The sequence below is a fragment of the Pteropus medius genome, unplaced genomic scaffold, assembly GCF_902729225.1.
Source record: "Pteropus medius unplaced genomic scaffold, Ma_sr-lr_union100, whole genome shotgun sequence".
Taxonomy (NCBI): Eukaryota; Metazoa; Chordata; class Mammalia; order Chiroptera; family Pteropodidae; genus Pteropus; species Pteropus medius.
Genome location: NW_024349800.1, coordinates 22,742,525 through 22,875,501, shown reverse-complemented (window position 1 = coordinate 22,875,501; position 132,977 = coordinate 22,742,525). Strand labels below are relative to the sequence as shown.

Genomic DNA, 132,977 nt, shown 5'->3' with positions numbered 1-132,977 from the left:
GGAGCCACTGTGCGCGGCCGGCGTGGGGGGCGGAGGGGGTGACCGTGGCTCGGGGCCGCTGGCCTGGGGGTGGGGTGTTTGGGGCGGACAGCGGCGCGAGGTGACCGACAGCCCCCTCCGTGCCTTGCAGCCTCTGGCCAGGTGTATTTATGCACGTTGCACGTGTGAGGGTGTGCGTGTGTGAGTGTGTCCCGGCGCGCGCCCCGCGCCCGCCTCCGACGTCCCGGGGATTCCCCCTTGGAAACGGGTCCGTGCCGGCGGTTCCCGAGAGAAGTTGAGCGCGGCCACTCCACTGCAGCCACAGGCCTGGGCGACCCCGGGTCCAGAGGCGTTTGCGGTTGGAGAGGGGCCTGACGTACTCCGGCTCGGGGCTCTGGCTCCCCGGTGTTCCTTGACCTTGATTTTGATCTAGGTCTGACGAGTCTGGGGATCTTCAGAGGCTTAGCTACCGGGTGGAAAGAACGGGTTTTGTTCCGGGGGTTAATGCGGTTATTCAGTGGACTGTGAGACGGCAGCATCTGCAGACGATGCTTGTGTTCTGTGACTGCCGGATTTGTGTAGATTCTTCCCGGCTCCCTCCCTTACTCCCCACCCAACTCCCCAAACTAGAGCTTTTGGAAAGCCAATCTGTGTGCTTCTATTTTTAGAAACTAGATGATGGACATTTAAACAACTCCTTGGGCTCTCCAGTTCAAGCCGACGTGTACTTCCCACGACTGGTAACTTGATTTTGTTCTGTGCTCTGTGTCCCTGCCTGTACCCTTTTCCTTTCTAATTGCATTTTCTAATGGGTCAGGTCCTTAGGATCTGAGGGTTTGGCTATTCCCTGACAGGCGGTAAACTTCTCTTCTCATCCTTTGCAGGTAGTTCCATTTTGTGGGCACATTAAAGGTGGCATGAGACCAGGCAAGAAGGTGTTAGTAATGGGCATCGTTGATGTCAACCCGGAGAGGTAAGCTAGGGTCCTCCTCACCCAAACACCTGTCAGGCAGTGAAAAGGCCCTGCCCACTCCTGTTTGTTCTCTCCCTGTGGCCAGTGTTGCTAGTTGGAAGTGCCAAGAAAGTACCATGTTCCCATGAAAAGAATGCGTATGAATCCCAGCCATCATTTCTCCAGACAGCTATTTATATCAGAGATTATAAATATAGGCCCACATCATTTTCTCTTTGACCCTTAGGGAAGCCAAAGGTTTTTTTTTTTTTAAATGGCTTTTAAATATGGTGCTTAGAGCGAGAACTGTCAATACAAAGGAGAATCAAACTTTGCAGGATATTATTTTCCCTGGTCAATTTCTGAGGCTGTTTTTTGAGGATTTGGAAATGAATTAAGACACAGATGTGTGGATGGCTTTGGGTATCTGAAATCCCTAATGTTAGTCATTTTCAACTCCACCAGAACCTCCTTTAGGTAACAAAATAACTGGTTTGATTGTAATATTACTTCTCCATAAATAATCTAACCTGTTTAAAGAGTAATGAATGTCCCATTAAAAGCACACAAACCCCAAGAAGAAGGAGAAAATATGGGAGCCTAGGTCATCGTTAAATGCTGTTTTATATCCAACCCTGAATAAACGAGACAATTTCTTTATCAGCTTTGCTATCAGCTTGACGTGTGGTGACTCGGAAGATCCTCCTGCTGATGTGGCAATTGAACTCAGAGCTGTGTTCACAGATCGGCAGCTCCTCAGAAATTCTTGTGTATCTGGTCAAAAGGGTGAAGAACAGTCAGCAATCCCTTACTTTCCATTCATCCCAGACCAGCCATTCAGGGTGAGTACCTCCAGTGCTTCAGCTCCAACCCCTGGCAGGGTGATGTTGTTCTGCTCCTGTAGTGTGTGCCAAGAACGCTTTAAGCAGCCAGAATTTTTGTATGTCCAGGAAATTTGTCAGATGATGAAAAAAAAAAGAAGAGCTATGTTTATGATATGAATTAATATTTGCTATGATAGCTCTTGGCTCTATTTAGTGGATTTATTTAGAAGATAAATCTGTATTTACATGTTCATATTGTTAAGAATAAGTACTTTTCTTTGTAGTACTCAACACAGTACTAGGCTTATAATAGATACCTATCCCAAAATAACTGATTGATTAATAAATATGAATTTTCCTCCTTTTTTGCTCAAACTTTACATAGCAATAAATCTTATTAGGTATGACTTTTTAAAGAATATAGTAATTATCATTTCATTTTCTCTTGTCTCCTTTGCTAATGAGGCCTGGCCATATCCTTGTTTTCTCCTCTGGATTAAGTCAACTGTGTGGCTGACAAATTCCTTCCCTTGGACCTGAATGAGTATAGATTTGCTCCCACTATCTATTGGGCAGGAAGCACAGCACAAACTTCCCATCTAATTAAGCAGCATTAGCAATACTTTTGTGAAGGCCAATGCCAAGAAATGCAAGTCAGTAATGTGTTAGGAAAGGATTTACTAAAATGTCAGACTTGCTGATAAAGTTGTCTGCATTATACCTTTTTAACAAAAATCACAATAGTGACAACTCATCCATGTTGCATGTACACTTAATAAAGCAGAGCTACCCTTTACCTGTTGCTCTTCGTCTAGAAATTTACAAGAGCCGTATGAAGTAGTAATTATTTTTCTTCCCTCTTTACAGTCTGGGGGAAAAGTGAGAATCCATGACTTTTCACATCAGTGATAGAATTGAGATTGTTGCCCTTCTAATCATAGTCTGGAGAAGGCACCCCTACCCAATTTCCCTGCCCTCCTCCTCTAGGGTGGTAAGGATGGTAATGGCCCCTTAGGCTCCCTTCTACTAGGACTGTTTCTTAATTGTGAATCTCAATGCATAGCTCATGAGTGTGAGTAACCAGAGCTTCTGACTGCCAAAAGGAGTATAATGCTCCCTAACAACAAAATTGAAATGAAGTTGGCCCTTCTTGGTGATAATAATTTTAGTAATTATATGAATTAAATGTGACTAATATCACATATGGAGTCTTCTCGCATGGTGAATACCAATGCTTTTAATAAATACATAGCATAGAACTAGTGATTAAACTCAATGGTGAATTACTTAAGAAAAAGAGGAAGAAAAAGCTTTTACCATATGGTATTTCTGTTTGGCGTAACAAAGCCTTGTTAATTACATATCCTTGGTCCAATGGTAATTACTGTGTAACCTTCTCTCTGCTTTAGTGTTTACCAGGTATGAGTGTCTAGACTATTATTATATGCTACTAATTGGTACCAGTTCTGCTTTGTGAGGGGCTCCTCCGAAGGTGGGATAGAATTGTGCAGGGATGACAACGGAAGCATTAAATGCCATATAAACAAATCTATGCTACTTTACATCACTTTCTGGGGTGCATGCATAAGCAATTTTAAATCTAAAGGATATTGAGTAGTATGGAGCGATGTTTCACAAAGTGATTTCCTCATTCCAGCAACAGCAGCATCACTTTGGAACTTGGTGGGAATGCAGGTTCTTAGACTTCACCTTAGACCTACTAAGTTGAAAAATTTGGATATGAAGCCAAGCATCTGTGTTCTAACAAGGCTTCTGTATGATGCCAGTGCATCCCAACATGTGGGAGCCACTAAAGATGTCTCTTTTCTCTCTCTAAAATGAAGTATTGTTTGTTTTCCCCAGTAGGGTTCATTGAAATTGTGAACTAAGATTATTATTTTGTTTCTTCCAGGTGGAAATTCTCTGCGAGCACCCACGTTTCAGAGTGTTTGTGGATGGACACCAACTTTTTGATTTTTACCATCGCATTCAAACATTATCTGCAATTGACACCATAAAGATAAACGGGGACCTCCAGATCACTAAGCTTGGCTGATGTTGTTTAAGCCACCTCTATTTCAAGTAGGATCAGGTGCCACAACTATGGGTCTGGAAGAAGTGTCTTAGCAAGATCTGAAGACTTAAAAAGAAAACAAACAAAAGGCAAGCTTCACAGTCTCTTCTTTCTGTGCAGTTTAAACTCAAAATGACAACTTCAACCATGGTTTGCCCTTAGGAAGCTGTCGGAACAAAGACACCGAGCCATTATTCCTAGAACAAAGTAATACATTTATGCTGGATTTTATTCAGACTAAACGAAATGCATTTGTGATGATTTGTGATTTGGTAGCAAGTTATTCATCTTTTCAAAGCAAGGTGATGTTTAGAAACAAAAGTGCTAAAGATTTAAAACAGCAACAACAAAGATGGTACACCGAAATCAACTCATTTCTGCACTGAAGTAGAATTGCGTAGCACAACCAACATTTTAGTCAGGGTACTTATATAGAATATAGATTGTTCAAAGTTTGTTTGGTGGTTTTTGTTTTTTGGGGGGGCGTTGCACAGCATAATGTTAATTCAGATTTTAAAGCTTTCTCATATTTATTTATACTCAGTGTATGTATTAGAGAATGATTAATGTCTCAAAAACAGCAAGTTATGAACTTTTGAATGTACAAATATCTTATGAGGGGGAAAGTACATATTACAGCCATGAAACAGGCGAATTTCTACCTTAAAAAATTGAGTCATATCCAGACCCCTAAACTTCAAATCTCTTGATATAAATTGCTGTAAGTGCTTTTGGGAAGACTTTGCAACATTTCGATAAAACTGCTTTTCAAGTTTTTGACAATTATGTAAAATTCTGTTTACATTGCTTTTTCTCCTTACTGTGAATTAGCACAGTATTGGCTTCCTTAGGACTGACTAGCTACTTTTTCTTAGATTTACATAATAGCTCATTAAATTGCTATTAAACTAATTGACAACATATAAGAGGTGATTGCATAGACAACTTTTAAATGACTATTATATAAACTTTTAAGAGTATAATATGAAAATAATTCTGGAATGTAATGTAAAGTAGAAGCAAATGTCCCCAAATAGCTACTTGCAGATAATTTATATCATCTTAAGCTATTCCATTCATTGTATCACTTTTATTATGTGACCCTCACCAGTATCCCTAAGCAATGCCTTTGCAACTTCAGAGTATAGGATGCTTCCTACTTTGTTGGTTCTGCTGAGATACTAGGATAAGACAGGATCCAGATTAGGAAATGATCCAATTAGTTTTTCTGAAAGGTTAACTCCCAGAACTCCAGGTCTTTGAGTGAATGCTTCTAATTAAGCTGTAGGAGTTTCCCTGCACTTGTGGAACTGATCAGACAGCAGAGTGTCTCTAGGAGGAGCCTGCACCAGTGTAAATGTCACTGAGAGGCAAGGGATAAGTGGAGCCCTGGGTGCTGGACTTCCCAAATTGCATTGGTCCTGGAGAGAAAGACCCTTGTCATTGCTTTGGTCAGGTAGTATAGGGTAGGGGGAAATGGGGTACTGGGTGGGGGTGTATTTATATATAATTTAGGTTTTATTTGTGTAGCATACCATGTCTTGTTATGACATGTCCTTGTCCTGCTTTGCTTTTGAGTTTTTTTACACAACATGCAGAGGCACTGAAGTGGCCACGTCATTTACACGTGTCGAGATTATAGACAGTGTTTCAGTACCAAAGTCTAAGAAGAGGCAAACTAAAATTGTGAATTTTTTATAGGTGATATATTTGGATTCTTCTCAACTTTGAAACTGTTTAGCACAGTTCCATTGTGTTATATAAGAAGATGCTTTATCCAACAAGACTGAGCATTGAAAAGCTTTATGGACCAGCTGACTTAATCAGCCATATTCAGTCAAGAGGGCTCTTCTGTGGCTCCAGGTATTTTCAAGCCTGTGATTAACTTCTCATGACTTGTAAAGCCACTAGATTTTGAGGAGTGTTTGTAGAGAGACTTAGAGGCACCCAGAAATATATTTGTAAGGGTTTCGATTCTACTTATGGTGGAAGTCCCTCAGAGGAGGTTTCCTTTGAGAGGCCATCCATTCCAACCCACTGCATAATTCAGCAGAAACTAGAGGAGCTGGCAGTATAACTGATTGGAATTGACACTCCATACTCTCTACCTATCAGCTAACTGGTTAGCAGCCAAGACTTTAGGTAGCTTAGTGTTAACTCTTCATTTCTCTGTGAGGTCAGTGGAAACCTCTTGGTTAAGCCTATTGGAATTAATGTAAATAATGTGATGGTTTGATTTGGGCCGAATCTAACTGTACTATTTGTTAGCTACAAACCGGAAACAATGTTCACATCCTCTCAGGCATGAGGTCTAAGGTGGGAATTCAGGATCTAAAGTGCAATTTAAAGCTTCACAGGAAAGCGTTTGGGTATGTAAGGAGTTATTTCTGACCAGAGCCCTCATTTTGCAATATGACCAAAACCAAGGAGTATAACTAACAATCAGGCTCTGGGGGAATAAAAGGCAGGCTTTAGACAATCTGTCCATTTCTGCATCAAAATTGGAATGAGTGTGTATATCTACTTAAAAGTTAATAGAAGTGACTTCTTCCTGGGCTATCCCAGAATTGTCTTAAAATCATTATTTTTTTAAATTTGAAACTCCATTTCAGATATTGCCAACCTCAGCTCAAAACCCCCTAACAGATCACTCTTAGAATTGATGGTGATTTGTTAAAATGGCAAATCCTTTCATTTGTATTAAAAAGAAAATATCCAGAAAGAGGGAGGAAGCCCTGTTGCCTTGAGAGAAACAGCCTTGGCATTTTCTGGCATTCATGTAGAAATAATGTTCCTCTGATGAGATATTTTCAAAGAAACACTTTCTTATTTACTGTGTGGTGTAAAATGTGCTAAATGTGTTCTTACATTATTATGTCACTGCTGAAAGTTATTTGCACTATAATAAAGGAATTTTCTACAAAATGGTTTCCAGTTGCTAATATGCTGAATTTGACACCAGGTATGATGACACAGCACAGACCATAAGGTGTAGCAATGTTTCCTTACTTTCACACTCATACTCCAAGACCGTGTGTTCCTTTGCGTCCCACACTGATAAATTGATCAAGGGAAGGAAATTGTCTCAGGGCTCTCAGAGACCTAATGAGTTTGTTGAGTATACAATAGGTTCTTTTTAAATATAATCTACATACAGTAAATTCACTAGCTTTGGGGAGTACAGTTCTCTGATTTTTAACACTTGCATAGATAGGTTCTTGTAACTACCAACTCAATCAGGATACGGAATTGTTTCATCAACCCCTAACATTCTCTTGTAGTTAAATTTGTTCCCTACTCCTAACCCTAATCAGGCAGTCACGGATCCATTCTCCTTCCCTATAGTTTTGCCTTTTTCTGGGTGTCATATAAAGAGGATCCTGCAGTGAAGTTGCCTCTTTTGAGGCTGCCTTTTTCCATTTGCATGATGCATTTGAGATTCCTGTGTGTATCAATAATTTTCCTTCGTATTACTAAATAGTATTCTGTTGTGTAGATCTACCAGTTTCTTTATCCTTTCACCTATTAAGGATGCCTCTTAAATCATAAAATGCAGTCTTAGCACAATGTATATACACAAGCAGGATTACATTTCTCTCGCCTTCTCTTTCCTGTGGTTTTAATGATTAGAAAGGAAATGTGATCCCTTGGCTGTTCTGCCTACAAGTAAAACTATGTCTTTTAGAAGTTCGCGTAGCCTTAGTTATGGTGGTGAGCAGAGAGGTATTTTTACTCACATGCTGGATTTAGGGTCCTACTTAATACCTTAATTTATTTTATTAATCCCTTTATTGGGCCTCTATGTCACAGCCTTGGCAGTTAAGTATAGGCAGGGAGAAGCCGTTAAGGTGGAGACAATGTGCTGAAGCTGGTAGGCAGAGATAGGAGAGCTTCCCCTGCCCCCCAGCCTAGCTAAGAAGGTCTCTTGGGGGATAGGACATTTGTAGGGGTGCAGAAAATAATTTTTCCTTCAATCTTCTAAATTCTTCTAGCTGGGCTAATAATCAAATTCACATGAGACAGATTAACAGGAGAACATGTCCAAAATTTATTATGAATGTACATGCAGGGGGTTGCTGTTAGAATATGAGACCCGAAGATGCGTTGGGTGATTAAGGAATATATGCTCTTTGGACAAAGGAGAGGGAGATGGGTCTGGGATTTCAAATGGAAAGCAGGTAATTTACAGGTAGACAAGAAAGAGCAAACATGTGGTAAACAAATTCTTTCTGGGCCACCCAGAAACGATAGGACACAGAAGGAAGTTCAACCAACAGGCTTTGCTAGATTTCTCCCTGTATGCTGCATTTAGTTTATATTGAGATGCTAAGGTGCTTTTCCTTTAAACAGATTTTTCCATCTGAATTCTTTTAGGCAGGTAAGGGGGAAAGGTCAAGGTTCTTTATGAGTCTTTTGTTTCTTAATAACCAGCTTAAAATAAGTATCCCAAAAGTCATATTTTGGGATGGCAAAACTTTGGTCACTTTCAACATTTACCTGTTTTATGGCAGCATTTTAGATAAGATAGTGTGGAAGATATTCATAATTGGAGCCTCCAAGTGCCTCAGTCACTTAGGGCATTCTCTCAACAGGTATTTACTGAACTGTATCAATTGCTATTCCAGGCATCCGAATACATCAATGAGTAAAACAGACAAAGGTCTCTGGTTTAAACTTTAGCGTGCTTAAGAATCACCCAGAAAGCCTCCTTATAGAGCAGAAGTCCAGCCTCGCCCCCGGAAGATTCTGTTTTATTAGGTCTGGAGCAGGTCTCAGGAATTTATATTTTTAAGAAACTTCCTGGATGGTGTGGGTGGTCCTGGATCCCAAATTAAGCAGCTCTGCCTTCAGGAATTCCATGAACATTCACTGAATCAAACTGTTGAATCGTGTGGGGCTGTGAATTCTGATCTGTGGCTATCTTTCTGTGAAAACTTTATTTCAACCCTGGGGTGTCCTGCTCTGCCAAAAAAAAAAAAATCATGTGGATGCTCCGAGAAAGATGGAGTTTCTAGGAGAAGCCTGCTTTCCTTCTTGAGGAACATTTCAGTTAGTTACTCATTTGCTTCTGGTGGTACATGACACTTGTGACACTGTGTTTGGAGACTCAGAGGTGACAACATGTATAGGAGTAAAACATTTCTTACAGCTGATAAGGCTAGAGTTAAAATAATCATGATACCGTAATAGAGTGAAATACTGCATCTCTCTGACTCCATCTTGTTCAAGTCTGCGGGTTCCCATGGCCTTCAGCTAACAGCTCCTGCTTTAGACAAGCTGTTCATTAGAGGAATTCTGCTTGGGCCTTGAGTTTTTAAACAAACAGCCCCTCCCATTTTCCCTTGGCATAAAAGACGCCGGAACTCTGCACTTTATAAGATGACTTTGAGATACTACTAGAGCCCCCCTCTCCTCAGATTAGCACCTTCTTGATCAATAAATCTTTCCTTACTCCAAACCCTGATGTTTTGAGTTTTGGCCTTTCGAAGCATTGGGCACGTGGACTTTAGACTGGTAACAATTCCAATTTCTATAATAATCCTCACAATTTTGTAAAGAAGCAGAAATAAAAGTGCTAATCCTGAGACTGTCTAATCCATCAGAATATCATTTAATTCATTTTACTTAAATTCCAGCCAAAATTAGCAGTGTATTATGCAATATTTAGAATGGTGTTTTTAAAAGTCTTATGAGTTTTTTTACTCTAAATTATGATAGCTGTTCCAGTATTAGAAAGCATGAGTTTCTAATTTTTAATAAAAATGCGATAAAATTACTTTTGATGTTATTTTTAAAAGTGAACAAGTAAAATATGCACAAAATGATAAACTATCAAAAACTTTTTTTTTTTTAAATGAGAATCTTCATAGAGTATTGTGGTCTCTTACTCTAAGATTCTAATTAACCATTTATCCCGCATTTTTAAATCCTCAAATAAAAAACTCAGACACACTGGAGCATAAGGCCACAGTCTTTCTGAGAAGGTTGGAAATAGACCTGCTCTCATAAGCCTCTGTTAAAGTCAAATATTGGGGTTACCTCACAGTTTGCTTTTTTTTAAGGCAACTAACATTCTCTTTGCTTCTGTAAATGTAAGTTCCTGACTTGAGGGTCCCCTTGCAATCCTTTGCAACTTCAAAATTAAGTAAATGATTTTTAAAATTCAGCTTGCTAAGTTGAAAGAACAAATATTGGCTTTTTAAAATATAGATTGTGCTCTTAAAGCATGTCTATATAGTTAGTTCATGCCCACAGTTCTTGTCTCCTATGAGAGAATTTCTTTCAACTGAAGCTAGACATGATGGAGCACTTTTATATGAAGGCACAATATTAGAAACTGTGGATTATAAAAAGAGATAAAAGACATATGCCAGCTGCCCTTGAAGAATTATGACCTAACTGGAAAGACAGGTCACGTACATATAAAATATACATAAAGATGAATGTCAATAAGTAGGGCCAGACTAAGTGGGCAGAACACTGCATGTTACCAGAGTTCCAAAAGACAGAGCTTGTTGTTCACTGGGGTGACCCAGGAGGGTGTCTAGGTCTAAAGAACTACAGCTGGGCTCCTAAGGGCCTGAAATCCCTTTGCACCCTTGTGCTACACTAAAATGCCCCAACTTCGAGTTTGATCTGAGGGGCCAGTGTGGTGTTTTCCAAAGCTCAGTGACATAGCTGAAATTCTGGCCTCCCAAAGAAAGAGTTCAAGGAGGAACTTGGTGTTCTTTAATTACAAAATACATGGGTCTATGGTAGAGAGGAGACCTTTCCTTTAATGAAGCTCTGAACAAAGAAAGGACTGCTTCATGGAATATCTGTGGGGAAACTGTATCGTAAACACATTTAATGTTCAGAACTACACATTTGGCACTAAAACACAAAACAAAACGAAAAGCACCAGGTATATACAGAAAAAGAACCACTAAACATGGTGGACAATTCCACCCGCTATCCCATCGAGAAAGCAGAAAGCCTGAGAATAGGTATATGATGCAGATGTGCCTTCAGTTGATCCTGTTACCTGGGTCTCTCATAGGTGAACCTTCTCTCTCCCTGCAGCACCATACCAGTGCTTAAAGACACCCTTGATATGTCCTGTGCATTGCTCCTAAGTACCAACCAGATCTTTTGGTGCTCAACCAAAAAAGAAAGATCTCCAATGCTGAATGAAAAACTGCAATGCTGCATTAACTGAAAGCTAGTCTCCAAAGTGACCCCTTCCTAAGTGATTTTTCAAGGGAAATTTTGACATTGAGCTATTTTTTGCCTTGTCTGCTGACCTTTGTTCCTAATCCATGGGTGTTTATACTGAGTGGATAGTTTTCTTGTTTATACGTAATAGCCAGATCCTGGATAACAGAATCTATTTTATGGGTTCTGGCCCTAGACACGGAGCTGTCCAATAAAACCATCTATCTGTTGGAGAGGTTCTGTTATCTGCAAAGTCCAATATGGTAGCCACCAGCCACATGTGGCTATTAAGCACTTATAATGTGGCTAGTGTCACTGAGGATCTGAATTTTATCTTATTTTTTTAAGTTTAATCAATTTAACTTTAAATAACCACATGTGGCCAACAGCTATCATATTAGATATATCATGTCATATTAGTGTAAGTCTAGACCATCAGACCCTGCTAGGCTTATGTTTGGTCTAGATACTGAGGAAATATTGTAGGTAGCAAAAGTTCCTGTTTAAACCTAAACTCTGTTCACTCTCAAATTCAGGAAAGTCTAGGCACTTTCTTAGGCCTGTTCATATAAGAGATGAAGGTGCCTCTGGGAAGAACTCACCCACAAGAAGAAAGAGTCCCCAGGGCAGTTTGCTTCAGGAAGGCAGGCAAGCTTCAGAAGGAAGTGGCAATTCTGTGTTCACTTCTGGGTTGTCACTCACACGGTCCTAGGCCAAGCTCAATGGAGCCACACCTGAATCCTAGAATAAGGGGCTACAGTATGCACCCGGCTTCCCTGTGAACCCCCCTCCCTGGAACATTGAACAGTTAAGTGATGGCAGCATGGCCAGCACTGTCTTGCATCCAGCCAACATTTCCCCAGCATCTCCTAAGTGCCAGGCATGGTGCAAGATGCCAGTAGCAGTGTTGGCAGCTGCCACAGCACCTGCCTGGACCCCAATCTTCGGCAACCTCTGTACAGCTGTCAGCAGTAACACTGATGTCTCCGATAAGCATCAAGGGCAGTGCTGTCCATTTTGGAATTGCAGTGATAATCAGAAGCATTTATTTATTTTTATGACTAACACCATTGTATTTATGTGTTTGTCTAACCCATAAGTGGCCAGTCTCCTATGAACAGCCTGAATTTACCTGAAGCCAGTCTCGAAGGTGGACACAGTGCTTGGTCATATCCTCAAAAAACCAACCTATTGCAGAAAGCATTAGGGAGCAAGAGTTTTACTGGCCATTTTGTGGGAAGAAGAGCGTTTCACCACACACCACTCAACAAACAAAAGCATAAAAATCCCTGGTAGACATTTTTTTCTCCCAAAGTCCTTCTTTAGCTTCTAGCCCTCTCCAACCCTCTCCTAGGCAGCTTCTAAATCTCTCCAATTCCCTTCCTTAGGCAGAGCTATTTGACCTATATAAGCTTTCCCAGGGGCCATTTTCTCTATAGGAAAGATTCTGCCCCAAAGGAAAATAAGAATTCTCTATCGTTTCACTTTTTAGTTTCTTTAACACCCTGAGTCATTTCCAAAAGAATTCAAGGCAGCGAAAAGTGAGGACATCGAGACAAGTGGAGAGGAAAATGTCAGAACCTCCTGGTTCTTTCTATAATCAAGATGCACATGTATGTAATGTCTCCTCTTCAGTTTCCCCAACAACTTAATTTTAAAGACATTGCCTCCTTCCACTCCATGTCCATCTCTCCCCATAGATGACCATTTCCATCAGGGCAAGTACCTTGTTAATCTTGTTCACTGCATCCCGAGCTTGTCGCATGGTGCTTGTCACAATAAATAATTTATGGATGTTTGTTGGATGAATAAATGGTAGCCAAGATGCTGTATTAGTTACTTATTGCTGTGCAATAAATTATCCCAAAATTTAGAGGCTTAAAACAACAATAAATATTATCTGACGCAGTTTCCGTCAATCAGGAATTTAGGAGCCGCCTGCTGGATGGTTCTAACTCAGAGTCTCTCACGATATCACAGTTAAGCTGTCAGTCATCTGAAGGCTTGAGTGGGGCTCTGTAATTAGGGGGCTTTCTTTGTATTTGAAGGTAATCAGTTTCTCGCCACTCAGAGATACTATGCAAAGGAAAAGAGCATAAGGACAGACAGACTGAGTTTCAAATCTTGCTGCTTGCCAGCTCTGTGATCTCCCTGTAAAAGTTTTGACCAGTCTGAGCGTCCTTTTTCTCTTCCGTAATATATGGTTGTAAAAATCTTCTTTGCAAGATTATTGTAAGGATTAAGCAAAAGAAGTTTCATACAATGTTTAGCAGAGTGCCTGGCATGTAAGGAGAATTCAATAAATGGTTGCTGTTAGAGCTACATCACAGTGATCACACCCTCCCCAGATATTTTATATCCTAGACCTCAGCTTAGCAGTTCTGAGGCGACCTGAATAGTAGAGCTTGTAAGGTTCTCACGTTGCAGATGAGAAAAACAGTTCCAGAGAGCTTAGGTGACTTGTCCACGGTGTGACTTTGCTCTTACTGCTTGTCGGGATCCCGGGGAGGGCTCTCTGAGAAGACACAGTGAGAACCATCCTGGGTGATGAGTGGCCCTAGACAGCAGTGTACTGTCTGGGCTCCCGAGGCCATTCTGGAGTGAGCTGGGACTCTGGTTACTGTCTTGGTTGATTCTTCAGGGGAGGCTCATGTGCCTGACCCACCTCCCAGTGATGGTTCGAAGAGATTAATTAGTGGCTGGTAAAACAGCAGTGACAGGGCATCCTTATTTCAATAAGCCACCCGAATGTATCCAGCAACAACCGCCAGATGGAAAACAACCACTTAGGCCTTAACGAGTTTGCTCAACTGTAATTCTAGAGAGTCTTGAGAGCCTTACTAATTATCCCATCTTTCTATTGTCATTGTTAGGTGTTTTGTTTTGTTTTAAAGTTTTCCTTACTAGTCAGCTTCCTGCTTTGATTTGTCATCCATACTGCCACATCCTACTTTCTGGGTGGATTTTCAGTCATTTGCAAATGAGGTTATGAGACTGTATTTGCCTAATTTCAAGCTCTCTTTAATTCACCTGAATGGCTTCCATTCTTAACCCAAAGAGCACACACTTCTTTTTTTAATTCACTCTAGAACCTATTATAATATACCCAGGGCTCTAGAGGAGAAAGGGGCCAGATTTTCTCTTTTCCACAAAAAGTAACTCCCTAGTTAAGCAAAGAACAAAACACCTAACCCTTTCTAGGTCAGGAATGTGGGAAGTAATGCCTTGCCACAGGCTTTTATGGAAAACTCTGTATATCAGACACAACCTGCTGCCCCCTCCATGAAAGTTAAGTGAAAAGTTGATCTATGTTCACATTACAATAGATTCAAGATACACCCTACCCGATCCCATGGCCTAAAAGAAGGAAAACTACTTTGCTACAAGTTTGCTGCAAGTGAAATATCCGGGCACAGGAGAGGACCAATTAGACAAGAAAGTGTCTCAGCAACTGACTGCAATGGGTGGTGGGAATCACAAAATGATGCTCCAGAATATCACTCTGAATCATGCCTGATGCAGGGCATGGTGTTCCCACCAAGAAAGTCACACTCTGGAGATAAGCCCCTGCCTCCAAAAGGCACCTAGGAAGAATTCAAAGAAAATATCTGGAAGGACAGCATATTGGCCCTGCAGGACTGGAACCTGGAAGGCAGTTCTAAAGTGAAAGAGGGAGCAGAGAGAGGCATAGAGCTCATTCTTGAGGTGATCTAATGTTGCCATTTCACAGATGAGAAAACCGAGGCTCAGGGAGATAAAGTCAACTGCTTAAAATCACACAGTTTGCCAAAGGTAGATGTAAAGATGGAATCCAGACCTCCTGCTTCCTAGGCCAGGGCTCTTTGCCAGAGAAAAGCCAGAAACAGGAGGCAGCATAGAAGTAGAGGTGAGATGGGTACTCCAAATACCTAACGTGTTTTCCAAGGATTATCCCAGTTTAGGGAGTAATGAAGGTGATCCTCCAAGAAATTAAATTTTGCTTCAAGGATAAGAAAAACGGATACAGAAATTGAGAAGGGCCTATTTGGTTTAGTTAGATGCCTTACAAAAGAGAAGGGCTGAGATGAAGGTGAACTTGGAAAGATGTGTGCAAATACACTAGTCTGCTGGAAGCATTGTAGATGGTTCAGATCTACAGAGATGCTTTCAGCAGACAGTCTGTTGAAAGAGAACAGAAATTTATCAACTGTGGTAACTAAGAATGACATAGTTATCCAAAAACATGTGCCAAGGGCCAACTTTGCCAGGTGTGCCCACTGCCTACACTCCAAAGAGGCGTTGGCTTGTAGTGACAGCTCACCCACGGGTCCTGGAGTCTCCATTCTGTGGAGGACTGTACATCCCTATGACACGGGCTCCTAAGGGGCCTTCCAAATTAGGTCAGAAAGTAGAAATATAGACTCTGAGAGGATGCAGAGTGGGGACAATAAGGAGGATTATTGGACTCCAAGTTTCTCTAAGTATATTGAGGCCCCCACTCATAGCCTGAAAGAGAGCCCTGAGTAGTCCATGTGGGGGGAGGAACAACTTGTGTATGTGGCTCCCTTTTGGGCAGGAGGCCAAACTACAGAGCCTACCACAGAGTGGGAGCCTGCCGTACTGGATGTGTTGCTGAGGCTGAGATCAGAGAGCATTGGGTGCTGCAGTCCCAGACACCTTCTATTGGGGCATCTGTGGTTCTGTGAAGTGGCATTTGTTCTCACAGCCAGACCCTCAGTTTCTGGGTTTCTCTTCACCATCACACTCCCAGGAAGATGAGCTTTTTAGTTCTCCTTCCAATAACTGACCAATAACTTCATGTGGGAGTTGCAGATGGTAGTAGACACCAAGGCCAAGTATAACCCCAGTCTTGAGGGAAAGGTGCTAAGAATGGCTTGGTTCTGCTGCTGGGTGACTTTCTCACCAACACACCTGTCAACCTCTCCATCACCCCCCTCACTTTAGATAGTGGGCCACAGTCGTAAACAACCTTTGAATTTTAGTGACTGAAAACAACAAAGGTTTATTTCTTGCTCATTGTTACATGTCTCTCAGGTTGATGGAGGGTGTTGGACTCCACGTCATCCTCACTAAAAGATCCAGGCTGATGGAGCCTTGATCATCTAGGAAGTCACCAGTGACCTTGGCAGTAAGCACTCAATAAATGAACTTAGTATTTTTATTGTAGAGCAGGTTTTCCCCTGGTATGGTACTGTTGAAGATGGTATAACCAGGGACGGAGAGGATGAGAATATTCATCACAGGGCAGTGGAAAAGTCAAACAGTAAAGATTCAGGAAACTGAGCTCCAATTTTAAAACTGCTGGTTACCGGCTGTGTGACCTAGGACACTTCATACACGTCATGAACAATTTCTGTGGCTTTGATTTTGGTCACTGTGATGATTAAATTATCCTCAATGTGAATGTGCTATAAGATGTCAGATTTGTCATCAGGCATAATACATTTTGGTTCTCAATTCACTGATGGTTCTCAGGTCATTAACAATGAGCCTGGTCATGTAGGACTTGGGCCCAAGCAGGACTCAAGGCCGTCTCCATTCCCAGGCCTTGTGTGGTCTTTGGATTCATACTATACCGCACTTGGTCAATGTCACATTCCCGCAGCCTTCATATCTTGTGGCCTTGGGTCTCAAACAGGCTCAGTTTCTGATGAAAACGTTGTAAGAAGTCCCTGTACTTGTCAAACAACCCTTTTGGAGCTTCAGAGTGTGTGAACACTGAGACTTCCTTTATTCTGTTCCTTATCTGAACTGCAAAGGGCAGCTTATGGATCAACATCAAAACTCTCCTGACAGGCTTCCCAGGTACCTGTCAGCACACTGCCTCCTAAAGCACTAAGATGCCCAAGCCAATCTTCCCTGTCAGGAGTCTCACCTGGACAGAAAGAACACATTTTTGGAATTTGGAAAGTTGGTGCATCTTTACAGGAGGCATCACATTTTTTCTTTAAAGGTCCAGATAGTACCTTCCTAGAAGCATTTGATAAAGCAGAAAACACTTTTTAAAAATCAGACCTTTGGAAATAGACACTCTCAAGCACTACTGTTGGAAGCGTGCACTTGCTGGAGCAGCCTTGCTGGCAGGCCATTTGGCAAAATGCATCAAAAGTGCATAAGCTATTTGAGCCAGAAATTCCACTTCTAGGAATTTGCCCCAAGGAAAACAGTCTAAGATATGCCTGACAATTGAGATGCCAATTTTATTCTTTATTTCAATTCAATTTTATTCTCGAAGATAAGTATGGAGGAATTCCCCTATGTTTTTATCATAAATTCTCCAATTTTGCTTACACTAGCTTACATGGTCTCTTTCTCATAACTAAAGGGCTCTAACTAATACCCTCGTTCACAAAGCTTCTGTGAAAATCAAATGGACTCACTTTATATGAAACATTTGAAAACTCCTTTAGAAAGCCTGTCTCTTGACTTTGCAGAGTTAGAGTAGGATCTCAGCATCTGACCAGTCGGTTTATTATCCCCAAATTCAAACAATCTACTGATTTCATCTCCACCTGTACCCCACATTCAAAACCATTTACATGTTGCTTCCAGTTTCTGGGCTTTTGGGGTCTGCGGCACAAAGTAACATGATCTTTGGGATCTACACTGGTTACAACAAGCAACCTTGGCTGCTGTAACAAACAAACCCCCAATTCTCAGTGACTTAGCAAAATAAAAAGTTAATGCCTAGCTCATGTCAAAGTCTGATAGCATTGGCAGGGATGCTCTATTTAACCCCTTATCTGAGAAACTCGATTCCTTCTACCAAGTGACTTTGCAATTTCCAAGGCCTCAGAGTTCTCCACTGGATCCTCTGTACCCAGCCAGCACATAAAGGTCTCTGCTTCCCAAGCAAGAACATGAAGGTCTTCTGGGAAGATTTTTAAGGAGTCAGGCCTGAAAGTGGCATACCTTATTTCTACCCATATTCTACGATTCAGAGCTCAGTCAAATGTCCCCAGCCTAATTACGAAGGAGGCTGGAAAAGTATAGGCCCCCTACATGTCCATAAGGAAATGAAAATGGGGTTTAGTGAATACATAACAGTCTTCGACTCCGTTTTCCAGCTCCGTTTTCTCCACTCCGGTTTTTAGTTATCTCTGGCCTGCTGTCATTTAACCAATAACACAAGGAATGGCAAAGAACCCCATGGGCCAGATCCAACACTTGGCCTGTTTCTGTAAATAAAGTTTTATTAAAATACAGCCATGCCCACTTGTTTACTTGCTGTCTACAGATGCTTTCGTGCTGTGATGGCAGAGTTGACTTGTTGTGGCAGAGACCCTGTAGCCCACAAAGCCTAAACTATTTACTTTCTGGACCTTTAAAGAAAAAAATGTGATGACTCCTGCAAAGATGCAACCGCTTTCCAAATTCCAAAAGTGTGCTGTTCTCTCCTGAGTGTCTTTTCCTCTCCCGTTCCCTTCCCTTGAGGTCAGCACGCCACACCAGGTCAACCAGCAGATGAGACGACCTCTAGAGAATCCCATGTGCTAGGAAAGAACTTGGACGTTCACATATTCCTGGGGTTCATTTTGGTCTTTTTCATAACATTCTGAAGTTTTTCATGCTTTTGGATTTAAGGAAACTGTTTCTGAATTTTATTCCTTTCTCTTAGTCAACGTCTAAATGAAGTTTCCATATCACCTGGAAGTGCCGTATATGTTTTCAACTAATAGAACAGCCAATTAAAGGACAAAAAATAGATTATAGGAGGAGCAAAAATTGGGGAGAGAGGTGAAAAATGTTATGACCAGTCTCATCATCTACAGCCCCAACTCTATCCCTCTAATTTTATTGTACTGTTGTCACTGATAAAAGACTAACTGATATGATTCATTACCTAAGTTGTGCTATCTTTGTAAATTCAGAGACTATATATGTCACTTAGATCATTTTTAATTAACAATGACTATATGTTGCTTCATTGTCCTTTATTATACATATAATGATATTGAACTTTGCCATATGATCAAGGCTTCCCAGATCCTTTTTTTATTATTAGTTTCAGGTATATAGGACATTGGTTAGACATTTATCTAGTTTATAAAACAATTCCCCTAATTGCTCTTTCTCTCCTCTGGCTCTCTACCTAGCTGTTACATTAATGCTTTTTAAATAAATATTTCGAGACTTCAAAAGCACCTCCATCCCCTCTCAGGTGGCCTCTTCTCACCCGGGGATCCTATGATTCACAGCAGCACCATCCAGCTCTTGGGGGTGATCTGCTGAGTCTTTCTGCAGTGTTTCTAAAGATATAGGTTTGGTTTCAAAAAGCCTTTCCCAGCACTCGGAAAATGAGTCTCCAACCTCTTGGTTTGCTGTGTGGTGCAGAAGGGAGCCAGGGGGTCTGGTGGAGGACCTCTCCTCTCCGCCCAGCGGTGTTGCTTGGGGGGAGGTGGTGTGGACACTGCCCCCTGAAGCCTTAGGGAGACTCTAGGGTTGAAGCTGGAAAATTTGCAGGCTCTTCCTTTGGTTCCCCACCTGAAAGAGTAGGCCTAATCTCTGAAGCATGAAAGGACTCTTTTGCTTTCTGCTTTCTGAGTTTTTCCACTAATTCCATTTTTCATGGTGCATTGAGCCCATTTGAGAACAGAGCTTTCAGTTGCTCCTGCTGAAACCAGCAGAAATCTCCCCAACTCTGCCATTTACATGGTCCTGCTAGAATGTAAGCTCCTGAAGACAGGGACTTTTATCTCTTCCCTGATGGATCCTAGAACAGTCCCAGTACATATTAGGTGCTCAATAAACATTTGTTGAATGAATGGCTGGTAAAGAGATGATCCGTCTCTGACACAGAAATGCCTCTGTGCCTGCTTATCAGTATTCCTTAAGAACTATGCCTTTTTGTTTGTTTCTTAGTCAAAAACATTTTTATTTAAGTAAAATTTATACACAGAGAAATGCACAGGTCTTCAGTGCACAATTTGATGAACTTTGGACAATATATTATCTATGCGACCAATATTCCAATTAAGATTTATAACATTTCCATCAACCCAGGAGAGAATAATGTCTTTTATTTATCAACTTGGGGTCTTACCTCACTTTATGTATTCCCCTTCAGAGTTCTTATTTCATTTTACCTTATCATAAGAACTCATGTCTGCCTTCACCTACAAAGTATAAGCTCAGTGAGATTGGGGATACTGTGACCTGTCTTGGCCTCTCCAGAGCCAGGAGACTAAATAAGTGTTGAAGTACGCACTCTTGGATAATCCGAAGATAAAGCTTTCATCAAAGATGCACTGAGATACACGTGACCTACTTCTGAGTGCGGTGCTGGATGCAGAAGCATGGGGAAAAGATCCTGGGAGGAGGAAAAGGAAAAGCTTCCTAAATTGAAGAACAGAAAGAGGTTCAAAAAGGCCAGACAATGGGACACAGACACTTCACAATCTTATCTCAGATCAGATCTACTACTTGCAAGCCAAAAATTTTTATTCCCAATTATTCAATGAAAAATTAGCATGCCTCTCCACACCAAAACCCACACCCCAGGTTTGCAAATTAGCAGTGCTTTGCTCTCGGTAGATGTTCAACACACGATTCTTAAATAGAATTTATTTAATATCAGTCTTACTATACAGTTGCACATGACCCAAATAACTAGGACCCAAAGGACCCTGTAGGAAATGGACTAAAATCTGGAACCAGCTAATAGCATTGTGGTGAAGAACACAGCCTCTGGAGCCATGTTGACTGGGTTCAATTTCCAGCATCACTACTAGATTTGTCACTTTGTGCATATTATTTAACCCCTCTGTTCCTTCCTGTCCTCATTTGTAAAGCAGGGATGACTAGAAGGACAAGCTTCTTGTGGGGATTAATGAAGATGATGCACATAAGGAGCTTAGCGCAAGCCCAACATATACTGAGTACTCAATAAGGGCATTCGTTATTAACCACTCTTGGCGTAGGGTGAGCCTTACGAGAATGCAGCAGGAGCTGAGTAAAAAGCATCTAATTCATTCTCGGGCCAGCTATAAGATTGCGAATGTCTGGTCTCAGCAGGTCATAGTCCTAGCAGAGAGGGAGCCTTGGATAATCTGATAGGAGGCGGTAGAATAGCCCAAGTTCCCGGGACACAAAAGCTTGGAATTCAAGGACAGTGAGGATTAAAAACTAGCCTGGAGAAATCTTCAAAGAGAGAATGGAAACTGAAAGTGGGTGACTTGTCCCAGAAATGGTGAGGCAGTTCTGCCTTCAAACCTAGTCCATCCAATTCCTTCCCCAATTTTTTTTTTTTATTAGGCTACTAGTACACACCAGATATGTGCTCAATATTGGCGAGTACACAAATACATCACACATTTGCTGTAAGGAAAAGATTATGGCAATTAATAAGGAGTCTTGAAAATACAAATGGAAGAAAAGGAATTTATGATATACTTCCATGCTAGTGGTCCGTGCTATAATGTGATTCTTAATTCTACCAAGACCGTCAGAGCTAGGGTCTGCTTCCCAGCATCCTTGCATCCCTAGATCAGAGCCATGCAGGGTAGGAGGAGGCAGGTCTTGGATGAGAAGCTGGCTCTGAGTAATTCTTTCCTTTTTCAGGCCACTTTCTCAATATCGTGTCTATGGTTCCTATTAGGAGGACCCCCTCCAGGAAAAAAACAATTGGCCTTTTAAAGATGTAGTTCTTTAAAGGTTTGGACCTATGACTGTCCCCTCTGTAGTGTTCTAAAAATGCTTCCCTTAGCAATTTGGCTATGACTCACATGGCATCGAATAGCATCTCAGGGAAACTACTTTTCTCTGTCTCTGAAACTAGGCCTGTAGTCTAGTCTCTGTTACAGGTTTCTCTTGTTCAGCTGATGAGACTTTTTGACATTGTCTTGGCGAAGGAATCAGAGATGTATCTGCAATAGAGCCTTTCTACTCCATAGAGTGTCTCCACTTGATGTGTCAGGAGAAGCCAAAACTAAGATCTCTTGCTTCTTGGGATGGAAGTCTGGGACATCCTCTCCTGACCCCAAAATTCCTGGTTGGCCTTCTCCCCTGGGATGGGCAGCCTCCCTCACTAAACAAGAGCTGTCGCAGGTGCTCGTGGGAGCAGGTGTCACTGCGTCCTCCCTGGCATGCTCAGCCTTTGGTTTAACACAGAAGCAATTTGACTTGGAGAGTGAAGAAGGGATTCCTTCTCGGGGGATTTGTTTAGCTGGCAGCAGGTCTAGTTAGACATTTACCTGTTGGCACAGAAAGAAAAGAACAGAGTAATTCTGTGAAAACTGTACAATCAAACTGGTCAGCCCTCTCTGAGTGAAGGCCTGATGTTGGAGTCAGCCCCGTGCCCTATCAGCAGGAACAAATGGGCCTATTATTGGATAAAAACAATTCCTTGTGTGCCGGAGGCAGCATGCCGCAGTGGAATGATCACACCTTGCTTGTGTCTCAGCACTGCCACTTCCCAAATAAGTGCTCTTGAGCAAGTTATGTCAACTCCCCAGGCTTAATTTTTTTATTTGTAGAATAAAACTAATAAAACCAGCCTCATAGGGTTTGGGGGAATGATTATATAAGATCGATCATAGAAAGTGGCTGGCAAAGTGCTTGACACACAGTAGACCCTTGTTATTGCTACTTTCTTAACATTTCTCTCTTCCTTGTTCCTTTCCTTTTTTTGCTAGCTCTTATGAAGGCATGGAGAATGGAAAGAAATAAAAAAACAGAAGGATAATCCAGGCAGAGAGGAAGACAGAGCTGGAAGGAAAAGTCTGAGAAGAGAAGCTTAGAACATTCATAAACCAGAGCGATTTTGTGTTTTAGAAGGTTTTGTGGTGAATATCCGTGCGTTTTTCTGTCTACCCAACGTCCTTCCTCCTTGTATCAGTTTTCCATTGCTCTATAACAAATTACCCCAAAACTTAGCAGTGTAAAGCAATGCACATTTATTATCTCACAGTTTCTATGGGTCAGGAACATGGGTGTAGCTTAGCTGAATCATCCAGCTTGGGTCTCTCACAAGGCTGCAATCAAGGGTTTGGCCAGGGCTGCCCTCACTCAAGGCATATTTAGGGAAACATCCACTTTCAAGTTCATTCAGTAGTCATTGGCAGGACTCAGTTCCTTGTGGGCTATTGGATTGAGGGTCTCAGTTCCTTGCTGGCTTTTGGCCAGAGACAACTCTCAGCTTCCTGCCACGTGAACCATTCAACAGGGCAGCTTACAATATGGGAGCTGGCTTCATCAGAGTGAACAAGGGAGAAGGAAGATCACAGATTTTGGTAAAATAATGTCAGAAGAGATCTCCCTTCTGCTTTATATGATTCATTAGAAGTGAGTTACTAGGTCAAGTTCACACTCAGGGGGAGGGGATTACATGAAGACCTGGATACAAGGAGATAATGATCACTGGGGACCATCTTAGAAGACTGATTACTCACTGCCCTTCTGGTAAAAGCAATCCTCCTTCTTCTGTAAAGATACGTGATTCTGGTGGGGCTAATAACCATAATACCTGCCATTCCCATCCAACCCCGACACTGGCATAGTATGAGACCCAGGTCTGGTCAGTTATCATAACATATCCAACTGACCACAATGATTGGATCAAAAAGTAGCTATGTGACCCAAGCTTGGCCTATCAGAGCCTTTCCATGATATGTATACATACTAGAACAAGAAAATTAAGACTTCTCTCTCTCTCTCCCTCTCTCTCTCATCTTAAATCACTAACGTGGAACGATGTAGCCTGAGGTTTCCCATAGCCATATCTTCCACCATTTATATAAAGAATTCCAACTCTACCAGGAACAACTGAAGACATCTCATTCTGAGGTAGAGACTAAAGAGAGAACAAAAATAAATTAGTGACATTTTTTTGAATCCCTAAAGGGAGTTTCCTCACTGAAAGCTAACATATCTTCCTTTTTCACTTGAGACACTCTAAATTGGGTTCTGTTTCTTGAAGTAAAAAGAGTCTTAGTAAATCAGCCTCAGTTTTTACATCTACAAAATGGAGCTGAGCTAAATGACCTTCATGTTTTTTTTCCATACTCTCAAGTTCTAAGATTCTAACTTAAACTGTCTCATTCTTTACAAAAAAAAAAAAAAATGGATTTTTCAAAAGTGGGGAAAGCACGAAAGGAGCTGCCTTGAGGAGGGGGCATGCATAAGAGGGAGACAGGGTCACTCCTGTGACTGTTTGGAGCCAAAGACCAAGTCTGACTTCTTCATAATTTAGGCAAGGCTCCAAGTTTTAACTCAGAGCTTTAAGAATGCCCTCAAAAAGGACCCGTGCCTCTCGTAATCCAGGGCAAGGCCCAGGCACACTTTTCTTTTACACGCTGCTGGAGCCATGATAAAGCAATAATCAAGAGCATGCGCTTTAGAGGCTGTGGCCCTGGGTTTAATGGTCATAATAATAAGGTAATAATAATAATAGCTAAAGTTTACTGAGGGAATACTATGTAGTTGGCAGCATCTCAAGGCCCAGCTCCTTGATTTACTGGGTATATGAGCTTAGGCAATGACTTAATCTCCCTAAGCCTCTGCACCCTCATCTGTAAAATGGGGTAACTAAGAGTTCCCTTCTCACAATGCTGCTGTGAGCATTGCATATTAGTCAGTTCAGGAGAAACACAGAGCAAAGTCCCTGGCACGTGCTGTTTTTAAAATGTTCTTCCTTGGAGTGTCTCCATAGTGTAGTGGTTAGCACACCTGCTTTATACGCAGAAGGTCCTGGGTGCACGCCCCAAGTGGAGCCACAGACCATACCCCAGATGCACCAGGCCCCAGGTGTGCCAGGCCCTCTGGGTGCGCCAGGCCCCCCGAGTACACCGGGTGCGCCAGGCCCTCGGTGTAAGGGGAAAACAGCAACATCCATAAGTCAGGAGTGGAAGGGGGTAGGGGGTAGGAGATGGAGATTTGGGGGGCAGGGGAGGATTAAGGGAAAAATAATAAAATAAAGATAAAAATAAAATGTTCTTCCTTGCCTCTTACGCCCAGCTCAAATAACAACTATTCTATATTTCTCCCACCCCACCCCCATTCAATTGCCCTCTACCTCCTCTGTATTCCCACTCCCACAGCACTTCTGCCTGCTTTTCTAGCCCTATGGCCCTGCATTACACTGACCTGCTCACACATCTATCACAACTGGCAGACCATACCTTACTTATCTTTGGGTTCTGAAAGCCTAGATCAATGCCGAACACACAGTAGGATCTCAACAAATCCACATGGATTGATAAACACAATACTTATCAGTGTCTCAAGAAGAAGAGCAGACAGTCTGAACAGTACCTGGCCACATCTTTTGGTTTCATTGCCTCATTGGGCATTAGGATTTTTGTCAGGCGAAACTCTGATGTGTGTTTGTAAAACTGCTCCTCAGATGAAACCACCAATTGCTCAAGTTAAAAGTAAAAATTCCTTGCAACCGGCAGGCCAGCCCATCAGTAATCAGCACGGAGGCCCGTGTTAACGGGTGCGGTGCTGCTGTTTTGGAAGCTGACCAAAAAGACAGCAAATACGACGGTTGCCAGGGTGTGTAAACACAAAACCAGCTTCTCATAGCCTCATCCCTGAGACGCTCCAGTCACAGCACTGGTGACACCCACAAGTGGTTACTTGTCAGATCCTGTCAAGTACAGAGCAAGGGCCACCCACCCCCAAAATGCAAATGTTAAGGATGAAAACACAGTAACAGTAGTTTATATAAGAAATCAAAAAGTGCATGAATGTTCAGAAAAAGATATTTTCCTAAGGTGAGTAGTAGAGAAGGATCTGTGTTAAAAAGGAATGTCTCCACATTCTTTTTATCTCCAGCTAAAGGCTGGGTAGTGCTAGAAGGGAAAATTAGTTAGAACTACCCACCCAACTGACCACAGAAAGGCCTTCAGGGCAACAGTCTGCTATCTAACTGGGGCTGACCATGTGGCACCTCATTTCTCATTAGTGTAAATGTTAGGGAAACTGTGCAAAGTGCTGTTGGAATCCATAAGGAGAGTGGGGAAGGAAATGAGAGGCATGCCTGGCTGGGGTGGCATGAATAATGGAATAAAATATTTTAAATACAATTCTTATTCCTCTGTGTTGATAGGAATTCAACTCTAGAGCATGATGAGGCTTCAGGATCACAGTGGGTGGTCTCCCACGTGACAGGAATTAAAAAAACAAAAACAAAAAACTCTTTTACCCCCAGTTACTCTTCTCCATCAGTTTGTTTCATATCCTGCCTTGTTCCTAAAAGCATTGCAGCCTCATACTCTATAGGCACTGGGGAGCTATCAATGGATTTTAAGCAGAGGATCTTCATGTTCTAATACGATTTTTAGAACATCTGGGATCAGCGTTGAGGATAGAATTAGAGAAGACGAGGCTAATAGCCATCCGGATGAGTCCTAGCTAGTGGCCATGGAGGGGAGAAGATAGAGATTATTTAAGAGGTGGACTAATCAGGATTCTTGGCTGGCTGAATGTGTATGGTAGAGAGTAAAAAATAACTAGAAAGTTTCTTGTTTAGATGACTTTGTGAATGATGATAATACTAAAAGCAGATTGACCATACAGGAAGAAGGCTAGTTTTGGAGAAAAGTTGATAAAAAGTTTGAGGAACTGCTTTAGTGAAAAGTGCCATATAATGATGCTAAGACTTTAATTATGTGTCCAGTTACCGGTGTAGGGGACAGATACTGTTGCAAATGAGGGTCAGTTGTTGCTCCAATGTCTGTTGCTGGTTGATTTCCAGCTGTGTGACTTGAAGTTGCTCTGTGTTACACCCACAGCTTGTCTTACGCGCTAATCGTGCCCCATGGTGTGGTCACTATGGTCACTAGAGAAACTTCGAAACTGTCTGAGAATGAAACAGTACAAGCCTAGGGCCACCCCGAGACGCCCAACCAGAAGGCCTCTCCTACTGATCGCGGGCCCGTGTGGTGCCACTTTCACATCTTCTAAAAATCCAGAGGTTGGACAGTAATCTGTTGATAGGGGAAAACAGCATATTTGGGTAGATGATCTCGCTGTTATGACTGTCCTCAGGCCCTGCTTTGACTCTGCTCAGATCTGACCTCCTGGCCTGAGGGATCACAGTGGGAAAGGAATCCTTTCCAGTCAGCCTTGTCTTCACTCTTTCCCCCACCACACTTTCTGCACATCTCAGAGTCTCTGATGCTCCTTCCATGTCACCAGAATGCCTTCTTTTTCCACACTGGACAAGTCTATTCACCAGAAACTTCCTAAACGGGAAAGTTGATGGAGCAATCTACCTCTGGCCGGGGTCCCTGGCTATCTGATTGCTGCCCAAATAGAAGCCTTTTGTTCAGCGTGGGAATTTTGTGTGTGTTGCTTATTCAGTCTCACGTTGTTTTAAGTAAAAGTCTGAGGCATCTTACAATATAACGGGGCTTTTTTTTTATATTAACAGAGGGACTGGAGGTGGGGTGCCTTGCTTGGGGCTGAGCTTGGGGAGCACAGGCAGAAGCTCCCCCTGCTGACCCGTTTTGCTCCTGCAGCCCTCCTCCCTCTGACCACTTCAGCCTTTGTGAAGTCCTGTGTGGTTTCACAGGAAGAAAGAATCATCCAGCTTCAGAAGATATTCTTCCTTTCAGAAACAATCATCAGTGTCTCTGGTAGACTCACCATGTTTAAAACTCATTCCATCACTTTCTGCACCTCTTTTTCACTAGCTTTTGCACAAATATTCGGGGTCTTAATTTGACCATCTGTGGTACATTTATCTGGCCCTGATGCTGAGCCAGCCCTTTGCTTCTAAGTGGGAACACTAAGGCAAATGAGATACACTCCTTGCCCTTGGGAAGCCAACATAAGTGAAGTTACTCTTTTGGGTGGTAAAGCTCTAGCCAGTCTAAGTTGGGACCGCTCAGCCTAAAGAAAGAAAGCTGTGTCTCCAAAACACAAGCCCCTAAAGGGGCTCCCCAGCTCAGGGCCCAGACCCAGGCCGGTGAGGTATTTAGAATTTTCAGGAAATGGGAGTAATTTACCTGGAGTTCACTTCACAGTTAGTCCAGTCCTTCCTCTAGACTGAGGCAGAACCAGGCTGCCCTCTACAGGTGGGGCTCCACCCAGGTGATCTTCATCTCAGAGGACTCCTTCCACTGGGTCCGGGAGGACTAGAGCAGCAATTCTCTACAAAGGTCCTCAGACTCAGCAGCAGCAGCATCCCCTGGAAATGGTTAGATATGTAAATTCTCAGGCCCCACTCCAGCTCTACAGAAAGGCAACACTAGAGGTGGGGCCAGCAGTCTGTGCTTTAGCAAGCCCTCCAGAGGATTCTGATACACCCTCAAGTTTGAGAACCACTGGTCCAGAGAAAGAGGTGTGGTCACTTGATAGCTTGGCTTCTTGAGACGTGGCCCCTCCTGCCTCCTATCAGCCTCAGAAGCACAGCATGTCAGAGGTACTCACTGCATACCCATTGCCGCTACGAATGAGAACAGTGAGGTGCATCCTGTCAGGGAAGCCCCCCAAGCCTCCCAACTTAACCGAGAGGAAAAGCGAGGCCCGTGAAAGTGACCCTCCAGGGATTCCTCAGACTGACCCACTCTGGTTTTCAGGGCTCTGCATAGCCTCTCATGTGGCACCACCTCTTCTAGTCCTATACCTGGGGTACCTCAGAGCTCTGGGCCCACCGCACAGGCTCTCTTGGCCCCTTGCCTCGTCTTCCTCTCCTGGGCGGTGATGTTGCATTCAGCTTTCTTCTCTTTGACCACTCTGGTCCTGCCTGTCACTCACTCAGAGATGGAACGTGAAGGGGACAGCTGTGAAAGGATAACAACAGGATTTAGTTTTGTTTTTAATTGTCTCCAGCATGTAAAACTACTTGTCGATCACAGTGAGATAGGAAGTCATCAGAAAGACAGGAAACGTTCGAGGATGGAAATGCATCCCCCTCAGCCTGGTCACATGGTAAAGATGTCTTTTCAGATAAGTACCAGGGGCTTTTTGGCAAGCTGGAATTAAGGGAATGTTCTGCCTTTCCTTCTCCCTGATGTTCACGAGTGTTGATTTTCTAGCAGGGAGAAGAAAAGAATAGCATCTTATTAATATTGGTGTTTGTTTTTTTTTAACATCATCAAAGGGGAGCTTGTGTTTTGGAGACACAGCTTTCTTTCAGGCAGAACCCCACACACCCTTCTAAGCACTGTCCACGTAGTGCTGCACTTAGCTACAGAAGGTCTTTCTGTCCCTCTCCACTTGTTATGTGGTCTTTGCAACAGGTCCAATGCTCCTTTGTTTCAAAACACCACCACACACATTCCTCCATCCCTTACCCAGTGGGCAGTGAGGGGAGCAGAGCGGACTTTACACAAAGGAAAAGCTATCCTTTCTCACCAAATTCTCAGGAGGCTTTAATCAAATACTGCAGCTGAAGGTACTGAGCAGTGGAGGAAATCATCTAGTGATAAAACAATTCTTTTTCACACTTGCAGTAGGAGCTACGCTCCATCCAGCCCTCTTGAGAGGTGGGCTTTGTGCAAGCCTGTTCCATCCAGAGATGTTTCAGGAGGTACTGGTAGCATGGTTGGATTTTTGGACTGGAATTAAAAGAAGAAAAAGAGAAGAACTTGCAACTGGTGTAGGAATGGGAGCTCAGGGCGTAAAAGGCATGCTTAACTCACACATGTGCGCACACACACACACACACACACACGTTTAAGACTAATTCTGCTTTGTTTTCTGGATATCTCATCTTCTCATTCCAAGAAAGTGGCCGATCCTTATATTTCTTAGCCTTAGGAACACTTGCTCAGTGGGAAGCTGTGTTTCTAGAAGATAAACTTTTTTTTTTCTGGCCTAAATGAAAATTTAATCTCATTGAGGATATTATATTATTCTGGAAGTGGGAGGTGCTTGGGGAAGGAATAGGGTTGAGCTGGAGGAGGAGGAAGATTAGTGGGTTCATTGAGGATTGGACCTGTACTCTGTGTCCTGGGGATATAGCAGGGGATATGGCAGGGCCTCCGGGAGGAGGATGTGCCCGGAGAGGCTAGATCTAGCTCTGGAGCTGCTCAGTTCACACAGAGATAGCATAGTGGTTAAAAGAAATCAGGTGGCCTGAGTTTGAACCCAAGCTCTGCCACTTGCCGACTATATGACATTGGATAGTTACTTCCCTTTACATGCCCCAATATCCTCATCTGTAAAATGAGGATAATTTATGTAATCCACGAACATTTATTGAACTATATGCCAAGAACTATTCTAGGGAGTTGGTACACAGAAGTAAACAAAATAAAGATCCTACCCTTATGAAGCTTACATTCTAGGGCAGGCAGACAGAAAACACTATTAGTTCATAATCTGTATAGCATGATATGTTAGAAAATCAGTGCTCTAGATACAAAAGCCAAGCAGGAGAAGGGAATGGGGAGTTGTGGGGGATGAGGCACAGATGCAGGTAGCCAGGATAGGCCTCGCTGAGAAGGAAATATTTGAACAAAGACTTGGAAGAGATAAGGGAGAACTATGAGTTATCTGGGGAAAAGTATGTTCTAGATCAAAGAGTAGTTGGCTCATATGACATTATTTACGTAAAACACAACTACATCCCTGGCACTTTAGTTAACATTCCATAAACATTAGTTGTTGTTATTTTCATGCCCAAGTGTTGCCTAGCAGCTGCCAGACAGCAGGGTACCATGTGGGCTGGGAAAGGAAGCATATCCATAGTAACCAGCATACTCTGAACTGGAAGACCCCTCCATCTGTTTTGCTATGGATAAGATCCCCAGGACCTTTGTCTGATTCTGAGATGAGGGGAGGAATCCCTAATAATGACTGAGACCGAATTTCCCTCCAGCCCTGCCAAATGGAGACTCAGAGTCAGACTCTATTATGAGTTAAAGAAAATTAAGTAATGTTGCTTTCTATCTTGAGTTGATAAAGTAAGACTCCTACCCATCCCAGAGAAAAATGGAAAGAGAGAGAGAAAAGAAAAAGAATCTAGATACACAATAGGGTCCTGGAATGAAAGATCGAAAATTGTATGACTTCCGTGAGATGTGAAATAAGACGGGGGTGAGGGCGAGGCAAAAATAAGTTAGGGTCAGAAAGAAGAAAAATGTTCCAACAAGGATCATGTTGGAGAACATACCTGGACATACCAGAAGTGAAATACCAATGGCTCTATCAACAGAGGCAGGTCCTGAATGTATGTCCAGAACAACCAACTCCCAAAGGAGGTGAGAGCAATAGACACCATAGGTCAGAGGGGCTGGTGGTGATAGAGGCAGAGCATGGCTCCAGGAAACCCAGTTCACCCACAGTCAAAATGTTTGTGCTTCATAGATCAGGGGCCTTAAATGTGTTAGAATTCTGAAATGTTAAAATCCTGGAAAAAGCTTTAGTGCTTATCTGATCTGACCCCCTCCTTTTTATAAGTGAGGAAACTGAGACTCAGAAATATGAACCCGCTTGTCAAAAGTCACATTAAACCTGTCGGGACTCTTTCATTCTCAGTGACAGACACCCAACTCAAACTACCTCAATAAGCAATAAGGGAATGTATTGACTCTTGTAACTGTGAAGACCAGTTACAACATCCACATACCAAGAAAGAGACAGAAGTTTGGGTGTGAACAATTCCAGAATTTACAGCAGAGACCAGATGAAAAGTAGACTGCTGTCCCAGTGTTCTGTGAGGACAGAGGCATGCGTGAGGCTCCCTGGAATTTACAAGACTTTTCTTAAAACTTACTGTGATCCAATTCCCAGAACAAAATGAATCAAGTGTCTACTTTGTGGGAGGCAAGAAACTGCTTGCAATGCTAAATGGCACTTTTCTCCAAGGTCTGTTCAATAACAGTCTAAAACAGAAGATATAAACCGATGGCCCATGAACTGAATCAAATCTCCAGCTGTGCTTCGTCTGACCCACGTAGTGGGTGTTTTTAGAAATTTATTTACTAAACAAGTAAATAAATGCCGAGCACTTTCTATGTGCCAGATACTATTCTAGGTACCTGGCACACAAAAGTGAACAAAACAGGACAAAAACTCTTGCCCTCATATACTTTGATTATAGTGGTAGGAAAAGAGCAGGAAAACCAATAAGTTTTAAAAATTATTTATTTAGAAGGTGATAAATAGTACAGAGAAAGAAAAGAGAGAAGCGGGGAGAGAGTATGAGGTAGGAGGGAGAGGGTGTTGAGATTTTAAAGAGGGCAGTCAGGAAAGGCTTCTCTGAGAAGAAGACATTTGAGCAAAGACCTGAAGAGAAGGAGAAAGCTTTGCAGGTGTGTAGAGAAAGAACATTCCAGGCAGAAGGACAAACAAGTGCAAAAACCTTAAGGCAGAAACATACCTGTGATGCTTAGGAAACAGTAAAGATGTCTGTTTTTTGTTTTGGGTTTTGTTTTCAGTTTTGTTTTTTTAATCTGTATAAACTGCCAACATTAAAAAATTGGGAGATTTCACATCAAAACGCCCAGATTTCCAGCTTTTCTTGAAAAGAAATATTCAGTTAAAATCTGGCAATATTGTCCCCAAATTATTTCGAAAGGGAATGAGCTAGACTTAAGTAGCAGCTCTTCTCCTATAATGTGACATGCCTCTCAATGCAATATAGTCCTCCTCCCCACCTCTAGTTCCTTCTGTTAGCCTCGCTCTTAGCTACTTCGTTCATTTTAATTGCCTGCCCGTCAAGTCCTTGCAGGAATTTAAGCCCTTGTAGTCTGTCTACATGGACTAGGTGAGGCTGTAGTCAGAGTAAACACCAACAGCTTAGTGGCTTAATTTAATGGAAGTTTTATTTCTTGTTCACACAAAATCCAACAGGGGTGGTGTGATTCTTCCAGGTATCTGTTGTTCATGCAGTGACTCCAAGACCCAGGTTATTTCCATCTTGTGGCTCTACTATTTCAACCTGTGAGTTTCATAGCCACGGAAGAGAGGAAGAGAGGAGATAGAGGGGACGTACTTGCCTTTAAATGCTTCACCTTTGAAATGATACTCATCACTCTTGCTCACATTTTATTAGCAAGAACTAGTCACATGGTGTTGCTTAACTGCAAGAAAGCTGAGAAGTACAGCCTTCAGTGTGTCCAGGGAAGGAGAAAGAACCAGATAGAAGTAAGAAGCCTCTTGCTTACCCCTGTTTAAAACTATGTTTAAAAATTGTGCATCTAGTCTCAGCCAGAGCCACCTGGTTATATCTATACGATGAGATGTTGTTAAGAAATTTTCCAGAGAATTGAGCTAGCCAGCCAAGTGGCTGACTTATCCAAGCAATCTTCAGTAAACTATACATGATACAGTGGTGACGATTCTGAGCTCTGGATTCAGATAGCCTCTCTTTAAATTATGGCTCTCCCATCGCTAACAGTGTGTCTTTGGCCAAGTTTTTTAATCTGTCAAAATCCTTTTCCTGATTTTTAACTTGAAGATAATAAGAGTACTCATCACATAGGGTTAATGTGAAGATGAAAAGAGATTATACTTACGAAGTACATTGAAGAGTATTTGGTGAATCCTTAGTAAGAATTCACCAAGAAGTCTTCAATAAATATTAATATTATTATTATGAGATGCTTTTAAACTTTATGTTATGAAGTAATTCCAGACTGACAAGTGGCAAAAGTAGTGCAAAAAAATTCCATATACTCTTTCCAAATTCACCGAATGTTAATACATTATCATACTTACTTTATTATTCTGTCTCCCTCTATACACATGCATTTTTTTTCTTGAAATATTGGAGAATTACAGACATGATGCCCCCTTAACTCTAAATATTTCAGTACGTATTTCTAAAAAACAAGGACATTTTCTTAACCAAAGCACAAAATCAAGAAATTGACATTGAAACAGCAGTATTATCTAATCTACAAATTTTATCCAGATTTTGCCAGTTGTCCCACTAAAGTCCTTTTTATGGCCCAGGATCAGATTCAGAATCATGTATTGGATTTAGTTGTCCCATTTCTTGAATCTCTTTTAATTTGAAAAAGTTCCTCTTTTTTTGTCTTTCATGGCCTTGACATTTTTTTTTAGAGCACAGGCTAGTTATTTGGTAAATGTTCCTCAGTTTGGGTTTATCTTACATTTCCTTGTAATTAGATTTAGGTTATGTATTTTTTTTGGTCAGGAATGTTCCAGAAGCCATGTAATAGCCTTCTCAGTTCTTCACATCAAGAGGTACATGATGCCTATTTATCCCATTAATGGTGAAGTTTCCTTTGATCACTGCTTAAGTTTTCTCCTCTGTAAAATTACTAATTTTACTTTTTTAATACATATCTTTTGGTGTGTAGTAAATACATATTAAATACATAATACATATCTTTTGGTATGTATTTAATACATATCTATATAATACTTTGATATTGTATAAATATCCCCTTTCTCATCATACTTTTGCTCACTAATTTTAGCTTTTATTGATGAATCTTATCTGAAGCAATTATTACTATGGTGGTAGCCAAATGGTAAGTTTTGAATGCCATCATTCTTTCTACATTTCCTCTTTAGTTATCATTACATATCAATGCATCTTGAGCCTCTCAAAGGAATGGGTGCTCATGTATGGGATTAGTAGACTTGCCATTAAATTAAAGGGCATGAATGATAAAAGAATGTAGCAATATCAAGGGACCTATAAAATAGGCACTATTGTTTTTATAGGAACTGATAATATAATTTCTAACATGTATGTATGTGGCCACCATCACTACCCACGGCCTTCCAAATTGGTGAATTAGGGTGAGGTAGCTTGATGCATATTTACATACCTTTTGAAATTATCCAAAATATACTGTGCCTCTCAAGATCTAATATACTCTTGGTCACATCAAAGACAGCTTCACCAGGCTTTCAAAAAGCATGAGAATGAATAAGAAATCAAGAGTAGATAAACTGAGAGAAGAGGAATCCACCTGAAGGGGAAACTTGGGATGTATTACCTTTTACAGCACATACAATAGATGAGCCAGTGATTGATGGAGAAAGGCTGGAGAGGGAGGAATAGCATGTTATTATGGAAACCATGGTAAGAACCTGAAGAAAGAGAGAGCATCCAAATTTATCTTCCACTCCTGGGTATAGTCTTGGATTTGGAGTAACTTAGGTTCTTTAAATTAAAAAATCTTGGAGTGAGCATGATTGATATGCTTAAACCCATAAAGTAAGGGGACACTTCCCTGTGGGCTCTGGGGTATCTGTCCAACTCTTTTCCCCAAAAGAAAAGCCACATGGCCATTCCCCTGCCTAAGCAGTGCTGCACCCAAGTCCACCAGGATATAAGAACTTGCTGTCCAGGCTCTGAAGCCAACCCACCAAGTCTACCCCCTCCACCCTCCACGAGAAAGAACAAAGCCCAAGGCCCTGGTGTGTTTGGCTCAGCTTTCCCCCTTCAATGGCTGCTTACAAAAACCACACTTCCCTTCTAGCATCTCATTTACCCGCTTCACACTCTCTAATCCCCACCATACCCCTTCTCTAAGCGTGTCCCACAGTCAGCAGTGTAGAGGGTTACAGAAATCAGCGAGATAAGGTCATCTAAAGTGATGTTTAAGCAGTTCATTGATGACTTTTGAGAGGCCAGTTTTAATGAAAATTGTGATGGTTCCTGATATATTCACTATAGCCTACACTTTCCAAAAAGACAGGTTAGCAATCTGCTAGGGAAGCTTAGTCATCGTATAGGTTTTTGCAGTCAGGACATTAGGGTACATTTTCAAGGAACTGAAGGAAAGAACTAGAAGAGAATATGAACTCGAAGATGCCAGAAAGAGGGAAATAACGGTCAATAGAAGTGGAGGTAGAGAATTATTGGTAAAATTAAGAACCCCAGAAAATGTTAGCCATAGGAATAAAGATAGGATGTGACTTCTCTGGAAATAGGTAGAAAGAATCAAGAGAAAAAACAAAGGATGGATGATGATGCAAACAAAATTGAGACAGTGGAGAGGAAAGCTGAGGCAGTGACCTCACAGGTGCAGGTCACCTGTGAAAAGGCAGGGAGGTCGGAGTTTTTTGAGAAGAGTGAAAAGAACTTGGAATAGCTGCCTTGAAGAATTCAACAGAAAGTCAAGAGGAATAAAAAGTCTGCTCTGACAATAAAATGACTTATGAATCTGAAAAACAAACATGCCTGGATAATGCATTGGGTACAAATTGATTTACTGCAGAAAAGTCTTCACAGATCTCTGCTGATTGTAATGCTTGTTGGAACATCTTTCTGAACGCCTAAGTCTGATAAAAATCTTTGGCAGACTAACGGCTGGGATAACTATTAGCATGCACTTCTCAATACTTAGAGAAATGAAATTTTCCACTCACAGTAGGCTGTTAAAATCCTAATTATCCCCTTGGAGCCTGGTCCTCTCAATTTCAGAAACTAGCTCCCTTACGAAGGAAGAAAATCACACACGCGCGCGCACACACACACACTCATACACACTGTGAATAAAATAAATCAATCTTCATTTCCTCATCCAGTAGCTACTCTAAGTCACTCCTTGACGCATTGACTTTCTGGTAATCCCATCATCGATCATTCCAAAGTAAGCTTTCTATCCATTCCAGTGACAGCAGCAGCTGGTTTTTGTTGGAAGATGCATTTTTGTCAACTCTGGAGACTATTTACTCCTACTCCCACAGCCTCCCATACCATACTGTGGCCAATTGTGAATGAAAATCCAGTTCCTCCCCTCCTGGGATTTTGGGAGGGACTGAGAAAACCATTTCCCATGGAAATGAATGCTGAAAACCCTGGCAGGAAGGAGACAGTTCTCCAGAGAGGGGTAGGAAAAGGTTTGCAAGGGGAGCAATGTAAGAGACTTACTGACACCAGAAGCAAAATACCAAATGTTGATCATACCTTCTTCCAGTCCCTAAAAGGCTTCTCTGTGGGCTCAAGTTCTCAGAAAATGGCAGCATGCAAGCAGCAGTGAGGAGAGTTGCCCTTACCTGGTCCTGAGAACAAAGACTAGGTAACTCCACCTGGGAAGCTCCAGTTCAAACAGAAGCCCTGTGGCAATTTGCCCAAAGGGGAACCCAAGAATGGAGTGGAGGTTGGAGGAGGTTTGGAAGCAGACCTATGCTTTGACCAAAGGGTGAGCAACAAAAGAAGGAAAGGGAAAAAAAGCCTTCCTGTGTAGTCATCCCTGCATAGAGGCAGAATTAAGTTAATAGACTCAAATATACTCAACAAAATAGAGAAGTTGCAGCATTTTGTTATTTAGGGACTGGCGTAAAATTGCAAACAGATGTGTAGTTTAGTATATACAGACCATATCATATTACATATTGCTATAATTATTAGAATTACTTTGCTGTTTGCAAAATGTGCTTTGTGGGAAATAACCTACAAATAAGTGATGACCGAAGGAGCCATTCTGTGAAGAAAAAAATAGTAACTGTAAAGTTAAATGCTTTAGAAAAAGTCAGGCTTGGGACCAAGTTGTATTTATCTCTAGAAGTTATGCTGGATGCTGCAAGTGTGCATGATGAACCCACCAATGATAAAAAAGAAGAGAAGGAACCAGCAGGGCTATAAGGGTGATATTGTAGGGACACTGTTTGGACAGTTAAAGAGTACAAAACATATGAAGTTAAGTAAATAGAATGGGGCCACCCCTGGGAGATAAAGGTAAACTATTGAGTTGAAGCACAACCAGACAGGTGATGTGCTGTGTTCTTTCCCAAGATTGACTGTTCTTTGACTGTGCTGTTCATCTCTTGAGAACACTTGAGTACTTGCAGAACAAACTTTTGCACTGACAACTGAAGTCAAGCACAACTCAAGCACAGTGCACTTACAGCCCCCCTATTCCTGGACCCTTTGATGAGGAATTAAAGACCCTCCATCAACTGTTCTCAACCTGCTTTCCCAAACTAAAGCATCGAAGAGTCAGTCATTAATGCATTAGGTTGGGAAAAGATGAGTTAACATTGGGTCTCTCTAACATCATGTTGGTAATTGATAGAAATTACTGGCTGCCTAAAAAGGAGTGGGATGATGAAAAGAACAAGGCTGCCCATCAGTCCAGTCAATGTGCCATCTTCTCTGCTGCTCTCTCCACTTTCTCCCTCCTTTAGTCTCACTGCATTTCCAAAGCAGCCAGTTGTACTCTGGAGATGTTTCCTGCCTAGCTGGAGTTATCACCACATCCAAAACCAGGCTGGCAGCCCTTTGACATGCTCCAAACTTACTACTCTCCTTTCCTTCTATTTTCTACTCCATTCCCCAGACAAATCCATTAATAAATCATGAATTATTTGTCACAGCAAAACACAGGAGAAATAGCTTAATGTTAATCGACATGAGAATTGGTTTTTAAAAACTATAGTTGGCACATTATGTTATACTATGCAGCCATAAAAAGGGGAGAAAGCACTCTGTGAATTGACAGAAGAAATGTCCATAATGTATTGTTGAGGGTTTTGTTTTGTTTTGTTTTGTTTTATGTAATTTTCCTAAAACCAGTTTGGGAATCAGATGATTCCAACTTTGTAAAATAAATAAAACAAAACAAAAAATTCATAGATGTCTTGAGACTCCAAGGGTATGTTTGAAGAACAACAGATAGTCTGTTTGGCTAAGGGCCAAAACTCATCTTGCTGGGTTGGGTTGAATAGACACACACCGAGAAGATTTAGAAGTGGAGGCAGTGGACAATCAGAGCCAGTTTTGGCTCAGAAAGACTGGGAGGAGGCAGGTCTGGGAGAAAAATGGGCAATAGAAAAGAAAAAGAGAGAGAAAAAGGTGCCATAAGGAGAGGAAATACTCGAGGGATGACCTCCCAGTTACTCTGCAAGTCGTGTAGGGCTGTGGTGCAACAGCTATTTGTTAGAGCCAGATTCTCAGCTCTAAATATAACTATGTATATATATTTTCCCTCACACTCTGGAAAAATAAAACTCCTCAGTGAGTTTTAGGTTTATAGTCAGAACTTTTATTTATTTATTTTTAAACCACTGCAGAAGGAAGATAACAGAGCTGGTGTCTGCTGCCTCAAACACCAGAAATCACATGGTTTTTCTTAAAGAAGAAAAACCTAGAGAAAGGTGAGAGAGAAGACAAAATGCTTTGAATTTAATGGAGGTTCATGTACATATCACCATGTGAATAATAATAGGTAATATGTGAACCAACATCATCTCCTACAATTGTTTTATTATTCCCTAGGACTGTCTAAGCCTGTATCACAAGTCTTTATGACCATACAGATGTAACAGGTTTACACTGACACAGATAAGGCTCTGTAGAAAAACCGTTTGACAACAGTGGTATTTTTATCCCTTTATAATTAATGAGAAAATCTGTACCTTGATGGATATCAGTGCACAGGCAAATTTATTCTAATTTGAGACCTTCATCACTAGTAGTCAGCAGTCAGCTAACAAAGGCTTTTTGTTTAGTTCATTAGGTCCTCATTTCAGCTTCCTTATCAGCAAAGAGCAGGGCGTTTAAAACACAACAGTGAATAAACAAAATATTTTCAATCCAAGTGATTTGTTTCATAGATTCCATTAAATGAAAACAGATTCCCATCTTAATGGAAAAGATACTTCTGGGGTTTTTTGTGCTTTATTTTTACTTATTTTTATTTTTTATTTTTAGTATTGTATTCTATAGTATTTATTTATTTATTTGAATTTTTTTTTTTATGGTGTCATTGGTTAACGAAATCCAGTAAGTTTCAGCTCTACATTTTAACAGTAAAGCATATATATATTTACATTGGGTGTTCATCTTCTCATAGTTAGATTTTCTTCTTTCTTTTCTTTTTTTAATTCTTTAATGTTGCCATATATTTGATCCCTTTTACCCCATCTATCTCTCCCCTCCCCTTTCCCCTCTACCTTCTGGTAACCACTAGTCTATTGTCCATGTCTATGAGTTTGTATTTGTTTGTCCTGTTCGTTTGTTGCTTTTAGGTTTATATCCACATATAAGTGATATCATGTGATTTTCAACTTTTTCTATCTGGCTTATTTCGTTTAGCATGATTATCTCGAGATCCATCATGTTGTTGCAAATGGCAGTATTTCACTCTTCTTATGGCTGAGTAGTATTCCATTGTATATATGTACCACAGCTCATTTATCTAATCATCTGTCATAGGACACTTTGGTTATGTTTTATTTTTAAATATGATATTTTCTGAATTATCCAAAATGTTTACAATATGTGTGTTTTAATTTATAACCATAAAAGTTATTTTAAAAATAGTAGAGATCAATAACAAAAAGATACTACTTTTAAAAAACTTTAGTCTGTACCTGATTCTCCACTGCCGTGTCCTCCCAAAGAAGAATCATGGTGCCTCCTCAAACAAGAAAGCTGATGTCAACAGTGAGGTCACCTTTGGTGACTCGATCTGCTTGGCTGGACTGGTGGCAGTAGTTGTCATCCCTGGAAGAAGCCAGTTCATCTCAGCAGTTTCTGTCATTTGTAAAAAAAAAAAGTGCCTCAGGCTTCGCTCATTTTCTCACAATAGCCTCTGTTTCCCATAGAAGACAGAGTATGAAGCATCCAAAAAGTTTATATATCAGTCAAGGTCCAATCAAAGAAACAGTATAGATCAATAGGGGGGATTTAATACAGATAACTAGTTACCAAGGTGTTGGAAGAGCTGAGATACCAAACAAGGCAGAGCTGCAACCCAGGGATTAGCAACAGTTGGAACCACCACCTCCCCTAGGCAGAAGGACAAAATGATGACCAGAGCCCAAAGCCAGGGCTGCCTGGTGAGAGGTGGCTCCACAGAAAGAGAAGCTTTCTCATAGGAGCTGGGCCATGGAAGGGGCACAGCCCCTGTTAGAGAGGCCACTTGAAGCAGATAAAAGGGATAGAAGAGAAATATCTAGGCTTCTCTGTTTTGTCCTCCACCTGACCTCTCACCAATGCCTCAGATGAACTGAAGCTACCCAGAAGCCATTGGCAAAGGAGCCTGGGAAATAAGCAAGGGACCATCGAGGTACCATGTCCATTCCTAGTTTAACACACTCACTGTCACCTGCCACTCGAATTGCGCAGCATCCATGTAACTTGTGACCAGCCTCCACGCCAGTCCCACATTGCTGCTTAAAGCTCCTCAATGGCTCCTCAGGATCCTCAGGTGCAGCCCAAGCCAGCTCTATAGCCCCCCGATCTGACCCTGCTACCTCTCTGCTGTTACCTCTTCCAATAGCCTTCTCCAACTCCTTGCTCCCTCCAGACTGAACCTTCTGAGAGAGTTTTTTTCTTTATAAAAACTTTCAAAAATACAAGATATCATAAAGAGTAATATAGTGAATACCCATGCATCCACCATCAAAAGATATAAAACTTTACAGACACAGGTGAAGCCCTCTGAGGAACCTTTCCGTGATTATATTCCCTTCTTAGATCTACAGACAATTAAAACCTTTGTCCTGAATTTGATGTTTATCATTTCCAGGTATGTCTTCATGCTTTTATTATATATGTTAAGCATTCCTAACTGATAAATGATTTTGTAAGGTTTTCAGATATTATACATATAATATTATATTGTATGTATCCTTTGGAAACTTGTTTTTTTCTCTCAACCTTACATTTAGGAAACATATACAGTTTATACATGTAACTCCATGTAGTTCATTCATTTTGACTGTTCTATACTAAAAAATTGAACCATAATTAATTTATCCATTCTCTTAAATGGTGACATAAGTTGTTTCCAATTTTTTGCTATTGCAAACAATGTTTGCATCAACATTCATATTCTTGTCTCATTATGCTGACTCATAAGAGTTTCCCTGAGATGTACTTCTGAGGTAGAGCTGCAGCTAGTTCATGGTGTGTGTGCTTTTTGTCTTAGATATTAGCAAATTGCTTTCCAGAATGGATGTACCAGTTTGTATTTCTACCAGCAGGAGAATGAGAATTTCTGTTGCTACACATTCTTACTAACATTCAGTGCTATCAATTTTTTTTTTAATTTGGCAAACTATAGGTGTTAAACTATATTTTACTGTGGTTTTCCTATTTTTTTCCTGATGACCAGCAAAGTTGGGAATCTTCTTATATCTACTGGTCATTGAATTTTTTTCTTCTATGAATCACCTGTTAACATTCTTCGTTCAAAATGTTGGAGAGGATGTGGAGAAATAGGAACCCTCATACACTGCTGGTGAGACTGCAAATTGGTACAGCCACTATGGAAAACAGTATGGAAGTTCCTCAAAAAACTAAGAATTGACCTACCATATGATCCAGTAATCCCTCTACTGGGTATTACCCCAAAGACTTGAAAACTCATATCTATAAAGATATTTGCACACCAGTGTTCATAGCAGCATTATTCGCAGTGGCCAGGACATGGAAGCAACTGAAGTGCCCTACGCTAGATGACTGGCTAAAGAAGCTGTGGTATATATATATATACAATGGAATATTACTCAGCCACAAAAAGAGATGAAATACTGCCATTTGTGACAACATGGATAGACCTCAAGATAATCACGCCAAGTGAAATAAGCTAGACAGAAACAGGTGAAAATCGCATGATATCGCTTATATGTGGATATAAACCTAAAAGCAACAAATGAGCAGGACAAACAGAGACTCGTGGACATGGACTATAGACTATCGGTTACCAGAGGACTATAGAATAGTGGTTACTAGTGGAGTGGGGGAGGAGTGGGGGGAGCAAGTGTAAGTGGGGGTCAAATATAGGAGAAGGTGAAGGTAGGCAAGGGGATCAAATATATGTTAGCTGAAGGAAACTGGACTTTAGGGGGTGAACACACAATAGAATATACAGATGTCAAATGATAATGTACACCTGAAAATTATGATTGTGTTAACCAATGTTACCCCAATAAACTTAATAAAAAAAATATTCTTTGTTCATTCTGTTTTTGGATGTTTATCTTTTCCCTATTTATCTGTAAGAGCAGATTTAGAGGTAGAGATGGTAGAGAACCAGACCCCATCACACTCGGTATTGGTAGATGGCCAGGGACCCATGACTTGCCTATTAACAAATTTGAAACATTTATTTGAAAGGACAAACTAAAAATATACATTTGTAAACAAAGAGAGTCACAATATCTGTTCTGAAGAACAAGCATCAGTAGAACATTAAGGACCTCCTAATTTTAACTTTTAGAATGTATGACATGAAGGCCTTAGATTATGAAAGGACTGATTCCTTATCACAGGTTCTACCCACCTCTGATTATGCAGGTGTTAACATTATGCCTTAGTTGCTACAGATATTTCTCTTTTTAAAAAAAATAAAATATGGCAGATGCAACTAAGGCCTCCCCTCTCAACCCTTCCTCTTATCTCCCTTTCCAGAGATCAGCCCAACCTCCCCATATCTCCCTTTCCAGAGACCTATCTCCATTGTCCTAAAGTTTGCATGTAACATTTCCCATTCATGTTTTTATAGTGTAAAATGGCATACGTTCTGTTTCATGTTTAAATTTACATGGACTAATTTATGCTACATGTATCCTTTAGCAACTTGCTTTTTCAACCAACCTGGTTTTTGAGATTTATCCACCATTCATGTAGATCTAGTTCTTGTTAAGTGTGAATAACCACATTTTATTTACCCATCCCCCTACAGGTAAACAGATTGCTTCTACTATTTCTCTGTTATAACAGAGCTGCAGTAGATATTCTTATACTTACTCCTTGGGTACAAATGCTGGAATGGTTCTTGAGAGTTATTGGCATAGATATTTTCTGAATTTCTTCATAATAAACTCTGAAACATTAAATGAATATTTTACTTATTAAAATAAAAATTATTATTCATAGAACATATTCACCATTCTATAAATATGTGTGGTCTCAAATGTCTCTGAATATGTATAGTTTGATCCCTTAGGGTATGTTAGCTTAACCTATATAAAGATAAAAGAGACAGTAAAGTCAGTGATAATGACTCTTTGCACCTTAAAAAGATAACTAGGAATACCAGGTGCTGTAGGCTTAAAAAAAAAAAATAGAATTTTATGGTATTATCTGACCCTTGTTTGTCTTTTTGTCTTTTTATGTGTATATCTTATCTGCCCTACTAGACCATGAGCCACTTGTCAGGAGTGACTATACATTAGATTCCTTAGAATTCCCAGCAGCTAGGATAGCCTTTAATTGGTGTAACCACCTTGTTATTCAAAGTTATGCACCTCAAATCAGCACCATTGGCATCACCTAGGTGCTTTTTAGAAATGCGGAATCTTTTGTCCCACCCCAGATCTACTAAATCAGGTTCTGCATTTTAATAAGAACTCAAGGTCCATTAAAGTTTAAGCAGCACTGGTATAGACAGAATGTTCTCTGGACCTTAACAGCAAGTGTGGTTAATATTAAATGTGTTAACCTTAATAGTTCATATTCCGTAATCCTACTTTATTTGCTCTCAAGGACCTTAGCTATTACTGTGCCATATGATAAGTGTCACCCCATATGGTGTGGGGCATAGGAAAAGGGCATTTTGAGATGGGTGAGTCATATTCCCAAAGAAGTTGATGTCCGAGCAAATCTTAAAGGACTCACAATCATTAACCTGTCAGACAAGGGAAAGGTGTTCTAGGTAGAGAGAATCAAATGAGAAAATACAAGCATGCTTAAAAATGGTTAGGGAGCTCCAAGTAATTAAGTGCACATAAAGTATCACAACAGGAAGCCGAGAGCAGATTATGAAAGATCTTATTTGCTAAGCAAAAGAGTTCTGTTTTTAACATTCAGGCAGGCCAGGAGAAACTAGTGAAGTATTTTTGGTAATAAATGACATAATTACATTTGTAATATAGATAGGTCACTCTGGAAGCAGTTTTAAGATTGAATTTGAAGGAGGCTGGACTGGCAAAAAAATTGACAGATGGCAAGGTGGTCAGCATATCCAGAAGTGACCTTCAGACCAGGGTCAATAAAAGAAGTCTTGAGAAATACCTGACCAGAGAGCAGTTGCTCTACATGGCCTAGGGATTCAGAATCTGCATGACTGTAGATCTGGATTGCTGATCTGTGATGGAGCTGGCAAGAGTGAGCTTCAGTCACACTTCTCCAGGTTGCGTGTTACAATAGATGGAAAACTTGCATTCTCTCAGCAGGTGGCTTGGTAAGACTGGTGCTCCAGTTGCTCAGGATAGACACATTTCTATGGTAGGTAACACTGGTGATGCATTCAAGACATATGTATTCATTCATTCAATGAACATTTGAGCTTCATATGTGCATTTTACTCATGGAAGGATAAAAGCACCATGGTAAGCTCATAAAAGCTTCCAGGGGCTGCGAACCACCAACCTCAATTTCTTAGTGTGTGGATTTAATAGGTTTTCTTTTATACCTGAGTATAACACAAGATTCAACCTGGCTTCACCCCACTCCAGGAACTGCTTTGAGAACAACAGGGAAGGAAGAACCTTGAGACATGTAGAACATTGATCTACTCAAACCCATGTTCAGGAGTCTTGAGATGGGTCACAGTATTCAGAGGTATATCGTCCTCTTCCTGGCATCACTTGTCTATATTGAACACCATCCAGTTTCTATAGCAGAAAGAGATTGGCTCTATTTCCCAGTTGGTAAGGATACAATACCAATGGAATAACCACAGTTTAGGAAATTGGAGATTATAATCGATATGGTAAGAGCAATATTATGGATTTACACGAGGCACTGTAGCTATTTAAAAGAGGAGCAAGAAATTGAGGGAATATGTCAATGAAGCGTCCAGGAGGAGTAATTCTTGAGCTTTGAATTTTATCTTAAGGAAAAATAAAAGCCAGCTAGTTTAAGAGGAGTGTGTGTCAGAATACTTAGACAAAAGCAACAGAAACTGACAGTAGCTGATTAACTAGAAAAGAAGTCTATTAAAATGATATTAGGTAGCTCACAGAATTTCCTGGATGACTCAAGAACCAGGCTCAGAGTCCATGCAGTCTGAAACATCTCCCCAAATAATGTCAAAGATCTAGTCCTGTGAGGATGCTACTGAAGCTGGTGTATTCAATGCCACCAGCCCTGGACATTGAACAGCAACCAGCCCCTGCTGCCTCAGAAGTTGCTGCAACTGTTACCATCACCATCAGAAAAAGTGCTCTGTTGTCCTTGCTTCCATGTGACATTCATTCATAATTCAAAGTCTGGAGAGAGGCATCTGCTCAGCAAAACCTAGGTCATGTGCCACACCTAGCTGCAAAGGAAGCTAGTAAGTAAGTATCTGCCTGTTTTCATTGCCCATTGCTGCATTACAAACCACCTCAAAACTTACTGGCTTAAAACATTGACAACCACAATTATATCTCAAGATTCTGTGGGTTGACTGGGCTCAACTTGACAGTCCTGCTCTAAGTGGTATCCACTGGCTCTAAAATTATCTGAAGGCTCACCTGGAATGTTCAAGATGGCTCACTCACATGGCTAGCTGTGAACTGGGAGCTCAGCCAGCTACCTAATATCCTTCTATGAGCTACCTAACATCATTTCAATGAATTTCTTTTCTACTTAATCAGCCAATGTCAACTGGCTGAGCACTACTTGGCTGAGTTAAAAACAAAAGTGAGAAAGAAATGGAACAGAGCAGGTCAGTTCACTGCCACAGGACCTCTTTACATAGATCGGGCTTCTCACAATATGATGTTCTCAGGGAAGTTGTATGTTTTACATGGTGTCTCTCTTTCAAGAGAGAGTGTTCCAAGCAGCAAAGTCAGAAGCTTCAGATCTCTTAATGTTCAGCCTGAAAAGGTACACAGCACCACTTTCACCCATTCTATGGGTCATATCAAGCCACAGAATAGCACACACTCAAAAAAAATAAACAAATAAAGTGGGGGCAAGATAAACTCTGTCTCAAAAATATAAAGATTGGCAAATAAATCTGCAGCTGTCTTTAATTCCCCACACTGGAACTTTCAGCTTTTATACTGGGAGGAAGGCTTTTCCTCCCATATAGACTCAGAAGCTGGCAGTTTTCCCAGGTATAGGAAAGAAGGTCAGATGCTGAGCTCTCAAAAAAAAAAAAATAATAATAGACAATTGTTCACTATAAGAAGCGGGAAGAAGGGCATTCCAAGTAGGGAGAACAGTATTGGAAAGTCACAGAGAAGTTTCAGCTGGAACTGCCACTTAAATAGTGCACTACTAATGATAATATAATTCCCGCTGCTCTGTTAGTAACACTGCATTAGAACTGCTTCTTGTTGAGCAAAGTTGTAATTCTACTATTTTTGTGCATATTAGAGGGTTTAAACTAATTACAATTGATTTGGAAGTTCCAGTCCTTGCTCGTTTTCTCCTTGCTACATCTTTAAAAGCCTTTACAAGATCACTGTTTACAAGAGCTGCTCCAGAATCAGAACTGTACATTTGACAATGATTGCCTGGAGAATGAAGTAATTTGAAAATAAACATAAGGGAGATCCAGATCTCATCTGTAGACTCAGGTATTTTTAATTTTAACTTTTCATTAGGGAAATATTTAAAATAGTAGAAAAGTAGAAAGAATAGTACAATAAATGCTAATATATCCATGACCAAGATTCAATTCAATAATTGCTAACATTTTGACATATTTTCTTTTTTCATATGTATATAGGGTTTTTGCTTTTTTTTTTTAATTATACATATTATGACACTTTAGGCAACTCCAAAAGACTTTCTCAGACATATCCATAATTTCATTCTTATATCTTTAAAAATTAATAGTAATTCTTCAAAATCATTTAATGCCAGTCCATATCCAGATTTCTTAATTATCCCTTAAATGTCTTTTATAACTAGCTTATTCAAGTAAGGATCCTATCAAAAACCACACATTGCATTTGGTTGTTATTTCTCTGAAGTCTCTTTTAATCTAGAATTATCCCTTTCGAAAAGACCAAGTTGTTTGTTTTGTAGAATCATACTGGATCAGCATAATCGTTTCTTTGTAGTCCTGTTTAACCTGTTCCTCTAGTATTTCCTGTAAACTGAAGGCAGTTTAAAGGCTTATTTAGATTCAGGTTAAATATATTTGGCACAAATATTGTGGACTTCTGCCATCGCCTTACTGCTGTGATCTGCCTGTTTTATCTGTATACTTCACATTGCTTCACATCAGGGGACTTATTGTGTCCAACTGTCTTTGACTTTCAGTTTGGGGAGGGGTGATCAAAAGTAATGTACACCAGGTTGAATGAGGCAAAATAGTCCCAGGATCACAGTGGGACTAAAAGTATGGAGAGAAGTGATAGCCAGCTCCCAGCGATGCTATCTGCTTCCCAGCCCTAGACTTGAGGCTGACTCACTCACTTAAGAGAAGAGACACACATCCTGATGGTGTTAATGAAGGGAGGCAAATATCTTGGCTGGGGTCTGAGGACAAGTCCTCTTATACCTCAGACAATAGGAAGGTACCAGCAGAGTCCCTGCACAAGTCTCTCATGGCCTGTTCTGGGAGAAGTCTGGCCTGATTTCCTAATAAGAAAGGAAGTATAATAACATTTACTTCATGGGATCTACAGAGCTATAAGAATTAAGGGTCTGATGTACTTAATATGGGCCTAGAGGCCAGAACTCTGGAATTATTGTCTTTCTCAGCTCTAACACACCAGTAGAGACCCAAAATAGCAGTAGGGAGTTCTCCAGAAAGTAGATGGGGCCCTTTGTTTCCTGGACTGATTTTAAGCTTTTAGGAGCAGTAGCAGACTCTTGAAGAATCCAGGATTAGCAGCCACACTGGACAGAATTAGCTAAGACAGTACAGTAACAACTAGCAACTTCAGGATGGTCAGGAGCAGTGTTTTCCAACTTTAGCACTACTGACCTTTGAGGCTGAATAATTCCCTATTGTAGGGGTCATCCTCTGCACTGCAGAATGTTTAGTGGCTTCCCTGGCTTCTACCACTAGATGTCGGTCGTAACCCCACCCCAGCTGTGACAACCAAAAGTTTCTCCAGACATTGCCAAATGTCCTAGGGTGGGAGTGTAGTGAGGGAGGGCAAATCACCCCTGATTTTGAACCATTGGTCTGGGGGAAAGGTCAGTTGGGTGTCAGGAGGGTTTTCCATTAAGGGATCAGCACCAGGCTCTGTGTTGGAATCTCTTACACACATTAGTTCATTTATCTGGATAGTCATTCTGTGAGGGAAGGGCCCTGTTTTGATTTTTACAGCTAAAGAAAGTTCTCAGAAAGGTTCTAAACTGTTGCTCAGGTTCTGATCTGGGTCTATTCCACTTTATATCTAATTCTCTGTCCATATACTAAGCTGCTTCTCTCTATGATAACCAGAGCAGCTACCAGAATGCCGGCATCCCAGGCCTGGTTACAGGCAATGCGCTTCAAAGTAGCTGAGGAGTGTGAGGGGCAATCTTGATGGAGCATTTAGCTTAGGCCAGAAAGCAGCTTCTGGCTCCAGCATTGGACTGGTAGGAGTTTTCAAGGGTGCAGGGAAGAATCACTGGTGGTTTTCATGGGACTGCTGCTACTTGGCTTGACCAATCACTTGAAGAAGGGATAGCTATGAGGGTCACAGAAACATGGCTTTGGAGTCAGGAGAACATGCAATATGTTGAAAACATGGAGGAAAAAAGTAGCAGGCCCCTAAGAAATAACAACGAGAGAATTATCCTTAAGTTTTTGAAGCAATATAGAAGATCCTAGGCTCTAAAAGAGCTTGAAAGAATTCAAGAGTTGCAGCACAAGAACAGTAGACCTGGACCAACCACATGTAAGTAAAAAGCATTGAGTTAAGAGAAGCTCACTGAACACCCTGGTAAGGAAGGGCTGGGGCTGCGGAAGGACAGGCCTGATGCACTGGCATGAAGCACTCTGGCAAAGCACCCCTCCAGCAGAACGAATTAGATACACTGGGCATCCGAAGTGAAGCATTCCTCAGCTAGTTCAGCAGATCTTTTTCTTCTCTGAAATCTTGTTACTTTTATCGTCAGTCCTATGCAGCTCAGTGTTTAATTGTTCTTCACTTTATAGAATCGGAAGTTTCAAGATGGCAGTTGTTTCAAGTATGTTGGTCTTGTCTCCTTAACTGGACTGTAAACTCTTTGTTTATGGACAAGAACCAAGGCTTGTTTCTTTATAGCTCTTCAGCACAATACTGAGCACATAAAGGTATTCAGTAAAATATTAATTAATTTTAAAAGACGAATTACAAAAATAATTAAGGATAGGATAACTATAAAACCACTGAAGAACACGATAAGTAGCAAAGCCTCAAAAAAGCTAGTAACAATTAAATATGTAAAAAAAATTTTTCTAGAAACATTCATTCCATTGATTTAAAAAAATATCATTCATTCGACAAATATTTATTGTCATCAACCATGAACCAGGCAATGCTCTCGAAGTTGAGAATATAGAAGTGAATAAAACAGAAATCTCTGCCCTTGTGCAAATATACATTGCATGAAACTATTTCTGTCACATTTTCCTGGATCTTACTACCACATAAAGCTAAAGTTTTTCACAAAGATAATACTTCAGTTTAGCATTGTCTAATAGAAATAGAATTTAAACTACATATGTGATATAAAATGTTCTAGTAGCTACATTTAGAAAAATAAAAAGAAACAAATTTCAAAACTTTATTTATCAACTATATCTAACATATTATTTAAAATGTAAATAATACCTTTAAGTTTTTAATGAGATCATTTACATTAATTTTTGTAGCAGGTCCTCGAAATCTTGTGGCACCTCTCAGTAAAGACTATACACATTCTGAGTGCTTAACAACTGCATATTCAACAACCATATTGAATAATGTAGCTCTAGTTATTTTTTTTAAGTAGTACATTCGATTAGGCAATTATTTCTGTGATGGTCATTTCAACATGTTAATAATGCCAGCTGAAGAGGAGTCAAGTTTAGGCATTAGTCCTTCTTCCTCTATGTTTAGGAACTGTCTTTAAGGTCCTTAATTTAAATGTTACACATTAATGTGAATTCCTACCCCCAGGAGCCTATCTTTCAAAACTTTATCCTTGTAAAGGTCTGTACTGCCCTGATGTATTGAATATTTCTCTGGAATGTTCTAGCAATCCAATAGTCCAGAAATTATCACATTAAATTGTAATTTTCATCATTTATGCAATAAAATTAATAATCAAGCCCAAGAAAGACCGGTAGGAATGATTAAGAAACAAAATCTTCTGTTGCTCATCACACTTTCACCAAGTATTAAATGGTGAAATTCCCACCAGACCAGCAATAAAAACACTAACAACAAAAAGTTTAATTGTATTTTTATTATAAAACAAGTTTCTTTTTATACTTTTATTTCATATGATTAACATAATTTATATCTGACCTGAATGTTTATCTTCAGCACGTCTTATAGTACGGCCACAGACAGCTAAGCATATAAAAAATGAATTTATATAGGTCCCAAATAGTTTTAGTTTCTTATGTGCTTTGGCGAAAAAGAGAAGATTGTAAAAACAAGAAATAATGTGAAGTAAAAATAAAGATTACTCTGGATTAGGAAAATAAAACTTGGTTTCTGCTTCTCTAAAAACCAACTAGAAGACATTGTTGTCATTTAACCTCTTAGGATATTATTAATCTATAATATTAGAAAAGGAGGAGGAGAAGAGATTGCTTTTGGACTAGATGATTTCTCAAGCTGCTGAAACTTTTTCAGCAAATTTTTCAATGGCTTAAATTCCATGTACACACACAATATTTTAGATTATAGTGAAAGCTTGTTCCATTTGTTAACCATAATCATTCTGAGAAGAAAAAAACTCCATTAGAAAATAATTCAAACATGAAGAAAATGGGGAAAGTATATTAAATGATAAAATGAAGCAAATTTTCTTTCTCTATAAGGAAACTAAGAGACCATATTATTATTATTCTATAAAATGAGAAGGCTAAATGGTGTATGGGGAAAGAATTGTGAATCAGGAAATTACAGTTCTAGTCCTAATTCCATTTCTAATTTTTTAATCTTGTACAAATCCCAAAATCTGTGATCACATCTTCTGTAAATTGGTATTAATCATCTTTATAGAGGTCTGTGTAAGAATCAGAAGAGATAAGATACTTAAAAGCACTTCGAAAAGTTCTGCAAATCTAAGATACCAAGAATTATCTCTAGGATGCTGTTCACAATTCATGGTTTAAAATTAACTGGTTCTGAAAAAGTTATTTTTTAACCATGAAAAAATGCATATAGAACGTGTAACAGAATTATAAAACAAATATTCATGTATCCTCCACATAGAATTAAATGTAAATGGTTTGATCATAAAACAAGTGTACAGGTTAAATATATGATTGTTGTCAATAACACCGGAAAAAGTGTAAATGGTTTGTCACATTTGCATCAGATTTTTTTAGAAGATATAAAACATTGCAATTACAGATAGTCTTCTTTAGTGCTTTCTGACCTGTTCTATATTAGCCCCTAATGACTTTTGTGTATATCAATTCCAGTCCATATTTTTACATTTTACCATAAAAATGTATATCCAAAAATAAAAAAGTATTGGTTTATTTTTTAAAGTAATATTCACTGAAAAATTCTCATTCATTCTAAAAATTCATTCATTTTTGTTTTTATAATCTAACCATATTGATACTTACAGCTCTAATTTATTTAATTGCTGAATAGTAATCGATCTATGACTATATCAAAATTTATTTATCCACTAAAAAATATTATTTAGCCAGAAAGTGTTTACTGGGTTATAAAATAAAATCACAGAAACATGTTTAGATATGAAAAGAACCTTGGAGATCATCTGGTGCAGGGTTTCTTAAGCTGTGGTTCATAGACCCTTTTCCATGAATGAGTCTTACGGGGGATCTGAGAAATTTGAGCATCTGTGTGGGATGAGCATTTTCTGCAGAAAGGGCCAAAGGTTTGGCCATATTCTCAAAGAAATATATGTGCTATATACAGTAGTTATTTGTCCTAATAGAGTTGAGAATATGTGGTCTAGTTTCGCTCTCTCATTTGTCATGTAAAGAGACTGAGGTCCAGAGAGGTTAAGTAATTTATACAAAATCATAATGATTTTGAATAAAAAGTGATTTGAATAGAGTTTGTTCATAAGTATAGCTGTATGTATGTTACTTTCCCAGAACACATTGTTGGGGTTTTGTGCTTGTTTGTTGATTTCTTATACAATATATGATGAGTTTAAGTTCCTTTCAACCTTTAGTCTATAAAGTAGAATTCAATCTATTTTTTTTTTAATTATTATCCACTGCTGGTGAAAAGGTGGTAAATTTGGTACATTTCTATATTACTGGTGGCATTGTAAATTGATAGTCTTTTGGAAAACAATATGAGATCAAGTGCCAATAAAACATACACAGCCTTTGGCTTAATCATTTTTATACTGTGAAAAAATTCCTAAAACTGGACAAAGCCACATGAAAAAAATATTCATTAAAGTATTATTTGTAATATGTAAAATATTCACTAATAGAATAATGGATAAATTATAGTATATCTACTTCATTCAATATTATGTATGTAATTAAAATTAAGATGTTATAAAATGTTAATAGGAGGAAATGCTTACGATATAATTTAAGTGAAAAAAAGGGATTCGAAATCAACTAACGTTACAATTACAACTTTGTAAAAAGTCTGCACTGGAGAAAAAAACAAAGTAAATACAACAAATGATAACTGGTCATTTATTCTTTTCTTGATGCAAAATCTTAGGTAATGTAGTTATGGTCATTTTTTTTTTTAAAGTAAACACATTGGAACCAAATGCAATGAATTTTAGTCAGTATATTTCCCACAGATTCATCACCTTAAAAACTTTTAGAGATAAAAACTTTACTTTTGTAATATAATTTCATATAGTATTGAAATGGTGTCTTCAGAATCACGTGTAAGATTACTTGATTGATTGCACTCACAAGTCAGCTGGTCAAATAGCTACTCAAGTTCCACGGACAAAGTTGAACGCTAATTTCTTAATCGTTGTCCTCAAATGATTGGCTTCTGCATTTACCTAACAAAAATCATCATTTTGTAGTCATATGTTATGTGAAAAATCAGGAAGATATTTTTCTGAAATCAGGGTTTTCTTTTTAATGTCTTCATGTTTAAATTTCAGTTTAAACATTTTCTTACTGTAGGGTCTGCTTTAAGATTTTGCCATATGTTTTCATTATTCCGATATTTCTGTTTAGTAGAGCTATTGGATTAAAACAAGTATATGTTCATCTAAAATCAATTAATTTCCAGTTTACACACAGATACTTTTTTTCTTTCCTTCCTGGTCAATAAACATTTACAGTGACATATATGTGGGTATATTTAAGCTTGCACCAGAGCTAAACCAGCAGGGGGCGAAATACAATAGGAATAAATTTGACAAGCCATATAGATTTTTCTCGCTCTAGTGACTGAACAATAACAAAAATATCCAGCACCAAACAAAGCAATTGATACTCCAATTTAAAGTGATGCAGTCTCCATATATCTTACAGCGATTGAGTTGTAGAGACAAATGCTGGTCTATTTTAACGCTCCAAGTTAATTTGTCTAGAACATTTGCAGAGGCGGGATAAACCGTGATGAACTGCTTTTGTCCGTACCTTCCCTGAATTGTGTAATTCCTCCCCTTAAAGGGGTGGACACTTCTCGGTGGCTGAAGAGGGTGTTTTCCATCCTTGTTTCTCTGCGTAGCTGCTGAGCTTTGCTCTTCGGAACTATTTTAAATCATTCAGGTTACCGATACAGGTTTGTCAATTGTGAGAAGAGCACCCGACAGGGCTCGTGATTTGTAGGGTAAGACCGCGAGCTCATCATCCTGGACGATAACAATAATCCTTGTAGCCTTATAGTCTGAATTTTACAGTGGCCGGTTTTCTAATATTTCATGATAAAGGAGTGGGAAAGCTTATAAAAATGCTAATGATCAACTGCTCAAGACTGATGGAAGAATGTTATGAACTCTGGTAGAGAAATGCAGTTGATTTGATTTCTTTCGTTTCATCAGAGTCCCCGACAGTATCTATGAAAAACGACCTCTTTCTCCATTCATTAGCAAAATCTCTAATTAGTATTTTGTTTTTATTGGTCTCGAAGACGATTTGTTAGAACGGCGGCTGCTTTCTCTTTTGCTTCCCATCTTAAGTTTAATTTATAAAATCTCTTTATTTGTTATCAGCTTCCTCTTCTGATACCTAAATTAAAAAGAGGAAGGGACTTAGACGGTAAATGAAAAGTCGTTTTTCGGGGAGAAAAAGGCAGTGCTCCCCAGTAGGTTTTTGGTGGAGAAGATACGATTCTGTATTTGAAACCCTTTGCAATTTGGAGAGCAAGAGGCTTTACTTGGTCCTGAGCTGAACGTTAACGTTAACCAGGTGAAGAGCGCCTACCCTTCGGCGGGGAGCGCTGCCTCGTCGAACAGCAGAGGAAGGACGTCTTCCTCCTCTCCGTCCCCCGCCCTCCCCAGCTCGATGACTCGCAAGGAAGTAAAGGAAAAGGGCAACTTGCCCTCACCCAAAATGGCGGCCGGCGCTCTGCGCGACAACGCCTGCGCGGGGTAAGCTTACTGTGACACCAATTCCCTTGGAGTGTTCTCCCCCCGTCCCCCCCAGCACCGCCAGCTCCCAGCCTCGACCTAACCACCTGCGGCCGGAAATGACGTACAGGCGGCAGCGGTTCCCCCGCTGCATGATGGGAGAGTGTGTGGAGTGGGCGGGGGGTCTCCGCGGAGGAGGAGGTGGAGGCGGCGGCGACGGAAGAGGGCGGAGGGTAATGGGATGGGGGTCCCGCGGCAACGCTGAAACTCCGGGTGGGCGTCCATGGCGCTGCCTCGCTGACAGGGCTGCGAACAGCTTGCTTTCCGCTCTCACCAGCTCCGCGTCGGAATAGCCGGTCCTTCCCCGGGGAGCTAGTTCCTCCCCGGGCCCCTGAGCCATGCCCATCGCGGCCGCGCCGGACGACCCAGGTAAGCGCCACCGTCTGCTCCCCCAGCCACGCTTCGGCGAAGAGGGTGAGGGGACCCGGCCCACCCGCCGGAGCCCCTCGCCGCGGCCGGGGGCACCTGTCTGCCGCGGAGCTGAGGGCTACGGGGACGGCGCTGGCTCTGCGGGCCTGCGGGCTCCAGGCTTGGGCTCTGCCCTCTTCCGCGGCGGGTGCGGGGAAGCCGGCGACGGCGCCCGAAGCGGACGGCTTCCTCCTCGCTGCCCTGGGCAGCCGCCGGGGAAGTGCGAGCTGTCCCCACCTCCCCAGCCGCAGCCGACTCTTCCTGCCCCTCTCTTTCCAGCTGCTCATAGCTCCGCGCCGGCCGCTCCCTCCCCGGAGCTGCTGAGAAGTTTGGGGCTTGCTTGGGCTTTCTCTTTCTCCCCCCACCCCCCGCCCCTCCTCGTGACAGGTGTAAACACTGCCTGTTTCTCCCAGGCCGGAGGCCGGCCGCGACTGGAGTGTACTCCTTCCAAGGGTCTCTGAAGCAAGCGAATTTTGAATCTTCCAGCAGGCAGAGGAGACGGCCCTGAGAGGACCTGCTTCCTTCTTGCACTACTCAAGAGATAATCTGCGTCTTCTCCCTGGATTGCATTTGAAAAGTTGGACCATTATTCTTTAAGCTCCCAGTTCGGCAGGTGCTGATGTCTTGCTTGGGCCCTTAAGGGACACAGTATAGGGTGAATGGCGATAGGACCCTCTCTTCATTAGGAAAGTACCGAGCATGGCTAGGTTTTTCTCTTGTTGGTTAATGCAAGTTATAGCTTGGTTTCCCACTGAATCTTTTGGAGCCAGGAAATGATTAACTCGTAAATATTTTATTAGTAGACGGCAGGGGACGGGGAAGATAAATGAAAAGCAAAGTTCTCACTTTAGGAGAAGAAAGTAGAACTTTACTTTTGAACTTTAATCTTCTCTTTTAAAAACTAGCTATGATATCGTACTCGAGATTTGGGGGGGGGTTGGTTGGTTTTTGGAGGATGGGAAGAGGGGACAGTTTAATCCCTGATGTTATTTAATTGTTGCTTTCAGTTAACCTTTTAGACACAGATATGTGCTTAACTCTAGGGGAAACAATGTTTCAACACAATTGTGTTAATCAAGTTTGTACAGTTTATCTACATTTTATGCGCTTTCCTGGCTTGAATGTTGGCTTTTGTAGTAGTCATTTTTAACTCTTTGCGGAAGTATATGTGTTTAAACAAAGTATCTTTGGTTGTCTTCTAATTTTGTCCGTGATTAAAAGATCCTGTGTAAAACGTCTAGCCCAGTAAGTGGCACCTAGTAAATATTCATTAGACCTAATTCCTCTATTTTTGTATCAGCCAGATATATTAATTGATCTTCAAAGCATAGATATATTTTTAAATCTTAAAAAAGCTCTAAAGTTGACTAGAATTCACAAAATACGTAGAGCATTTAAGTCTTGATGTTTTCCAAGGTTTTGATCTAGAGACTGTTATAAAAATAATCCCACATCGCAACAAAGATAATGTGTCCATAATTCCATTGATAAATTTTACGGAATCCAGTTGCCTTTACGAAAATCTTATAATCTAGGTGAATCATATTATGTCATTTAAAATATTAATCTGTTCTGCTTACTGTTAGTTAAAAACAAATTTAGAAAATTACAGTATCAATGTTTAATTTTGTGTGAAATTTTAAGTGCCTCCTTTAACAGTTTAAGAAGTCTTTAAATAGCATTATATTGACAGATTATACTCCTTTCCCAACCCTACACCCAAAACAGGAGGCCGTTAAGTATTTAGGTATTGTTAAACAGTTATAAATTATTTAAATCAAACGTTTGTATTCTAATTTAGTGTTACCAACCATTTGTAAGCACTTTCAATTTCTCTTTAAGTAGGCTAGTGAACCTTACCTGTCTGAACTTCTAAAGTATTTCTAGTTTTTATGCAATTTTGAAAATACTTGGTATTATCTGGATTACATATATCATTTTGGTAATTAATCTTTTCTCAATCCATTTGTATATACACACACACACACATATACATACGTACGTGCACACACACAAACACAGGTCCTTTTGCAACTTTATATAATTACTAACTGATATACACTGCTTCCTATGAGCGAGATAACTTTTCTAAGTGATTTATTACAATGTATTAACTCATTCAATCCTCACAACTCTATAAGCTAGTAGATAGTATTATCCCCATTTTTCAGAAAGGAAAGTGAGGCACAGAAATGTTAAGTAACTCACCTAAAGTCAAACAGCTGGTAGGTGACAGGAAATAATATACTATTAACACACGCAAAATTATGCAATATATTTTCTTGGAATCATGGAATATGTAGCAAAAGTATAAAAACATGCATGGGAATGATAGTGAATCAGAATAAAAGTTACTTCTGGAGAACTGGAGAGGGATAAGGATCTAGGAAGGGAGGGCCATGGGTTTTCAACCATAGCTTTACTGTCTTTAAAATAAATCTGAAGCAGATTTGGTAAAAAGATTAAGATTCAGCACAGCTAGGTGGTGGATACTTGATCATTCTTTACATTTACCCCCATAAACTTTGTTGTAGGTATGAAATCATAATTAAAACGTTGAAGTTTTTCACTTAAAAAGCTATTTAAGTATTGCTATGTCTTTCAGCATAGTATGTTTTAAAAGAGGATGGGGAAGGAATTAGTTATTATTTTGTGTTGACTTCCTTTTAAAATAGAAGGAACCTATAACTTGAAAGTATTTAAATTAAGTATCGTTGCCCTCTTGAGGTTTCTTGGCAATAACTTCCCTTTGCCTGGCTCCTCTGATTGCTGCCAACCATCTCAACAACCCTGCATCACACTCCTAGTTTCTATTTCTGGCCTTACCCTAGGATAGGGACTCATAGGTCTGGATTAGATCTGTTCCCTGAGAAAGGGAAAAGGTGTAAAAGTATACAGTATCTGGGAGGTGGGGAGTCATTACTCATTAGTTTGGGAGGAATAAAATATAAAGAAAAGGAGATTTAAGACTCTGTCCTAGCATTCCTTAGTCACCATCACCCATTCCAAATAACTAAGTTAAGTAAACTTTGCAAAGATAAACTGCTAATAATTTAAAGGTTGTATACTCAAAGCTTAATTTACAAGCACTATTTTGGTGAATAGTTCTCAGAGAAAAATCAAGTAAATTAGAATAAATTCACTGTAGATTCTATTTGTATAAATATTTACAATATGCCACAAACCATTCCACTAAATACTAACACCATGTATTCTCTTCCTATTTTTTTCATACAACAAATACTTATTGAGCACTTGCTGGATGTCAGGCCCTGTTCTATGTGTCTGAAATGAACAAACAAGGAAAAAAACCCTTGTGGAGCTTCAGTTTTATATATGTTTGTGTGCACACATGCTTGTTTATGTATGTTTATGGAGACAAATATAGAGATGACAGATGATGTTAAGTATTATGGAGAAAAATAGAATCAGTTTAGGGGAATAGAGCAGTACAGACTTCGACATTGAGCGGGGGTTGGTGGGAGGTTGGTGGGAATTTCTATTTCATATAGGATTGGGTCAGAGAAGTCTTAAGACTTGAAGGAGGTGGATGGAATAATGGGAAGAGTGGTAGAAGCAGAAGTATGCCTGGAATATCCAAGAAATTGCAAGTGGAGAAACAGTAGATGTAATCAGAGTTAGAGGGTGAGAGCACAGTGGCATAGGAACTTGGTAGAAATTCCAGTGGTGCAGGCTTTTTACTGTGTGAGATGGGAAGCCATTGTAGGGTTTTTAGTAGATGTATGACATAATCTATGTTTTAAAAGGATCTGGCAAGAGTAGAAGAAGATTCTGTTAGGAAGTGGTTACAGTGATGCAGCTAATCTGAGATGGTGGCAGTTTGAAACAAGATGATAGTGGCAATAGAGGTGATGAGAAGTGGTGGGACAGTTTCTCAAATTGGAACCTTTAATAATTTACTCATTGCTAAACTCAAAAAACTTAGTTATTACCTTCTGGAACTTGAAGGCGCTTGGCATACTGCCTTACTCCCTTCATATATCTTGCATTCTAACCAAACTCTATTGTGTAACTTCCAGCTCCTTGACATTTGCCCCATACTTTATCTAATTTCAGATTCTTCCCATTTCAAATTCTTTCTCCTTCATGAAGCTTTTTCCTCATTTCATCACTCTTCCTCTTCCTAGTCAGGGGAGATCTTAGAGTCCTTATAACTACCTTTTACTCCATATTATATTTATATTCTACCTTGCATTAATTACTTTTACTGTTGTATTAATTGTTCCCCTTAATTGTTAGTTGTTTTTTTTTTTAAGGCGATGACTCCTTTTACTCAGTTCTGCTGTTTATTGAATCTAGCAGTTTTGTATGTCGTAGAAGTTCAGTAATAGTGGATGTATATATATTTTTTAATTTTTAAAAAGTCTTTTAGCACAGAAGCATACAGGAGTATTATAGAAAAAAAAAATTTTCTACCACCCAGAGATCCCCACTGTTAACTGTTTAGTACATATCTTTCCATATATGTGTGCACTTTTTACCAAAATGAATCTTATTGAACATACTGTTTTTTTAGGTTTTTAGTTTTGTTTTAGTGAACTAGACTCCTCTTACCATGTCAGGAAACTTTTATCTAAACCAGTATTCAAGGCCATATTCAAATTCTTCCCTAGCTGACCCCAAAATGTTGCTTTATAGCTGATTTGCCAAAATTAGCATCCATTCTATGTTATTTTTATGGTTATTAAGATTATGAAAGGGTAATATACTTATTATAGAAAATTTGGAAAGTGTGGAAAAGTATAAAGAAAACTGGTATGCCTCTCGATGGCAGGGACCCATCTTTTTTAATGCCTAGTGCATAGTAGTACTCAAAAAATATTAAAAGGAATAATAGAAGAAATATATCACTAGTCATCACACTGCAAAGAGGTAATTGTTAATATTTTGGTTTTTTTTAGTTTTGTTCCCCCCCTTGGATATATGTTATTCATATACGTATATGTATATACACATACATGGGTGAATCAGATTGCATAGATTTTTCTTCTACTTAACTATTAAATTATGGTCATTTCTCATGTTATTAAGTATTCATTAAAACATGATTATTGTTAATGGCTGTGTGGAATGCCATCCAGTGAGTTTTAAGTTATCTCTGCTATTTCTTAGAGATTATTTGGGATTTTCCAGTTTTGCCATCATAGAAAAGCATTTCTGAACACATATGGATGTAAACCTTTGCCTTTGTCCTTGGTTATTTCCATAGGACTGAGTCTTAGAAGTGGAGTTGCTAAGTCAAAGGAAAAACCAGTTGCTTGCCAAAAGGTTGTAATAACAATATTACTGCTGTCAGCAGGAATTGAGAGAAGTCATCTTTCTGTAATCTCAGATGATCAATAAATATGCAGGTTTGCATAATTTAAATTTTTTGAAGGCTTTAAATGTGAGACATGTCCTTCTTTAATATGAGGTTAAAATTGCTTAATGCTCTTTTTAAAATAACTCTGACTACTTAAGTACAGGAAATAGAATATTTTCTAGAACTTTGTTGTCCAGTACAGTAACCGCTAGCCACATGTAGCACTTGAAATAAAGCTAGTCCAATGTTGTAAGTGTAAAATACACACCAATTTTTGAAAACTAATGTAAAAGCCAGTATTTTACTTTGATTACATGTTAAAATAAAAATATTCTTGACACTTTGGGTTAAATAAAATGTAATTAAATTCATGTTTCTTTTTAATTGGCTACTGGGAAATTTAAAATTGTATATACAACTTGTATTTCAAGTGGACAATGCTGCTCTAGAGCATGGCACTGATTTATGTCTATGAAGAAGAAATGTAAGATTGACTTCTCTGTTCTAGAAAGTAGTAAATAGGTTTTTAAAAATTACTTATTTAAGCCTGTCATTATGTTTTTTACAGTGTACACAGTTTGCACAGTCATTTTTTAAATTGTAAATGTTTGATTACAAACTATAACTTACTACAGTTCTCATGCTCTGATAGAAATGTATGTAAGAGGACTTGGGAGCAATGTATTAGGAAACTTACCTGAGGAATTGACCCCTCATCTAAGAACTGAAGGATATGTGGGAATGTTTTAGGCACTAGGAATGTAGGTGCAAAGGCTTTGTGGCATAAAAAAAAATGTTATTGTCTGCTTTTCAAAAACTGAAAGAAGGCTTAGGTTAGAACATTGAAAATAATGAGAGTAGGGAGGAGGAATATGGCTGAAGAGATGGGATTGGCTTATTGACTTTGTTAAAGATTTTTTAAAAATCTTATTCACAAGAACAGGGTCTGCATGATCAGATTAACTTATAAAAAGATCACTTGTGTTCGGCATGATTAAATGAGTCAAGGAGACTAGTTTAGATGATGAAAGTCTGCTTAGACCAGAATGGAGTCAAGGGAAGTGGAAAGAGATATTCCAGAATTGAGGGATTTATGAGATAAAAATCATTCTTTAGAGATAGTGGAGCGTGGAGAGATCTTAAGTCTCTGGTTTAGTACCTGGATGAGTGGTGGGGCCATTCGCGCACTGAATTAGAGAGCTGTGAAAGACCAGATTTGAGGAAAGAAGAGCTTGAGCTCTGTTTTTGTTAAGCTCAGGTAGAGGTCTTGAGGAATTCAAGTAGAGAGGACCTAGTAGAAAGTTGGCTTGGCTGGACTGAAGCTCAGGTTTGAGGATTGAGCTGTAGGGATCAATCTGGGAGTCCTAGAATGTGGCAATTAAATCCTTAGGTGGATAAGATTGTCTGGGTGTGAGTTGTGAAAAGGGAACCTGGATGAAATCAAAAAATTTGCTAATTTGGGTATGTTTAATACTTATAAGAAAATTTCAGTACTCTGGTTTTTCTTCACATTGTATAAATCTTTCATCTTTTATTAAAGCCTACTTGTAAAAATGAAAATAAAGAGTAAATTAGATCAAATATGTTATATACTTCTGTTTGACATGTGTAATTGAGTAATCTTACACAATGCTTATTTGGTTATTTGGAAACAGCTTTCTTCCTGCATCAGAAAACAAACTGGGCTTCCTTAAATATTGAATAAGCTGAAAACAATTATAAACAAGTATTGATATTTTTGTTACATTATGAGATCTAAGGAAAAATTATGTAATTATCTCCATAAATACTGAAAAAGCATTTAAAAATGCACTTCTGATTTTTTTTAACAAAACAACTTAAAATAATTATTTTTATGAAAAGTAAAATTAACAATTTTGGTAATAGAGGAGACCATTCCTAAGTTACATCTTTTTATTCTTGAAATGCTAACTTTAAAGAATACTTTTCATAGCAAGACTTCTAAGCATAGGATCTTTAAATTTGCATACATCGTAACGAAACCACAGTTTTTTAAATGAATAAAATGAATAATGTTTCTGCCTCACTCACCCTCCCTAGGTGTTTTTGTTGTTTTCTTCTTAGTCATTGCTTATGTTTTATAGTATTTTCTGTTTTGCTGTGGTTTATATCCCATCTTTATTGTATAGATAACAGAAATGCCGACCTTGACAGTTTGCAGATAAAATATTTCTGCTGCAGTAACAATCAAAATCTAAAGCATTGATTTATTTTCTTAAGGCTTTTGTTTTTAGTAGCTACTTATAAAAAGTAATGACCTATCTATGGCCATGCTACCTGGAACAAGCCCGATCCCGTCTGACCTTGGAAGCTAAGCAGGGTCAGGCCTGGTTAGTACTTGGATGGGAGACCACCTAAGATGACCAGGTGCTGTAGGCGTAAAAAATACAAAATAAGGGATTGTAAGCTGACAAGGTCCTTGCAATCTGTGAGGTCAACTAAGGATTGTTTCACCCAAAATAAGAATAAATAAATGGATGGATGGATGGATGGATAGATAGATAAGGTAGGTACCTAGGTAGGTAGGTAGGTAGGTAGGTAGGTAGGTAGGTAGGTAGGTAGATAGATAGATAGATAGAAAGAAAGAAAGAAGTAATGACCCTATCACTAAGAAATAATTTAACTCTTTTTTACACTGAATGTTTTTAATGCCATCTTTGTTGCTTTAAAAAAAAAAATTTTTGTACCAACAGTTTCAGGTATCAAATTCAAATTTTCTCTTACTTGGAACCCGAACAGACTGTTTGAATATTTAGTACTTTTTACTTGTGGTTAAATCAACATTTCTTCTCACTCCTTTCATATTTCAGACTCTTTTCTCTATATTATAATGAACCAGCAAATGATAGCTTTCTATCTCATTTAGTTTCAGAAGTTTTCTTGAAGCACAGTGCAAGTGTTACATCTAAATAAAAAGTATGGAATTTAATCAGATTACCAGTGACCTCGGTCTCTGGAAGAAGAAAAATTTCTTTTGTTGTTACGGTTATTCACATATGCATTTCTTAATATTCAACTGTAAATGAAACTGATTAATTTTTTAAGTGTGGCTTTATTTTTTCTGAGAATTGTATAACAGTTAAATTATGTACATCATTATATCTGTTTCAAGAATTATTGCAGTAATTTAAATTTGATCCTTTAAGGAAATTTTCCAAGTTTCATTTTTATGAAAGATATTGAAGATTGAATATTGTAAAGTCCTTGTTTTTGAAGTCTTATGAGTGTTAAATTTCTTAGTGATAGTTTCAGGTAAATGTGTATGACAGAACTAAAAAATATTTGTATAATCAAAATAATTGTAAAAGAAAACTATAAGAAAAAAGTACTATTTTGTTGATTTACCTTTAGCAGTGAGTTTAGAGACATTATGTCATCCCCAGAATTATAAAGTCTTGTGATAGTCTTATCCTCTGGAAGGTTAACATAATGGTTCTCAAGCTTCGCTAACATCAGAATCATCTTTGAAACTTTTTTTTTAAATGCAGATATTTAGGCCCAACCTATTCTATTAAAAAATTAATTCAAAGCTAAGATTAAGAAGCATTGGTTTGTGGTCTACTAAGGGAGACAAACATGGAAACAAATTTGATTCACTTTGTTAAATATAATAAAAGACGTAGATATAAAGAAGGCTTAATTCAGACAGACAACCTGACACAATGAGAAGAACACTGGCTTTAATGTTAGAGCCCTACTTTCTGTACTTCCTCTTTGTAGTACCTTGAGCAGATTATTTGACCTCTCTGAGCCTGTTCCTTCATCTATAAAATGGATGATTGGGATTAAATTGGTTAATGTGTGAGTAAGCACCTTGCACAGTACCCATCGCATAGTGACTTGCTAAATATTGGCGATCTCACTTCACAGAAAACTTCATGCCTGAATAGGTTTTGAAGACATAGTAAATGGGTTCTCCGGACAGATAAGAATAGGAAATTAGAAGAAATGGCATGTGTGACAATTTAGAGGTAATGTTGTGCCAGTGGAGGAGTTGGGATAGTTTTGTCTGGCTGAAGCAAAGAGGGAGTATATTAGCCAACATAGAGTTTTAAATGGTTTGCAGTGATCCTGGCCAAAAATAATGAGGCCCTGAAATAAAGTATTGGTCATGGGATGTTAATATAGTTAAGAAATGTTAAGAATTTAATTTGTAGTTGATTTAATTTGGGGGAGGGGATTAGCAAAGGGAGAGCAGTCAGGGGTAATACTCAGATTTCTGGACATAAAAATCAGAATATTGTATAGAAACAAATGGTTTCTGTTTTTTGAATCAAGAACTTCAGTTTTGAAATTGGAGAATATGAGATATCTGGGGGACATAACATAGATACATTACAAAAGGCTTTTGAGTAGGCTGAACTGGAGGTTGGGCAGCTCACAGATGGAGGTTTGGGCATTATGAGCATATAAAAACAAATTGAATGATATCTTCCAGGGAAAGAATATAGGGAGGCCAAGGCCTGGGGTACACTGACATTTATGAGGTAGGCAAAAGAAGCAGATCCATTGAAGGAGAAAAAAAAGGTAAGAGAATCAAGAGAGAATGCCTCTTAGAAATGCTACTTTATTAGAAATAGACACCTTATTAGTCATATAGCTTTATTTTTTTTTTAATGGCTATACTTTTTATTTACCCTGTTCTTTATTGATCTTTAAATTGTTTTCAGATGCTTTTTAAAAAATAATGGAGGATTAACATTTTTATGGAAATATCTTTTTATGCATATATGAATGAGTCTGTAGGATACATTTTTGCAGATGAAGTTGCTTAGTCAAAAGTATGTGCATTAAAATTTTTGATAGATTACTAAATTGCCTCGAGTATGTGAACCAATATGTATTCCCACCAATAATATCTTTAATTTTATCTTTAAAGTGGCTTGCTTCCGAGATTGAGGGTAGTATGAATTTGAAAATAAATAGTATTTCTTATTTTATGCAAATTTTTATAAACAGAAAAGGAACACTTTCATTTTATCAAATTACTTGGTTCATTTAAATAATGTGATTTAAGAATATATTTTGTCTTTGTAAGCACCAGATCAAGGAGGAGTTCTTTGTTCTAAAAGAAACTCTGTTCCCTCCTCTTGTATGCTGGAATAATTGGAGTTAGAGGAAGTGGATCAGAAGGAAAGAAAATGATAGTATTATTGTGAGGTGGGTTAAACCTAGAACAAAACTGATGCATACAAACAGTTCTTGTCATTGTCATAGGCGTACTGACATGACCAATACAAATTCTGTGCTAAGAGTTATTACAGAAATATTTTGAAATTTTTTTTTCTTGTAGCAGACTAAACAATGGCTTTGAGACTATAAAATGACTTATTCTTGTAAAACTGATTACCAGAGAGTTGTTGGCTTGGAAAATGCCCAGAGTGGAAATACTGCAGAAGTTTTAAGTTGCCAAAATTACACCGCTTACATAATTTAAAGAGAAAAATTATGGACAAATGTCACAGCCTTACTTTTTTGCTTTTTTGTTTTAATTACCTGACATTGTTCACAACACCTATATGGAGAGTCTCCACTGCCTTTCCCTAACCTCAGTGATACTAACAGTATTTGGGGGAAATTGACTGTTAGTTTTAATCATTTTCTCTAAATTCTTCAGTGTCCCTTTTGCCAGATTTTTTCTTTTTTTCTTTTTTTTTTTTTACTTTGGGTAGTGACCTATTTCTGGTCTATAAGTTTAGGTTTGTAAAAACAATTTAGGGGATCATGACCAGCTTTAGGATAAGAAAGAGATCTAAAAATATCAACAGCATGCAGAAAGTTGGGGTAAATATTGTATGGAGAAACTTTTTTTAAAATGCATGTTTGTATATGTTGGACCATCATGCAAAATGTATTTCTTCTGTGGGTTACAGGGGGAAAAAGTTGAAACATTCTGTTTTATATGACAGGCTAATTCTCAAATAATTTCTAACCAAAGGTATAATGGTGTATTGCACATAATAAATGTTGCCTGTTTTTTTTTTTTCTTTTTACCCTTTAGCCTTTCTGTCTCTCAAGATAAAGTAAAACTTTAAACCAAGCTATAACACTTAAAAAGTCAACCAGCTAGAACTCCGTTTGCCATAGGAATTCCTTCCATAGTTTCTCATGAAGTTATTGGTAGACCCACTTGCAGCATTACCTGTGTATACCACACACACATAGTATCATGAGCACAATTTTGGGATGTGTTTATATTTTATTTTTCAACCAAACAAACTTTTATGATAATTCACCCCAGGAATATCATTACATGTTATTATCTGTGAATAATTAATTAGTGATTGTTTTTAAGCCTAGATCATTGTCTGGTTTCCTTCTGTTCCTCACATGTCTCTAGGCCACCTTTTTCTCTGTTGATGGGTAGTCAAGGAACAAATTAAATAAAGTAAGACTAATAGCACTTGTCATAGACATAGATTGTGAGGGAAATCTGCTGTTACATAGGTTGTATTTTAAGGCCAAATATGTGAGTTTTAAACTATGTAGGGCATTGTCTGCTTCCTTTCACATTAGCTCAGATAATCAAATTCTAACTATATTTGGTTGCAGTTTTATAACTTTTACTAGATGCATTTTTCTCTAAAAAATGAGCTGCTCTCATGGTAGGCATTTAAAATAATAGAGAGTAGCACTGTTAAGGGAAGGGCAGCTGGCAAGGGCCTGCCAAAGGGTATATATTTTAGTTACAGACTAGAGTTGTGTCTTTAGTTTTGAAAGTCCACAAAGTAGGTAGGCATTTTTACTCCCAAATTCCCTGGGCTCTAGAGGTTTAATTTATCAGTCTTGACCGGAATGCTAATTTAAAACTTTACAGCAAGAAATTTCTTTCAAAGCATGTCTGTTATTCATGTCAGCTCAATATAAAATCTGTGGGAAACTTTACATGAAGTGCTAAAGAAAGTTGCTGGGAACAGAGAACAAGAGCATGGGAAATTAGATGGACTATCCAGAGTAGCATCATGCTCTGATGACAACAGCTGACGTGTCCACTTACGCTGAGAAACTGCCGCAAATCGAAGCAGATATTCACTGCTTACATGATTTAAAGGTAAAAAATTATGGTCTGTTAAAAATATCTGAACACATTTTTGTCCTTTAGCTGTTTTTTTCCCCCTAGCTTGCATGAGTACTACCCCTTTCAGTATATTCTTTCTTCAGACATATTGTAGCACAAACGATTGCATTTGTTTTCTTTCACATGTGTCACATTTCAGGCCAGCCTCTTTTAGATCACACTTACTTAGATTGAACTTAGATATTTCCTAACTTATTTGGTGGAGCACTGGGAGACAAGAGCTAGGGGTATAGAAAATAGTAGGAGAGTGGAGGAGGAGTCAGTTCAAGAATAGTCAGTGGAATAAATGCCCCAGCAAGAACACTAATACAGTAATGTGTTCAGTTCCTACTTATGAGCCAGGCCCTGGAGGACACATGGTCAACAACAGAGGCCTATGCCTACGCGTTTCCATTTTTTTGTGCTCAAGTAAAGTAATTCTTGTAAGAGCGATTCAATTTTAGGACAAGCCAGATCATGCTGGGTTGAGGAGTGAGTGGGAGCTTAGGAAGTAGAGATAGTGAATAGACAGGCCCTTTCAAGAAGCTTGGTGGTGAGCTAGAAGGGAGGGCATGGAAGGGAGGGCTTTGTTTTGTTCTGTTCTGAATTGAGGATGGAAGAGTCCTGAACATTTACTGACTGATGAGAGAGCATCAGTAGTAATGGAGAAATTCAAAGAGCCCCCCTGAGCAAGCAATTGAGAAAGAAAACAGAATGTCCAACGATTACCTGTAGACAATGTTGTGTATGTAAGCAAGCTATTAGTGAAGGGGCATGAAATTGAAGTAGTTCCTGCTTTGAGATTGTAAAGTTTTAGGAATATTAGGGTGAAAAATTAGAGTGAGTATTCTGCAACAATATAGTAAGAGCAGAGAGTCCTGGGGAAAAATGTTTTCCAAGGACTAATGCAGCTCATTGCTGCTTCTGTTCTGTTTCCTTTGTTATTAAGTTATCCAATGTCATTTATTTGATTTCAGTTATAAGTACTTTTTGTGAAAAATAACTAGTAAACTCTCAAATAAGGTCAGTTGTTTTGACAAGTTAAAAGGTAAAACAGTTTCTGATGTTTTTATCTTGTTTAACTTTTATTGTGAAACTATACAAACACAAGTAAAATGGCTTCTGGATTTGTATAGAAGGCTAAAATGCAGTAAAAAAAACTTGGGGATTATTGAGAACTAGTTTATATACAATGATCTCGTATTGCTGTTTAGCAACATTCATTGAAGAGTTGTGTTGCTGCTCGTGTCGTTTACATTATATATATCTACTTTTATGAATCATCTTCATTGACATCAGAATAAGGAAGAAAATTTGGTTGTCACTTTTGGCAGTCTGACATTTTGATAAATGTAGGTATAAAGATATTTGCTACTTATTTTCATTTACTATATTTTTACCACATTAATATTAAAACAAGAGAGTTCTTGGCATTTTTGTTGGTTATATGTTCTTCATCTTAGCTTGTAAGCATCTTTTTTTCTCCTTCCAAGTTTGTGTGGCAGTTTCAGAAACCTTTTTCTGAACAATCAAACATTTTAGGGAGGACTCTTTAATTCTAACATTTACTGTCAGTTAGTTATATCTTCAATAAGGTAGTTTTCAAATATTTTACTGGCTTGTAACTGATTCCCCGCTTGCTAGTTGTACTATTGTGAGCTTTTTATTTAACTTCTTTAAGCTTTTATTTCTTCATCTGTAAAACAATGATGATAATTCCTACCTCGTAGCATAGTGTGAGGACTAAATGGGATAATTCATGAATGCTTTTAACATAGTATTGACACGAAGCGCTTAATAAATGTTAATTTGATATTGGTGTAAGCAGAGAATGAAAGCACATGGAATATACTATTTTGTAACAAATTTTTAAAATAATATTGCATGTTATGCCATTGAGAACATAGTGACATTTTGGTAGAGTCGATATCTATGACATCTTGGGCTTTTGTTTTTAAATTGACAAATTCAAAAGAATTATGGGATCTCTTCAAAATATTCAGCTTTGAGATTGTAGACGTTTGATTAAGTAGTCTTAAAGTTTGCAGCCAGTGTTGAAGGGGAGAGTGGTAGTCCTAAAAACAAACAACAAAATCTTCCTTAATTCTTTACTAAAAAGCATCTATTTTTAGGAGCTCTCCTTGTTTTGTTAGCTGCTGTTGAGCTAATGTGCTGAGGACAAAGCCCTCAAAAAGAGAAAATAAAAATTAAAACTTTTTTGACGTTTCAGTTATCTATAGACAAATTGAAAACTAGAAAGTTAACTAAAATCCAAATCGTCATATGACTCAGAAGGACTTTTCTGTTTCTTTATGACAAGATGACAAGCAGGAATGTAGGCTTGGCAGATTCATTGACAGTACATTTTGATAGTATAGTATCTTAAAATTCTCATGAGGATATTACAGTAAAGATTTGAATAATTTGAACTACTGCAATAGCAGACAACATTTGTAATGCAAATTGATGTTAATTGCTTATGTAACATTTTCACAAATTTTTCTAAAGAAAATAAAGATTTTTCTTCACTCACCCAAATGATTTAACAAGTAAGTAATTATATACCTCAGACATATTGTGGTAAAAAGATAGCGACATTTTGTGTGTGAGCCATTAAACAAACCTTACTAGTGTAGTTTGTATTATTTACATCAGTAGCGTAACTTCAGGTACAGTTGTTTGTCTTTCTCTTTTCTTACCACCATTCTTCCTACTTGTATTCTTTACACACACGCTCCCATCCCAGTCCCTATAAAAATTAGTTTGGAGTGAAGAGCCTTCAGTAAAGCTGAATTGTGTAATCTGTGCTTATCTGGCCTTGAAAGTTGATGTCCTCATTGATGCTGCTGGGTTGGTGCCCTGTAAAAAAAGATAGAAGTTTCTCTGGTGAGTTTTTAGCTTGTCTGGAAGGAACTCTTCAATGTTCAATTCTGGAAGATTCCTAGAGGGCCCTCTGTGTCTTAGAGAAATATGAATCCTTTCCATCCCAACCAGGCGCCTTCTTAGAAGCCTTTATTCTTGTGGTGTTTCCTCTATCTTGATAGTACCTACTGCCAGTTTACTTAAGGTACTAGTGAGAACTCCTGGGTTGCATTAGCCTGTTCCACTTCAAAACTTCCATCTTTTAACAAACTGGTCCCTTGAGTTGGTTCATATGTTATAGCCTTGGTCCTTCAACCGTAGGCATTGTTTCCTGTTTTCTAAGTCTTGGTTATAGAAATTAGCAATAAAGTCAACTTCATATATCTTTAGTATGGTTAGTATTATTTTTCTTAAGTGACTTTTCTTTCAGTGACCTTTTAAAGTATATGCAGAGTCCTGTGAATGTTTGTGCCAACTAAGCAAACATTGGCTTAGATTTTGTAAAGGGTAGATTATGATTTGAGCCACAGAGTTGGTGAAAGTTAAAATGTGATGGTAGTTGATAACTTACTGAGTACACTGAATGTGCCCAGTACTAAAGGTCTGCTTTCTGTAATTCTCACTACAGCATTGAAAGGTAGGGACTGCTAGCCCCTTTTTATAGACAGAAACCTGAAACTCAGAGAGGGCAAAGTCACACGATTAGTAAATGAGGAAACTGGAATCTGAACCTAGGATCTGTCTGACTCTAAATCCAAGATCTTTCCCCAATATCTTAACTATTACTCAGATGTATATATATTGCCTTCAGTCGGAGAATAAGGCAAGGTATAAACAAGCAAACTTTTGATAGAATGGTATATGTATAACTGTGGTCATACATATATTCATTCACTTGTAATGTAGTTGCTGTTAGTCTTATGTTGATTTTCTGAGAAACTTTTTTTTTATTGATGTATAGCGTACATACAGCAAAATGCACAAATCCTAAGTATATAACAAGATGAATTTTTTCAAATGTACATGCCCCTGTAACTACTGCCTAGATCCAGAGATAATATTATTAGTATCCAGCAGACTTGCCTTGTCCCCTTGCAGTCATATTCGACCCCCTATAGGTAACCATATTCTGAATTACCACCATAGATTAGTTTTGCCTCTTTTGAACTTCATAAAAAGGAATCATACAGTATGTATGTGTGTTTATCTGGCTTTTTTTCACACATTATATGATAGGTATCCATGTAGTTTCCTGTAATAATAATTCATTTCATTACCATGTATCTCATTGTATATATACACCATGGTTTATGGACATTCTCCTGTTGACGAACATTTGGATTATTTTAAGTTAAGAACAAAGTTGTCATGAATAGTCTTGTACATGTCTTTCAGTGCATATATGTCCTCATTTTGTGGGGTATATATATACCTGGTACAGTTTTAGCAGATACTGCCTAACAGTTCTCCAGATGGGAATACCAGTTTACACTAAAGTAAGAATACCAGTTTACATTAAAGTATGAGAATTCCAGTTGCTCCTCATCTTTGCCATCAGTGGCTTTGGTTAAAATTGTTTTGTTTTAATTTTAGCCATTCTGGTAGGTGCGTAGTGATTTCTTGTAGTTTTAATGTGCATTTCCCTGATAACTTTTCATATGCTTATTGGCCTTTGGACATGCTTTTATGAAGTTCATGTTCAAATATTTTGACCATTTTTTTATTGGATTGTCTTGTATTGATTTGTAGGAATTCTTTACATATTCTGGATACGAGTTCTTTGACAGTTACATATATTACAGATATCTTCTCCCATGCGGTGCTTGCCTTTTTACTCAATGTTGTTCTTTTGATGAACACAGTTTTTTAATCTTAATGAAGTCCAATTTATCAGTTATTTCTTTTACAATTACTGCTCTCTGTGTCTTTTTAAAAACATCTTTCTTTCCCTAAGGTCAAGAAAATCATCTCTGAAATTATCTTCTAGAAGGTTGATTGTTTTACCTTTCACATTTAGGCCTACATTCTATCTGGAGCTGATTTCTGTGTAAGATGTTAGGTAGAATTGAAGATTTTGTTACCCCCTGTGTGGATAGTGAGTTGACCTAGCACTATTTGTTGAAAAGGCTATTATTGTCCCCTAGTCTCTTTATAAGAATGTGATTTCTCATGGACAAATCTCCAAAGTACAGGCCTGCCCAAATTCTCTATCTCCATGTTCTGACTACCTTTAAGATACCCCATTTACTAATCACAAGACCCTCATGTCTACTATTTGTATATACCATAGCTTGAATCTTTTCTGGATACTCCATTACGTGTTTTCTCCCTTCTAAGAGGTCTTAGAATAAGCAGACATAAATTGCAAGTTGAATAAACACCTGTTCCTGAGCGTGCACATGCACATACACATGCACTTGATCAGGTTATAAAGAAATTATAGGATTCCTTGTGTTGTGGAGTAAGTAGTCCATTAAGGAGTATAAGGAAACATTTATTGAGGTTACTATGTGCCAGGCACAGTATTAAAGTAGTTCATCTATCTCTTTTTCCTTTTAAGTAGGAATAACTGATTAAAGTCCATATTTTCTATGAAAAAAAGTGGATTTGTGTAAGTCAAACTTAATAGGTAAATTCATTATACAAATAACACTTCAATTAACAATAAATAATAACTTCAGTTTAATTTTACTGAATTGATCTGGACACAGAAGAATTTTCTGAAAGGTTTTAGGCCTTCTCCATACTGACTGGTTGGCATTCTTGGCTGAAACTTGGGAGTGGCACTCTCTTAGGTGTCTGAAGGGTGAGTTGGGCCAGAGCCAAGACCTGTGAAGGAGAATGAGCACCTAAGTTCCTCCCATCAATAGGTGACACAGTTTTGAGAAATATGGAAATGCTCGTAGTCTGGGAGGCTGATAGAGCCTGTTGCAACTAAGAGTAAAAGTGAATGTATATTGCCAAGGTGTGACAGGAAGAAAAATTACTTTCTGTGTTGTTGGTTTTGTTACAAAGTTCCTGATTCAGATCTTTGTATTTGCCTTAGTATCCAAGTTTGAAATAGACCTTGAACCAATAAAATATTTCATTTTTCAAACAATGCAAGTTTTAAAAAAAGCAATATGTTGACCACGAACATCACAGATGATATTTCTTCAAATATAAAGTATGATGGGAACGTACATCACAGATGATGGTTCTTCAGATATAAAATACGATGGGAACGTAAAATGTACAACACCCTGGAAAATAGTTTGGGTTTTTTTTTTTTACAAAACTAAACATGCACCTACCATAGGACCCACACTCTCAAGCATTAATTCCAGAAAAATTAGAACTTGTCTTCACACAAAAACCTGTATATAAATGTTCTTAACATCTTTATATACTAGTTAAATATAAATAGCATATATTATTAATGTAGTACATATATTGTTTATAATGATAAAATACTGAAAATAACCCATATATCTTTCAGTTGGTGAATGTTGAACAAACTGGTATATCTGTACAGGGGGATACTACTCAACAATAAAAATAATTGACTTATTCATACATGCAACAACCAAATGGACTTTAAGGGCATATAGTGAGTGAAAAAGTTAACTTCAAAAGATTACATACTGTACGATTCTATTTATGTAACACTCTTGAAATGACAAAACTATGGAGATGGAAAACAGATTAATGGTTACTCAGGGACAGTGATGGTGCAGGGAAGTAGGTACAGTTCTGTATCCTGATAGTGATGTGGTTTGTGTGCGGTTCTGTTCAATTTATCCTATGTGCAGATCTGTGTACATGGGATAAATTGAACAGAACTACACACAAACACAAATGAATGCAAGTTTGTTTGTTTTTAATGATGAAAACTGAATAAGGTCTGTGGTCTAGTTGATCATAATGTACCAACAATGTCAATTTCCAGTTTTGCTATTGAACTAGAGCTATATAAGATGTCACTTTTAGGGGGAGTTGGGTGAAGGGTGAACAGGACGCCACTATTTTTGCAACTTTCTGTTAGTCTATTATTATTTCAAAATAAAAAAAAAAAAAAAAAAAAGGTATGTTATATACCCGTGTTCATAGCAGCGTTAGTCACAGTAGCCAAGAGATGAAAACAGTGCAATTTGAGTTTTTCTGAAGTTTCCTCGTGAATCAATTCAGATTATGTATTTTTGGCAGGAATATTCTGGAAGTGATCCTGTGTTCTCATTGCATCTTGTCCCTTGATACATGATTTTGATATTCCCATTACTAGTGATACTCATTTTGATCACTTAGGTGTCAGCTTTACCACTATAAAGTTTTTCCCTTTATAATTGAGTTTGTTGTGAGGAGGTATTTTGAAGCTATGCAACATCCTGTTCCTCATCCAGCTTTCAATTTATTTACTTATATGCTCCTATCTTTGAGGACTGACAGTTTATTATTTTATTCATTAGATCATAATCAATTATTTTTATTTTGATGTTCAAGTTGACACTGATTTAACCAGTTGGAGCCCTGTCAAGCTGACATTTATGTCCTTTTGACATGTTCCCATCATTATGAATGCTTTTAAATTTTAAGAAAATCATGATATTAATGGCTACATATATACTATGGTAAGGATATAGCATAATTTGTTTAAATAATTCCTTTGGAGCATTTTGCTTTATCCTGCCCCCCCCCCTTTTTTTAAGAGTTTGTATAATATAGGCAGATTGCTTTCTGGAAGCTTTGTAGCAGTTTATATACACACCATCAGTATGTGTGTGCAAGTGTTCATTTCTCACACTTTTATTAACTGAATATTTTTAAATAATAGGAACTTCATAATTACAGGGAAACTGTTAGAGGTTACATTACCTGGTACACTGAACATTTAGAAGAGGTTATCAGGACTCTAGACAAGGGAAGAAAATAAGATTTCTGTGTTCTTTTACTGTTTTTTTTTTTCTTTTCTCTTTAAGTCATAGCAGAAAAAGAAGGTATCTCAGAACTAAAGCAGTTATGTCCTTCTTTATGATGCTAATTTTGTAAGGAAGACAATTTAAAGTAGACATATTACAATGGGGTCTTTGACTTTTCTCTCCTGATTTGCTTATTTCTTCTCTCAAGACCAGTCATTGACCTTAAAGATCCTTTTCAAAATTCTAAAGTGATTCTCTACTAACCAGCTATGTGACTTTTGGGAAAGTTGGTCACCAGGAAGCCCCATTTTCTTCATCTCTAAATTAATATAGTTTCTAAGGTACCTTCTCCCTAAAACTGGAAGATCTTATGCAGTTTTATTTTGATAATTGGAAGAAAGTGATTTTTTTCTTTTTAGCTTGCAAAACTGTTTGAATTTTGTAGTAAACTTTCCTTCATGTGTCCGTTTGACCATCTGAATTGCGGAAGGTATCAATTCATTGTTTATGCGTTGATTTTATTCTAGGACTTTGTTTATTAATCCTCCCTTTGCTCTTAATGTTAGTCTGTCTTTTGGTGCTTTTGATTTTAGTACAGAATAACCAAGACATAGATTCCATTTAAGAATTAAATGTATAAAGAAAGAAGGTATGATAAACTAATGGGTATGGGAAGGATCATTCTGTAAATGGGATTATAATAATTGCTTGACTATTTAGAAAAAATATTTTACTTAGACCCTTGCTTTAGATCATAACTGAAATAAGTTCTAGACATATTAAAAATTAAATATTAACTGCTCTGAAAGTAAAATAAAATGAAAGTGAATACGATTTATTAAATCTTACGTTTATACGATAGGAAAATAATGATGAAAATTACCAGTGAAATGATCAATTGATTTGACTCCTTAAAATTTAATTTGGGAAAACAGTTTGGCAGTTTCTTATAGAGTTAAACATGTACTTACCACATGACTCAGCATTCGTACTCCTGGACATTTATGTTAGAGAAATGAAAACTCATATTCCCTTGAAAACTCATTTCTAAATAAAATTTCACAACAATCTGTACATAAATGTTGATAGCAATTTTTGTAATTGTAAAATTTAAAAAAAAACAACCCAAATGTCCTACATGGAGTAAGTGAAGAAACAAACTGGTACATATTTACAATATACTATTTGGCAATAAACAGGAATGAACTACTGATCCATGCAACAACATAGATGGATCTCTAGAGTATTAAGCTCAGTGGAAAAAGTGAACTTCAATGGGTTACATAGTGTATGAATCCATTTATATAACACTCTTGAAGTAACAAAATTATAATGATAGAGAATAGATCAGTGGTTACCAGGAGTTAGAGTTTAGGGAAGAATGTGACTATAAGGGGTAACACGAGGGAGTTTTCTTTATATAGATGAATATTAGTGAACTATTTTTGCAACAGTTCTTATCCCAATTGTAGTAATGGTTACTCAGATCTAATCTATGCATGTAATAAAAATTCATAAAACTAACATACACACACACACACACACACACACAAAACACACACAAAAAACTTGTGAAATCTAAACACAGCCTGTAGCAGAGATAATAGTGTACTGATGTCAGTTTCCTGTATTGATCGTGTACTATCATTATTTACCCTATTGGAGAGAACTGGTAGGAATATACACAATAACTCTCTGCAATTTCCTGTGAGCCCTAAATGATTTCGAAATTGAAAGTTATAAAAACAAATAAATAAACTGTGGTATATTTAGACAATGGAGTTTTATTCAGTGCTAAAAAGGAATGAGCTATCAAGCTGTGAAAAACCATGGAGGAACCTTAGATGCATATTACTAAGTGAAAAAAGCCGACCATACAGTGTACAGGCTACATGCTGTATGATTCTAATTATATGATATTCTAGAAAAGGCAAAACTATAGAAACAGTGAAAAGATCAGTGGTTACCAGGGGCAGGGAGGAAGGAGAGATGAATTGATGGAACACAGAGGATTTTTAGGGCAGTGAAACGATAATGTTGGAAAAATGCCCTTATACATTTGTCCAAGCCCATAGAGTGTACTGCACCAAGAGTGAACCCTAATATAAACTATGGACTTTGGGTGATGATAATGTGTTAATGTAGGATCATCAGTTGTAACAAATATACCACTCTGGTGGAAGATGGTCATAATAGAAAAAGCTGTACATGAGTGGGGGCAGGGGCATATAGGAAATCTTTATACCTTCTGCCCTTTTGTAGTGAACCTAAAACTACTCTTTAAAAAAGTAGTAAAACAACAAAATCAACTTGGGTCAGAAATAAACATTGAAAAGCAAAGTGAAGAAAATATTTGTAGCAATTATTAGAGATAAGATTTCCGTGTCTTTTTTTTATAAAGAACTCATACACATCCATAAGGCAAGCCTTGAGTCCCTAGTAAACTAGAAAGAGAACTTAAGAGAACAAGTGTCCCTAGAGAGAATTTTCTAGATGTACTTTTGGAAGTGTTTATTGGAAATTTTCTGGAATCCCCAAATTTAGTAATGTACTACCAGTGCCCTTGGAAATATACACTAGAAGAGAGAAAATTATTTTTTTTGGCATATTATGATAGCTGAGAAAAGTAATCTCACCCAAGAGAAAAATAGTTTAAAAGATACAAGACAGAGCACTGTAAATTTGCATTGTTTTAAAGTAGCTTAGAGAATTTTTAAAGATCTTATTATATGTCACCTGTCCCATCCAAAAAAAAATCTTTTTTTTTTTTCCAGGTGTAAATTAATTATTTGAAAGTAACTGAAGAATGGAGCCAGACATCATTCGAATGTACTCTTCATCCCCACCACCACTAGACAATGGAGCCGAGGATGAAGATGATGATGAATTTGGGGAATTTGGTGGGTTTTCAGAAGTTAGCCCTTCTGGTGTAGGGTTTGTTGATTTTGATACACCAGATTATACTCGTCCCAAGGAAGAGTTTGTACCTTCAAACCATTTTATGCCAATTAATGATTTCTCAGAAAATGTAGACAGCCTTACAAGCTTTAGGTCCATTAAAAATGGTAAAGATAAGGACATCACTGCTGAACTTTCATCTCCTGTGAAAGGGCAGTCTGTTTTACTCTCTACCACCAGCAAAGAAATAATTTCATCTAAAACTTTAGCTACTTCCATTGATGGCATAGAAAGGCCAGGAGATTTAAATAAAGTAGTGGAGCAAAGACAGAATGTTGGAACACTTGAAAGTTTCTCTCCAGAAGATTTTAGAACTGATATGAACGTTGTTCATCAAAACAAACAGTTAGAGAGCTGCAATGGTGAAAAGCCTCCTTGTCTGGAGATTCTAACAAATGGGTTTGCAGTATTGGAAACTGTAAATCCTCAGGGAACAGATGATCTGGACACTGTAACCGATTCAAAAGGAAGAAAGCCTCTTAGCACTCACAGTACTGAGTATAATTTAGACTGTGTACATAGTCCTGCTGAGGAATTTGCAGATTTTGCCACATTTTCCAAAAAGGAAAGGATACAGCTAGAAGAAGAAATAGGATGTGCAACTTTAAATGATAGAGAAGCACTAACCATACAGGAAAACAATAAAATTAATAGAGTCAATGAATTGAATTCTGTAAAAGGAGCATCTTTGGGTAGAAGCTTTGATGATAAAGAAGACACTGATGGAGAGGATCAGGTTAGCATTTCAGAAACAAGCATGAAGAGTAACAGAGGTTTCATTACTGAAGAACAAGGCCTTCCAACATTGCAACCGGATGAATTTTTAAATTCAAATGTTCCATCAAAGGCTTGGAGTTTGGTAGACTCAGCTGATAATTCAGAAGCCAGTAGGAGAGAACAATGCAAAACTGAGGAAAAACTTGATTTATTTACTACTAAATGTGTTGACCTATGCATGGACTCTATTAAAACTCTTGATGCTGATGATGAAGTTAGTTCTTCCAAAGAAGAAAGAAAGTTTACTGATTCTCAGAGCCCCAGCATTGATCCTACAGAAGAAAACGCTTCGGATGATTCTCTAAGCGTAAGAAATGATGATAGTAGTAACGACTTTGTGACTTGCAATGATACTAATGAGGATGATTTTGGTGACTTTGGTACAGCCAGTGGCACAACTCCACCTATTGTTACTAGTGCTCAAGATTCGATGAGTGATGTCACTTTTGAAGAATCCTCAGAGCACTTTCCACATTTTAGTGAAGCAGGTGATGACTTTGGAGAATTTGGGGATACAAATGCTGTTTCTTGCCAAGAGGAAATTATATTTACTGAGTCAGACCAAAAACAGACTTCTGATAGTTTATCAGAGGAATGTAAGTTGGCAAGAAAGTCTACAGGTGCTGAACCTGTTTCAAAATTGAAAATCGAGAGTGAGTTTGGAGATTTTGATTCTGTGCCAAATATTCAAGGTGACTGCAGTGCATTTCAAGACTTTGATGATTTTGCGGACTTCAGTTCAGCTGGTCCTAGCCAAGTTGGAGAGTGGAATGCTTTTGAGGATGGCCAGAAAGATAGTTGCTCTTGGGCTGCTTTTGGAGACCAGCAGGCTGCTGAATCTCATCGAAAGGAAGCCTGGCAGTCACATAGGACAGATGAAAAGAGCGACACTCCGGGAACCCCCAAAACGTACAGTGTCCCATTAGTAACTTCCAAAGGAGCAGTTGTCGGTCGTCATTTACAGGAAACAGCCACTTCGGTTCAGGTATTTACTAGTTTTCTCTCTTTCATGTGACATATCAATTGCCGTGGAGACTTCCAACTTAGCTTTTCAAAAAATATTTTTAAACTGGGTACCTGTTAAAGGAGTCTCTTTATGATACGGAATGGTTTCCTATTTGTAGATTAGTTGCATTTTTCACAACCCTTTGGTAAACCTTAGACAGTCCTATAATAATGCTCAGTAAGGTTTTTCTTTTTCTCAGTGAGTTTTTTAATATTTACCAAAATGCATCAACTTGGTTTTTTGATGAATATAAATATCACTTATGTAAAAATTCATTAATTAGCTAATTAATTTCCACTGAATCCTTCAGTTTTTACCTTTATAGTGATTGTAAAAGAATGTTAAACTGAGATATAGAAGACTTTTTTTTTTTAAGCTTCAGAAAATAATGTCTCTTAATTTTGTCTACCAAAGACCTGGGAAATTGAAGGTACTGTTTTGATTGCAGGAGAGAGCAAGCAGAATTTGAAACCTCAACCTGTGCTGAAAGCTATAGGGAATTGAAAGATAGAAAAGAATTTGAAAAAAGCAGATTTAGACCTCATAATTTAACAACTACTAAAAGACCTGTGGTAAAGGTGTAAGATGGATTAAGGTTCAGACCTAAAACAAAAAACAACCATGGGTTAACTTATTGTGGTTGTATTTATTTGCTTATAATTGCGTACAAATGCACATTTATGATTACTCTTCTTAAGGCATAGGTATGTCAGGGAGAATGTTTTTTACCTCTCAGCTCCTGTACTTTTATCCTTTTCAGTTCCAGACTCAGAGAAGATTTATTACGATTTATTTTGACCTAAAGTAGCCCCTAGGAGTGCAGCTTGATACCTGAGTTGTACTTTTTCTCAGCCCCAGGGGTGTGGAAGAGAACACTTGAAAATAACTGCTTTATATATAATTGATATATGTAGCACTTGGTTGACAAGCTTATTTTAAAGATACTGAGAATAAAATCAAAATCTACAAACTACTCCAGTTATCTTTTGCTAAGCAAACCACTTTTCATTGGAAATATATCTAAACTCTGAATGTTAATTGAAATGGTTATACATCATTGCTTTGATGCCTTTGATATATGAAGATATTGTTGAAACTATGGTATTACCAGTTGGTGCGCACAGCTAATAACTTTCATTTGACTTTAAGTGTCTGAATAGCTTAATTTGTTAATTCAGTTATTACATACATGGTTTGGCTAATGTGTATTATTTCTCATGGAGAATTTATTATTGAGGCAAAAGCTTGCCATTTTAAACAAGAAGTGTATTAATTATATAATACAAAGCAAACACTGTTAGTTTTGACCTAATCCTTTCCCTGTTTAGTTTCGTCTTACCAGGGTATAGGTGACACTAGTATTAGGTGATCTTTAATTTTTATAGCCTTATAACTTTTAACATCATCAGATAATGAATTCTTAAAAATATGACCACTTCAGAAAGGAATTTTCGGCATCATACAAGTTGATTGAATTTATTTATGTATAATTTGATAACTTAATATAGGAGGTAATAAATTATATAGGCTTTGTGGAATCTTGCAGATCTGAGTTTGAATCTTGACTCAGCCTCCTATAAGCTTTATGATTTAGGACAAGTTACTTCTGCATTCAGCTGTCTGTAAAAAAGAGATACTATCTACTTCAAAGGACTTTTGTGAAGATAAAATGACAGTAAATTTTAAAATGAGTGAAAAAATTTGACAAAAAAATAAGAATTTTGTAGTATGATTCTGTTTTGTAAAAATAAAACAAACTGAATCGATGTGGCAAGATGCATTTAGACTTCCTGAGGTTTGTTTGGCTCAGTCCTTAGGTTTTTATTTTTGCTGTACGGGTTATGCAAAATGAGCAGAACTTGGATATTGGAAAGGGGCTGGAAGAAAAGTTTAGAAGAAAGTTCAGATAGGGAAATGAGTAAGCCCATCACGAGTAAGTAAGTAACTTGAGTAGTTGAAAGTAAGTTTTATTCTTATCCTGCTGCTGTGAAGGAGGCTTGTGGCCGGCAGTTTCTTCCTTTTCCAGGATCTTCGGAATAAGTACATTAATCTTCAGATTAGATTTATTAATATTTTTCTTAAAATGTTTCTCCTAGTTGCTGCAGTGTTAGGGACAGCACACAAATCCTCGTATAATGACAGTAAATGTTAGGTTTAATGGTAAAATTTTTAATGATCTATTCCTGTCCAGTCTTACCTGGATGCTACAACTCTATCTTGAACAGAGTACTATCAAGTGGTTTTGTGCAAATTCTGCTTTAATGGAATGCTGCGAGAGTCTTAGAATTCAGAGCTCAGTTAATTTAAACAAACATAGAGAATAATTCTTTGTTTTGTGAAGTCAGACAAATGGTGTGGATATCATTTCAAATTTCGACTTTTCACTATAATTGGTGTGTGACGTTGTCCAGGTCCCTATTTTTTAGTACTTTCCTTTTTTAGCCTATCGAAAAGATATCTCAACATTTTAATAAAATATGTCTTTTTTGGGTCAAGAGACAATCAGTTATTGCAACTTTATTGCAATAATTTGTTACTAAGGTAGAGGAAAGTCAGCCAAAAAGAAATCTTTCAAACTTATAAAACGTTCTTAGTCAAACTAATTCTCAGATGTGGGTCCAGCAAGCCTCAGATGGTTCAAGCCTTGATGTAAGAGTCATACATGCCCATTTATTGAGAAATATTCTTCCTTTACAGTGAATTTTTTTTTTTCTGAGAACTCAGAGTTCGGTATATTTCATTCTCTTGTATTAATTGTACAGAAAAACAAGTAGTGGTATCTCTATTATGTACAAATTGGAAAGAGGTCAAAACTCTTCTTCACTTTTTGGACTAAGATTTAAAACAAAACAAAATGACAGCAAAAAAACAAAATCCTCCTTACTTTCAAAGCAGTACTTTTTTCCAGAAGGCCATTATATATACTGTTTTAACAGTTTTCTTTTCTTTCTTTTTTTTTTTTTTTTTTAACTATTAATTAAGGTTCTAGACAGGAACCTTGATTGAAATAGCCAAGATGCCTTTTTCTTAGATGTATAGTAAAGGAGATAATATTATAAGCACTGCATTTAACTTTTGAGCTTTTACAAAATTCAAAAAATATTGCTCTGGATGTTACTTGAGATGCTAGCTAATTAATGAGTAATCTTTTTCTATTGACTATAGAAAAGGAAGCTATGAGTAATTTTTTCTTATTAGCCATATAATTGAAAATGCTACTGGGAAAATTAAGATTTGTTTTGAGAGCTCTAAAAATTAAGAGTATCAGAAAAAGAAAAAAAAAAAGACTCACTAGTACTTTGGGTTATGTTATTCTGAGATTAAGTTATTGGTCTGTTCACCAGGAAGTCAGCATTCTCAAACTGAGTTTAACTAATCCTACTTTTCACCTTTATTTAATCACCTGCTTAAGATTTATGCCAGTTTTCCTTTCTGTGGGTGAACATTTGAACTTATGACAAACCATAAGCAACAAAATAAAGAAATTAAATGGTCAAAAGATACGAATTTCTAATTATAAAATAAGTCCTAGGGATGTAATGTATAGCATGGTGACTACATATAGTTAATAATACTGTATTTTATACTCGAAAGTTGTTAAGAGAGTAGATTTTAAAAATTCTCATCACAAGAAAAATTTGTAACTGTGTGATGATGGATGTTAACTAGGCTCACTGTGGTGATCATGTTGCAATATACACATATATCGAATCGTTGTATACCTGAAAATAATTTAATGTTATATGTCAATTATATCTCATTTTTTTATAAAAGAAAGAAATTATGATTTTGGCCTTATAGCTCTTTTATTTGAAGTACTTGGATAGCAATTTCTTTTGTTATTTTTCCCTCAGAAAATTTGAAATTCTGAACTTTAATTCCAAAATAGATGGAAATACTTCATTAGATTATCCAGAAATTGTGCAGAAAGAGCAAAGCATCTTTCAAGAGCATGGTCACTCATATAGCTTGAAATTGGGGATTGATAAATATACAATTATAGCCTGTACTTGATATCTTATTTAATATTTAATGGTGGTGAGGCATAAGGTATCCTCTTAAATGGAAGATTAAATTACCCAGTAGATTTATGTTTCTTCTAAACGTACATCCACTTAGAGCAAGACCTAATGCTGTCAATATTCAAACTATTGGCAATAATTAACTTCTGGAAAACTAACTAAAAATATGTCGAAGGTATTTTAGGAATTACCTTAAATACAAGATACTTTAAAGGAGGTTTGCATTTAAGTGACATAAGAACCAGAGTCTGTAAGACCTTAAATGCTGGTCTTACACACCCCTTTGAAAAACTGAATACTTTCAATGCACTTAATCTTTTTCGTACTCCAACGTAGTCACTTATAAAACAGAGGTATATTAGTGTTCTCCAGAGAAACAGAACCAGGAGGATGAGTGGGTGGGTGAATGGATGGATAGAGGAAGGAAGGAAAGAAGGAAGGACCAGAGGTGGGGGAGATTATAAGTAACTGGCTTATGTGATTTTGGAGGCCGAGAAATCTCAAGATCTATAGTCTGCAAGCTGTCTTCAATAATTGGATGAGGCCCACTTAATATTGGGAAGGATAGTCTGCTTTACTCAGTATTCCAGTTCAGATGTTGATCTCACCCAGAAACACCTTCACAAGCATACCCAGAATAATGTTTGAGCAAAAGCCTAGGCACCTCATGGCCCAGTCAAGTTGACACCTAATATTAACCATCACAAGAGGGAACACCATATGTCTATATATAGCTTTTAAGATTTTTGGAAAACTTGTAACCTGTTTGTTACCAAGCCATACCAGTTGGGAAGCTCTGCATTAAATAATATGATTTATTTGCACAAGTGGGTAAAATGAAAATTGCTGCTTATGTACTCCAGGGCTTTTTTCCTCCAACTTCAGAGAAGATATGACAGAACTGGGAGTGAGTATAAATGAATTCATGGATGATGCTTTGCCCCCATTGATGAATTAAACCATTGGGTAGTTACTTGTTTTCACTTTCCCAGATATCCTGTCTGGTTTGAGAAAAATTAAAATGGAAAGACATTCAAGGTAATAAAGGCCCCTGATAGGAAAATAAATACATACGAAGTGAGAAATGCTATAAAAGCCAGTGTACCTCTGGAGAGTAGTATAGCCAAAGCCACCTATGACTTTTGTGAGCCCCTTCCCCATAAAAGATATTTTAAATTTTATAACTTGATACAAAGATGAGTATGTTAATATTAGGTATTAAAACATTTTCATGAATCCCTAAAATTATCGTGGGCCCTATGCACTGTGCCTACTGGGTAAGTTGGTCCTGGGTATAGTATAGTGCTTAAAAGCAAGGCTCTGGAATCCCACTGCTAAGTTCAGATTCATGTTTCAGCACTAACTTGCTGAACCTCATACTTAAAAAATAATAAAAGTACTTATTTCAAAACTCTTATTATGAAGATAAAATGAAATTGCACATGTAAATGTGCTTAGCACAATGTTTTGCACGTAAGTGCTCAGTAAGTGTTAATAATCTCAGAAACGAACTTGGAAAATGGTCTTCAAAGGTCCAAGAAATAGTATTGCCAACTGGATTTTTTGGCAAATAGTGACAAGTAATAGGCAAATGAGAATTTGTGTGGGAGAACCTCTACTTCTGGCTATATACTCACCCATCAAACTATTTTGAGAGCAAAGCTGCTGCTTTGGGCAAATTTCCATTCTCAGAATAGTTTCGACAAGTAGGAACTCTACTGAACCTAAGTGCTCTTCTCTGCTAGTAGCCGACCTCTTCCTCTGGCTTCCTAGCACTAGACAGAAATAGAGAAAATCAAAAGAGAGTCTGGCACTTGCTTTGAAGAGCATTTGACTTTCAACCCTACATTTATCAGAGGTACCAGTTCTTAAAATGTTTAATGGCTAAATGCGCTGCTGTTTGCCAGGCTTAAATTTGAGACCTGTACGAATTAAAGGACATGACTAGTTACATAAACTGGTATTCAGCTAATCAGTCACCAGTTTCCTAATTCTAAGTTCAAGAGAGAACTGATGACTGTTTTTCCTCTTTGAGGTCAAAGGCATTTAAAATTCAAGTAATTGGTGTGAATGTTATTTTATTTAGTTACTATTATAACCTCATCTAAATATTTAGTATGCTAAGTGCATGTGCATTTATTTCTTACCCTCACATTAATTTAGAATACAGCACTGACTCTTTAGTAAAAATTTACAATTTGCTTTGTTGAAAACGACGAATTGTAGTGTTAGATGAAATAATTTGCTTTTTTAAGTAAAATCATCACTTCAGTTAATAGTTGAAACCTTTAATGGCTAGAAATGTTTCAAAGACTACAAAGCAGCTCTTGAAGATGTTTTTAAATTAGGTACTTTTTTTTTCCCAACCCAATAGGAGGATCTTGGGGAGGATGCAAAATATTTGGATGATTTAATTTCCTGTATGGTATAAATTGATAGATTGAGACAAGTTTTTTCAAAATGATTTAGAGTGTCAAATAGTGGTAGAGAAACATCCTTAGTGAGATTTGGACCTAGTTTTGACATTTTTATTCCCTAGCAGGCCACCGTATGCATATGTGTTATCTATATAATAACCTAGCAGTGATTAAAGCTACCAAATCTTGAGTACACACTGGGTGCCAAGTCTTGAATCCTCTAATTGGTTATCCACCTTTTGAGTCTCAGCCCCTTGGGTCCACAGTCCTCTAGTGAAGCATTATAATTACATCAGCCATTTACTTACTGGAATTAACCAGTAAGTAACTAATAAATGAAATTTGGCATTATTTATTACCATGAATAAGATAATATGGTTCTAAGAAATTCCTTTTAGAGAATGCCTTTTTACTATCAAACTGGTCTAGTAGATAGTTGGTAATTGATATACTTTTAAAAGTAATATGTCAGAGGAAATTTAATTTTAATCAAAATCTTTGTTAATTCTCTTAGCTGCTTTCTTATTGAATTGTTAAGGAGTGCTATTCAGCAGTGCTATTCAGTTAGTGGACTGTTTTTTTTTTAATCTTTATTTGTTCTTTATTTATTGTTCTATCTTGGTTTGGCAAACTATGGCCTACAAGACACATCTATCCTGCCTCCTGTTTTAGTAAGTGAAGTTTCACTGCAACACACCTACTTATTTGTTTATGGATGGTCTGCAAAGCCGAAAATATTTACTTTCTATCTGGCCCTATATAGAAGAAGTTGCCCACTTAAGTCAACCAAAGATTTGAAGCAATCAAATGTAATATGTAATCTTAAGGACATATGGAACTTTCTTTTAAAATTTCCATGTCATTTATGTTCTTTATGAGAAAAGATTGGAGAAGAAATAAAAACAAGTTGATTAGGTTAATGTGATGTTCTATTTCCTCAGGTACATTCCACTAATTTTAAAATTTGCTCACTGGTATACTTGAGACCTGGTAGTTATGCCCATGTGATTGAATGTGTTTTGGGGTCATTTCTTTTTTCCCTTGATTAATATTTTTTCTATCCTATTAACAGGATAACAAAGAGGATACCAAAAAGATTCTGTTTTAATATACAGAGAAATAAAATTTGGTCATATGTGAGTTTTTGTTTACCTTCCCTGCCCAGGAGATGCCAACGCTCCTCATGTTTCCAATTAGATGGTTATCTGATCCCTTTAAAAGTAAAGTCTGTCCATTCCCTCTGTTGAAGTGCGTAAGCATCGGTCCCCTTGACACACTCAAGTTTCACAAGCCTTGGGATCTTGAGCTTACTCTTTACTGTAGGTTTCATAATTGATACTGAGAACTTTTCTCATATCACACACATGAATTTAAAGAAGACATTAAAGTAACTTGGAGAGATAACGGAAGAGTACTCTGAGACTAATTATGCAGTGTTAAGTTTTTTGCTCTGATACTGCTTTCAAAAGAGATTTCGGTTTGAAAAATATGTTTGTGACAACTTTTCCTTTTGGTTTTCATTTTTTCGTTTGCCGACTATACGGAACAGCAGAAATCAAGTGTTAACTTGTGTTACTTGGCAAGAAGTAGCACCATGATGTAGCGTTCTCTTATACACCGGGTGTCTTTTCAGAAGTACACTTATTCGTCCAACAATTTATTATTAACAATTTATATTCCTATTTGATGTCTAAGTAGTGAATTGAGCTACTACTCAATTTTACATGTATCTGAAATGCAGTTAGGAAAGTGAGAATCAATGTTATTGTAGGTTGCATGTGTAGGTAGAATAAACCTAATAGTACCCCAAAAATGTAAATTAAACCCAACAAGTTTTAATTAATGACAGTAATCCAAAATCTCAGTCAGTATTCTTGGTGAAATTACTCAAGAATACACAGGCTTTGCTTGGAGGAAAGACAGTGTTCTATTAAAAAATACGTATGAACTTACCATAGGTGAGTAGAGAAATGGAATTTCTAAAAGATGACACATCGTCCAAATAAATGAGTTGTTGAATTTCTCAGTAAAAAATGAGACATTCTTTCCTACTTCGTTCTATTAGCAGCAGAGGTATTTCTGAAAGACTTTCAAAATTTAAGTGTTTATGCCCAAGAAAAAGCATCTAATCTCATTGTTCCTAAATCTAGAGTATGTGAATGGTAGTAAGAAACATCCCAGTGTGATAGAATGTGAATGCTGTCTAGTTTTTTGTTTTTGCTTTGTCCAAATTATTCAAACTTTGAGATTGCTTGTTCACTCTACAATTGGCTAATAATGTCTTCTTTGTAGAATTTTAAAATGGATTAAGTAAAATAATGTTTATAAAGTACCATTTATTTGTCACCACGATATCACCATGATTATTTAATCATTTGAAACAGCTATTCTGTGAGTAGTTATGCTTCTTTTACTCAGTATTTCCTGCACCTGACTGGTAGTAGTTTTCCTCTCTCTCTTACAGTAGTGGGCAGAGTGTGTATATGTGTCTTTATGTCTGTTAATGATAAAATTATGACATTATTAAAATTAGAGAAATGAAAATAAACCTTTGGGGGGTGTTTTGATACAGACAGCTTTATTAAACCGCCTGGAGCGAATTTTCGAAGCATGCTTTCCTTCCATATTTGTCCCTGGTACTGAAGAGGAAGTTACTTCCCTGAAGCACTTGCTGGAAATAAGCACCTTGCCAATGAAAACAAGAGAGGCCTTAGCTGGAAATGGGTAAGTAGTAGACACTTGTTAGCATGTGTATTTATTCGTTTCAACTGTTTTAATTTATAAGATTATCTTAAAATATTATGGTTCTAAAACATTACTGTGTTAAAGTTTGAAAACCTTATTGTGCTAAAAGACATGATTTAAAAAACCTCCCTGCTTCTCCATTTATGAGCTTTTTTTATATATATTTCTTAATCAATATTCTAATCAGTCTTACAAGTATCTTTTGACTTCGTAGTATGATAGATGAGAATTTAGATCTTACATCTGCTCCCTTTATCATCCCAATATACTTATAGTTTTCAGTTAAATTTTATTTGGTATTTTCATTAATATAATCATGTAAATAGTGTTGCATTCACTGCTTAGCTACTATTTTCTTTACAGTTCAGCTTTTTCCTGGACTTAAAAATTGCCTCTCCTTTTTTTATTTTCAAAGTCTTTCCCAATAGGTTTGTGAGCAAACCTATCAGGCTGGCCATTCCATTTTTTTTCCTGGGATCCTCCATCTTCCTTTTTCAATCTGGAATGGATTCAATCTAGGCCTCTTAAACTTGTGTTGTCTTGGGGCATTCCTTTCACTAAGATCCCATTTTGGTGGAGCACATCCTCTAATAGCCTCCTGAGAAAAAAGTACATAGGAGATAAAGTTTTATTTTATTCTACCCTCACATTAAATTTATAATGTAGGATGTTTTGTTGCTGGTGTTTTAAAATCTCAACGATAAAATACGTTGACATGATTTTTTTTTTTTCATTCATTGGACTGAGCACCAGATAGGACCTTTCCATCTGGAGGCTTCTGCTCTTCAGCATTGGGCAATTCTCCTGTATTGACGTTCCCGTCCCTCCATTGTCTCTTTTATTTCTGGAACTCATATTAATTATTAGACGTTAGAGGGTCTAGATTGATTTTCTTATTTTAATTTCAATGTTATTCTTATTCCTGGATCTTCTCTTGCATTTCCTTACTCTCTGGAGGCATTCTCTTCCTCTGCAGGTCTCTCCATCTCTCTTTGTGACTTCAGTGTTTGTGCCTAAGGGTCTTAAGTATCTCTGAATTTCATTGACGATGGAGATTATTTTTGCTTCCTGATTTTTGTTTTGGGGTGATTTCCGAGAATAGAAGGGAACAAAAAGGTTTATGTTTTGCCAGCTTAAAACTGTTTGGATGCATTTTTTTTAAAAAAATTGCTAGTTGTACAAATAGTTCATACTCTAGACCCAGGAATCCCTCTCCAAGAAATTCATTCTAAAGTCATAACAACTCAACAACAGCACATACCATAAAATACAGGAAGATATTCTTGCCTTACTAACAGGAGAAGCTGAACAGTAAAAACAACTTATTTAAAACTATAGGATTATGGCTAAATAAATGATGGTGCATCAGTCTTAATAGAATATTACACTGCCATTGAAAAAGATACATATGTAGATGAGAATATGCTTAAATTCTGAAAAAAACACAAAATTATATATCCACTGTAATTGCAACTGTTGTTATAGCTCGAGACTCAAGGAGAAAACACAAATGTTAAATGGCTGTAGTAAGGTAGAATGCTAAGTTGATTTCTTTCTTTCTTTTAAATATTTTTGTTTTAATACTTAAAAAAGAAAAACATACCATCTAAATTTTAAGTCACTGGCATATTATTTTAAATGAGTTTAACGTAGTTACTTTTCTAATGACTATAAGTATTGGCTGTTGATTTCATTTAGATTTCATTCAGAAAAATCATGTTAGACTCAAGATTAAGTGGAATGTATAATATTTCACAGTCACATTAAAAGTAGAATTCATGGTTAAAGCTATTGAGTAACCTGTTGCTGGTGACTTCATTGTAACCTTTACAGGGAACTGCTGAATGTGTGGACGGAGCTACAAGATATCCACGATGCACATGGCTTGAAATATCAATGGGGTGGCTCCCATAGCAACAAAAAGCTTTTGTGCTCCTTGGGAATAGACACCCGAAACATTGTGAGTTTGTTAGTACCTTGGAAAATTTTTAAATCAACCTATGGATGTTTTTAAATTCCATTAACACTTCTGTTCAAGCTGTGATAGCTAGTTCCTCAGAAAAATAAATATTAGTTTAAATAAATGTTCATATATTTTGAATATGCCAACTTTTAAACATACATTTATCTAAATTTTTCTCCAACATTTCTTATTTTTAGAAAAAGTTGTTTTAGTGTTTTTCCTTAACTATAAAATGAAGGAATTGAACTAGGAGATCAAAAATATACTCTATGTAGGCATGTCATTCACGAGATATGTAACAAAGCATTGCAAGCATGTTGTGGAAAGTATTTCATTGTATGACAGATCATTCTCTAAATATACGTTCTCTCTCTCTCATTCGTGTAGCTCTTTACGGGCAATAAGAAGCAACCTGTTATAGTGCCCATGTATGCAGCAGGGTTGGTAAGTACAAAAATGTATCTGTGTGTATTTATCATTGCTGCATTTATTCTGTAAGATCATTGTACATAACATGGTATGGAATTTTATTTTAAGGGGCATTTACTATGGGAACATTAAAGGAATAAATATAATACCCTTTTTGGTCTCATAAATCTCTTCAAGTCGATCTGAGGATATTTTTTTCTATATTCCATTAGTTACAAACTATTTTTAGATTGAAAATTATTTTTATCCTAGTAATATTAGTACTCAGAACTTTGTAAAATGCACCACTGGAGGTCAGTCTCTGTTTTTTGTTGTTGTTGTTTTCCTTCCTTTTTCTAAATTTGTTTTTAAAAAGAAGCTGAAGTATTTGAAGGCTTAGATAACATTTGGTTTAATTTAGTTTTGATCAAGTTAAATAATGCAGTATTGAGACTGTGGATGTATATAAGAGCTTGGAAATACCAAATTATAATAAGTGAAAATGAACCAGGACCCATAACAGGCTCTTAGTTTTTCCATTAATGTTTTACATGTGTTGAATTTTGTTTGTTTTTTTTTTCCAGATATGCCAGGTAGTCCAGAATAACTGAGGAATTTTCATTCTGTTCCTTATCAAGATTCAGTCACATTCTAAAGTTTGATGTCTTTGTGTTTTGGATTTGTCTTTGAGTTATTGGTGAATAAATGTCCTATTAAACTAAAAATATTTTTGAACTTTTTCACCAATAACTTGAAAATAAAGGAGAAATAACCAAGGAACCCTTGGGATGAAATTTAAATTGTACAGAGCTTTATGTGCATGTGAAAATGAATTTGCTGTGGAATTTGACCTTTTTTAAATCTACAAACTTTTTCCATGAATAATCTCTAATTATTGATACTGTATTGGACCATTTTGCTTTTTGTTATTGTAGTTTTGTTTTCTGTGCTTGAGCTTCTTATCAGTTTCTATTCCTTTGCAAATGGTTATCTTGTATTTTCAAAACACCTGATTATCCCTACATTGTTTTCTGTTGTGGGTAAATGTAATCCAGAACATTTCTTTAATGTAACATTTCTGTTTGGTTATTTGTATTTTTTTTTTTCTCAAGGAGTAGTATTATAGAGGTGGTTGGTATTATTGTCACATTCAAAATAGGAAGTATGAATTAAATTTGTAGGAGCTTTCATTCATTAGTAACCTACTTAATGCTTATGTGTAGGATTAGCACATTAGCCAGTTCTTGAATTTTTAAAAGGAGTTAGAGACTAATATTTATGCTTTATTTTGCTACTTTAATTAAAGTATTGGTAATGATTTTACCATTTTTATAACCTTTTAATACCTAAGTTGATTTAGTGAATGCATTATTTTCTCATCCATTTTAATGATGCCTTACATTTAGAAACTTACTCCTTCATATCTAATGAAAATTTTAATTATACCTGAATTTTTCCTGTGGTACTTTGCACATAGGAGATGTTAACTATCTTTTGATCTCATCCGGAGGAATAGTACCAGAAATGATCATTTAAGTCACTAGTCCTTGGACTTTGTGCTTCAGAGTTGCTGGAAGACTTTAAAAATGCAGAATGCTGGGCACCACCCCCAGAGTTCTTATTCAGTAGGTCTGGAGTGGGGCTTGAGAATTTGCACATCTGACAAGTTCCCAGGTGATGCAGAAACTACTGGTTGGGGAATACTTTGAGAACCACTGGTTTAAATGATGGTTCACATTAGAATGGCTAAGACTAGTAATTGCCACGTGCCTTGTCTCCTTGCTTAAGAGCACACTAGAAAGCCTGTATATGGTACTGAATTAGACCATGGATTTATTTTTCTTTTTCAAACTGCTAGATTAAAGCCTTTCACATACACCATTGTTAAGAATTGACTCTGTAAATTGCTTTTGCTTAAGCCCTATTTGGAAAAGGGAGCGGAGATTCTCCTGAAAACTTGCTTTTTAGAAATTTACGGATTCTAGTATTAATTTAGCAGCTTTGATTTTTTTTTTTATACCCTCATAAAGGGAGACTTTTATTAAGTCTAGTTGGTAAATATTCAAGAGCTTATCAAGTATAATTTTCAAATGTGTAAAAGCTTGTCTTTTTTTCAGGCCATTAACCTGGATTATTACCCATTAATATTAGGGTTTGGTAGAGTGTTGATGCAAAATGCTGATTTTTTTTCCTTGTTTCTATACCCATCCTGACTGTCTTCCTTTCTTATTCAAAAAGTGTATTAGATTGATAACATAGCTAATGGAATATGTAAGATGTTTTCCCTCTGAAATGGCTATCTTTTTGCTTCACCATTTCAAAGAACTAAGTATTAAGGCTCCCATCCTTTAGTGGAGCTAGTGGATCAAACACTAAGTTCACATTGAAGCATGTAGACATCATCACATTATGTGGTGTGTTTTAAAATCAGCCCTCACTTCTCCAAGCACCACTATAGTGTAACGTGTAGGAAGGGTGCCCTTTCCTGCAGTTTCAATATCTGAAATATAAAAACGTTGGATTCTTAGGGCTTGGATACAATATACTGCTGTGCTCACCTCTTCCTCATTCTCCCCATCCCTGCCATTCCAACTTATGCTTTTGCTTTTGTGTGACAGTGATTTAAAATATAAGGTCTTAATTCAAAAAATTTGGGTTGCAAAGGTGATACTGTGAAACATTTTCCATTATAGTGCTATAAGATTTTCTCTAAACAAAATTAAGAATAGTTTAGGGTTGGTTTTTTTTCTTTTTTTTTTTGTCTTTAATATTTTACAGATGACCTGTTTTTTCCTTTCTGCAAGATTAAACTTCTTGTAAAGTTTATGGGTTGATACCCCCTCCAAAAAAAAATTAATGGCTAATATATCTTTTTCAGGGTATGTTAGAACCCACAAAGGAACCATTGAAACCACTTTCTGCTGCAGAAAAAATTGCTTCTATCGGTCAGACAACTACCATGTCACCAGAAATGAACACATGTACATCTGACCAATTCCAGGTAAATATATTAGTATTTGTATAGATATGTTCATGCATAGATATCAATATGTCCCCACACGCTGTTTCTCTTAATATATAACTTATAATTTTTAAAATAATTTTTAAAATGTGATTTCATGATGGATGTGATTCAATTTCTTAGTAACATCCCTTGGAATACAATGAACAAATTATCTTTAATTTCCAAAAAAAGAAACACAATTTGAGAACTGGCTGGTTATGGGTAAGTCCTTTAAACTTATCTAAGCCTTAGTCTCTTTACCTATAAAATGAAGACTTTGAAGCAAGCATCTCTAAAAATCCCTTGCAGCTTGAACATTGTATGATCATAATTACTGACACACAAATCTGGTAAGTGCTGGATTTCCAAAAAAATGGGAAATACTGTTTATATGCCACCTCTTCAAGTCCGCTATTGTGTGTTTTTCCTGAGTCCTGCAAAATTTTATAAAGTAATAAAACTTAGGCATGTTTATTACACCAAAAACTAGTGTTTCGGGGAGTTCAAATAAAAATGTTATTTAAGTTGAAAATGATGTGACATTTAACAAAACATTCTATGGATTAAGAACAAAAGGAAGCTCTCTTTTCTTATTCTTTATCTTAGCACATTTAAGCACAAATTTTATTTCAGTCTAATATGTTTAATATCAAAGCTTCCCTCTCACTTTTTATCTGGCAGAATGTTTTAAAGAGGACATTACCATTTCTAAAACTTATTCTTAACTATGTTTGTCACTTCTTAACCTTCAGTTATATCTTACACAATATCATCTTCATTTACATCTAACACAAAAATGTATGTTTGGACAGCCTTTCCCAGAATATGTGTTCCATTGAATACTAATCCCCAGAGATGCTCCACTAAAGAAAGGTTCCAGGGTAAAGTAAGTTTGGGAAGTACTTCATACTGTACCCTACAACCACCGTTGGAGATTCACAACACACATTAAGGACTCTGAAGAATCTTGTAGTGAATTACCCTATTTCACTTTAATTAATGTCTCAAATTTACTTAGCTATGGGACCCTTTTCTGCAGAGACTGGAGGAGGAGAGAGCTATAAGACTCATGTCACTAGTGTTTTGAAGAACATACTTTAGAAAATAATGATATAAAGCAAGGTCCTGCCCTTTCGGGTGTGTTTCTAAAAACATCTGATATTACTGCTGTGTTCCACTGTGGTTTATTACTTGGCACAGCTCAAACACCCCTTTGAAGCCAGTTTACTATTGGCACTGAATTCGTGAGCAAAGAGACCCAATGCTAAAATGCCTGGCTTTATTGATGTTTGGGCATCGGGCAAGGTGACTTGGGCAAAATGTTTCAGTAGGTATAATCTGTCTTTAGTTATCCTTCTTTCATTGTCCTCTTGCTATGAACTGCTCTCCCAGGCCTGTCCTGCTATGGAGATTCCAAAATTACTTCTCCCACAGCACATTCCCACTTCTGCCTTAATCAGCATTCTTATTTCTACAGTGCTAGATATTAGGAGAGTTACTTGAGTATAACTACCTGGTTCATTTACCGAAATGAGGCCATTTGTTGCTAGTTTTGATTGCCTCCTTTCCCTTTTCTTCTCCATCCAACCATTTCCATCTGTTAAAGCTCCGTAAACTATTGCTTATTTTATCAGAATTAACTGTCACTGGTCATTTTGCCCCTCACTGATTTGGTTGATCTTTTGTATTTCATTCTAGTCATACCTCATACTTAGCATCTTTATTATATAATTGAATTATAGACTTGACTAAAAGTCTAGATGACCTAATAAAAATATGTGTGTTAATTTAATGGAAGACAATGGAAATTAATGTGTGTTAATTTAATGGAAGTGAGTTGCAGCTCCATTGTATGTATTCAGCTACTGCCATCTCTGTACACACACATACACTCCTATGTACTTGTAATCAAAGTATTACTGTCTCCCTGTTTATAGGCAAGTATAGAAATTGCAACACCATTTAAGCATATCTAACTTTTTTGTTAGAAGACAGAACTTGGTCTCTTGCTAATTTTATGATTAATCAAGTACATCCTTTTATTCTGTTAATGCACACATTTCTCTTTTTAAAAAGTACACATATAAATATTGCATTAACAGGTTTATTTTGTACTTTATTGTAGTTTGTGATCCTCATGACTTTTACTTTTTAGGCTTTTCTAGGAACCAATGAAAGTAATATTTCCTAATGGAAGTTGTTCAAACTTATTTCTGAATTGACATGAGCCTTTATAAGTCTTTATTCTACCATACACACACACAGTAAAATTGCAGATTTCAGCATGCATATTAGAATTTTGTGCTGAGATGCCTGACCTCCATTGCTGAATTGTATGATCTTTGCTTGGCTCCACACTTGTGATTCAGATCAAAATATTTAACAAACATATGAAATGCATTTTAAAAATTCTCTTTTATAGAAAGCAATATTTCTTGCCACTATTCTTTGCCATGCTATGTATGTATTATTTTTACTTTACTTTTTGGCCATGCAGTAATGCTATTACATCTTCCTGCTGTCATAATTTTCAGATGAAACAGCCATAGCAGTTAATGCTAGAAGCTTAACAAAATGTGTCAGGAAAGACCTGTTTAATACCTGATTTGTTTTTTTCAAAAACCACATACCAAACCTTCCTTTCATAAAGTTTTTGTTTTGGGCAGCCCTAAACATTGACTTTCAAACTTAGCATAGTTATGTAATTCTCATTTTACTACGTGCTTTTTGATCTGTCTATGTCAATTTTGGTGCCCATTGAATTTTTATTATTTCTTCCAAATTATTTTGTACTCATTCATCTGGTAACAATTGCATCTCTTGTTTAGGAATTTAATAAATTAGTAACAACTGTTAATGGTGTTTTTTTCTACTTTTACCTGAAAAGGCAGCTTATCAATAAAAGCAGTAGTGGTAATTTTGTTATTTGGGGTTTTTTTTTTAAATCTTTATCCACTGAATTTCAAGGTCACGTCATCCATGGTGTCATTATTGATTCCCCTCTTAGTAGGATCATTGCTTTAACCACACTTTATTCACTGCTGAGTAGAGTCAGCTCTCTGGCTAGCAACTAGTCACCACTAGCAAACTTCCTCTCTTAGGCTCCTTGATGTGAATCAGAATGTTAGAAGAAAGAAAAAATTATTATCTACCATTATGCTGTCCTTTTACAAGAAGAAAACATATTTGGAAAGGCTAAGTGATATACCCAAAATCATACATCAGCTAAGACTATAACCCAAGTTTCCTGTCTCAAGTCTCTATTTTGTTTTTTGTTTTTCTTTGCTCTTTTTATGACCTGTTTCCTTAGTGTTTTTGTCTCTACAGGAATCATTCATACCACATTGCTTCAGGTTATTTTAAAATGCTTCATTCTAGTGCTTTTTCTTTGAGTTGCCTGGTCAATGCCATTAGCCTATAATTGCTTAGGTATCCAGTTTTTCATGTCTCACTTCCACTAAATGTTTATTCATGTTTTAGCACCTCATTATTTTAATATTGGCTATGTCTTAAAAATGCCATACACCATTATGAGAGGGGGAAATTCTAGCAAATCACTGAAATATTTCTAAGCACCCAGCTACTTGACATCATTTAGATTAAACATGTTAATGGAAGAGCTTTGCTCCATTTATCCAGAAATTTTGTTACTACATAAACCTGAGTTTTGTCAGCGTTGAATATGACTAAAGATGTCACTGACATAGAAGTAGAATAATATAAATTGAATCTGTCGGAGTGCCGAGAGTTGTTTGCTTTGTTTGTTTGTTTGTTTGTTTTGGAGATAAACTAAAGATCTTTTCTAAATGTTGTTCATCAGTCTTCAAGTAGGTTATAAACTAGATTTTCACTAGAATTTTTTGTTAAAATTATAAATTCACAGGTAGCTGCAAAGGTAATACAGAAGATGTGCCTTGTACCCTTCATAGGTTTCCCTCATGATTACATCTTACATAATTATAGTACAATATCACAACCATTAGTAAGATATTTGTACAATATATGTGTGTAGTTCTGTCATTTTATCACTTGGAGAGATGCATGTAACTACAACAGCAGTCAAGATACAGAACTCTTCCATCACCACAAAGCATTCCCTTAATAGTTCCCTTCCCACTGACCCTACCTTGCCCCACTCCCACAACTATCCCTAACTGCTAGGCACCACTAATGTTAGCATTTTGCTTTGCTTATACCGCTCCCCCGCAACACACAACTTCCAAGCCTTACTTTGTTTGGGGCAAACTAAATGCTTATTATAGTAACAAACTAAATGCTTATTATAGTAACTGGTATCCCAGTTATCAAAATAATTGTTGTTATGATATCATGGTATTAGACTTTCAGAAATAACCAGTTCATTCTCCTTTCCTATAAGGAACTGTCTTTACACAGAAAAAAAAATGAGTACAAAGTTTTAATGGTACCTACCTTATAATAAAGCATATACATATATACAGGAAAGCAATAAAAGACATGTTAATATTGAGTCTAATGAAATAGATTATTTCAGTAAGTGTTGTCAACACCACCCCAAAATAAAAAAGAAAACTGAAAACCACAATTTTTTCTCATCAAGAATATTCTTAAAATAGAGCAATGCTTATTTAAAAAATGTTTTGTACTACCATCCATCTTATTTGTACTTATATGTATTTCATTTTGTCTTTATGTGTTTGGCAGTTAACAATATTTTAAAACCTGTAATAGTCAAATGAGTTTGAGTATACTTTTTAGTACACTAAAAAGTGTAATTATTTTAAAAATTAAATTCTGATGCAGATTATAAGTAATCTCTAATGTAGAGAAATTGATTAAATTTTAAAATATATTTTGTACCATAGTTTCTATTTACTAACCCATAATTTTTTTTATAATTTGGAAAATTGTAAAGAACCAGAGACCTTAGACTTTGAAGCTTCTCATTTTATATATGACAAGACCAATTAAATTAATGATACATGGTCATATAACTAGTTACTTAGGAGTTACTCAGCCTCGAGCAACCCAGATCTCCACAGTTTTAGTATGGTACCTTCTCTATTTAATTATACTATCTATCAAGAAATTTTAAGTGGCTAATCATTTAAAATAACTACACTAGTTAAAAAAAAAAGTCAGTGATTTTTTAAATATTTTAATGTTTTTAGTGTACTCAAGCCAATAGTTTAAATCATGATTTGAGAATAGACTGAAATCTTGACATAGAATCAGTCCATAAATTTATACTTGAAAATGTGAAGATAATTCTATTTCTCAGATACTTTTGTGATGTCAACAGTCTGTACCGTTTGTAAATTTTGCAGTTTCAGTTTGAGTTAATATTTGCAGATAACCTTCTGAAATTGCAAATTATCCCAATTTTGTCTTTAGATATTTTATTGCCCAATTATTTTGCTATAATATATATTTTTAAGGATTCTTTATGTTGCTACAACCTGTACTGATTAATTCTGATTTTTTGATTTTCAACTCTAGGAGTCTCTACCACCCGTCCAGTTTGACTGGAGTAGCAGTGGCCTTACTAACCCTTTAGATGGTACGTCTCTCCGTAGAGCCTCTAGCACCAGAGCTAGAGTTAAGAAAGCTACAAAGTTCAGACAGACTTCTCTCTGCTGATTTCCTTTTTTGTTTCAATATAACTTCTTATTCTTATCTTTGGAAATTCAGGCTTTCTTTCCAAATAGTAATTGCTCAAGAAGCCAGCCATTACTATTATTAATAGTATTAATGTTCAATATAGGTAGTAGTAGCTAGGTAAAATTTTAGTTAAAGCCAAAAACAAGCTGCTTTATTTTTTACAAATATCTAAGGTGTTTAAATGATATTTTAGGTAGAAACAATTTACTTGAAATTTGTTTCTGTAGTTTTAATTTATAGAGTTTTCTTGGATGCAAAGTTTTGTGGCTAGAGGCTGCTTTAAACCACAAAGCACAATTATTTAACCAAAAACAGTGTGCAAATAGATCCATATTTATTGACTTAAAGTAGTTTTCAGATTTAATAATGTTTTGTAAAGCACTTATATGCAAATGGAAATGAATGGTTTTAATGATCTTTTTCTAAAACTTATCTCAGAATACTAGGAAGTAGTTCCAGAAGTAATTAGTTTCACTAGAGGCTTTAAGAGAAATTCCTGAAAAGGGGATAACTTATTCCAGTAATGTGGGGTCTTTAAAATCACACAAAAAGCTGTCTTTTCAATGCGTTGACACTACAGTTTTAATTGGACTCTTAAGATAAAATTACTCTTAACTCCTCATACTTCATCAGTTGTTTGAGCTATTGCCTAAAACACCTGTCATTCTCAGTTTTGCCTTAGAGTGGGGATCCTAAGATATGTGAAAAGCATCCAATTGAATAACAGTGCTGAAGGAAAGCCTGGATGCACCTTTTGCTGTTGTCTCGTGTCTTATTTAGTCAAATCATCGTGCTTTTTATTAACAAACAACTTCTTTAAAAATGTATATTATTTCTGATTACTGTTTCAGAGTTAAAGGGGAACAGTACAACTTGAGGTTACACATCAGGGTAGGGTAGTTATGACATTCCTTATTATGTTTCATTTTAAAATAAGTTAATGTATTGGTGCGTGTCCTAAAACTGACAGCTTTGTCACTTTTAAAAGATCATTAACTAGAAACCAACATTACTAACATGAAATATTGATTTGGGCATGTACAGTGATTTAATGTTGGGTTGAGATTAAAGTATTGTTTCCCTTTAACGGATATATTTTCCCTTTGGTCTTTCTGGTATGGCTTCGAGTTTTGATGGAAAGAACTGAACTCCTAACTAAAACCTTACTAAGTGTTCAATTACTTACGTTGTACATGAGAAAATGTACATTGAATTAAATTGTTACTTCAGAAATGTCCTTAGTAATGAAAAACTAATACTGTACACATTGTTTTAATGTTGATTTAAAAATGTGTAATGACTACTAATTATAACCTGCATGTTCAAGTGTGTGTCTTACCCCTTTTTACACATAACCCCTCCTCCCTTGGCTTACCTTCTGTGTGGCTGCCTATCAACACGGTCACTGAATTTCAAGCTAGTGGAGGTTCCACTCTTCTGAACCTTGATTTCTTTGGGCCCGTGGATGACAGTAGCTCTAGCAGCAGCACCACAATCCCAGGTCAGCAGAGTGTTAAAACCACAATTCTAGTTTATTTACTAAAAGCATGACCACATCACTTGACTTTCCTATAAACAAGGAAACAAGTAGATTGTATTCTCTATGATGTCTTTCTAATACTTTTTTTTCATCTATCATTGTTTTCTAGTAGCTGACTATAGCAAATGACTTATGTGAAATGTATTTTAAGGAAAGCTTTCTCAGAGTGTAATATTCAGAGCTGAAAGTAGTCTCTAGGTATAAAATAGCCCTAATGTCCTTAGACATTTAAAGGGAGGGGGTTTTTTTCTTGTAAATGAAAAATGTGATGTTTTATATGCTTATTTTTTAAAGCATATTCTTTAAAGTCATTTTAAAAATATAAGTTTAGAGATAAGAATATTTTAGTACACAAAGATGGCTTTACATTATAGTGCCTGTTATAATAGAACTTTTACAAATTCTAACATTCAATTAGTTGTTTATTAGTGTTGCTAAATGTATAATTAGGCCCCAAACTATTGGAGTCTAGCACTTAGTTATATAGTCCCACATAGAACTATAACTGTTTTTATGTAGCTCTTAAATAGAAAGTATACTGTTACAGTTTTCCATGGAGAAAAAGAAAAAGTTACAAAAGTGAATAGCAGAAAATAATTACTATGAGATACTAAAAGTTAGAAATTAAACCTTACTGGAGTGCCTGTTAAATTAATGTTTAGCCCTGCAACAGTTCAGTTCATTGACCAAAGAACTAATGTACTTTGTTATTTGCTAACTGAATAAAAGATTAAAATATAATGGCATTTTTATGTTTACATTTTATTTTAAATGATTTTAATGAGTCTCTGTCATCCCAATTTGTGATTAGGTAATCATGCCCACTGATCACCAGGCAGCCGTTGGGTGCTATATAGATGCTGATGCCCAGAACGCTTAGTGAGGATTCCTCTCTGTCCCCACTAGTGGTCAGTTACACAGCCAGCCTGGTTCCTGAGAATTTGCTGAGTTTGTTCTATTCAACTAGATAACCCTGCTACCCACTTCCAGCAGCTTAGGCACCATAATGGGAAATGGGGGAGAGTAAAAGAATCAGCTAAGAGTGAACCTGGGTCGAGGATGCCTTTCTGCAAGGTCTGCTTATGGAAATCCAATCCTGCTATAAGGAAGTTCCAAGATCATTAGGTAGAAGAACTGGGTTCCTCAAATCTAAGTCCCTGGTTATCATGTTGATTGTTTCCAAAAGTTTGCAAGCATGTGAAAAACCAATCTGTGTCTGGTTTTGACTTCAAAATGATATTTCACTATTTACTTAAATTACTTCTAAATACATTTGAGCTATAGAATGACCTGGGTGAGCTAATTAGTTGTTTTTAATACTTAATGGGGAGAAGCTTGTATATCTATTTCCTTATTACTGTATTCCCAAGAATGAATTACCAAGTTCTCATTTTTAATTTGCTCTCAGCTTTGTTTTATCATGAACTATATTATAATTTAAATGAGGTCACTATTTTTGGATGCCTAAAACCTGGTTTAAATTTAATTTTTGGTTACATTTCAAACTCAGTTAAAAATTATCCATAGGAGCACAAATAATCTGACCATATAAAGAAGTACAGAAATGGCCTGATAACCAGGCTCAGTATACACAGCTCCTAGAAGAAGAGCAAGCGGTTTCAGAAGCTTAGAGCTGTAATGGAAGTGAAATTAGCATGGTCAAATGCGGTCCTCATTACTTTGGAAACTTTTAAATATTTTTGTTCTGTATTTTCATTAAAATGCTCTAGCTGCTGTATAAATTTGATTACTATAAAGTTGCTTTGGCTTTTTTTTATTGCTATTGGGTTTTATTAAAACTTACCATCAAGCTACAGGTATCAATACCTTCCTTAGTATTCCATTTCACCACTTGCTTGCACTTTTTCTGACTTGTTTCTGGGAAAGTCACTTTGTCTTAGCTTGCGGTTATTTAATTATTTTGTGTATGAGACTTAGGAGGTTGGCATAGAACTTGGTTGGCTAGCTTTAGTTACATAACTATACTGTGCCTCATTAAGGTTGTTAAGAAAAACTTCATTAAAAAAATTACTCTCTTAATGATTAGTATAAAGTAGGTAGCTATCTTGTTTTTGAAAAATATAGCCATAGTACTATTTTTTATTATTTATTATTTTTTTTAATGATAGTGTTTGGGGCTGTGGGAGGTTGATTTTTTTTGTTCCCTTTTTTTAATCTCCCACTTTACTCTGACAGCCAAATGGCCAGTATTTTACAAACCCAGCGAAATTTTTATTAGTACTTTCCTGTTGCCAGTTAGAATGTAGTTGTTTATTCTGCATTATGCATTAGACAGCTACTAAAATTTGTGGTTACTTGGATTCTAACTTTTCACAGTGGAGAAAGGAGATACTTTGGGTTCATTTGGTCCTTTTACAGGCATCTATAACTTTTTACATTTTAATTGAAAACTATATAATTATTATAGAAATACAAAGAAAAGGCCTTGCCTTTTAAATATATTTTGAAACTGTACCTTAATGAAATATTAAGAACTTGGGAGAGTCAACATTTTCTATAGCCTTCCTCCCTTGTACACAGTAACTGTGGAAGCCGCTTTTGCTTGATTTCTGTAAACATCTGAGATCAATGTTTACATATGCTAGCCATCTATCTACAAAGTTGGTTAATAGAAGGCAATTCCTGAGTTTTTTCTTAACCTTGAAATATTTCGAAACAAGGAAACTTGTAAATATCAATATCTACATTTATATGTAATTTTATCAGCTGATCATCAGGGCTTTTTTAGAAATAATAAGAAAAGATTGATGAAGCTATAAGACATTCTTCCTTAAAGCCTGCTTTTCTGTCATACCCTGAAACTGCTGAACTTTTCATCTAATTTGCTGGGACCAAGGAGAGTGTAGGATTAAAAGGGTTTTTTATCTGGTTATCTTCATTACCCAAAGTTTAGCTTGAGTTGAAATATTTAATTGTTCTTTTCAGTGTTTTCATAGTCATATTTAATATAAATCTCCAGTCAGAGGAAATACAAAAGTATTTATGTATATTTTAGTGAAGTTAGATAAGGGGAGGATTTTATACACTTTTACAATAAGTCTAATCCTCTAACATAGCTTCACTTTGAATTCTTCTAACAAGATATTTGAACTTTTAGCTACTGCATTTAGACATGAAACTATGGAAATATAATTAACCCTTGAGACAGTTTTTATTTTGTCTAAAAGTAGTAGTTTTTTTTTTTCACTTTTTCTGAGAATATTATACCCTCCCCACTTCTTACCTAAAGAAAGAACAATTTGATATATAATTTATCTTTGGTAATAATTTGATGCTTTGAGTAATATGTCCTCAGATGGTCAGAATATTTAAACTAACCAAATTACATTTGAAACATTATATTAGCTTCCAAACCTTTTGATGTGAAAGAAAATAATGGAGAAAAATGGTAAGGGAGGTAGGAGAGGAAAGTTCAAAACATGAGAATCAGTCCATTTAAAATTTGAGGTGTACTATTGTATGACAAATCAGTGTATTCTCTTTATAAAATATTGTTTCATAGTGTAAACTAATCCAAAAGTGAGGGAATTTTCTATAGCAGATAGAATTTTTAGAAGTACTTGGATGGTATTATGTTAGATAAGGGCTATATTTATATCAAAGTGGAATTTTAAAAGTATTTTCCTACTTAATAATTCTGAAAAATGGAACTTATAATTTAAAAAATAAACGCAGTAGTACAGTGTACTACAGATATGTTTATAAAAGACTCAGATGTTTACAGAATAATTGCCTTTTGCATCTTGGATTGTGGCTATTGAGTGACCTATTACAGCTTGCCATCACTGACTGTCATTTTATACTACAAGGTGTGGATCCAGAGTTGTATGAGTTAACAACTTCTAAACTGGAAATCTCCACTTCAAGCCTCAAAGTGACTGATGCATTTGCAAGACTCATGTCCACAGTAGAGAAGACAAGCACATCTACCAGGTAAACAGCTAGTTACACCCTAATTTTGAATTCTCTGTTAAAACAGCCCAGATGGTAAAACACATAAGATGGCAGTATTTCAGTGTATTGTATTAAAATTCACTTGATATTTATAAAAACCAATAGATGTCTAATTCCAAAATAGTATCAAGTTGTGTTTACTTATGAACTTTATTAGAACAGGGCTATTTCATGAGACTAGAAGGGGCTAACAGATATGGTTCACCCCCCCACTCCCCACCCTAACTTTGTAGAGAAAAATTCTAATTAAGTATTGAGATCATAAAGCCACTATAGAACTACTCCCCCCACCCCCCGCCTTTTCTTTTTCATAACCTACTGAGAAGACCATCTTCGAGAATCCAGTATCACACTCCCTGAGTCACTCGTGCTAATCTTTTCATTTCCAGACTAAGGTAGAGCAAGGGGTAGCCACTATTTCATTATCTGAATTTTTCCTGATGCGCAGCACCTCTGATTGCTTTACCAAGGTTTCTAGGATCCCCTTCAGGACTTTAGAAAAGCAGTTATTCCCAGTGTCAGAACCAGATACAAGGAATGTCACTTGGGCCTTGTGTTTGGTATCAGGAAACCTTTAGTTTTACATAATTAAGCACTTGAATAAGCCGTTGCTTTGACATGTTAGCCATAAGAATAAACCAGTTTCTAAGAAGCAGCTAATCGTTAAATGGAGCCAATAAATCACTGCTGCAAGAGCAAGTATTGGTTGATTGGCATACCAGCTCTGCTGTCCCAAATCCATGAAACATCAGCATTTGAAAATGGAAATAGTTACCTGTTAATTGCCCATTTTGGCAGAAGTATTTTAGCTCTTTCTCCTGAATAAAAACATTCAACTTACTTGTCAAATTCAGATTAATCTTTTAAATCAGTTATTCTGTAGAAAAACATTCATTTAAAAAGGCTTTTTTTCTTGAAAGTAATAAATGCTCACCTGTCTTAAAACTTTGGCTTGAATTATCACATTGCCTTTTAAAATGTATGTATACTTAAGTATCTGTTCATTCAACAGGTATTTATTATTAATAAATAATTTGTATTATTAATACTATTAATACTTATAATTGTGAAAAGCTATTATTATTTGTTTTATAATTTTGGATACCTTTAACTTTTCCCTGGAATGGATTTGTAGCATGCACATTCTCGTTTGTCCACAGATTCCCACCATTGTTCTCATTACCCCTATTTCTTTGTACTAACACTACCTGGCACTCTTAAAGCCTACTATTAAGTGAACCTACTTGTAAATGAAGCCATTATGGATGTTTTGCTTACTTTCTAACTTTTTCTCTTACCAAATAAGTTATATTTTCAAATTGTAATTCTTCTCATACAAATTTCTCATCTATTTTTTTATATACATATTAGCCAAAATTAGTGTACATTTAGCTTTAAAAACAACAAAAACGCCAATGCTCCTGTTGTCTGGGCTTTGCCCTACTGTTTCCAGACAGTCTTATCTAAGGACAATCCTGTATTTTTTCCTCTTCAGTGTCACTGAACTAGTTTTGGAAATCTCGAGGATGCGAATTCCTTCTTTGGGCCATTAGGAGGAGCTCTAAACCACGTTGTTAACTTGCTCTCCTAACTTTTTAACTCATCCTTGAAACACGCTGTACACTAGGAACTTTTCTAACTCCTATCACTTTAAGAAGTTATTTTCATTTTTTCCCTTAGTTTATACTATTATGGAATGAACTAAAGCTATAACATATATCATAGGGCCAGTGTTGTAGCTGCGTTGAATTAACTCTCTACTATCTGTTCAGCTTCTTATTTAAAACCAATAAATTGAAAGGAAAGTAAGTTGCCAGCTTTGTATTTTATGTTTTGAGGAATTGTTTGAAAATGGTGAGAAGTGCAAATATTCACAAGTCAAGTGCCTTTCATGTCTAAGAGAAAGTACATGCGCTCTTCTCTTTCAATACATAGGTCATGAAAGTGACTTACTCTTTAAAGACATGCAAGGTTTTAGCTTTAAAATACTTTCATCTTCTTGCTTACCTTTTCTAGTATAGAGAAAAATTACTTCCTAATTTTAATCAGTGGATGACCAGCTAGTTAGTAGCCACAGACCTCTAACTTAAGTTTATACATGCCCAAAGAACTAGTCAAAAAGGATACATCTTTTTTTTTTACTTTTTAATTGAGATATAATTCACATACCATAAAATTCACACTTCTCAAGTGTATAATTTAGTTATTTTTAGTATATTCACAAGGTTGCACAGCCGTCACCATTGTCTAATTACAGAACATTTTTATCACCTCAAAAAGAAACCCCATACCCATTAGCCAGTCATTGTCTATCTGCCATTTTCCTCAGCCCCTGGCAAGCACTAGTCTGCTTTCTGTCTCTGTAGATTTGCTTATTCTGGTTATTTCATGTAAGTGGAATCATACAGTATATGTATGGCCTTTTGGGTCTCGCTTCTTTCACTTAGCATGATGTTTTCAAGTTCAACCATGTCATTGCACGTATCAGTACTTTTCATTCTTTTTTGTGGCTGCATAGTATCCCATTTTATGGATATACCACATTTTGTTATCCATTAATCATTTACTGGACATTTGGATTGTTTTCACTTTCTGACTGCATTCATGTACAAGTTTTTGTGTGGACAGATGTTTTCAGTTTTCTTGGGAATGGAACTGCTGGGTCACATGGTAACTCTGTTTAACTGTTTGAGGAGTTGCCAAACTGTTTTCCAAAGTGGTGGCTCCATTTTACATTTCTACCAGTAAAGTATAAGAGTTTCAGTTTCTCTGCATTCTCACTAAGGCTTGTTATTGTCTGACTTTTTGGTTATAGCCATCCTAATGAGTATGAAATGATATCTCACTGTCATTTTGATTTGCATTTTTCTGGTGGCTAATGATGTCGAGTATCTTATAAGGTGCTTATTAACCATTTGTATCTCTTTAGAGAAATGCCTATTCATGTCCTTTACCAATGTTTTTTGGGATAATTTGTCTTTATTATAAGAATTTTACATATTCTGGATACTTTACATATTCCGGATCTCTATCAGGTATATGGTTTGCAAGTATATTTTCTCATTGTGTGAGTTGTTTTTTTCCACTTTCTTGATAGTGTCCTGCAAAACACAAAAGTTTCTTAATTTTGATGAAATATACAATTTATATATGTTTTCTGTTGTTGCTCATGCTTTAGATGTCATATCTCAGAAACCATTGCCTACCTCAAGGTCGGAAAAATTTACACATAGGTTTTCTTCTAAGAGTTTTATAGTTTCAACTCTTATATTTAGATCTTTGATCCATTTTGAGTTCTTTAATATGATGTAAGATAGGGGACCAACTTTATTCTTTTGCATGTAGATATCCAGTTGTACCAGCACTATTTATTAAAATGACTGTTCTCTCCCCTATGAAATGGTCTTGTCACCCTTGTTGAAAATCAGTTTACCAGAAATGTGTGGGTTTATTTCTAGACCATTAATAGTATTCCTTTGACAAAAAGAATAAATCTTAACTAGAGAGAATATAAATCAAAATTAGGTCACTGCCTGTGGCTTTGTATAAAGGTCATAATATATAACTTTTTATTTTCAATTTCTCTTCAAGCATTTTCTTCTTATATTTTAGGAAAACTAGATCATATCAGTGCTCAGTGACTACAGATAAATGCACAAACAATTATGTAAACTTTTTTTTATTTTTAAACACAGCTTCATATTGCCTTCAAGTAATGCCTCTAAAATAAGGCAATTGGTAGAAACCCTAGAATCATCTTTACCAACCATTCCTTGAGTGGAAGCTTCTTCCTCTATTCTCCCACACCCCAACTGCACTCCACAAATGAAGAAGTACATTTAGGGGCAATTTTGTTAGTATTTTAATAACCTTTTATCATTATAGAAGCCATAAGATATATCATAGAAAGTTAGAAGATACAGGTAAACAAAATTTTTTAAATTTAAGTATCACATTCTTACCACTCAGATCACTATAACTCCTTAGTGCATATTCTTTCAGATCTTTTTTTATGCAAATAGACATGTATGTGTGTTACTTTAACCAAAAATGAGATTTTATAGACCATGGTGCATTGAACCCACTCTTGCAGTCAGTGATCTCCATCTTCAATTTCAGTAAATTTTCATTTCATCAAATACCCAAGCTATATTCAGATTTCCCCAACAATGCCCTTTCTGCTTTGTCCAAACCAGTAATCAATCTAGGACTATTGTACGTGGCTGTTATGGCTTTTAAGTCCCTTTTAACCTAGCATATCTACCTTCAGTCCTTTTGTTTTTCAGTTTAATAACACTAGCTTATTAAAAAGATCAATCCAGTTATCCTGGAGAATGTCCCAACCTCTGGATTTGTCTGTTTGCTTCCTTCAAGTAGTATTTAATATGTTTCTCTAATCCCCTTATTTCACGTAAACTAGAAATTATGTCTAAAGTTTTGATGAAGTCAGATAAACCATTTTGGCTAGAATACATCATAGGTGTTTTATCATGTCAGAAGACATACAGCATGTTGACTCCCATCATTAGTGATGCTAAGATTGACCATTGGTGAGAGGCTAACCTTTTCCATTATATAGTTTGGTTTTTCACTTTGAGACCAAAAAGTTGAACTATCTGGTTTTAGTTTAGAATGATGCAGATATCCAGTTCCCCGTCAAATACCCACCTCATCATTTTGCCATCATTTAAGTGCAATTAAATGAAGATTTTAATCAGAAAAATTTGGAGTGCTCTTCCATTCTCCTGAGAAACCCTAGAACTGAGTTCATTGTTGGTTGACCTGCTGATGGTTTCAGTGTGCCTAAAGCTGACCCTCCATTGAAGATGTTGGGTTCCTAAAAGTCTGATGTTTGGTTTTTCAGTAATTTTATAGAATCTTTTGATTTCAGCCTGATTTTAAAAGCAGTAACAACAGAAATGTTGACTTATAAAATAAAGCCTGAATCTATCTTTTCTTGTTTTACCTTCTGAATTCCCACTCCCATCCCAAGGACAAAGAAAATATTTAGATGGATGAAATAACTTGTGTCACACCTAACAGAGTACTAGATATCTTTTATCATAAAAGAGATTGGGCTTTTTAGAGTTAACAATTTTAAATGAACTTTGATCTAAAATTAATATCTTTATGACTACAACTATTCTTTGAATAATTTAACACCCTGGAAAAAAAATAAAGGTTGAATTACAATCATGTGCTCAATTTGAGCTATATTTGAAGCTCAGTTGGCATTTTTTGTGGGTCACCTGCTAGGAAGACATGGGTCACCAAGCGTTCCTCATATATGTACGAGGCACCAGACTGCTCACTTCTAGTACTGAGGGCCAGTGTAGTAAAACGTACTTCATCTAGAGAACCCACAGGATTTGGAGATTTCCCCTCTTTCTAGGTCCTTCCTGCCCATGTACATCCTCAACATCAGCTGCCAGCCCTAATGCTGCTGCTTCTGGACCAGCTTTCTGTGTCCCAGTGAGGCTGAGACTGGGTTTTGAGCTAAGGGTTTTCTCTCCTGGAATTCCCCCATGGGGATGAAGAGTGCCTGAGGTTAAAATGACTTACAAGGTCTTGTGCCAGACATACTTTGTTTTATGTTGAGGTAATTTTGGTAGTTTCACAGGGAGCAGGGGGAAATCCAGCTGGGCGGAGTGTTATTAGGGCTTCTGAAGTATATTTCTGCTTAGTAACATTTTAAAAGTATGCCTGGGGAGATGTGAGCTGTACATGTGTACATGTGAATATCTGTACATATGTGCCTAGCTATAATTAACATACATAAATAGGGCATGCTTCTTTATAGGAGATTTGGCTTCTGGCACAGGAAGCACACAACACAACGGTATTATGAGGTTTCAGGAACTGGCAGAGAAAAGGAGACTCAGGTCCCCACAGATTGCTAACTATGGTTAGAATGGATTTTCTCCCATTTTACCTACAGCAAAGTCACATTAACACACTTCTCTTTTTTTCATTTGTCAATAGGAAACCGAAAAGAGAAGAGCACCTGAGTGAAGAAGCCATCAAGGTGATTGCTAGCCTTCCTGACTTAACGTTTATGCATGCCAAGGTGTTGATGTTCCCATCTACCTTAACACCTTCCACAAGCTCCCAGGAGAAAGCAGACTGATAACTGATGTAAACTGGACAGTTTCAATTGCTTTTCCTTCACTCCATCCCTCTCCTACCATCAAAAGCATACCTGCTGTAATTAAAAAAAAATTCAAGTTCAGCTGATTTGTTGGTAAGCCGCATTAGAAAGGTATACATAGTAATGTATATTTATTTACATACTGAAGTCCTAAATTTATATTAGAAAAAATGTAAATAATCGGGGGTGAACATTTTTGAAGATTTATTCTTTTTGTGTTGCTGGGGTATATACATTTATGTCTTTGTGAAATACACTGGTGGTGTCCTTCTTACAAAACTTTTGAAATAAAAAAAATTAAAAACTCAAATCTCCACTCTGTGAAATCCCCTTCAGTCTTTTCAGATTGCATTGAATGTCCTATTAATTTTTTATATCATCTCAATTACTTTTGCTATCATAAGTAAGCTCCAAAGTCCCTGTTAAATTTTTTTTTTTTTTTAATTTTGTGTGTGGTAAGTTTGTTTCAGATCTGGCTTTTGTTAACATTTTTGTGCTATTTTTTTAATCTCAATCTGGTGTGTTGGTGTTTGACCTTTTGAAGGTACTTCATTGATTGCTCCTTTGTTATAGGGTCTGGATCATTGTCAGTACTTGATTTGTAGGGGTTTAAAGAAATTGTGTCTGTTTTAAATCAGTTTGGTTTGGAGAAGGACCAAATTACATGAATGTCTTACAATGAAATTTACTTGTTACTGATTTTTTTGTTCTCATACCACTATTTTTTGAGGATTTTGCACAGTGTAAAATTACATAATCATAGATTGCTATGGTTTAGGCTGTACATACAGTAAAAACTATGGGTTTTAAATGTTTGGGGAAATTCCTATGGAAAAAAGAGAGACATGTAGAAGAACCTCTGACAAGGGTAATGTGCATGCCCAAGGTCTTTTGAGATTTCAGTGTGTAAATTTCCTTTTAGCTTACACAAAAATAAAATAATTTAAAAGAAATTTAGTCTGGTGTCTTTGTACTTTGGTATCTGCGGGGAAATGTAATGAATTTGGATGTGACGTTTTATTCCATTTGAATGTATTTCAGTCTAGAGGAAATCATTCGGTAGGGTTTCTACTTTGTTAAAACCAGGAAGAATTCGAATCTGGCCAATACGAATTGGCTCAGTCCTTTTAGTAGCTGAGCTGTTTTTATGTAGAACATGAGATCATAAAAGAAATTCCCATGATTCATTATAATGTATCTTCATCAGAATTGGCAAGGTTAAATAGGGATTTGTAGGGATTTTTTTCTTTCCAAGAAAATTTATGCATGAAATTAAGCTGAGCAGAAAATTTCTAAAATTATTAAAATATTGTCATAAATACTGCTTCCCCAAAAAGTCACATGATGTATTTCAGTAGAAATAAGCAGTCAGCCCAACAGCCCAACACCTCATCTGCTATGGAAATGTTACTGTGGAACTTTTTGCACCTCCATCACTGACAGAGATTTCCTGTGCTGCCAGGTGATTACACGGGCCATTGGAACAGTTGCCTGCGTGTAATTTAAGTACAGCTTGGAGTGACCATGCTTAGCCTCCAGTCCATCTCTCATTGTTTCCTCAACTTTTTTTTTTGTCTTTTTCAGTGAAGGCTTTCCTTCAGAATAGTCACAAGTCTTCAGTGCCCAGTGACTTTCTGAATGGAAGGATAAAATTAATCTCAGCAGAACTTTACATATTTTAGTAACTGAAGCTTAAAGGCCTGCTTCTACAGTGCAATTAAATTGTGATGGCAACCTTCACCAACCTAAGTTCAGAGCCCATTTATTAGCTGTGTTACTGTGACGAAGTTAACGTCTTTGAGCCTTAATTATCTTTTAAAATGAGAATGATACTACCTACCTGTGGGGTTGATGTATTAAATAATGTAAAACACTTGTCACATTAGTACAGTCAATAAATGATAGAGCATAGAGTCAGCAAAATCTATGAAGACCCTGGGGCTCCTGGTAGATTTTAGAAACAAAGGAGCACTAAAGATTACAAAAGTTATTGCATTATTGTTTTAAAATGGTCTAGTGGGCCTTCCTCATGAAAGTAACCCTGCTTTAATGACTAACAGAATGGACATTTCCTCTTAAAACCACTTTTGGATAAGGTAGATTTCCCTTTTGTTTGTCATGCTGGCCTTTAATGTTTTAATCACAACAGTACATTGATACTGGATCGTCAAAGGTCAAAGGCATCACTCTAGTCTTCAGGACCAAAAGTGCTCACCTCCTTTTTGCACCAGACCAGGGCTCAAATTGCCCAGAAAGCAGTGACCGGTGTGAGAAAAGCTTTGCGCATGTTGCGATCTCAGCTAAGGGAGAGCCTGTCGGCTGCAAGCTTGTCTTGGTCATCAGCTGCCCATTTGTCTTTCTCAAATCTAGGAGGACCCTGCAGAGTTAGGGAGAAGAAACCAAGGAGTCAGCAACTCTAAAAGCCAAATCACACAGTGGAGACTGGTTTAGCATTCAGCTTTGTGTCCCTGACATCTTAAAACCAGCTCACTCATCCCGTAGTCTCATCTCACTTGATGGCCAAATCCAAATAGCCATACATAATTCCCCAGTTAATCCAAACCAGACTGAGAAGTATAGGAGAAACTTCCCTAAATTGAGTCATGTGTCACTATTTTTATGAGTCATTCTTTTATATAGAAACGTTTTCTTCCTCTACGTGATTATCACGTTCTTTATTTAGAACTTGACATCTTTTCTATCCCTGATGTTTCTTGAATCAGGATTAGGCTTGGCTGTGAGTAACAAAATACTGCATTTCATGTAATAAGACTCACTTTTGTTACATTGGAACTTCTCTGAAATTGGAATGTGTCATACGATTGGACGGGGCACCCATTTACTTGGCAGTAGTTTCTTTTTCTTAGTGATATGTAAAATAATTCCGTCTTACAATCAATGACAGTTGATGAAAAATGGCAATGGTGGCTTAAACAATAGAAGCTTATTTCACTTGCCTTTAAGACAGAAGGAAACAGTCTGGGGCTGGTAAAGAGGCTTCACGGGATCATCAGAGACTGAAGGCCTTACTATCTTGTTCCACTATTCTCAACACACGGTTTCTACCTTACAGTCCAGGGTGGCTGTTGATGGTACAACCACCATGCCTACATTCCAGCCTTATGGAAGAAGGGCATTTTCCCTCTCATTAAAGACACTTTCCATAAAGTATACGCAACATTTCCAATCACACTCTATTGGCCAGAACTTAGTTGCAGCACTATATCTAGTTGCAAAAGAGACTGGGAAATATATTTATTCTGGGCAGCAATCCAAAAGGAAGGAGAGAACAGATAATGTAGGACAACCAGAAGTCTGGGCCACAGCTACTTTTCACTTCTCAGCCCATGCAAACAGTCTCAGTGAACTAAAGGAATACATAGAGAAACAAATTCTGGATCACTGTCTCAAGCTGCAGCAATGCTTCAGACTGAATCTGTTGCCTTCCTGTTCATTTTCCAAGGGGGAAAGAATTTATAGAGGGCAGCACAGTTTTCTAGGACCTCAGCGGGGACAAATGCTAAGAGAAATCATGAGTAGAAGTTGGAAGTAGCCTGGTGGAGGAAGGAGCACTGGATCAGACTAGGAGTTATGTGTTTTAATTATAACTCTGCCACTAATCGGCTATAAGATCTTGGATAAATCCCTTTTCTAAGTCTCTGGCACCTCATGAATAAATGAGGGGTTCAAATCTATAAAACTGAAAACTAAGGAAGAAACCTTAGAAAATCACAAAATTTTAGGGCTGGGAGATTGGCTGGCCCATAGCTTCTCAACCCATTCCCAGGAGCCCTGCTGCAGCATTCCTGGAAGACAGGCCTACAGTGAGGAGTGGCCTGCAGTGAGGAGTGTCCAGCAGTAATACGTTGGGCTTACTTATTGGGGTGGAAGGGGGAGTTGCAGGAGATTGCATATGATAAAAGGCTTCCATTGCTACCAAAAATTTATAGCCAATGATGATTAAATTCTCAGAGCTGAGAGATTGAAGCCTAGAAAAGGAGATTGACTTGCACATTACACATCTATAACCGGAGGCAGGACCTGAATCCAGTTTTCTTGACTCTCGGCTTTTTCATTTACACCCTCCTTCGTCTCCCCTCAAAATGGGTGGCCAGTCCAGCCTTTGCCTGACATTCGTAGGGACTTCATGTGGGCTCAGAATCTCACAAGGCTGACCCCACTCACCTCTGATCGTTAGAACTTTTGTTGAGTGAAAATCTGCTTCCCCATAACCTGCCCTTCGTTGGTTTAAGTTATCCCCTCCAAGCGGCATGAGTTAAACCTAATCCCTTTTCCATAAATATCCGAAGACTCCTATCATGTATCCTGTCCCCTCCTTCTACCAGGTCTCCCATGATGACATGATGTCCAGGTCTTTCCCATATACATCATTCTTCTCTGAACATTGTTCCAATTTGCAAAATAGCCTCTAAATGTGCTCCCCAGACTGGACAAGATGTTGCCTCATTACTGGCATGGGGCTCATATTTATTTTATTTCAGGCTCTTCCTTTAAATGTAGCTGAAAACTGCATTACTGTATATGGCAACAACGTTTCCTCTTTAACTCACTGTGTGAACAACGTTTCCCCCGTAACTGCCATCAAACCAGATTTTCTCTATAATCTATTTGTGTCACTGAGTTTTTAGATCTAAAAACAGTTTTACATTTATCCTTTTACAACTGGTTGTTAGCTTTAGATGATTGTTTCAGCCTATCTCATCAAATCTTAATTATGCCACCTAGCATACTCTCCTTGCTTCCTCAGCTTTGTCATCCTCAGATTGATAAATAAGTTTCAGGATGCAAATCACAGACACAAATGTTAACCAGTGCAAGCTCTGCAACTCGCCTTCCAGTGTGCCAGGAAGACTAGGCATATATATGGCTTCTCAACGCAATGATACCCTCATTTCTCCATCCTGCCCGCAGACCTAGGAACAGGTGAAGTTTGGCCAAATCCGGTCTCACTACACCTGTGGGCATTTCATGGGCCATCCTGACCATTTCTACAGATGATCTTCCACACCTCATTCAGCTTGAAAATTTCTGTGATCTAGTGCTACAAAAAAAAAAAAAAAAAAAAAAAAAAAAAAGCATGAGGGTGATAAAACAAGTAGAAGATAAAATGACATCTACTGGGATAGGAGATTAGATGAGGATAACCCTTATAATCATTGACACATAGTGAGCACTCAGTAAATATTTCGCATCTTCATTCATCCAGGTCAGTATTGCGTCACTTTTATCTGATGATGCAGATAAAAGGCTGATGGTAGGAGAATATGGTTGTCTTCCTGACATTTTGTCAAAAGGGCAGCCTGGCCTCCAGAATGCTCAAGTTGCCCTTAAGGTAGAGCTTATGTTTCAGTTATCCATCATTTTAGCTTATCATTTCAGCCTGGACTAACTCTGAGGACAGCATTTCAAACCACTTCACACAATATTTTATTCTAAATTTACCTCTTTCAAAAACTGCTCACTTCCTTCAGTTTTCTGAAACCAGGATTTAGGGACTAAAACAATGGTCACTTGATGTATACTCTGAAACATATCGCGAGCTGTGTCTTTAGTTCCTTTGGCTTTTACCCTTTTGACCCAAGCTCATGCTCCTCTCCTGTGTCATTCATCGTCTCTCTCCTGAGGGTCAGTTACTAGGGTTACGAAAGATCACAGGCTCGAGGAGTGAGAATGAGGTCTTGAGTCATCAGTGCTGAGTCTGCCTCAGAAAAAGGGCTCTTTGGGTCTTCTCCATAGTATTTCCTATCTGGCATCCTCAGTCAAAACAGGTAATGAATGTTCTCGGTGAAGAGCCCCATTCCTGCCCCTCCTCTGAGCTCTGCACCATGATTCTGACGGCCCCCTGGCCATCCCCACCCAGACAACCCACAAACTCCAGGCATTGAGCCTGTGCACCACAAATCCATGCTTCTATCTGCCTCCCACCCTCTGCCCGCACCCTTGCCATACTCCCTGGCCTTGGTAGGCCCCGTCTCCACTAAGTGCCCTTCAAACTCACTCTTGGCCTGCTCCCCTTCCTCACCCCTAGTCCTGTTGGTTCTGCAATTCTATCAGTTATACCTCCTAAATACCGATTTCCTCTCTCTTCAGGTCCCCGTAGTCTTTTACATGACTACTGTAACAGCCCCCACACTCATCTTCCCCTGTCCTTCCTCCCTTCCCATCTCATCTTCCACTACGACAAGACAGCACTCTTTTCCTGTTAAATATCCTTCACGGTACCTTTATGACTTCTGGACAAGGTCTTAACTTCTTGGCATGTCACACAACACCTGGGGTTTTGGTCCTGTCTGGGCCATGGGTTCCTACCTGAATGGTCAGCTCCTCGCTGCCAGTGACCAAACACCCCAGAGGTGGCCCAGGCTACCACTTCTCCCAGAAATGCTCTCACCATTTGGCCTGTGTCACCTTCCTCTGGGAGCCTTTCTGAACCTTCCTTGTCCCCCTTGGCAAACCTCTCTGATAGTAGAACACTCAGAATAAGCCTAGTTTACACTTATTAAGAGCATCCCTGAGTGCCACACATGGAGCTTTGCACACATTCTCTCTCTGAATCCTCCCAGTTTCCCTAAGAGTTACCTGAACTGTACTTATCTCTTGTTTACCGGTGAGGAAACCAAGACCTGGAACATTACATAACTTCCCCAAGGTCACTCAGGAAGCAGAAGAGTCTGGGACTCGGGTCTGTCTGATCCCAGAGGCTGAACACTTAACTGCAGAGTATCAGCCTCTCAGCGCGATGAGGGCTGTTGCAGCACCTGTCATCTTACTTAATGATGACCAATTTGCTCATCTTTCTCCCTCCGGCTGTGAGCATCTTGAGGGCAGGAACCGAGCCTGGGTCAGGCTTGTCCCCTGGTCTCTGGCACAGTGCCTCACCATGGGCAGACTTTCACCTTGTTTGCTTCTTCAGCCAGTTTTCACATGAGACCCTCCATGAAATGGGCAGTGATCCTTCCAGAATCTGTGCTTTGCAAATATGGTGAACTCCACCTCAAGCCCCATCTGAATTTTCTCTCCAAAAATATCCTATTTTATCAATCACCAGCTCAGTTCCCCAAGCTCTGAAGCAACCCCAAACACCAATACATTCCCCATGGGGCTTCCTTTTTGCCAAAAACTATTTGTTTGGGTTTGTTTGTTGTCTAAATCCCTGTTTTGTGAATAAGGGGGGAACTCAGAGGCTCCTGGAACACAGCTCCACAGCCTGCACCACCCAACAGCCCCTGGATGAGAAGCACACAACTTTACAGGAGCCTCCCAAACCGGGAACCATCCCACCCATGCCTTTGGGTGCCTGAGCAAGGCCTGCGTGTGACTCACAGGGGTTCAGATGACCATATTCTTGAGTCCTCAGACAAAGCTTGACATTCCTGAAAGGAGACACTGAGCTGATGGTAGTTAAACTCGAGTGACATGGCAAGGGTCCCTGAAGGCATGCTCCGTGTTGAAACCTGCCCAGCCACCTGTCTGCTTTCAACATCCAATTTACTCCACCTTTTTTCTTTTTTCTTATCCAAAGCATGACTTCCGTGTTGGGGCTGGAGGTGGTGCGGGCATGGCAGTGGGGAAGGGGCAGGTGGGGGGAGGGGTTGAGGGTGCTCCTAACTTTGAGATTCCAGGCCTAGGCTCCCCATCATATCATGGCCCAGGGACCCCAAATCCAGCAGGATTATTGCTATACTGGGGGCTTTTCTTTTATTATCAATTCAAATCTCAGCTGAATAGACATTTTACTGAAAGCAGTATTTTGACTCAGTGCAGAGAGAGAAATGTGACCCGAGGACCGTCCAGCTCCTCTATTAATGCTCCGGTCAGGGGAAGCATCGATCGAGTGGGGTTCATTTTGTTTCGCTTTATTTTTGCTGAGTTACCTTGGGAGCCTGAACTTTGATCTGGGTGGAAATCCTTAAGCCATTGGCTCTAGAGAGTGACACAGACCAGTGTTCCACCTCTCATCAGAATAAACTGCTCTCCCTTGGCTCAGAGAAGAGGCCTGAACTCTTTCACAGTGACCTGATATTTGCCTCAGCAGCACCTCTATTCCGTCCTTGCCCCCTCTCCCCCACCCCGCTTAATCACCTTCCCTGGCCGCTCAGGTCCTGTCAGTGTGGCAACAGCTAGAACCCAGAGAACAGGGAGGCCTGTTTCCCTCCAGCTACTATCTTGTAACTCCTTCTTAATTTACAATCTGTTTGCTGTTTCAGATGTTTGGAAGGAAAACTCCTTAGTCAGCAGCTCTGGAAAGCTTCATTTTCAGTGAAATCTGGACTCTTCTTTCCTACCCACGTTTGTTTTTTGTTTGTTTGTTTTTTGGGTTTTTGGGTTTTTTTGGTTTTGCGGCTAGAGGTTAACATCTGTGAGGCAGGGAGGAAGGAGCTCATGGGCCCTGGACACCAGATACCTGTTGAAAAGGCGCATTCAGGGGTAGAAAATCTAGGCAGAGCCCACCAGTGACAACTGGGATTTATCTAATATCAGCCTACATCAACTGTGGGATGGTTAGTCACCCGGTCCCGAGAAAAGAGCAGAAACAAGAAAGGGTGGTCTGTCCTGGCTCAGATGCTAGTGGGGTCCCACCAGGAACCCCTTCCTCTAATGACTAACCAGAAAGCCAAAGGTGCTTGAAGACAGGACCACTTTACCCGCTGAAGGGTCTATCTACACTATGGTGTGTACCCCACTGAGTTGACCCCTGAGGAAGGGTCCTCCTGCATACTTCCATACAAGGTGACACTTGTCACTCTGCCTGGCTTTTCATTGTCTTTCATTGTGCTTCTGAAGGATGGTGAAAGAAGGAGCATGAGCTCTTATTTCAGATAAACATTTCATCATGGAGCTTGCTTGGTAGGGAACAAAGGACGTAACTGGAGTTGCAGCTCTTGTGCCCTGGTGGCTCCCAGCTTTCCCAGGTAGCTGTCCTCAAGCACTCATCAGCCTCAGGACAAAGGAATCCTGAGCCTTCCAGGGCCACAGAAGATGTGTCCTGAACATCCCTCTCGGAAGAGAAGCAGGAATGAGGCAACAGAGTTTGAATCCTGGCACTGCCGCTTCCTACTGTGTGTCTATGAACCATGTAAAATGAGGATAGGAATTAAAGTCAAAAATACCAAAACAGGCTTCTTAGGGGATAACTTAGCACGATACTTGGAAATACTAAGTGCTCAATAAATTTTAGTTAGTAGTAGTAGTGGCCGTAGTGGTGGTAGTCGTCGCAGTCGTAGTCGTAGTCATAGTAGTAATAGTAGTAGTATTGACACCAAGTTCTTACTGGGTTCTTACAATGTTTCTCGCCTGACTTGGGAGACTTTTAGGGTACGGGCTGTTTAAAATGCAACACCTGATTCATGATTTAGTGATTATCAACAACCTACTCTTAACCTGAACCAAGAGGCTACAGAAATAACTGAGCACCATGACAGGGCTTCCGGGAGATGCTGAGGGCACTAGGGGAGGGGAAGGACGGGGCAGCAGTGCCAGCGATCATCCAGAGAGACCTGAGGGCCCTCCTGGTATTTCCATAAAAGGTGACCCTTGACACTCTGCCCATGCCTTTTTTTTAATTGTCCTGTGGTGGGCTTGAAGGGTGGGTGGAATGTAAACATGTTGGGAGGGGGTGCTCAGCTACCGTCCAACCTAAGAGATGAACCACACAAAGACTATCCATTCCTTCAACTTCAATTAAGCACCTACTATGTGCCAGATGCTGGTACACACTCCATCCCTGATCGCATGGAGAGTGTACACCCCAGGATCTGTCAAGCACTCTGGGGCTGGGCTGCCCAAGCCCAGAAGGTTCGCCATGTCCCTTGGAGCATTTCATTCTCTTCCCTTGAGCCATGATGAACCTTAGATAGCTTATATTTTATTTACTTACTTATTTACTTTGCTGAATAAATTATGGACATCATTACATGTGATCCCACACATCAATATCCAAAATAAAGGATATTCTCCTGCTAATACTGTTTTCACATGTAAGAAAATTAATAATTTATGGATACCATTTAAAACAGTCTATTTAAATTTCCCCCAAATGTTCCTAAAATGTCTTTTATAAAAGCTTGATTGTTCAAACCAGGGTCTGCTTAAGGAGTATGCATCCCATTTGGTTGTATGTTCCTTTTAATCTCGAACACTTCTCCCATTCTTTCATTTTTCATTACATTGATTTTTTTTTAAGAGAAGGCCAGTTTTCTTGTCGAATGTCTCACATTCTGGATTTATCTAACTGTTGTCTCTTGGTGTCAGTAAGCGTGTGCTTTTTTCTCCTATATTTCTTCTAATAGGGTTCAAGTCCCTTCAGAATGCTTTACCAAAAATATTATAGACTGGGTGGCTTATAAACAACTTAAATTTATTTCTCACAGTTCTGGAAGCTGGGAAGTCCAAGATCAGGGTGCTTGCTTGGCTAGGTTCTGCTGAAAACCTGCTTCCTGATTCATTGACAGCCGTCTTCTCACTGTGTCCTAAATTGGCAGAATGGGTGAGGGAGCTCTCCGGGGCACTGATCCCATTTATAAGGGCTCCACCCTCATGACCTAATTACCTTCCAAAGGCCCCACCTCCTAATGCACCACACTGGGCATTAGAATTTCAACATATGAATGGGGGCAGGGGATACAAACATTATCTGTAGCAAATAGTATAGCCTTTCTAAAGGTCAATGTCTCGAAATGTCTCCAACTTCATCCAGCTTTCAGCAGAACTCTTTAGGCTCTGTAAAGCAAAGGTACAATGGGCGGCGGGAGGATGAGGAAGAAACAGCCCTTAGGGTGCTCTCGGCATGGAAGGGAGACCTAAGCACACAGCCAGGAAGGACCTATGTGCCCCAGAAAAGGTTCCAGCAGAAGGCTGGGGGCATCCACCAAACTTGTCACCTAGAAAGCCCAGCTATGGGAACTGGCCCTGTGAGTCATCAGTCCTGCTGGGCTGTCTGGACTCTACCAAGATTGGACACCTAATGGATGGCCTTCCTTCCTTCCCCGGACCTTCCTCAGACCTCTGCATGGCTCCCTTCCTCACTCCTTCAGGCCTCTGCTCAAAGAGGCCTTTCCTGAACACTAGTGAAAATAGTATCCCCAGCCCTCTCTAGTCCCTTGACTCCTGTGTTTCTCTTCTCAGCACACATTACCATCCAATATATACCTATCGTTTGTTTTGTGACATCTATCTCTCCTGACAAAACTGTAAACTTCATTAGGACAGGGACCTTCGTTGCCTTGTTCGCTGCTAATACCCCGGTGTATAGAACACCCTCTCATATTAAGAAGGCACTTAATAAACCTTGAATGAATGAATGAATGAATGAGTGAATAAATGAGTGAATGGATGGATGAGCCCCACAGCAAAAAGTCCAATTCCAAGCATATAATTGACCTCAAGTAAACATATTGTTTGGGTTATCTTTCCAAAAACATATACTGAAATTCTGAAACTCTACTTTAAGTGGAAGAAGAAATCACATCATCTGTGAATAACAACAATAAAATCTCTCCCTGCAAGCTGCCCAGTTTCCCGGCCCTGAGTCGCCCCTGCTGCCAAAATTTGGGCAATTCCTGAATCATTCGACTCAGGGTGAGTCCAGGCCCTCTTGGCCATAAATACCATTTAGTCCCACTCGGCAAATAAGAGTTCTGTGAATTATGGTGTTTGGCTGGGAGGATGAGTTCTCTGTCTGAATTTTTTTAAGTCAAGTCTGCTTTTATTTTCTTTTTCTTTTTTAGCCCTCAAATGCTGAACAGGTGCTGTATTCAACTCCCAGCCAAGGATTGTGGCTTCGAGTGGGCACTGAGCCAGGGGGCCTGGGAGAGGTATTGGAGGGGGGCGCCGGGGAGCCAGGGTGCTGCCCACTGATGAGTGAAGGGGCGGGGCTAGCTTTTGTTTTGAGAAAACCAACAAACAGGAGGGTATGTCATCTAGAGGGGCTTCTCGCCCTGGCCCTCAGGGGGTCCAGGGATCCCCTGAAACTTTGCAACATATTGTGAATATTTACTTCTGAGCACCTTTCTTGGGAGAAGTTTTGTAGCTTTCATCAGTTTCCCAACGTAGTTTGTGACACTGCCTCTTCCTCCAACATCACCACCACCAAAAAAAAAAAAAGGTAAGAAAAGCACAGAGATTGCACCTGGCAGCTTTTTGAATAGGGAACCAATAAAATTGTGTCAAACTCCTGCTGTGCCCACATTCTATCCAGAAGCTCAGGCTAATTGGGAAAATAAGGCTCAATGGGAGGAGGCAGGTTGGGAGTATTTGGATTTTAATTTGTTTTTTTCGTACGTTATTTCTTGAAGTCTTCCTGTATGCACAGCACAGTGTTAGACTCTATAACAACAACGATAAGAGCTGGCTCTTACCTAGCACGGAGTAAGTGGCAGGAATTCTTCGAAGTGCTTTCCATGTGTTATCTCCTTTAATCTCCCCATGGTCCTATGAAATAGGTACCGTTATTCTCATCTCGCCTTATGTATGATAAAACTGAGGCCCAGAGAGGTTAAGTAAGTTGCCCAACAGCTCACAGCAGACTGAATTTAAACCCGGAAGACCTGGCTCCAGGCCCATATACTTATGTGACCCCCCAAGATCTGTTACCTCATTTGAGCCTCACAACCAAAAACTGAAGTATCTACTATGATAACCTCCAGTTTGCAAGTGATAACTCCGAGACTGGGCAATTTGCCAAGGTCACCCTATGCGTTACACACCTTCCGCTGTGAGGGCTGAGAGCCAGAGTCAGAGGAATTCAGAGGGACAAGAGGTCACTCTGGACAGGAGTGACCTGGAGAGGAGTCCAAAAGGGGGCTGTGGGCATCTGGAAGGCCATGAATCTCAGATGCATGTGCCAGAGGTACAGCTCCTGGAGGCCAACAAGCCAGGGTCCTGGTCCCTGCCCCTGGCATTGCCTCCTTCCAGAGCCTCCTGAACAGCGGGAGAGGTGGCTTATGAAGGAGGCGATGGAGCCCGGCTCTCAAGGTTAACTCTCACTCTCATCCCTCATTCTGCATCAGAGTCATGGGGTCCAACAGGAGTGCCTTCTGTGGTTAGAGAGAGCTAAGCAAGGCAGCCCCCCCAGCTTGTCCCCACCCCAATCCTCCCCGTCAGGCTTGTTATCCAACTTTTATTGACCAGGTGCCTACTTACAACTCTGCTGAAAAGTCCTCTCTCTCATGGGGAGAGGGAATCTCATGGTGCCAGAACTCAGGCCATGTGGAGACCTGGCTCATTAGGGGCCACACAATTACAAGATGGGTCAGGCCTACTGCCATCGACCCCTCAGCAAGAGACACCTCAGTGCCCACAACCATCCTACAAAGGAGGTAGAGATGGAAGTACAATGATTCCCATTTCACAGATAAGAACACTGAGGCTTGGAGGCTATACCAGTTTGACTGGTGACCCCCTCAAAAAATATGTCTCCCCAGAACCTATAAATATAACCTTATTTGAAAAAAAAAAGGAAGTCTTTGCAGATATAATTAAGATAAAGATCTCAATAAAGATCTCGAAAGGAGACCTTTCTGGATTAGGGTGGGCTCTACAATGACAAGCGTCTTTGTAAAAAAGGAAGGGGAAGTGAATGTACTTAATGACATTGAACTGTAATTTAAAAATGATTGAAGTGGTAAATTTCATTCTATACATATTTTATTTATCATGGTAAAAAATTAAATTTAATTCAATTTTTAAAAAAGAAAGAGAAGAGGAAGGAAGAAGAGACACACAGAGGGGAAGGCTATGTGAAGACAGAGGCAAAGGTTGCAGTGATGTGTCCGCAAGCCAAGAAACTCAGGGATGGCCAGCAACAACCAGAAGCCAGGTGAAAGGCATAAGACAGATTCCCTCAGAGCCGCTACAAGGGACCGACCCTTGAATTTGGACTTCTGGCCTCCCAAACCGTGAGAAAATAGATTGCTGTTGTTTGAAGCCCCTTAGTTTGTGATAATTTGTTACTACTCAGCGCTAAGAAACCAGTTCTTAGAGTGACCCTTGACCAAGGTCACGTGGCTCCTCTGTCACAGAGACTGGGGGTTTCTAAATATAAATCCAGTGCTTGGTCCACCGTCGGAGTGTACCCCGCTGCTGCAAGGCAGCTCTCAGAGGTTCACGGCAGATGGGGCTAGAAGTAAGCCTTTCATTTGTGTTGAGAGCAATGGCCAGTGCAGCGTACCACACACTGAGAGTGCAGCATGCCCTCCAGAGAAATCAAGTCACCATCTCATTGCCTGACCTCTCTTTCATGAGGCCATGTGTGTGCAGATCCCTCAGGAAGCTCCGTTTCTAACCTGTTTCTAACAGAGCTGAATGGTTGTTCTGGATAACCATAGGAATCCCTCCAGGACCACACACACTGTGTATTGCACAACTCTGGGGAGCACCTTCACAGAGTCAATGGCACCCCTGGAGCTGCAGTGCACACCCATACCACCGCACACAAGGGCTTTGGACACTTCATGGAGGCTGGCCTTGCTCTTCTGGTCCCAGCTCTCCGGCAGAACTGGCTGCTGGGTCCCAGCCTGAGAATTGTGTGGGCTTCATCAGTGCTGCGGGGTGTGAGTCTTTGTGTCTTAGAGCCATTATCCGCCACGTCCCCTGCCATTGCCCCCATGTCCCGCACAGGATCAGGGCCAGAGGAGCCCTACCTGGGACCTAGGCCTCCAGTGGAGTTGACCTGGGACCTAGCCCTCCAGTGGAGTTGACTCAAATATTCTATATAGTTTACTAAGGATTCCCTTGCTCTAGATTTTTGGAGAAAAATGTCAGTAAGATTTTAAGTTGTTAAGCTTGGGAGCTGCCATTGGACAGCACTGTCCTATTCGGGGCTCATCCACGTCCCTGACCTTCCTACAAGTACTTAAGTCTTTACCTAGATTCTGTGAGCCAAATATATATATATCTATATACACACATATATAATGCTATATATATTTTTATGTTATATATGTACATATATCTTTAAGCTACTTGGAGGGGCTGTTTCTGCCACTTGCGACCAGACCGTCTTATATACTTCTCTGAACCATCTGGACATTTTGTGGGAGCTTCATCTTCCTGCAGAGGGGGCAGGGGTGGACTGGGGAGGACATGAAGTTAGGTTGGGTTAATGTGTTGGAAGCTGCCACCAAGCTTATAATTTTTGAACTCACTGAGTTAATCTATAGGAAAATGAATTTAAGTTAAAAATAGTGCCTTTTCCACACAGTCTTGGAACCACATGTGTTCGGCCTCAAAGCTAAAAGCTAGCAGACTTTCTGTTCAGGAGCTCTCAGCCCAATGGCAGCCAAGTGGCTGGACCCGCTCCCCAAGGTCCAGCAGGGCACGTGACATAGGGGCTTTAGCCTCCAGTGTGAGGCACAGCCAAGGGCTTTCTCTTGCCCAGCTGGATTTTCCAGTCTAGCCTGCACGCTCCTTCCTGTTCCTTCATCCTCTAGTAAACACGTGACTGCAAACCAGGCACCAGATAGTGAGGGGGTTCCCATGTGGGCCTTCTTGGTGTAGGCCCTATAGGGGCTCTGCCAGCTGGATCTTGGAGGCGAACACTGCAGGCTAGGCTGGCCGAGGTTCCTTGGATGCCCCCTCTCCTGCCTCCCCTCTTCCTTTCCTCCATCACTTCATAGCCTCTACCTGTTTTCACCCCTGTTCTCCTTTATGCACTAGACCCCATCCCACCATCTGCCACTTAAGGTGGTCAAGGTGGAGAATCACAGCTCTTTAGAACTGAAGGAGCCCCAGAAACCACCCTCCCCACTTCAACCCATTTGCTTTATACAAGGAAAAACTGAGCCCCGGAAGGTGAAGTAGGCTGTTAAAGGTCACATCGCTGTGAAAAGCAGCTCTAGAGGGAGAAGCCAGGTCTAGACCCGAGGCCAGCAGTCTTGGGGGAGGGGAGGGTGCATTTGAAGTCTCTCTCTGTCCCTGAGTACTAGAAAGGGAGACGGGCGCTCCAGTGACAGGTAGCTGGAGAAGAGGAGGGTTTGAGTCAGGGACCCAGTCGGTCTGGACATTTCAGTCCTCTCCTTGCTCCGTTGTCCCGGCGCGTCGGACTCCCGCTCCTCCTCTGTCAGGCGGGCGCAAGAGGACAGAGAAGCCAAGCCCACGCGCAGAGGGTCTGGCGCCGGGCGGGGTGTGGGAGGGTGGCAGCCGACGCGCCCCGGGTGGCAGGAGGAGGCTCTCGCAGCGTCCCCCTGGGCAGCCCCTCCCCGGGTCAGCCCCGATGCTGACCCCCGCGGCTCCTGCTGTCCCCCGCCCCTCCCTGTGCACAACCCTCCTTCCCCAAACCCGCCGGGCCGCTGAGCTAGAGCGTCGGACCCTGCCGGGCGGCTGCAGCCCCGCATCGCGGAAACCCACCAATCCGCTGCGCAGCCACCCTCTCCCGGGCCCGGCGCCCGGTTCCGAGTCCCTCTCCCAGGCCCCCAGGCCCTGCGACAGCACCTCCCTCTATTCCCCCCGCATCGTTGTGCCCTGTTCTACCCTGGGGTCTGAACCCCGCCTGTCCTCCTGGGGCGCCATCACTGGGTCTCTGCCTCCTACCTCTTGGGCAAGCGTCCTCTAAGTGGGGCCCTGGGACCAGCAACATCAGCGTCCCCCGAGAACTTGTTAGAAATGCAGACTCTGGGGCCAGCCCAGACCTAACTGAATCAGAATTTCTGGCCCCAGCAAGGGGTGTGCCACAAGGGTGTGCCACAGGCCTGCAGGAGATGGTCGCGACTGCTTAAGTTATTGAATCTCTGCTCTGGAGCATCGACAAGGAGCGTACACTGAGCTCCTTGAGCACAACAGCGATCCTGTCTTTGTTCCTCAATTAGCGGGCTGTTCTGTGCAGCCATTCACCTCATTGACTAATGAGACAGGGAGACGTGTTCCTACAGGCAGACCTGGGGTTCTTTAAGAAAATTGTCTTTCCTGGATGATGACCAGGAGTGACTTGGAAATTGACACACATTTCCTGAAGGAATTGATCCACTTAGCAGTCTCTTTAAATCCTAAATTGTTTACAATGGACCTGGAAAAGCTCTCTGACTCTATTGCCCATGGCCTGGAGGGGCTCGCTGCAGCTGGTGTGGTTTACTTATCCAGTCTTCTGCTGGAGAACGTGGGCCATTGCTTTACAGGTCATTTATAGGCTGAATGAAAATCTGTCCAAGAAGGTTTGGGATACATTTGAAGATATTGATCTAAAGGTTACTAGAGGTCATTCCCATATCATAGGAAGAGACTACTTCCTTGACCTAGAAAAATGACCTGGAGAAATGAAGAAGATGTGGCGGTGATATATTTTTTTTCCCCAAAATATTCTTCAATGTTTTTATGTTTTCAATAAAATTTGAAACATGCTTAACTCTGTAATGTGTCCCAATCCTCAAGGGCCAAGTCTCTGCTGCTAACCTAGTGACAGAGAAGGTGAACCTAGTGGCTGTGGCTTAGTGGAAGTGTCTCCAACTGGAGGTCCATTTCACAATCAGCAACCTTTGAGCCACACTACCCTTAACCCAAAGGAGTGATTCTGATGATGGAGTCCAGATCAGAGAGAGAAGGGGAGATTCGGGCATAGGTTGGCCAGGTCCTTCAAGTTTTATCTCTAAGGTTACCCTTCCACCTGTTTCTGAGCAGTTTGAAAAGGCAGAAGGTGTAGGGAGTCAGAGGGGGCCCCAAAAATAGGGCCTCTGGCTGGTCAGTGGGTGCACCTGGGTGGGTAAGGATGGGAGAGGGTTAGATAGAGCAGGGGTTTGTTCAGAGCCAACTGTGAGGTATCAGGAGCCTTGGAAATTTCCCTTCTCTTTGTCTTAACAATTCCACTTTAGGTATTTCTCCTATGGGAAAAATCAGGCTGAAAATGAACCACAACAATATGGGAGTGGTTTAAGCAGGAAGGGCACCATCACACAAGAGAACAATCAACAGCTACCAAAAATCTCACTTTCAAAGAATTTCTCACATGGCTTTTGCTCATAATATAAGGTTAAAAAAGCCACATTGAAAATGGTCTTGTATAATGTCTACTTTATGCAAAATGCATATTATTTGTCTTCGTAAAATTGCACATATATGTATAGTTAGATGAGAGATAGATAGAAGATAGGTAGATAGATAGATAGATAGATAGATAGATAGATAGATAGATAGATGATAGATAGATAGATAGGTGATAGGTAGACACCTGGAAGGAAATTCACCAAAACATTAACCAAGGTTTCTCTGGGTAGCGATATCATAGGTGATGTTTGTTTTCTGCTTTATTTTATCTGTTTTTTATTTTTCTATAATGAATACATGTTACTTCAGAATTAGAAAAACAATTTAAATACCTACAGTGTTGGAAGCATGATGAATTAGATACAAAGATATTTTCTGTCCTGGGCCCATGGTTAAAAGAGATAAGAGGTACCCAGAAAATACCAATGGAGAGAGGGTAGGATAATCCTGAAGCGACCAGCGAGGTGCAGTGGACGCTCATAGGAGGGAGCGTCCTTAAATCCTCTACTGGGATTTAAGCTCCTTAGGGGCAGGCACCTAGGAGAAGGTCGGCGTATATGACACCAAACACAGATCTCAGTGGTATCAGAGTCTAGTTCCGTTCCCTAATGCCCTGTGACTTTTGGCAAGTTACTCTGAACTAGGCTGACTTTCCTCATCTGTAAAATGGGATAACAAAAAGCCTCCTGTGAACAATTAATAAGATAATGGGGATGAAGCATGGACCGTGGCACAAAGTAAGTACTCAATAAAAATTAGGTTTACAGTAAAAAGTTTAAGGTCAGGTCTAGGAGGGAAAGCACAAGGTTGTAAGGAACCAATGGGGGGGCAAGCATAAAGCTCACAAGGGGAGGAGAGAAGGTACTACCCAGGACACCCGGTGGGGTGGCGGAGCGCTGGGCGCAGGCGGAGGGGTGCAGCGTCTAGTATAAGCTTCGCAGCTCAGCGCGGGAGGCCTGGAAACCATGTCTGGCGGGGGGGCCTCCTCCACACCTGACCCAGGGAGTAAGTGGAGGTTGTGGGGAAGACAATGAGGATGGAGTTTCCAGAGCTAGAGTCGGAGCCTTTAGTTCTGACTGATGAGGGTAGAGAAAGGGTGCGGAGGGGTGTAGGTGGAGCTTCCGGACTTGACTGCGGATCTACAGTATGCTACATACTTCTTTGTTCTCTCTGCAACCCTGAACATCAGCTTCGCTATCTCCATTTTACAGATGAAGGAACTGAGGCTCAGAATCACACACTAGCCCCAAGTGGACTAGGTGCACAAGGTGGAAGCATGTGCTTCCACCTTGGGGAGCAGCAGCACCTGGATGACCCACATTTGCAGTCCTCGGCAAGGCCTCAGTAGTCCGCGACCTTGGGTGGCACTGAGCCACCTTGAGGGTTTCCAGGGACCTTTCTGATGGAATCACCAGAAAGGTCCTTTCATACCTTCCTGTCCCCCATGGTGGGACCACTTGGCCAGCACTAAATGGAGCAGAAGTGTATGTGTGGCGTGTGTGTGTGTGTGTGTGTGTGTGTGTGTGTGTGTGTGTGTGTGTTTGGTTTGGTTGGGGAGGGGCGACAGTCTGGGTTTCCCAGTGAATTAAAATAAAGTTTTCAGAGAATGTCAAGCTTATTGGGGCTAGAGGTAAAGGCAGCCCCACCATCACCCGGGGAACACTCCCATATATCCTCAATAAAGGGAGCAAAAGTGTGTGAAAGGGGACGCGTGGCTTGAGCCTGTGAGCTGGGGCACTGGTTTCCCTCTTGAAGGACCCAATTTGGTGGGCCTACACTTCCCTCTCTCTCATGCTGACATCTGAAAGAAGATGAAATGCCTCAGATAAAACTTTAATTCTAAACCTGAAAGCCCCCGAGAGAGCAAGACTGCTATGCACCCGAAGGTGGGTGCGATACAGAAGTAAAGTGGTCTAAAGAAGCCGGGCTTTGTCCACTCCTTTTGGAGCTCAGGCTGTCTTCAGGCAAAGTCTAATTGCCTGAGGGCGTTCTTTTAATTTGTTCCAATCCACCTGGCAGAGAGCCTGACCACAGCATCTGCCTCACCCTCTTTCCTGAAACTCTGGCCTCCTTGATGCGATTTATAGAATTAGGGAGGGAGGTGTGTTGCTTTACAGTTCTGCAACCCATTTTTCACAAGAGAAAACTGGGTGTCAAAGAAATGAGAATAGATTCTGCATGAAAACATTTGGAGCCAGACAGTGGGAGAAATTTAATTTATAATAAGAGTTCTCAATCATGGCTGCAAATTAAAAGCACAAGGATACTTTAAAAAAACTGATACCCAGGCTCCACCAAATATTTACTGTGAGATGATGAGCCCCCCACCTCTTCCC

The 132,977-nt window shown here is 38.5% G+C and overlaps 3 protein-coding genes and 1 pseudogene across 7 annotated transcripts; 3 read left to right on the top strand and 1 right to left on the bottom strand.

The window, feature by feature from the left end:
* Positions 1-400: 400 nt before the first annotated feature.
* LGALSL (galectin like) lies at positions 401-6,754 on the top strand. Its single transcript, XM_039886997.1, has 4 exons — positions 401-719; positions 864-952; positions 1,596-1,773; positions 3,668-6,754. The coding sequence occupies exons 2-4, from the start codon at positions 897-899 to the stop codon at positions 3,809-3,811; spliced, it is 378 nt and encodes a 125-aa protein (XP_039742931.1). The 5' UTR covers positions 401-719; positions 864-896; the 3' UTR covers positions 3,812-6,754.
* A 46,797-nt stretch (positions 6,755-53,551) lies between these two features.
* Positions 53,552-56,243, bottom strand: LOC120621584 (uncharacterized). 3 transcript variants are annotated; one of them, XR_005658199.1, is made up of 2 exons: positions 54,490-56,243; positions 53,552-53,900 (listed from the first exon to the last, which is right to left on the bottom strand). XR_005658199.1 is itself a non-coding variant. In XM_039886994.1 (2 exons), exons 1-2 carry the CDS (start codon positions 56,174-56,176, stop codon positions 55,061-55,063), a joined length of 744 nt encoding a protein of 247 aa, XP_039742928.1. In that variant the 5' UTR covers positions 56,177-56,243; the 3' UTR covers positions 53,552-55,060. The 3 variants fall into 3 exon arrangements, 2 of the variants coding, with proteins under 2 accessions (XP_039742928.1, XP_039742929.1); XM_039886994.1 differs by having other exon boundaries at positions 53,552-55,080; positions 55,453-56,243; XM_039886995.1 differs by having other exon boundaries at positions 53,552-55,080; positions 55,550-56,243.
* AFTPH (aftiphilin) lies at positions 55,574-113,603 on the top strand. Of its 3 annotated transcripts, XM_039886993.1 has the most exons (10): positions 55,722-55,850; positions 78,822-80,767; positions 89,800-89,951; positions 91,806-91,932; positions 92,323-92,379; positions 95,222-95,344; positions 100,826-100,886; positions 102,315-102,488; positions 106,358-106,481; positions 112,485-113,603. In XM_039886993.1, exons 2-10 carry the CDS (start codon positions 78,854-78,856, stop codon positions 112,627-112,629), a joined length of 2,877 nt encoding a protein of 958 aa, XP_039742927.1. In that variant the 5' UTR covers positions 55,722-55,850; positions 78,822-78,853; the 3' UTR covers positions 112,630-113,603. The 3 variants fall into 3 exon arrangements, 2 of the variants coding, with proteins under 2 accessions (XP_039742927.1, XP_039742926.1); XM_039886992.1 differs by lacking the exon at positions 102,315-102,488; XR_005658198.1 differs by lacking the exons at positions 100,826-100,886; positions 102,315-102,488 and having other exon boundaries at positions 55,574-55,850.
* On the top strand, positions 63,494-63,612 carry LOC120622445 (uncharacterized; annotated as a pseudogene).
* Positions 113,604-132,977: the final 19,374 nt, after the last annotated feature.

Bases quoted from the DNA above. Each gene is read 5' to 3' on its own strand.
- LOC120621584 (XM_039886994.1), bottom strand. From the start codon at position 56,176: ATGAGCAGCTGGAAAGAGAGGGGCAGGAAGAGTCGGCTGCGGCTGGGG. The intron at 55,081-55,452 runs GTAAGCTTACCC...TTTTTAATTTAG, and splicing joins CCAAGGGAATTGGTGTCACA to GTATCAGAAGAGGAAGCTGA.
- LGALSL (XM_039886997.1), top strand. From the start codon at position 897: ATGAGACCAGGCAAGAAGGTGTTAGTAATGGGCATCGTTGATGTCAAC. The intron at 953-1,595 runs GTAAGCTAGGGT...TTTCTTTATCAG, and splicing joins GTTGATGTCAACCCGGAGAG to CTTTGCTATCAGCTTGACGT. The intron at 1,774-3,667 runs GTGAGTACCTCC...TGTTTCTTCCAG, and splicing joins TCCCAGACCAGCCATTCAGG to GTGGAAATTCTCTGCGAGCA.
- AFTPH (XM_039886993.1), top strand. From the start codon at position 78,854: ATGGAGCCAGACATCATTCGAATGTACTCTTCATCCCCACCACCACTA. The intron at 92,380-95,221 runs GTAAGTACAAAA...TATCTTTTTCAG, and splicing joins CCATGTATGCAGCAGGGTTG to GGTATGTTAGAACCCACAAA. The intron at 95,345-100,825 runs GTAAATATATTA...TTTCAACTCTAG, and splicing joins GTACATCTGACCAATTCCAG to GAGTCTCTACCACCCGTCCA.